The sequence below is a fragment of the Ranitomeya imitator genome, chromosome 5, assembly GCF_032444005.1.
Source record: "Ranitomeya imitator isolate aRanImi1 chromosome 5, aRanImi1.pri, whole genome shotgun sequence".
NCBI classification, from domain to species: Eukaryota; Metazoa; Chordata; class Amphibia; order Anura; family Dendrobatidae; genus Ranitomeya; species Ranitomeya imitator.
The window spans coordinates 202963088-203107266 of NC_091286.1; the positions used below are offsets into that span (position 1 = coordinate 202963088).

General features: G+C 46.0%; 2 protein-coding genes across 2 annotated transcripts; both read right to left on the bottom strand.

The window, feature by feature from the left end:
- Positions 1-11988: 11988 nt before the first annotated feature.
- LATS1 (large tumor suppressor kinase 1) lies at positions 11989-78069 on the bottom strand. The gene is made up of 8 exons (XM_069769514.1): positions 77952-78069; positions 66948-67420; positions 65624-65762; positions 45409-46883; positions 31260-31842; positions 27373-27555; positions 25070-25176; positions 11989-13197 (listed from the first exon to the last, which is right to left on the bottom strand). The coding sequence occupies exons 2-8, from the start codon at positions 67284-67286 to the stop codon at positions 12682-12684; spliced, it is 3342 nt and encodes a 1113-aa protein (XP_069625615.1). The 5' UTR covers positions 67287-67420; positions 77952-78069; the 3' UTR covers positions 11989-12681.
- Positions 78070-119788: 41719 nt separating this feature from the next.
- Positions 119789-140984, bottom strand: NUP43 (nucleoporin 43). Its single transcript, XM_069769515.1, has 8 exons — positions 140746-140984; positions 138480-138602; positions 135397-135474; positions 135090-135261; positions 130340-130475; positions 121221-121372; positions 121018-121137; positions 119789-120199 (listed from the first exon to the last, which is right to left on the bottom strand). Exons 1-8 carry the CDS (start codon positions 140863-140865, stop codon positions 119973-119975), a joined length of 1128 nt encoding a protein of 375 aa, XP_069625616.1. The 5' UTR covers positions 140866-140984; the 3' UTR covers positions 119789-119972.
- Between the last annotated feature and the right edge of the window lie 3195 nt (positions 140985-144179).

Below are 144179 nucleotides of genomic sequence, written 5' to 3' on the forward strand. Positions count from 1 at the left end.
TCTGTACATTCAATACTCCCATGTTGGGAGATCTATGTGATACTTTTCAAATAAAAAATTTATTGAAACAAAAAAAAAAAAGCCAAATGGCATGCCTTCCCTTCTAAGCCCTGCCGTGCGCCCAAACAGTGGTTTACCCCCACATATGGGGTATCAGCGTACTCTGGACAAACTGGACAACAACATTTGGGGTCCAATTTCTCCTATTACCCTTTGCAAAATAGGAAATTCCAGGCTGAAAAATCATTTTTGAGGAAAGAAAAATTATTTTTTATTTTCACGGCTCTGCGTTATAAACTTCTGTGAAGCACCTGGGGGTTTAAAGTGCTCAATATGCATCTATATAAGTTCCTTGGGAGGTCTAGTTTCCAAAATTGGGTCACTTGTGGGGGAGCTCCAATGTTTAGGCACACAGGGGCTCTCCAAACGCAACATAGTGTCCGCTAACAATTGGAGCTCATTTTCCATTCAAAAAGTCAAATGGCGCGCCTTCCCTTCCGAGCCCTGCCGTGTGCCCAAACAGTGGTTTACCCCCACATATGAGGTATCGGCGTACTCGGGAGAAATTGCCCAACAAATTTTATGATCCATTTTATCCTATTGCCCATGTGAAAATGAAAAAATTGAGGCGAAAATAATTTTTTTGTGAAAAAAAGTACTTTTTAATTTTTACGGATCAATTTGTGAAGCATCTGGGGGTTTAAAGTGCTCACTATGCATCTAGATAAGTTCCTTCGGGCGTCGTTTCCAAAATGGGGTCACTTGTGGGGGAGCTCCAATTTTTAGGCACACGGGGGCTCTCCAAACGTGACATGGTGTCCGCTAAAGAGTGGAGCCAATTTTTCATTCAAAAGGTCAAATGGTGCTCCTTCCCTTCCAAGCCCTGCTGTGCGCCCAAGCAGTGGTTTACCCCCACATATGAGGTATCAGCGTACTCAGGACAAATTGGACAACTTTCGTGGTTCAGTTTCTCCTTTTACCATTGGGAAAATAAAAAAATTATTGCTAAAAGATCATTTTTGTGACTAAAAAGTTAAATGTTCATTTTTTCCTTCCATGTTGCTTCTGCTGCTGTGAAGCACCTGAAGGGTTAATAAACTTCTTGAATGTGGCTTTGAGCACCTTGAGGGGTGCAGTTTTTAGAATGGTGTCACTTTTGGGTATTTTCACCCATATAGACCCCTCAAACTGACTTCAAATGTGAGGTGGTCCCTAAAAAAATGGTTTTGTAAATTTCGTTGTAAAAATGAGAAATCGTTGGTCAAATTTTAACCCTTATAACTTCCTAGCAAAAAAAAAAATTTTGTTTCCAAAATTGTACTGATGTAAAGTATACATGTGGGAAATGTTATTTATTAACTATTTTGTGTCACATAACTCTCTGGTTTAACAGAATAAAAATTCAAAATGTGAAAATTGCGAAATTTTCAAAATTTTCGCCAAATTTCCGTTTTTATCACAAACGCAGAATTTATTGACCTAAATTTACCACTAACATGAAGCCCAATATGTCACGAAAAAGCAATCTCAGAACCGCTAGGATCCGTTGAAGCGTTCCCGAGTTATTACCTCATAAAGGGACACTGGTCAAAATTGCAAAAAACGGCCAGGTCATTAAGGTCAAAATAGGCTGGGTCATGAAGGAGTTAAAAGTGCCTGAGGCTAAGGGGTGGAGTGCTCAGTCAGAAGGCTAATGAATACAAATTTAAAAAAAGTGACTGTCACATCCAAACATAAACTAGGTTTTAATCATACGGCACAGCAATAGTTAAAAGCCGCCAGCCAATAGGAGACTGGCAGCTGACGTCAGCGCGCACATCGCCGGCATATGAAGTCATTGTCATTCGCCAGTGAGTACGCGCTTAATATGCCTGGGGTGGCCGTCGCTGCTGGAACACTGCCAGAAAAGGAGAGTTTTTTTTATTGAAAGCGGCATGCGAGCTGCAATATGTTTGGGCGGCAGGATGGAGACACATGGAACACGTGGCTCCATCCTGCCCCATCTGTCTCCTTCCTGCCTCATGATCCTGCACCATGTGACATGGTGCAGGATGGAGACACATGGTGCAGGATCATGGGGCAAGATAGAGACATGGTGCAGGATCATGGGCAGGATGGAGACAGATGGTGCCGGATCATGGGGCAGTATGGAGACAAATGGTGCCAGATCATGGGGCAGGATGGAGACATGCTGCAGGATGGAATCAGATGGGACAGGAACATGGTGCAGGATGGAGACTGTGATGTCACTGCTATCATATCTATAGTGGATATATATTATGTCAAATTGTAAATTTGGTGCAAGGTACAAATTCTGGTACAATTTGCTGTTCCGTGTTGGCATTAACTTTCTAGGGGAAGGGCGATCCTCCAGCCATGGTTCCCTAGAGGTTTCCTCCACAGGGGGTTTTCTCATCCTGAGTGCTGAAGGATGATTCTACGCGAGTCAGAGGTTTTCCATTTTCAGTGTCTTTTTCATAGCAATTGGCTGACTCTAAATTTCAGACACTGAATGAAATAATAATGCAATTTGTAATAAAATTTGATGTATTTAACATCCAATAAAAGTATTTTGTGCATTTCTTTCACAATCTTCAGTTGGTGGGATATTCAGGATCCAGCATCAATGATTAAGCCATGAAGCCAGATATGGAATTGGAGCATTTTTAACCCTGTGCTGGAAGACAGGACAGAGCAGAGATGACGAAAGCGTTACTGCACAGTTAGTACAAGTTCACAATCTTCCTTGCATTTAGATAATGGGGGTCAGGTCTGCCACTAGGAATTTCGGGGCCCCCTTGAGACTCGGCCCAGGCTCTAACCCAGCCCCTCCTCCACCCCTCAACCTGTCCACAGTCCCACCGCCCTAGCTGGGAAAAACTCCATTTCTGCACAACATCCTCACCAATCACACATTAACAGTTCCCATCACCAGATCACATACATAGCCAGGAGCTTTTGTTTTGGCCAAAAGATTTTTTTAATCCGCCACCACGACAAGGTCGACTCTTTTGGCCAAACCCTACTCTATCCTATTAATCATTTGTTTAAATATCGAATACAATGTAGGTATATTTTTATTCATTTTTCAATGTTTAAAATGACCAAAAATATCACAATAATACCACATACAAGGGACAAATACCACCGCTTCATGACCAGACCATATTATTTTTATTATTATATTACCACCACCGTGACCGAATACTACATACTAGGAATAAATACTGCCACACCATGACCAGACAGCATATTACCACCACAGTGACCGAATACTACATACAAGGAATAAATACCACCGCACCATGACCAGACCACATATTACCACCACGTAGTGACCAAATAACAGCACATACAAGGAACAAATACCACCACACCATGGCCGGACAACTTATTACCACCACATACAGTAGTGACAGAATACAATACCGATTATTAATTAAAAAAAAAAAAAAAACAATACTAATATCACCATAAGTGTTATTATACACAGGAGATCTGTACTTAGTATGCAGTGTCTGTGTACAGATAATACAGTGATTAACGGTGACATTTTACACAGGAGCTCTGTATATAGTGTACAGTGTAAAGGTAATACAGTGATCACTGGTGACATTGTGCACAGGACCGCTGTGTATAGTACAGTGTCAGTGTACAGGTAACACATGCTCACCGGTGACGTCTCTAGGTGAAGTCCTTCATCTTTGCTTTTCATCTTCATCCAGCAAAGACCACCATCACTTCTTCCAGCCAGGGCTCGTCTCTGCAGGAAATAACACAGTTATGTAGAGCACGGCTTGCAGAACACATTGCTTTATTGTTTCCAAATATATATACTACATCAGATGAAGAAAAAAAAAAAAAGGCTACATAGTGTCACTCTGCACAGCAACAGGACCCTCCCATTTAAAACAGTATCCTCAAAAATTAAAATAAATATACAACTGCAGTAATAATATCCCTTAATTAGCCCCTATGGTAATAATATCCCCCATCCTGGCCTCCGTGTGTCTCTTTCCTGGCTCCAGCCATATTTTCTCCCATCCTAACCCCATATGTTCTATCCTGACCTCATCAATATCCATTCTGCCCCCATGTGATGTCCCATGATCCTGCTCCATGTGTCCCATGACCCTGCCCTATCTGTCTCCATTGTATCCATACTGCCCCATGATCCTGCCCCATCTCTCCATCCTGCCCAATGATCCTGCTCCGTCTCCACCCTGCCCCATGATCCTGACCCATTTGTCTCCATCCTGCCCCATGATCCTGCCTCACTTTTCTCCATCCTGCCCTGTCTCAGTCCTGCCCCGTGTCTCCATCCTGCCTCCTGTATTTCCATTCTTGCCCCGTGTCATTTTCCCCGTGTCTCTATTCTTCCCCTATGTCTACATTCTTCCCCGTCTCCCATCCTGCCCCTTTCAATTAAAATATAAAAAAACCCATTCTTACCTTGCTGCACTGCTGTGGGGAAATTCCCTCCACGCAGTTCAAGCGCGCACTCACTGGCGAATGACAATGACATCCTGCCCCCGAGGAAGCCCACGCGAAACGTGCATTGGGGCTGCACTACTTAGGTGACCACAGTGGAGATTATGGGTAAGGGCATTATTTGACACCCTCAGAAATGTGAATGGATCTTAAAGTGATACTTAATTTCTTGCTGGGTTTCAGTGTGACTGGTCAGGTTGTTGTTCTGATCTATATTGATCTATTTATTTTTTTTTGAGCAGTATAATTTCTCCTACCAGTGACATTTCTACCTAATGCGAGATTACTTCATGTACTAGCACTTTCTGATGTAATGGTGTTTCTGTCCTCCCATCCATTTTGATATATGCGGCTTCTGGGTGTTACACCTGCAATGTAAGCTATTCCACTTTGTCTATTTGATTATTTTCTGTGGTTACTTTGTGTTGTCTACCTGTAAATTTAAATTATGATTTTGATTTTATTTTGGACTTTTGGTGCTCTTTTTCTATTGTGTTGTTTGATTATCTGAGAGTGTCCTGGGCTAATGTAGCACCCCTATCCAAAAATAAAAAATCATATTTTTTCACAAATATGATCTTTTCGCCCCCAATTTTTTATTTTCCCAAGGGTAAGAGAAGAAATTGGACCCCAAAAGTCGTTGTGCCATTTGTTCTGAGTACGCCGATACCCCACATGTGGGGGTAAACCACTGTTTGGGCGCATGGCAGAGCTCGGAAGGGAAGGAGCGCCATTTGACTTTTCAATGCAAAATTGACAGGAATTGAGATGGGACACCATGTCACGTTTGGAGAGCCCCTGATGGGCCTAAATATTGAAACCCCCCACAAGTGACACCATTTTGGAAAGTAGACCCCATAAGGAACTTATCTAGCTGTGTATTGACAGCTTTGAACCCCCAAGTGTTTCACTACAGTTTATAATGCAGAGCCGTGAAAATAAAAATTATTTTTTTTTCTTCACAAAAATTATTTTTTAGGCCCCAGTTTTGTATTTTCCCAAGGGTAACAGGAGAAATTCGACCCCAAAACTTGTTGTCCAATTTGTCCTGAGTACGCTGATACCCCATATGTGGGGGAAGAACCACCGTTTGGGCGCATGGCAGAGCTCGGAAGGGAAGGAGCGCCATTTGGAATGCAGACTTAGATGGATTGGTCTGCAGGCGTCACATTGCATTTGCAGAGCCCCTGATGCACCTAAACAAAACCCCCCCCACAAGTGACACCATTTTGGAAACTAGACCCCCCAAGGAACTTATCTAGATGTGTTTTGACAGCTTTGAACCCCCAAGTGTTTCACTACAGTTTATAACGCAGAGTCGTGAAAATAAAAATTAATTTTTTTCCCACAAAAATGTTTTTTCGACCCAATTTTTATTTTCCCAAGGGTAACAAGAGAAATTGGACCCCAATAGTTGTTGTCCAATTTGTCCTGAGTATGCGGATACCCCATATCTTGGGGTAAACCCCTGTTTGGGTGCACGGGAGAGCTCGGAAGGGAAGGACCAGTTTTACTTTTTCAACGCAGAATTGGCTGGAATTGAGATCGGACGCCATGTCGCGTTTGGAGATCCCCCTGATGTGCCTAAACAGTGGAAACCCCCAATTCTAACTGAAACCCTAACCCCAATACACCCCTAACCCTAATCCCAACCATAACCCTAACCACACACCTAACCCTAATCCCAATCGTAAATGTAACCCTAACTTTAGCCTCAACCGTAACTTTAGCCCCAACCCTAGCTAACTTTAGCCCCAACCCTAACTTTAGCCCCAACCCTAGCCCTAACCCTAATGGGAAAATGGAAATAAATACATTTTTAATTTTTTTCAATGTTTCCCTAACTAAGGGGGTGATGAAGGGGGGTTTGTTTTACTTTTATAGTGGGTTTTTTTATGATTGGCAGCCGTCACACACTAAAAGACGCTTTTTATTGCAAAAAATATTTTTTGCGTTACCACATTTTGAGACCTATAATTTTTCCATATTTTGGTCCACAGAGTCATGTGACGTCTTGTTTCTTGTGGGACGAGTTGACGTTTTTATTGGTAACATTTTCGGGCACGTGACATTTTTTGATAGCTTTTTATTCCAATTCTTGTGAGGCAGAATGACCAAAAACCAGCTATTCATGAATTTCTTTTGGGGGGGGGGGGGGCCTTTATACCGTTCCGCGTTTGGTAAAATGGATAAAGCAGTTTTATTCTTCGGGTCAGTACGTTTACAGCGATACCTCATTTATATGATATTTTTTAATGTTTTGGCGCTTTTTATACGATAAAAACTATTTTATAGAAAAAATAATTATTTTTGCATCACTTTATTCTGAGGACTAACTTTTATTTTTTCGCTGATGATGCTGTATGGCGGCTCGTTTTTTTGCGGGACAAGATGACATTTTCAGCGGTACCATGGTTATTTATATCCGTCTTTTTGATCGCGTGTTATTCCACTTTTTGTTCAGCGGTATGATAAAGCGTTTTTTGCCTTTTTTTTTAACGGTGTTCACTGAAGGGGTTAACTAGTGGGACAGTTTTATAAGTCGGGTCGTTACGGACGCGGCGATACTAAATGTGTACTTTTGTGTTTTTTTTTAATGTAGATAAAGAAATGTATGGGAACTATATATGTATATATACATACTATGTATGTGTATATATATATATTTTAGGGTTGTGCGACTTTTACTTTTTTAAGGTCGAGTCGGGTTTCGCGAAACCCGACTATCTCAAAAGTCGAGTCGAGTGAAGTTGGCCGATTATCGCGAAAAGTCGGGGATCGACCAAAACACGAAACCCAATGCAAAGTCAACGGGAAATATCTCCCTCTCAACAGAAAAGCTGGTGTTACACATTGCAAATCGCTACAGCGCACAAGCGAGAAGATGGCGATAGGCATGCACGCCCCTAAGACCTATGTCATCACTCTGCCCACGCTCCTTCATTGGCTGAAAAAATGGCGCCAAATGCGTCATACGAAACGCGACTTTGGCGCGAAGATCGCCGACCGCATGGCCGATCCCACACTAGGATCGGGTCGGGTTTCATGAAACCCTACTTTGCCAAAAGTCGGCGACTTTTGAATTTTCGCTCAAGCCTCATATTTTTTCTTTATTTAGTTTTTTTTTTTTTTTTTTACACATCTAAAAATGTTTTTTTTTTTTTACTTTGTCCCAGGGGGGACATCACTATAGTGACAGATCGCTGATCTGACACTTTGCAGAGCACTGTGTCAGATCAGCGATCTGGCGTGCTCTGCTGCTAGGTTACCAGAGCCAGCTCTGGACCCGGAAGTACTCCCTGCAGGACCCGGAGAGACGTTAGATTATACTCACCCAGGGGCGGTCCTGCTCCGATGGGTGTCTCAGGTCCGCTCCGGCGCCTCCCATCTTCATTCCATGACATCGTCTTCTGGTCTTCACGCCTCCGGCGCAGGCGTACTTTGTTTGCCCTGTTGAGGGCAAAGTACTGCAGTGCGCAGGCGCCGGAAAGGTCAGAGAGGCCCGGCGCCTGCGCACTGCAGTAGTTTGCGTCGTGAAGACCAGAAGAGGACGTCATGGAATGAAGATAGAAGGCGCTGGAGCGGACCCGAGACACCCATTTGACCGGACCAGCAGCAGGACCGCCCCTGGGTGAGTATAATATAACCTCTTTTTCTCCTCTTTCAGGTAACATCGGGGGCTTATCTACAGCATTACAGAATGCTGTAGATAAGCCCCTGATGACGGTGAGCTTACCTCACCATCAATTTTGGGGATGACAGGTTCCCTTTAAAACATGGAAGAAACAAGCTGACTGTCAATCTTTCTCAGTCTGGGCTCCATGCAAGATCTCACCTCGTGAAGTAAGGACGATTCTGAGAAAGGTCAGGAATCAGCCCAGAACTACACGGGAGGACCTGGTCAATGACCTGAAGAACACTCGGATCACAGTGTCAAACATTACCGTTAGTAAAACAGTACACTTTCATGGATTAAAATCGTGCAGGGCTTGCAAGGTCCCCCTGCTCACACTAGCACATGTCCAGGCCCATTTTAAGTTTGCTAATGACCACTGATGATGATCCAGAGGAAGCATGGGAAAAAGTCATGTGGTCACATGAGACCAAACAGAACTTTTTGGTATCAACTTCACTCACCATATTTGGAGGAAGAAGGATGAGTATAACCCCAAGAACAGTCCCAACCATGAAGCATGGTGAGGTAAACATGATACTTTGGGGGGTGCTTTTCTGAAAAGGGGACAGGATGACTGCATCGTATTGAAGAGAGGAAGGATGGGGTCATGAATCGGGAAATTTTGGCCAACAATCCTCTTTGAGGATGGGTCGTGGCTGGATTTTCCAGCATGACGACCTCAGACAACCAAGGAGTGGCTCTGTAATAAGCATTTCAAGGTCCTGGAGTGGCCTAGCCTGTCTCCACACCTGAACCCAAGAGAAAACCTTTGGAGGGAGCAGAAACTCAATGTTGCCCAGGAGTGGGCCAAAATCCCTGCTGCAGTGTGTGCAAACTTGATCAAGAACTACAGGAAATGCCTGACCTCTGGAATTGCAAACAAAGGTTTCTGTACAAAATATTTAGTTATCTATTTATGTAAAAATATACATTTTTTTTTATTTTAGAAAACTTGAAAGAAAAAAAAAAAAAATCGGCAGTGTATCAAAAACTTATTTTCCCCACTGTAAGTATAAGTCATGATGATCTGGGACCGTGTGAATAACCCATCTGGCTGCTTCCCTGCTGCATGTCCAGCAGTATCTCCTGAATCTGAACCTATGCTAAAAACTTTCAGCTCCAGCACAGAAAAGGACAAAGTGCAAGAAACAGTCACGAGTCAATCACGATTGCTTCGGATGCCAAACTTGTCAGGTCCAGTGTCCACACAGCAAAGAAATGGGCAGACAGAGGATTTTGCTGGCACAACGTGGGAATGTAGGTAGTTTTTCTTTCCACTGCGAAGATCAAATTACCGCACTTATCGATTTTGACCACAGTGGACAGTCTCTAACATTTACAACGTCATGAAGAAGCTGAATTTGGGAAAAGGACATTTAATTGGTAACCTAGGCGTTTCTAACCTTTATGCATATGCCAATGATTACATTTGCCCACACTGAAGGTGGGCAGTTGCCAATGATGTTATGACCACATACTTGCTGAGATGCATGGACAGTCGGCAGGTATCGGGCACAAGTCTTGCTCATTTGAATATAATACGTGGATAATCCTGCTTACGTGTTGGCAGGCGTGTGGTGTCTTATCATCATTGACATGGCTAATCTCCGAAGCAGTAATTAATAGTGACAGACCGCCCATTTCAATTGCTTTCAGTGGTCAAGCGTTATTTAACACTAGATGGTGGCCCGATTCTAACGCATCGGGTATTCTAGAATATGTATGTAGTTTACAGCCACGTAGTATATTGCCCAGACACGTAGTATATAGCACAGACACATAGTATATAGCACAGAGACGTAGTATATAACACTGCCCAGGCAGTATATAAACCAGGCCACGTAGTATAGAGCACAGCGATGTAGTATATTGCCCAGCCACGTAATATATACCACAGCCACGTAGTATATAGCACAGCCCATATAGTATATAGCACAGAGATGTAGTATATAACACAGCCCATGCAGTATCTAACAGAGCCCACGTAGTATATAGCAATGTGGGTACCATATCCCTGTTAAAAAAAAAAAAATGATTAAAATAAAAAATAGTTATATACTCCCCTTCCGTCGACCCCTGGATTCAGCCCAGGCGTTTACCGATGCTCCTCGCGACACTCCTGTCCCAAGAGTGCATTGCGGTCTCGCGAGATGATGACGTGCGTTCTCACGAGACCGATACGTCATCATCTCGCGAGACCGCAATGCATGGACCGGTCACCAGAACGTCGCAAGGAGCGGGAAAGGCCTCGGCTGGATCCGGGGGCCCACGGAAGGTGAGTATATAATGATTTTTTATTTTGTTTATTATTTTTAACATTAGATCTTTTTACTATTGATGCTGCATAGGCAGCATCAATAGTAAAAAGTTGGTCACACAGGGTTAATAGCAGCGTTAACGGAGTGCATTACACCGCGGCGTAACGTGGTCCATTAACGCTGCCATTAACCCTGTGTGATCGCTTACTGGGGGGGGGGGGGTTGGAGTATGCACTGCGGGCACTGACTGCGGGGACTAAGGAGCGGCCATTTTGCCGCCGGACTGTGCCCATCGCTGATTGGTCGCGGCAAAAAGGCCACGACCAATCAGCGACTTGGGATTTCTGTTACAGACAGAAAGACGGAAGTAACCCTTAGACAATTATATAGTAGATAATGTCTTATTAATGGCAATGGGATTGTCCTCTATTTGAGTATCTCCATTTTTACTGAAACAGGGCTACATAGAATAAAAAGACGCTTAGAAATACCTCCCTGAATAGGGCCGTTGCAGCGATTGACTCGGTACGTCTGCGGCCATTTGTGACAATGTAATGTCATCTCACCGCTGCTTCATCACTTTCCTCAGATATCCAGGGGAGGTGCAAGCACTGCTGCCTATTAGCAGCTGCTATGCTAGATGAGCACTACAGCCCGATAATCAGATGCTGCCAACGGTCCGCAATGGCACAATTTGCATTAAATGCCTAGGAAATTGTGAGAAAAGCAGCCAATTAGCAGGCACTGACTGGCTGCAGCAGTCACGTGATTGTCTTAGGACTGTCGGCAGGTCCGTGTCACCAAGATAGCTGGAATGATGCCATTCTGGGATGTGATATATGATTTAAAATATGATAATGTATTATAATACTCAATTATAATCATAGTATTACAATATTAGCAAATACTTCCAATTAGAAATGTAGTATAGTTCTTCTAATAAGCTATGTTGCTGGCCCCATGCGTAGGGTATTGCAGTAGCTTAGGTATCCATGGTTACGACCACTCATAGTGACAGTTAGTTGTTAGTGGTCATAACCATGGATACCCAAGCCCCTGCAATGTAATGAACAATGAGAAAACGACATCGCTTATCAGAAGAACTAAACCTCATTTCTAATTGGAGGTATTTTATAATGTTATTACACCTACTACATTTTGGGATAGGATCTTGGAGATGGAAATATCCCTTTAAATGGGTTGTCTGGCGTCATTCACTTTCACATTGGAGGTGTCAATGACGTTACTACACCCCACGCCTCCCAAGACTTCAGCACGATTGTCCACATGTCCTACTCTAATGAACAGGATAGGTGAATGATACCTGCAGACTGGTCATACATCTCGGCAGTTGTAAACTTCAATGGCAACGGCTCACCTTTGATGTGGAAGTGAGCAGTGCCGATCACCCCTTTAAGCAGAATAAACTATCAAGTTAAAGAGAAAGAAGTCAAAGGATCTGCCTTCCTGGAGAAAAAAAAAAACAAAGGTTTCTTCAATGCGAAAACTACCAGAGTACAATCATACCACATTTACTGTGGTTGAAGCAGAACCAATGAAACGTTAAGATTCCATAAGGTTTAATATGGACGTGTTTTGGTAGAAACGGTTAGTGGATTTCTTTTCATGAATGACATTGGAGAATCTATATTTTCTCAATACTTTCCATAAGATGCAGATGTCGCAAACAATTTGATTTTTTTATGAGGCCTTATAAATAATTGAAATTACATAAATACATAAATTGATATATATAACCATTATGAGAATTTTAATGAACAATATATATATATATATATATATATATATATATATATATATATATATATATATATATATATATATATATATATATATATATATATGTCCCTCATTGTCTTGCAAAACTTGTACCTTTGCAGTTTAAAATTAAATTAAACCCTTTAGTCCATTCTGAAGAACTATGCCCCGATCTCAATAAAACATAAGGGCAATCTGAAAACACAGAAACATGTAAAAACAAGGTGCTGTGAGAAGAAAAATGTTTGTTTTTTTAGATTTAAAACTGAGTGGGGATGAATTCCAGCATCACTCTAAAATGAGGAGCAGCAACAACTATTGCTTAAATAAGTCTCTTATTAAGATTCGAATTTTGCCGCTGGTGCTGAAGCACTACAGGTCGGACTCCTCCGTGATTTTCCAGGTTTCCTATGGAGCAGAAGCTTCGCCTCACACCACAGCATATACGGGTCATCCCCTAGATCCAATAGTGGCTTTTTAGACATATACCAAGTCTCTGTTTGGAGGTCTTTTCCCACCATGACCACAATCCTCTACTTCAGACTGTTGATAGCCATTCCCCTGTGCTTCATCATAGTCATATTCAAAGGGCTTAGGATAGTTGTATGGGTGTCCATTATCGTCAAAGAATCTCCGGAAAGTGAACTCGTAGAATGCATGCTCAGGGTGTTTGCCATTCTTATACCACCCGTTCAGGGTGTCATTTTTATTTCCATCCTTGTCTTCATCGTTCCACAGTTTGTCTGGATCTACTGGGTCAAAGTTTGAAGTGTCCGTGGAATGAGTAATAGTGGGAATATATAAGGCAGGTTGCTGGCGCAAGTCACTAGAGAAGTCTATGCTCTTAAAAAAAGGGTGAGCTTTAATATCATCAACGCCATTCTTGCCCAAACGGTCCTCGGGGCCCCTGCAGAGCTTCACAATCAAATCAGAGGCTTCTGGGGAGAGTTTGGCTTGGGGAGGGATATGAAGCGTTGTCTGCCATTTTATTACCTGAAAGAAAGAAATAAAAATGTAATTCTATGTCACAGAACCTGTCACTGGATTTTACTGGCTGGACCACGAGCCATCACCTATGTTTAGTCTAACACTACAACATTTCAAAGAAAAATAGTTCAATGCTCGGCTGCGGATGAGGCGACAAGACCAGGAGGCAAATCCCACTGTCATGAGCCGCCCGCTTGCAGCCAGACAGGTCTCTTCCTATACACACAGGTCTGTGACCAGTCGACTTAACACTAGATGCACCTTCAATCGTGCTGTTGTCTGAAATGCCGCAGTGTTTCAGAGGTTATGATGGATGTTTAGACTCTGATGACGTGGATGGGGCAGCAAAAAGCAGCTTACATCTTCCCTTTACTTAGAATATTAACCCCTTCATGACTCAGCCTATTTTAACCTTAACCCCTTAATCCCATTTGACGTACTATCCTGTCAAGGTGACCTGGGACTTAATTCCCAGGGACGGGATAGTACGTCATAGCGATCGGCTGTGCTCACAGGGGTAACGTGGCCGAGTGTCAGCTGACTACCGCAGCTGACATCCAGCACTATGTGCCAGGAGCGGTTACGGACCGCCCCGGAACATTAACCCCCGCTACACTGCGATCAAACATGATCGCAGCGTTCCGGGGGCATAGGGAAGCATCGCGCAGGGAGGGGGCTCCCTGCGGGCTTCCCCGAGACCCTCGGTACAAGGCAATATGCTCACCTTGTACAGAGCGGATCCAAAATGGCCACGGGGCTGCATCCGGGTCCTACAGGGAGGTGGCTTACAAGCACCTGCTCAGAGCAAGCGCACCTGCTCAGTGCACAGCAAAGTGTCAGATCAGCGATCTGTCACTTTACTGTGATGTACCCCCTGGGCAAAGTAAAAAATAAAAAAATAAAAAATATTTACATGTGTGTAAAAAAAAAAAAATCCTAAATAAAAAAAAATATATATATTTTTTGTTCCAATAAATACATTCCTTTATCTAAATAGAAAAAAAACAATAAAAGTACACATTTAGTATCGCCGCGTCCGTAACGACCCGACCTATAAAACTGTCCCACTAGTTAACCCCTTCAGTTAACACCGTAAAAAATAAAAATAATAATTAAAAAAAAAAACAGGCAAAAACCAACGCTTTATTATCATACCGCCGAACCAAAAGTGGAATAACACGCGATCAAAAAGACTGATATAAATAACCATGGTACCGCTGAAAACGTCATCTTGTCCCGCAAAAAACGAGTCGCCAAACAGCATCATCAGGGAAAAAATAAAAAAGTTATAGTCCTCAGAATAAAGCGATGCAAAAATAATTTTCTATCAAATAGTTTTTATCGTATAAAAGCGCCAAAACATAAAAAATTATATAAATGAGGCATCGCTACAATCGCACTGACCCGAAGAATAAAACTGCTTTATCCATTTTACCAAATGCGGAACGGTATAAACGCCCCCCCCCCCCCTAAAAGAAATTCATGAATAGCTGTTTTTGATTATACTGCCTCACAAAAATCGGAATAAAAAGCAATCAAAAAATGTCACATGCCCGAAAATGTTACCAATAAAAACGTCAATTCGTCCCGCAAAAAACAAGACCTCACATGACTGTGGACAAAAATATGGAAAAATTATAGCTCTCAAAATGTGGTAACGCAAAAAAATATGAAAAGCGTCTTTCAGTGTGTGACGGCTGCCAGTCATAAAAATCCGCTAAAAAACCCGCTATAAAAGTAAATCAAACCCCCCTTCATCACCCCCTTAGTTAGGAAAAATAAAAAAAAATTTAAAAACATGTATTTATTTCCATTTTCCCATTAGGGTTAGGATTACATTAACGGTTGGGATTAGGGTTAGGGGTGTGTCAGGGTTAGGGGTGTGGTTAGGGTTATGGTTGGGATTAGGGGTTTGTTGGAGTTGGGGTTAGGGGTGTGGTTGGGATTAGGGTTAGGGGTTTGTTTGGGTTAGGGTTTCAGTTAGAATTGGGGTTTCCACTGTTTAGGCACATCAGGGCTCTCGAAACGCGACATGGCGTCTGATCTCAATTCCAGCCAATTCTGCGTTGAAAAAGTAAAACCGTGCTCCTTCCCTTCCGAGCTCTCCCGTGCGCCCAAACAGAGGTTTAACCCAACATATGGGGTACCAGCGTACTCAGGACAAATTGGACAACAACTTCTGGGGTCCAATTTCTTTTGTTACCCTTTTTTTTTTTATTTTCACGGCTCTGCGTTATAAACTGTAGTGAAATACTTGGCGGTTCAAAGTTCTCACAACACATCTAGATAAGTTCCTTGGGGGGTCTAGGTTCCAATACGGGGTCACTTTTGGGGGGTTTCTACTGTTTAGTTACATCAGGGGCTCTGCAAATGCAACGTGATGCCGGCAGACCAATCCATCTAAGTCTGCATTCCAAATGGCGCTCCTTCCCTTCCGAGCTCTGCCATGCGCCCAAACGGTGGTTCCCCCCCATATATGGGGTATCACCGGACTCAGGACAAATTGGACAACTTTTGGGGACCAATGTCTTCTGTTACCCATGGGAAAATACAAAACTGGGGGCTAAAAAATAATTTTGGGGGAAAAAAAAATTTTTTTTTATTTTCACGGCTCTGCGTCAAACTGTAGTGAAACACTTGGGGGTTCAAAGCTCTCACAACACATCTAGATAAGATCCTTAGGGGGTCTACTTTCCAAAATGGTGTCACTTGTGGGGGATTTCAATGTTTAGGCACATCAGGGGCTCCCCAACGCAACATGGCATCCCATCTCAATTCCAGCCAATTTTGCATTAAAAAGTCAAACGGCGCTCCTTCCCTTCCGAGCTCTGCCATGCACCCAAACAGTGGTTTACCCCCACATATGGGGTATCAGCGTACTCAGGACAAATTGTACAACAACGTTTGGGGTACAATATCTTCTGATAACCTTGGGAAAATAAAAAAATTGGGGACGAAAAGTTAATTTTGTGATAAAATATATTTTATTTTTACGGATCTACATTATAAACTTCAGTGAAGCACTTGGTGGGTCAAAGAGCTCACCACACATCTAGATAAGTTCCTTAGGGGGTCTTCTTTCCAAAATGGTGTCACTTGTGCTGGGTTTCAATGGCGTCCCATCTCAATTCCAGCCAATTTTGCATTGAAAAGTCAAATGGCGCTCCTTCCCTTCCGAGCTCTGCCATGTGACCAAACAGTGGTTTACATCCACATATGGGGTATACGGATACTGGGGTCCATTTTCACCTGTTACCCTTGGTAAAAATAAACAAATTGGAGCTGAAGTAATTTTTTTGTGAAAAAAAATTAAATGTTCATTTTTTTTTTAACATTCCAAAAATTCCTGTGAAGCACCAGAAGGGTTAATAAACTTCTTGAATGTGGTTTTGAGCACCTTGAAGGGTGCAGTTTTTAGAATGGTGTCACACTTGGTTATTTTCTATCATATAAACCCCTCAAAATGACTTCAAATGTGATGTGGTCCCTAAAAAATAAAAATACTGTTGTAAAAATGAGAAATTGCTGGTCAACTTTCAACCCTTATAACTCCCTACCAAAACATTTTTTTTGCTGATGTTAAGTAGACATGTGGGAAATGTTACTTATTAAGTATTTTGTGTGACATATCTCTGATTTAAGGGCATAAAAAAATCAAATTTGATAAACTGCGAAATTTTCAAAATTTTCATTTTTTTCACAAATAAACGCAGGTAATATCAAAGAAATGTTACTACTACCATGAAGTACAATATGTTTCGAGAAAATAATGGTCAGAATCACCAGGATCCGTTGAAGCGTTCCAGAGTTAAAGGGACAGTGGTCAGAATTGTAAAAATTGGCCCGGTCATTAACGTGCAAACCACCTTCTGTGCTTAAGGGGTTAATGACCTGGCCATTTTTTGCAATTCTGACCAGTGTCCCTTAATAACTCAAGAACGCTTCAACGGATCCTAACGATTCGGAGACTGTTTTTTTGTAACATATTGGGCTTCATGTTAGTAGTAAATTTAGGTAGATAATTTTTGCGCTTGTGAAAAAAAATCTGAAATTTGGTGAAAATTTTGCAATTTTCAAATTTTGCATTTTTATGCTGTTAAACCAGAGAGTTATGCGACACAAATTAGTTAATAACATTACCCACATGTCTACTTTACATCAGCACAATTTTGGAAACATTTTTTTTTTTGCTAGGGTTAAAATTTGACCAGCGATTTCTCATTTTTACAACAAAATTTACAAAACCATTTTATTTAGGGACCACATTTGAAGTTAGTTTGAGGGGTCTATATGGCTGAAAATACCCAAAAGTGACACCATTCTAAAAACTGCACCCCTCAAGGTGCTCAAAACCACATTCAAGAAGTTTATTAACCCTTCAGGTGCTTCACACAGCAGCAGAAGCAACATGGAAGGAAATAGGGATTTTTGTGTTACTCACTGTAAAATCCTTTTCTCCGAGACGCTCAGTGGGGGACACAGGACTCTGGGTGTATGCTACTGTCGCCAGGAGGCAAACACTAAACATAAAAAAAGGTTTAGCTCCTCCTCTGTCATATACACCCTGACACGGGCCGAAAGCAAATCCAGTTTGGTGCAAAAAAAAAAAGCAGTAGGAGAACAAATATAACAGTCAGCATTAATACAGAAACAACATATCTAGAAAACGACCCTACCGACTGATAAAGTCAAATAAAAAAAGAGCCATCTGGCTAACAGGGAGGGAGCTGTGTCCCCCAATGAGCGTCTCGGAGAAAGGGATTTTACGGTGAGTAACACAAAAATCCCTATTTCTCCTTCGCCTCATTGGGGGACACAGGACTGTGGGATGTGCTAAAGCAGTCCCTGGGTGGGAAATTGACTCACCGGAGTAATATCCAGGCATCTGCCGCCTATAGGTGCGCTACCGCTGCCTGAAGAATCCTTCTACCCAGGCTTGCATCTGCAGAAGCCTGAGTATGGACATTATAGTGTTTGGAAAAGGTATGCAAACTGGACCAGGTTGCTGCCTTGCAAACCTGTTCTGCCGAAGCCTGGTGCCGAAGCGCCCAGGAAGCCCCCACTGCTCGAGTGGAGTGAGCTCCGATTCCGTCCGGAAAGATAAGGCCCTTGACGCGGTAGGCCTCCTGAATAGCTGATCGTATCCACCTTGCTAGGGTGGATCTTGAAGCAGCGAGCCCCTTCCTGTGACCCTCAGGAAGGACAAACAGCGCATCCGTCTGCCGAAAAGGTGCCGTCCGAGAAATGGACCTCCTACGTGTGGCATTGTCCGATTGAATCCGGACAGGGCGGCCTGCTAGAAGAATATGAAAATGTTGTAGCACCAGCTGAATCGCCCGATCTCCAATAGATTGATCGGGAGGGTTGACTCTCGCGAGGACCAGCGTCCCTGGGCTGTGTGGTGGCAAAACACTGCTCCCAACCGAAAAGACTGGCGTCTGTCATCACTACCAGCCAATGGGCTGGGGGAAAGGATTTCCCTTGTCGTAGAGAAGGGCTCGTTGACCACTATGCAAGAGCCTGTCTGACCTGGAGAGACAGACGGCACCTGAGGTTGAGAGAATACGGATTCTTGTCCCATGCTGCCAACAGTGCATGTTGGAGAGGACGGAGATGGAATTGCGCAAAAGGTACTGCCTCTATTGCCGCCACCATCCTTCCTAAAACCCTCATGCAGAACCGGATTGTATGGTAGGTCGGCCGGCGAAGGATTCTCACCTCTTTGCAGAGGGTCAGGACTGTCAACCCTTGTGAGGTATTGAAGATCATCCCTAGAAAAGAGATTTTCTGAGATGGCACAAGGGACGATTTTTTTTTAGATTCACCAGCCACCCTAGGCGAGAAAGCGTATCCAGAGTAATGCTGACATTTTCCTCGCAGGCTCGAAAAGACGGCCCCTTGATAAGGAGATCGTCTAGGTATGGCAAAACGAGTATGCCCCGGGAATGCAGGATGGACACCACTGCTGCCATGACCTTTGTAACTACCCAGGGTGCGGTGGCCAGCCCGAAAGGTAAGGCAGTGAACTGAAAATGTAGGCTGCCTGCGGCAAAACGTAGAAATTTTTGATGCGAAGGGAATATGGGAATGTGAAGATAAGCATCTTGAATGTCTATTGAGGCTAAGAATTCTCCCTTTTCCATTGCCGCAGTGACTGACCGGAGAGATTCCATTTGAGAGTGACGAATGTTGACAAACCTGTTTAAACTTTTTAGGTCCAGAATGGGCCTTATGGATCCGTCTTTTTTGTTAACCATGAACAGCTTGGAATAAAACCCCTGAAATCTCTCTTCGTTCGGGACTGGAATGATGACCCCGCAGAGCCGAAGGGATTCTATAATTCTGAACAAGGCTTGTACCTGGGATCCCGAAGTGGGAAGACGGGTGGGAAAGAACCGGCATGGGGGGAGACTGAGAAATTCTATTTTGTACCCTGAGGACACTAGATCTCTTACCCACCTGTCGTGAAGAGCCATGAATGATGAAACAAGAGTAGACAACCGCCTACTCTGTCGGAGGCGATCGGATACCGCCTCCAGTCATTTGGCCGAAAACCAATGGACCTAGATCCCCTTGACGTTGGTAGCTGGGACCGCATTCTTCCCAACGGGTCGGCCCTGTAGGAGATCTGATGATCTCTGTCCTGATTAGGTCGACCTGGGCCAGCGGGGTTTGACGCTGGGGTCCACCTGGGGTTACGAAAGGATTTGAAACCAGCCTGAAACTGGCGACGAAAGGGTTGTTTAATCTTTTGCTGTGGGAGAAAATTGCTCTTCCCCCCTGTTGAATCAGAAATGAGCTGATCCAGTTTTTCCCAAATAATCGACCACCTTGATAAGGGAGAGTTGTAAGGTATTTTTTCGAGGTAGAATCCGCCCGCCATGTTCTCAACCAAAGAACCCGTCTAATGGCAATTGCATTTGCGGCAGCTAATGCCGCACCATTCGCTGCATCCAAAGATGCATTGATCAGGTAGCTCCCAGCTAGGTCTATCTGACTTGACATCTGTTAACTTCGCCGGTAGGTCCCTCTCCTGTAGAGCCTTAGTTAAAGTTTCTGACCAAGATATCATGGCCTTAGCTACCCAAGTCACCGCAAAAGAGGAAGAGAGGGCCGAACCTGAGGCCTCGAAAACTGCACAGGCCAAACTTTCTATGAGCCGATCAGTTGGATCCCTAATAGAGGAACCGTTGGGAATGGATAACAGTGTGTTGGAGGCCAAACGAGAAACAGGTGGATCTACCGACGGGGATTCTGCCCACTTCTTACGCACGTCAGGTGCAAAAGGGTATCTTGTATTTAGAGCCTTTTGTCCCGAGAATCGTCTGTCCGGACGCTCTCTATGCCGTTGGACTAAGTCATCAAACTCAGGGTGAGTGGAAAACACCCTATGAGGCTGCTTGATCCTTTTGAACGATACCTTATGACCCGAGGCCAAGGTAGATTCCTCCTCTATACCCAAGGTTTGTTTGACGGCCTCAATTAGGCTGTCTACTGACTCCTGATAACCAGGTGACTCAAAATCGAGGGACCCTTCAGAATCGTAGTCCAAACCCTGTTCACTAACCTCCGCTGGCGAGGGTAAACGAGAGACCGAACTAAAGGATACAGATGCACCTGATGGCCCGGGAGACGCTGTATGGGTTCGCTTCCCCCACGTCTGCCTAGTGAGAGTGCGGCCCCTGCAGGCCAGAGGTTCCAGTGAGTCGGAAGACCTCTCCAACGTAGAAGAACCACTGTCCCTGGCCCCAGCTGGGGTTTGGAGGGACTCTATTGCCTTGGTTATTGATGCCATAGATTGCGACAAGGACGTGACCCATTCCGGGGGAGAAAACAGTTTCTGCCTGAGTCGCAGGGGAGGGTTCCTGAGCACGTTCAGAATCGCAGGCCTCAGAGATGCTTACTCTGGGCATGTGGAAAAGTGGAACGACAGGCTACACATGTGGTATATAAAACAGTGTGAGACTTGGTCCTTCTAGGCATGGTCCTGCTGATGCTATAGCGTTTTAGATAGGCTACAAAAAAACAGATATGGCAGCTGTCAGGCTGGGGGGAGTAGCACATACCCCAGTTCTGTGTCCCCGTCTGTCCCGTGGAACCTGTCAGAGGGTGACGCAAAAGCGCTGTTCCCTTTAAAAGGAGCGCTTCCTTGGTGCGTGGTCCCGCCGGAAATGGCGTTTTCAGTCCACTGGCCTATGGGGATCTGAAGTCGTCCTAAAAAATTTTTTTCGGTGTTGCAGGGCGCAGAGCCGACGGCCGATGATGCAGATGGAAGGGGCGGGGCTTCCGCCCTCGGCCTAACACGGCCGAAGCCGGGGCCTAGATTTTTCTCTCCCACAGCCAAGGGAGAGGGAGGCGGGAGGATGACGTGGCCGATGACACGGGCGGAAGGGGTGGGACTTCTGCCCACAGCCTAACACGGCAGAAGCCGGGGACTAGGTTTTTCTCTCCCCCAACACACGGGGAGGGAGGCGGGGCCCGCCGGCCGATGATGCGACCGGAAGGGGCGGGACTTCCGACCGCGGCCTGACTGTCGGCAGACGCCAGGCGTAAAAATTTACCCGGACCTGCACGAGGATGAAGAGGCCGGGATCCCTGCGGAGTGGTGCTGCCAACGGCAGAAAAAAAAAAACCGCAGCGCCCGCTGTCCCCTGGATATTGCTGCTGCAGGAACCCTCCCAGCCCCCCACCACGCGATAGAGCTTAAGGTTAGAGGGGGGCTGTTATAAAGGACGGTGCAGGCACCCTAACTCCATCTTCCCTTCAGGGGATGAGGAGAGGGACTGTCCGCCTCCTCTATCACCGCTGTCTACGCATTGGTGATGCAGTGGAAGCGCACGGACAGTACATATGCACCTGTACAGCATAGGGTTTTGTTACCTTAGGGTGGTCAGGGCCGAGTCCGGCAAGGGGTCCCACGTGCTTGCCCGTTGTTGGTTTGGGGAGATCGGACCCCTTCAAAAGGGTCCGTCGCCCCTGTCTCATTTCCATGTGAAGAGAAGGAATATTGAGAGTTTGAAAATCAGACGTGTGCCTCCTTCAGACACGAAGCATAAACTGGGTTTGCTTTCGGCCTGTGTCAGGGTGTATACGACGGAGGAGGAGCTAAACTTTTTTTATGCTTACTTAAGTGTCAAGCCTCCTGGCAGCAGTAGCATACACCCACAGTCCTCTGTCCCCCAATGAGGCAAAGGAGAAAAAAATGGGATTTCATGATTTGAAATGGATTTCACCTTTTAGTCACAAAAATGATCTTTTAACAAAAATGTTTTTTATTTTCCCAAGGGTAAAAGGAGAAGCTGGACCCCGAAAGTTATTGTACAATTTGTCCTGAGTACGCCGATACCCCATATGTGGGGGGAAACCACTGTTTGGGCACACGGCAGGGCTCGGAAGGGAAGGAGCGCCATTTGTCTTTTGAATGAAAAATTAGCTCCAATCGTTAGCGGACACCATGTCCAGGGGAAACTAGACCCCCCCCAAGGAACTTATCTAGATGCATAGTGAGCACTTTGAACCCCCAGGTGCTTCACAAATTGATCCGTAAAAATGAAAAAGTACTTTTTTTTTTTTTCACAAATAATTTCTTTTAGCCTCAATCTTTTCATTTTTACATGGGCATCAGGATAGACACACGGCAGAGCTTTGAAGGAAAGGAGCGCCATTTGACTTTTTGAATGAAAAATTAGCTCCAATCGTTAGCGGACACCATGTCGCGTTTGGAGAGCCCCTGTGTGCCTAAACATTGGAGATCCCCCACAAGTGACCCCATTTTGGACACAACCTCCCAAGGACCTAATCTAGATGTGCGATGAGCACTTTGAACCCCCAAGTGCTTCACAGAAGTTTATAACGCAGAGCCGTGAAAATAGAAAAAAAAAATTTTCTTTCCTCAAAAATTATTTTTTAGCAAGCAATTTTTTATTTTCACAAGGGTAACAGGAGAAATTGTACCCCAATAGTTGTTGTCCAGTTTGTCCTGAGTACGCTGGTACCCCATACGTGGGGGGGGAACCACTGTTTGGGCACACGTCGGGGCTCGGAAGGGAAGTACTGACGTTTTGAAATGAAGACTTTGATGGAATGGTCTGCGGGCATCATGTTACGTTTGCAGAGCCACTGATGTGCCTAAACAGTAGAAACCCCCCACAAGTGACCCCATTTTGGAAACTATACCCCCCAAGGAACTTATCTAGATGTTTGGTGAGCACATTGAACCCCCAAGTGCTTCACAGAAAGAGCCGTGAAAATAAATTTTTTTCACACAAAAATAAGTTTTTAGCCCCCATTTTGTTATTTTCCCAAAGGTAGGAGAAATTAGACCCCCAAAAGTTGTTGTGCAATTTTTTCCGAGTACGCTTTTGCTCCATATGTGGGGCGCACGTCGGGGCTCAGAAGGGAGGGAGCATTATTTGACTTTTTGAACGCAAGATTGGCTGGAATCAATGGTGGCGCCATGTCGCGTTAGGAGACCCCCTGATGTGCCTAAACAGTGGAAACCTCTCAATTCTAACTCCAACACTTATCCCAACACACCCCTGCCCTAGCCATAACCCTATTCACAACCCTAACCCCAACCATAACCCTAACCACAAGCCTAACCCTAATCTTATCCCGATTTCCAACCCTAACCCTAATTACAACCCTAAGGCTATGTTGCCCACGTTGCGGATTCGTGTGAGGATTTTTCCTGTACAGTTTTTGAAAAATCCGCAGTTAGGCTACGTTCACATTTGCGTTGTGCGCCGCTGCGTCAGCGACGCAACGCACAACGCAAATAAAAACGCACCAAAACGCACGCAAAAACGCTGCGTTTTGCGACGCATGCGTCGTTTTTTGCCGAAATTTGGACGCAAGAAAAATGCAACTTGTTGCGTTTTCTTGGTCCGACGCTTGCGGCAAAAAAGACGCATGCGTCGCACAACGCAACAAACAAAAACGCATGCGTCCCCCATGTTAAATATAGGGGCACATGACGCATGCTTCGCCGCTGCGTCGCCCGACGCAAACTAGCATAACGCTAGTGTGAACGTAGCCTTAAAACGCACTGCGCTTTACCTGCGGATTTACCGTGGATTTCCAGTGGTTTTTTTGTGCGTATTTCACCTACGGATTCCTATTGAGGAACAGGTGTCCCGCACAAAGAATTGACATGCTGTGGAAAATACAACGCAGCTTTTCCGCACCATGAGCACAGCGGATTTGGTTTATCATAGGTTTACATGGTACTGTAAATGTGATGGAAAACTGCTACGAATCCGCAGCGGCCAATCCGCTGCGGATCCGCAGCCCAATCCTAACATAGCCCAATTCTAACCCTAGGTTCCAACCCTAACCCTAGGTTCCCACCCTAACCCTAGTTCTAACCATGACCCTAGTGGTTCCCTACCTATGAGGGTGATAAGGGGGGGGGGCGCCCCGAGTTATTTATTATTTCTACGCATGCGCCCGCCATTTTGGAAGATGGCAGCGCCCATGGAGAAGACGGACGGACCAAGGGGGGGGGGGGGGGTTTCACGGTGGCAGATCGCGGTCTCCAGCCATGGCCGATGATATTGCAGCATCGGCCATAGCTGGATTGTAATATTTCACCAATTTTCATTGGTGAAATATTATGATTGCTCTGATTGAAAGTGAACCGTCCCCTTGGGCTGAAGTACCACTCCCCCTGTCCCTGCAGGTCGGGTGAAATTACAGTTAACCCTTTCACCCGACCTGCAGGAGCACAATCATTCTTAGATTGGCACCGACTTTCATGACGCTGTGTCACAGGTCGGGAAGGGGTTAATGAGTCCCGAAGTGCATCATTTTAAGAGATTAGACAAGATATAAACATCTTGTCACAAAGATTTGTGATGAGAAATCTTTTTGGTCTTACTTTCATTTGTGTCTCCAGTGGTGACCCTGCGTGGAATGGAGCCTTCCCGACAAGCATTTCATAAAGGATCACTCCAACACTCCACCAATCACAAAGCTGCGTATATCCTGCAACAGTAAAAAGATCATTATTTTATAGCACCATAACAGCAAATGGCAGATCAGAAGGCATTTGAACAACTGCAGCCTTACAACGTGATCCATAGTGTATTGCCAGGATAGCTATGGATGCAATTTGTTACTTTAGTACAGAGACAGCTTAACCCCTTAACGACGGCCAATACGCCTTTTAATGACGGCAGTTAGGGGTACTTATTACTCAGTGTCGCTTTTTAACGGCGCAGAGAAATAAGGGCATAGCGCGCCCTCCAGCGTCAGAAAATCTCCTGGGTCTCCGCTACCGACGGTAGCGGAGACCCTGGAGAACATGATTCGGGTCGGTTTCTACCGTCCCCAGTCTTGGGATCGCTGTTATTCACCAAATAATGGTGATCGCAAAAAAAAAAAAAAAAAAAAAATCTGATTTCCCATTCATTTCTCTCTCTTCTGATATGATCTAGCATACTAGAGGAGAGAGAAATGGGGTCCCCGAGCCTTCCCCCCATCGGACGCTCCTGCCCTGTCCCCCGGCCCTCCGTTTCTTCTTTCTGGAAGAAAATGGCAGGCGTATGCGCAATGTGCCCACTGAGATCTGCCGGCTGGTACCTGGCAACAATAGATTTTTCCTACTGATTAATTTTGATCTTTGTGATAGACCCTATCACAGTGATCAAAATAAAAAAAATAGTAAATCAAATTCCCCATTGTCACCCCTTTAGTTAGGTAAAAATAATAAATTAATAAATAAAAATAAAGAATTTTTTCCATTCTTTGCATTTAGGAGTTGTGTTGGGGATAGGCTTATGGTTGTGGATAGGATTAGGGGTGTGTTGGGGTTGGAGTTAGAATTGGGGGGGTTTCCATTGTTTAGGTACATCAAGGGGTCTCCAAACGTGACATGCCGTCCGCCATAGATATCAGCCAAATTTGAGTTCAAAAAGTCGGCGTACTCAGGAGAAACTGCACAACAAATTTTGTGGCCCATTTTCTTTTGATAAACTTTTTTATTTTCACAAGGGTAAGTCTAAAGTGAATTTTTTGCGAAAAAAGTAAAATGTTCATTTTTTTCCTCCCACATTGCTTTAGATCTCGTGAAGCACCTGAATGGTTAATAAAATTCTTGAATATGGTTGTGAGCATCTTGAGGGGTGCAATTTTTAGAATCGTGTCAGTTTTGGGTATTTTCTGTCATATCGATCCTCCAAACTCACTTCAAATGTGATGTGGTCCTTAAAAAAAAAATTGGTTTTGTAAATTTTATTGGAAAAATGAGAAATCGCTGGTCAACTTTTAACCCATATGTTTTAATAAAAACAGTTGTTTTCAAATTTGACATGTGGGAAATGTTATTTATTACTTATTTTGTGTGACATGACTGATTTGAGGGCACAAAAATTAAACGTTTGAAAATTGCTAAATTTTCAACATTTTTGACAAACTTTCATTTTTTTATTAAATAAGCGCAAGTCCTATAGAAGAAATTTTACCACCATCATGAAGTACAATATGTCTCAATCAGTGGGATACGCGTTCCAGAACTATAACCTCTAAGTGACAGTGGTCAGAATTGTAAAAATTGGCTCGGTCACTAAGGGGTCCAGACAAGTTATCCTCATACCCCTCGCTTGGCACCAATAAAATAATAAAGCTTATACTCCCCTCCCGTGCGGACACGGTTCCTGCGGTGTCGGCATTCGCTCTCCCCAGAACTCGAGGGGCAATGTCACGCGGCCCGGTGCCCAATCAGTGCCGACGTCACTGTCCTCGCCTCTTGTCGAACCGAGCAAGCAGAGGAAATCAGATCAGCTGCAGCCAGGACTTCCTCTTCATGCTCGATTTGTCCAAAGGTGGGGACAATGACGCTAGCGCTGATTGGGCGCCGGGTCACATTCACTGCACGAGAGCCCTGAGGAGAGAGAGTGCCGACACCACGGGAACAGCGCCAGCACAGGAGGACAGTATAGGTTTTATTATTTTATGGGAGATCAACATTTTGATCAAGAAGGGGTTGTCCTAGTAGTGGACATCCCCCTTTAAGCTGTCTAGTGAGAATCTTTTTGGCCTCCAAAGAGAAGAACTGTAACATAGTTAGCATATTAGTGGTATATGATGTGGGCCTTGTATATGTACAGATATTATAGTGACAAAGAAAAGCTGGATTGATGCGCATTTTAAAAAGTAATTACATTTGATGTTTCTCTTTACCTGTACGCAAAAGAACTTCTGGTGCAATGTAGTTCGGGGTGCCAACCAGAGAGTGCGCCAAGCACCTTTGATGCTGTTTTGCCGCCCTCCACTCCAGAGGCTTAGGTCTGTCACTACATCTGCAATTTGCAAGATCACCCCATTCACTGCTGAAATCCATGCTGTCTTGTCGCAGGTGGTCACCTATGCCAGAACAGAAGTGCATAATCACAAAACAATGCCAGAAAATGCTCAATACCCTTTTACTAGTGATGAGCAAGCAAGCAAGCTCGAATCAAGCATCTTCGGCGTGCTCTAATTGTACGTTCCAGTCGGCATGGCTTTATGTCTCACGGCTGTTTGACAGCCACAACACATGAAGTGATTGTTAGGCAATCCTCGCATGTGTGGTGGCTGTCGAACATATTAGAGCATGCCGAAAATGCTCGATTAGTACTCAAGCATGCTCGGATAACACCTTATCCGAGCACGACCGCTCATCAACCTACTATGCAAAAAGAAGATTTAAAAAAATTGCATGGTGGCCAAGAGTTGATGGTAAACTTCAGTGTCTACATTCCCAGTCAGCAGAAGAGAAACAAAATGAGTAACTTCACTGGGTGAAACATTTTGTACAGCAAACAGCCCCATTTACAAGGTTTGTATGCAATGGTTTAAATCAGCGATCAGCAACCTCTTTTGTACAAATAGGAAAAGAAACACAAAGCTTGCTGGCCTGAACACTTGCCAAGGGCTTGATGGCTTTACCAAACGGTGTATTCTGAACACACTATTATACATACCCATCTGTAATCAGCCATCATCACCGGCTGCATCCACTGAATCTTAGGTGTTCCTGTATTATATGACCCTCAAAACAAGGCACTCTTAGAAGCAGATCCCAGTTACCATTTGAAGGGGTGGTCTACTTTTTTCAAATACCTTACTAGTGGGCATAGAATGGTGAAAACGGAGAGGAGAAAAAAAAAGGATATTGTATTTTGTGGGCTATAAGACGCACCCAAATTTGGGGGAGGAAAGGATTTTTTTTTAAATAAAATGGTGGAGCGTCTTATAGTGCGCTTTTACAATATACTGCTGCTGGCGGCCCTGCCGTTCTACTGGCTCTCTCACCCATCAGGACATATCAGGTCAATACTGCAGCCACTCATCAGATGTGGCCCTAACCCGCCATCCAAGCTGGGAGAGAAACTTAGGGTATGTGTCCATGTTCAGGATTGCATCAGGATTTGACACAGGTAAAATCTGTACTGAGGTCACTGGCAGGTCACCTGTGTGTTTTGACGCGTTTTTCATGCGTTTTTTTCATGCGGATTTCTGTGTTTTTATAAGCTCAATAAAGATATACAAAAAAAAAAACATAATTGTGATGTTATTTCTTGTCCAACCTCTTCATTTACATGCTCCATTGAAGAATGTTTACACACACAGACAGATAGATGATAGATAACAGATCTATCGTATCTTTCCATCAATATATCTATCGATAGATATATCTATAGATAGCTAGATATATCGATACTTAGGGTACCGTTACACTATACGATTTACTAACGATCACGACCAGCGATACGACCTGGCCGTGATCGTTGGTAAGTCGTTGTGTGGTCGCTGGGGAGCTGTCACACAGACAGCTCTCCAGCGACCAACGATGCCGAGGTCCCCGGGTAACCAGGGTAAACATCGGGTTACTAAGCGCAGGGCCGCGCTTCGTAACCCGATGTTTACCCTGGTTACCAGCGTAAAAAAAAACAAACAGTACATACTTACATTCCGGTGTCTGTCCCTTGCCGTCTGCTTCCCGCACTGACTGACTGCTGGCCGTAAAGTGAAAGCACAGCACAGCGCGCTGTGCTCTGCTTTCACTTTACGGCCGGCAGTCAGTCAGTGCGGGAAGCAGACGGCAAGGGACCTGACGGACACCGGAATGTCAGTATGTACTGTTTTTTTTTTTTTTACATTTACGATGGTAACCAGGATAAACATCGGGTTACTAAGCGCGGCCCTGCGCTTAGTAACCCGATGTTTACCCTGGTTACAAGCGAACGCATCGCTGGATCGGTGTCACACAGACCGATCCAGCGATAACAGCGGGAGATCCAGCGACGAAAGAAAGTTCCAAACGATCTGCTACGACGTACGATTCTCAGCAGGATCCCTGATCGCTGCTGCGTGTCAGACACAGCGATATCGTATCGATATCGCTGGAACGTCACGGATCGTACCGTCGTAGCGACAAAAGTGCCACTGTGAGACGGTACCCTTAGATAATAGATAGATAAATAGATAGATAACACCAAGCCTGATGTTTAGTATATCTATGTATCTATAGATAAATCTATCTATGGATAGATTATCCATCTATCTATATAATCATCTAAGGGGTACTTCAGTCTGTTTGTCTGTCTGTCTTTCCTCTCCTGTGCGCAGACTCGCCAGCACCCCCACTATACCACCGAGGTCGGCTTATACAGCGATGATTCCTGCACAACGCTGCACCCTCTGTCCGGACCTAGACGAGTATTTTGAGCGTCCTGCAACACAGGGTTACTATTATCAATATTTAACGTGTTACAGTTCAACTTCTACAGTGTATTCCATTACCTCAATACAGACCGCATCCAATGTGGTAAACCTAAACCTAATCAGTTTTTGCAACACTGTAATCAAGGCCACGGTGTGGCCAAAACGTCTTAATTGCCTGTCGCTCATCACCTATAAACTTTTTTCACTTGAAGCAAATTCTTTCTAGCCAAGAGTGCAGTGATTATCGACTTTCTATATTTATGGAATCTCAGATTCCGTTCACTAGCACCACATACCTTAGTCGTGTGCCAGCCATTTGTCTCTTCTGTTTTTGTCTGTAAAGGAAATCCCGCATCACTGATTGGTCACGGCCGGCAGGCTTAGTCCGGCCGTGAATTGGCCTCTCCCTACTCCCCTCTAATCCGTGCCAGTGTGTCGCCCCATCCCGGATCAACTTTTTACTATTGATGCTGGCTATGCAGTAAAAAGATATGTTAAAAATAATAATAATAAAAAAAAAAAATCATGCTATTCTGACCTTCCGTAGCTTAGCGAGACCGCTAAGTCTTCTGGGTAATTTCGCAATGCATCTCTGGGAACGGAAGCTGCCGGCCGCATCGCGAGCAGCGGGACAGCTTCGGTGGACGATGGAAGGTGAGTATATAACTTTTTAATTTTAATTCTTTTTTTTCACATGGATATGGTGCCCACACTGCTGTATACTACGTGGGCTGTGCTATATACTGCGTGGGCTGTGCTATATACTGCGTGGGCTGTGCTATATACTGCGTGGGCTGTGCTATATACTGCGTGGGCTGTGCTATATACTGCGTGGGCTGTGCTATATACTACGCGGCCAGCCGCGACCAATCAGCGATATTGGCGCGGAATTTAACCCCCACTCACAGCGCGACGCACATATATAGATACATATTCTAGAATACCCGATGCGTTAGAATCGGGCCAACATCTAGTAGATATGTAATAGCAAGGCCGATAATTATGCATGAACGTTTAATTAAAAAAAAAAGGGAAAAAAAATGGCGTGGGCTCCCGCGTAATTTTCTGCGCCAGACGGGGAAAGCCGACAGCTGGGGGCCAATATTTGTTGCCTGGGAAGGGGGTAATACCCATGGCCCCTCTCTAGGCTATATCAGCCCACAGCTGTCTGCGTTTCCTGACCGTGGAAACATACCCTTAGGCAGAATTGTTAAGGCAGGTTCCCCCCCCATTTAAATGTAACATTTGCTCCATCCTGTGCCCATAGTAGTAGAGAATAACTGCCTTTAATGTTTATTATAAGCATTTCTCCCAGTCAGTGTACATTCTTGTACATAATTCAGGGCATGGTTAATCCTTACCACTTTGATAGTACTTTGAATCATGCGTCCATCGAAATCCTGTGCACAAGCCAAAATCGGTGAGTTTAATGTGCCCATCACGATCAATAAGGATATTGTCAGGTTTGATGTCACGGTGAATGAAGCCCATTTTATGGACACTTTCCACTGCGCAGGTGAGCTCTGCTATGTAGAACTGAGCCAAGTCTTCAGGGAAAACCTCTTTCCGGATGAGGAGGCTCATCATATCCCCACCTGGAATATAATCCATCACAAAGTACAGGTTGTCTTTGTCTTGGAAAGAGTAGTACAGGCGTACAACCCATTCATTATCTGCTTCTGCTAAGATGTCTCTCTCAGCCTTGACATGGGCTACTTGGTTACGTAATAACACATCTTTCTTTCGTAATGTTTTCATTGCATACAGTGCATTGGTATCGGTCTTTCTGGCTAGGCACACTTCCCCAAAGGCTCCGATTCCCAGAGTTTTGATCTTCACAAACATGGATTTCTCCATTTTGGCTCGCTTAAGTCGGATGTAGTTTGATTCCTTCTGACAAAGCATCTTTCTCATTTGGTCCTGAGCATCTGGAGACAACCCCACCTATTGAAAATGTAATATGAGAACATTTTATAGAAGAACCTCCATAAATAATTCGGTTCTGGACACATTTACCAAGAAAATGGCACTACTATAAGTGCCAGTGTTAGCAGTCTGCAATAGTTCAATGCTGGATATTTACTATTATACATAACTATCACAGCCGACACGTCCATAATGTGTTTTAGGAGATTAATATCTAGTAAAAGATAAGTGCCAGTGTTAAAGGTTTTAGTACCGTTATCAAGAAAAGGTTCATCGAATCCAATAATTTTTGAAAAGTGGACATTAGAATAAGTATACTTCCTTTCTGTAAAAAAATTAATAAATTATGCTCTAAGTATTGTCCGTGCATACTCCTCCACACGATATGACATCAAGCATGGACAGACGCAACGAATTAGCATGGGACCCATGCAATACTCACTAGGTAGTGCCTCTCCCGACTACTGCTGGAGTATGCCTGGTAAGCCCCTTTAATGACACCAGTTTGTGCACATGTACCAATGCAGCTATGAAAAATGATCAGGTTTCTGCTACTGGAAGTCAGGAACCGTGAACCTCATTTATTAGATTATTGATGGAAGGCTGATTTCTGGCACAACCGCCGGTCAGCTGATTGAAGGAGGTGTGAATGGGATGTTAGAGAGCCGCTATGTCAATCAGTTGAGTCATGGCGGTTGTGGGGGTCAGGAGTCACCCTGCCACAGATCTGATAGGGAAGGCAATTCTCAAGAATCGGCCATCAACATCATAGTCCGGGAAATTCAGTTTGGCCACACACCTTCCACTGTAAGAACCCAGACAATTTTTCTAAAAAAGTTTTGCATATGAACTGTGTATCTGTGTAGAAAACAGATTTCTGTATGGTCACACTTGCCATTTCTATAGGTAACTTTTATCCAGCATCAACAAAATCCCCAAATAAGATGATTCAAAACTAAAATGGAAAAGTCTGAAGGGAAAAAAACAAAAACAACTCTTTAGTAAAATTCGTACATATGAGTATGCATACAAAATGAGTAGTTACATGGTTGTGCAAAAGAAACAATCACAAGCATAGGAGGTTTGAAGGCTTGAAGTTACATGTGCAGGGATCTGTGAAATGGGCAACCTCATGCTTACATTACTATCACTGTAGGATACACATGCAGCCGCCTAGGAAGGTCATGCACCATGGCACTGACATTTACTTGCCTACCCAGTAATGGAGGCTTGAAGAGCTCAGCCAAGCTCCCACTTTATCTGTTAGTGTGTGGGGAAGAGGAAAAGAGATATAGAAAATCTAAGAGCAGACAAACATTCAAGAAGAAAAAGTAGTGAAATCATCAAATAAAAGTAAAAGGTAACTGTATTTTCAAGGAACTATTCAGCATAAGCTGCCATATGGGCGTGTACATGAGGAATAACACAATTTCTCGCCGATCTATGGCTTCTATCCTGCATCTTCACCAGATTCCCCCCTACAGCCTCGATCTCAATTTGCAGTCCTTTTGAGCAGATGGGAGGTGACAAGCTGCTATGATCCCCATCATATACAGCACACATTCATATTTTAGTATACAGAAATGAAAACAACAACATGGAGGATATTATCTAGCAGAGTAGAGCTGTCTGGATATGACTGTGCTCTGTGGTAGAAAATTCATCACAATCTTTGTGCTTTCCTCTGCCTGTTTCCTCTCCCTGCAGCTCGCTCTTCTTCCCCCTTACCCTCTCCATACAATATCATGGACAGTGTCACATGACACCATGGTGCGCCTGTAGTCTTTCTAGTCTGAACAAGATGGATTTACCTTTTATTTTTCAGAGGATGGGAAGATCAAACAGATTTATCTGATAATACACATTATTAAGTTTCTTATATTTACTTGTATCACTGATTAATGCAACGTTTGTTGAAAGTACAGTTTCCTTATTAAAATATAGAGTAATAATGCTACATACATATACCATTATTTAATTAAATATAAGTATGCATACTACACAAACACAAAGTACAGTCCTGTCCAAAAGTTTGATATTAAGTCCATCAAGTTTATGCAAAGACTCAATATTTACAGTGGTGACCATTATTTTTTAAAGACAATTTGCCCTGACATGCTGGATATCAGTTTCTGGGCCAAATCCTGACTGATGGCGACTGATTCTTGCCTAATAAGTGCTAGGCGCTTACCACAATTTCTGTGTGTTTATTTGTCCACCTTTTTTTGAGGATTGACCACAGGTCCTCAATGGGCTTGAGATCTGGAGAGTTCCCTGGCCATGGACTCAACATTTCAAAGCATTGTTCACAGGGCATTGTTTTGGGACAAAATTGTGAGTGAGCCAACAACATGGATGAAACACATGAATGAATGGACTCCGGTTTCTTTACTGTTGGCCTGACACAGAACACATGGTAGCGCTCACTATTTCCTTCTCTGGACAATCATTCTAACAGCTGTACAAAACAGCCTGAAAGGGCTTCATCAAAGAAAATAACTACTCCAACCCTCAGCACTGAACATAAATAGGGAAAAACTCTGCACTTAGAGGTTGAGAAGTAGAATATTGAAATATTTTAATCAGACAATCCAGCTGCACAAAATATTAATGTTTTGGTCCTAGACCCAGGATCTAAATCAGAAGGCAACTGTGTGAAACATAAAAACCCCAAGTTATAAGTGGCTTAGTGAACAAAACGTTCATATTTTTTGGTCCATGACCAGGAAATTCCTCAGATCTCTGTCCCACTGAGAATCTGTGGCTGATCCCAGATACAAAAATTCAGAAATTATGATTAGCTCCAAGCATGGATTAGGCAAGATTGGGTTGACATCAATTAGGATCTGACCCAGAGGCCAAAATCCTGAATGGTAGGGCGAACTGCAGAAATCTTGAAAAATAAGGGTCAACACAGTAAGGCTACGTGCACATGTTGATTAGTTGCAGGAGATTTTTCTGCAACAAAAACCAGAGTGTTGACAAGAAAAACTGCATAAAATAAGTGCTTTTTACGTGTACTTTTGCTGTACCGTATATACTCGAGTATAAGCCGAGATTTTCAGCCCAAATTTTTGGGCTGAAAGTGCCCCTCTCGGCTTATACTCGAGTCAAGGTGGGTGGCAGGGTCGGCGGGTGAGGGGGAGAGGGCGCTGAGGTATACTTACCTAGTCCCAGAGATCCTGGCGCTGTCCCAGCCGTCCGACGGTCTTCTGTGCTGCAGCTTCTCCCCCTCTTCAGCGGTCACGTGGGACCGCTCATTAGAGAAATGAATAAGCGGCTCCACCTCCCATAGGGGTGGAGCCGCCTATTCATTTCTCTAATCAGCGGTAACGGTGACCGCTGAGAGAGGAAGAGGCTGCGGCACCGAAGACAGCTGTGACAGGCAGAGGGAGCGTCAGGATCGCTGGGACTAGGTAAGTATGTAATATTCACCTGTCCGCGTTCCAGCCGCCGGGCGCCGCTCCATCTTCCCGGCGCCTCCATCTTCCCGGCGTCTGCGCTCTGACTGTTCAGGTCAGAGGGCGCGATGACGCATATAGTGTGCGCGGCGCCCTCTGCCTGATCAGTCAGTGCAGAGACGCCGGGACCGGACGCTGGGAGCTGCAAGCAAGAAAGGTGAGTATGTGTTTTTTTTTTTTTATTGCAGCGGCAGCACAGATTTATGTGGAGCATCTATGGGACAAAATGAACGGTGCAGAGCATATATGGGGCACAGATATGGGACAAAATGAACGGTGCAGAGCATATATGGGGCACAGCTATGGGACAAAATGAACGGTGCAGAGCATATATGGGGCACAGATATGGGACAAAATGAACGGTGCAGAGCATATATGGGGCACAGATATGGGACAAAATGAACGGTGCAGAGCATATATGGGGCACAGATATGGGGCAATAATGAACGGTGCAGAGCATATATGGGGCACAGATATGGGACAAAATGAACGGTGCAGAGTATATATGGGGCACAGATATGGGGCAATAATGAACGGTGCAGAGCATATATGGGGCACAGATATGGGACAAAATGAACGGTGCAGAGTATATATGGGGCACAGATATGGGACAATAATGAACGGTGCAGAGTATATATGGGGCACAGATATGGGACAAAATGAACGGTGCAGAGTATATATGGGGCACAGATATGGGGCAATAATGAACGGTGCAGAGCATATATGGGGCACAGATATGGGACAATAATGAACGGTGCAGAGCACAGTATGGGGCACAGCTATGGGACAAAATGAACGGTGCAGAGCATATATGGGGCACAGCTATGGGACAAAATGAACGGTGCAGAGCATATATGGGGCACAGATATGGGACAATAATGAACGGTGCAGAGCATATATGGGGCACAGTTATGGGACAAAATGAACGGTGCAGAGCATATATGGGGCACAGATATGGGACAAAATGAACGGTGCAGAGCACTGTATGGGGCACAGTTATGGGACAAAATGAACGGTGCAGAGCACAGTATGGGGCACAGATATGGGACAAAATGAACGGTGCCGAGCACAGTATGGGGCACAGCTATGGTACAAAATGAACGGTGCAGAGCACTGTATGGGGCACAACTATGGGGAAATAATGATCTATTTTTATTTTTGAAATTCAGCGGTAGCTGCTGCATTTCCACCCTAGGCTTATACTCGAGTCAATAAGTTTTCCCAGTTTTTTGTGGCAAAATTAGGGGGGTCGGCTTATACACGGGTCGGCTTATACTCGAGTATATACGGTATTTTGTCCTAATTTGAATGAACTGAAATGCTGCAGATTTGAAAAAATGCTTAGATAGCTCAAACCTGCACGGGAAAATATGCAGTATGTGCATGAGATTTTAGAAATCTCATTCACTTTGCTGGTACTGTAAAATTATGTTTTTCTTGCAGCAAAAACGTGCTGAAAAAAATGCAAAGACTAAACAAGTCTTAATTGTACTTCAGTAACCATAGAAATATCCGACTGAAAGATCTACAAACACTGCAGCAAACCTCCATGAAAAACAAAATATTATATTTCCATTGTCAACATCCAGGTCTCATAAAATAGAGAACAATCCTTAGGCCGTGTCACACTTGTGAGTGCAATGCGAGAAACTCGCACAAGTCTCTCGCATCAATACCCGGCAACGCCGCTGGCACTCGGGACCGGAGTGTGCATTTCTATGCAGCTGAACGCTGCGGTCCCGAGTGCCAGGTACTGATGTGAGAGACTCGTGCGAGTTTCTCGCACTGCACTCAGAAGTGTGACCCCGGCCTTACTTTCAAGCTTCCTGTGTCAAGTCTATACAAGAGTAGGATTGCACAAACTATTATAACAATTAAAAACACAAAAAGACGACTGTAGACATTGGATAGTTGTCGCTCGGTCTCACTAGAAATCTAACATATACGTCTCTGGCAAAAAATTAAGAGGCCACTGCAAAATTTTCAGTTTGTCTGATTTTTCTCTTTATAGGTATATTTTTGAGGAAAATTGTTCTTTTATTCTATAAACTACTGACAACATATCTCCAAAGTTCCAAGCAATACATTTTGTATTTATTTTCTGAAAATGAGAAATAGGTCAAAATAACAAAAAATGATGCTTCAGTGAGGTGGGAATTGGGCAGGTTGTTCTTCGTGAAGGGCGTATGAATCTAGCCGCATACATGGTTATCCTGGAAAACAGTTGACTCCTTCTGCTCAGGCAATGTTCCCCAACTATGAGCGCTGTTTTTTTCGGTAGGACAATGCGCCACGCCATACAGCTAGGTCAATCAAGGTGTAGATGAAGGACCACCACATCAAATTCCTGTCATGGGCAGCCCAATCTCCAGACCTGAACCCCACTGAAAACCTCTGGAATGTAATCAAGAGGAAGATGGATAGTCACAAGCCATCAAACAAAGAAGAACTGCTTAAATTTTTGTACCAGGAGTGGCATAAGGTCACCCAAAAGCAGTGTGAAAGACTGGTGGAAAGCATGTAGCGATGCATAAAAGCTGTGATTAAAAATCATGGTTATTCCTCAAAATATTGATTTCTGAGCTCTTCCTGAGTTTAAACATTAGTATTATTGTTTCTAAATGATTATGAACTTTTTTCTGCATTATTTGAGGTCTGAAAGCAATGCATTTTTTTTTTTGTTATTTTGACTTTCTCATTTTCAGAAAATACAAAATGTATTGCTTGGAACTTTGGAGACATGTTGTCAGTAGTTTAAAGAATAAGTTACATTTTACTCAAAACTATACCCATGAAGAGAAAAATCAGACAAACTGACACTTTTTCAGTGGTCTCTTAATTTTTGCCAAATTGTACAATTGTAGCCAGAATGCCCTTGTTACAGGCTCTTCAGACTTCAATATGCCCAATATATGTGCCCCATTTGTAGCTCATATTTGTCTACCTTAAAGAGGACCTGTCACCAAGTAAAAAATGGAGTTATTGCTCTTATTGTATGCCTGCTGCTCCTGAGTATTCCGTGTTGTTTTTTTTTCTCCTTTTAACCCCTTCCCGACCTTTGACGCCACGTAGGCGTCATGAAAGTCGGTGCCAATCCGACCCATGACGCCTATGCGGCGTCATGGAAAGATCGCGTCCCTGCAGATCGGGTGAAAGGGTTAACTCCCATTTCACCCGATCTGCAGGGACAGGGGGAGTGGTAGTTTAGCCCAGGGGGGGTGGCTTCACCCCCTCGTGGCTACGATCGCTCTGATTGGCTGTTGAAAGTGAAACTGCCAATCAGAGCGATTTGTAATATTTCACCCATTATAACGGGTGAAATATTACAATCCAGCCATGGCCGATGCTGCAATATCATCGGCCATGGCTGGAAATACTAGTGTGCCCCCACACCACCCCTCCGATCGCCCCCCCACCCCCTCGATCTGGCCGGTACACTGCTCCGGCTCCCCTCCGTCCAGTGCTCCGCTCCCCCCCGTGCTCGTGTCCGCTCCCCCCGTGCTCCAATCACCCCCCCGTGCTCCAATCACCCCCCCTGCACTCCGATCCACCCCTCCCCGTGCTCCGTTCCACCCCCCGTGCTCCATTCCAGCCCCCCCGTGCTCCGTTCCACGCCCCCGCGCTCCGTTCCACCCCTCCCGCGCTCCGATTCCCCCCCCCGTGCTCCGATCCCCCCCCCGTGGTCCCCCCCCACCCTATCATACTTACCGATCCAGCCGTGGTCCCGTCCGTCTTCTCCCGGGCGCCGCCATCTTCCAAAATGGCGGGCGCATGCGCAGTGCGCCCGCCGAATCTGCCGGCCGGCAGATTCGTTCCAAAGTGCATTTTGATCACTGAGATATAATCTATCTCAGTGATCAAAATAAAAAAAATAATAAATGACCCCCCCCCTTTGTCACCCCCATAGGTAGGGACAATAAAAAAATAAAGAAATTTTTTTTTTTCCACTAATGTTAGAATAGGGTTAGGGTTAGGGGTAGGGTTAGGGTTAGGGTTAGGGGTAGGGTTAGGGGTAGGGCTAGGGTTAGGGGTAGGGTTAGGGGTAGGGTTAGGGTTAGGGTTAGGAATGTGCACACGTATTCTGGTCCTCTGCGGATTTTTCCGCTGCGGATTTGATAAATCCGCAGTGCTAAACCGCGGCGGATTTACCGCGTTTTTTTCTGCGCATTTCACTGCGGTTTTACAATTGCGATTTTCTATTGGAGCAGTTGTAAAACCGCTGCGGAATCCGCACAAAGAAGTGACATGCTGCGGAATGTAAACCGCTGCGTTTCCGTGCAGTTTTTCCGCAGCATGTGTACAGCGATTTTTGTTTCCCATAGGTTTACATTGAACTGTACACTCATGGGAAACTGCTGCGGATCCGCAGCGTTTTCCGCAGCGTGTGCACATACCTTTAGAATTAGGCTATGTGCACACGGTGCTGATTTGGCTGCGGATTCGCAGCAGTGTTCCATCAGGTTTACAGTACCATGTAAACATATGAAAAACCAAATCCGCTGTGCCCATGGTGCGGAAAATACCGCGCGGGAACGCTGCGTTGTATTTTCCGCAGCATGTCAATTCTTTGTGCGGATTCCGCGGCGTTTTACACCTGTTCCTCAATAGGAATCCGCAGGTGAAATCCGCACAAAAAACACTGGAAATCCGCGGAAAATCCGCAGGTAAAACACAGTGCCTTTTACCCGCAGATTTTTCAAAAATGGTGCGGAAATATCTCACACGAATCCGCAACGTGGGCACATAGCCTTAGGGTTAGGGTTGGAATTAGGGTTGTGGTTAGGGTTAGGGGTGTGTTGGGGTTAGTGTTGTGGTTAGGGGTGTGTTGGGGTTAGGGTTGTGATTAGGATTATGGCTACAGTTGGGATTAGGGTTAGGGGTGTGTTGGGGTTAGTGTTGGAGTTAGAATTGAGGGGTTACCACTGTTTAGGCACATCAGGGGTCTCCAAACGCAACATGGCGCCACCATTGATTCCAGCCAATCTCGTATTCAAAAAGTCAAATGGTGCTCCCTCACTTCCGAGCCCTGACGTGTGCCCAAACAGTGGTTTACCCCCACATATGGGGTACCAGCATACTCAGGACAAACTGCGCAACAATTACTGGGGTCCAATTTCTCCTGTTACCCTTGTGAATCTAAAAAAATGCTTGCTAAAACATAATTTTTGAGGAAAGAAAAATGATTTTTTATTTTCACGGCTCTGCGTTGTAAACGTCTGTGAAGCACTTGGGGGTTCAAAGTGCTCACCACACATCTAGATAAGTTCCTTTCGGGGTCTAGTTTCTAAAATGGGGTCACTTGTGGGGGGTTTCTACTGTTTAGGCACACCAGGGGCTCTGCAAACGCAACGTGACACCCGCAGACCATTCCATCAAAGTCTGCATTTCAAAAGTCACTACTTCCCTTCTGAACCCCGACGTGTGCCCAAACAGTGGTTTACCCCCACATATGGGGTATCAGCGTACTCAGGAGAAACTGGACAACAACTTTTGGGGTCCAATTTCTCCTGTAACCCTTGGGAAAATAAAAAATTCTGGGCTAAATAATTATTTTTGAGGAAAGAAAACGTATTTATTATTTTCACGGCTCTGCATTATAAACTTCTATGAAGCACTTGGGGGTTCAAAGTGCTCACCACACATCTAGATAAGTTCCTTTCAGGGTCTAGTTTCCAAAATGGGGTCACTTGTGGGGGGTTTCTACTGTTTAGGCACATCAGGGGCTCTGCAAACGCAACGTGACGCCCGCAGAGCATTCCATCAAAGTCTGCATTTCAAAACGTCACTACTTCAATTCCAAGCCCCGGCATGTGCCCAAACAGTAGTTTACCCCCACATATGGGGTATCACCGTACTCAGGAGAAACTGGACAACAAATATTGGGGTCAAATTTCTCCTGTTACCCTTGGGAAAATTAAAAAATTCTGGGCTAAATAATTATTTTTGAGGAAAGAAAACGTATTTATTATTTTCACGGCTCTGCATTATAAACTTCTATGAAGCACTTGGGGGTTCAAAGTGCTCACCACACATCTAGATAAGTTCCTTTGGGGGTCTAGTTTCCAAAATGGGGTCACTTGTGGGGGGTTTCTACTGTTAAGCCACATCAGGGGCTCTGCAAACGCAACGTGACGCCCACAGAGCATTCCATCAAAGTCTGCATTTCAAAACGTCACTACTTCACTTCCGAGCCCCGGCATGTGCCCAAACAGTGATTTACCCCCACATATGGGGTATCAGCGTACTCAGGAGAAACTGGACAACAACTTTTGGGGTCAAATTTCTCCTGTTACCCTTGGGAAAATAAAAAATTGCAGGCTAAAAGATCATTTTTGAGAAAATAATTTTTTTTTTTATTTTCATGGCTCTGCGTTATAAACTTCTGTGAAGCACTTGGGGGTTCAAAGTCCTCACCACACATCTAGATTAGTTCCTTTGGGGGTCTAGTTTCTAAAATGGTGTCATTTCTGGGGGATCTCCAATGTTTAGGCACACAGGGGCTCTCCAAACGTGACATGGTGTCCGCTAATGATTGGAGCTAATTTTCCATTTAAAAAGCCAAATGGCGTGCCATCCCTTCCGAGCCCTGCCGTGCGCCCAAACAGTGGTTTACCCCCACATATGGGGTATCAGCGTACTCAGGACAAACTGGACAACAATATTTGGGGTCCAATTTCTCCTATTATCCTTGGCAAAATAGGAAATTCCAGGCTAAAAAATCATTTTTGAGGAAAGAAAAATTATTTTTTATTTTCATGGCTCTGCGTTATAAACTTCTGTGAAGCACCTGGGGGTTTAAAGTGCTCAATATGCATCTAGATAAGTTCCCTGGGGGGTCTAGTTTCCAAAATGGGGTCACTTGTGCGGGAGCTCCAATGTTTAGGCACACAGGGGCTCTCCAAACGCGACATGGTGTCCGCTAACAATTGGAGCTAATTTTCCATTCAAAAAGTCAAATGGCGCGCCTTCTCTTCCGAGCCCTGCCGAGTGCCCAAACAGTGGTTTACCCCCACATATGAGGTATCGGCGTACTCGGGAGAAATTGCCCAACAAATTTTATGATCCATTTTATCCTACTGCCCATGTGAAAATGAAAAAATTGAGGTGAAAAGAATTTTTTTGTGAAAAAAAATTACTTTTTCATTTTTACAGATCAATTTGTGAAGCACCTGAGGGTTTAAAGTGCTCACTAGGCATCTAAATTAGTTCCTTGGGGGGTCTAGTTTCCAAAATGGGGTCACTTGTGGGGGAGCGCCAATGTTTAGGCACACAGGAGCTATCCAAACGCGACATGGTGTCCGCTAACGATGGAAATAATTTTTCATTCAAAAAGTCAAATGGCGCTCCTTCCCTTCCGAGCCTTACCATGTGCCCAAACTGTGGTTTACCTCCACATGTGAGGTATTGGTGTACTCAGGAGAAATTGCCCAACACATTTTAGGATCCATTTTATCCTGTTGCCCATGTGAAAATGAAAAAATTTAGGCTAAAAGAATTTTTTTGTGAAAAAAAAGTACTTTTTCATTTTTACGGATCAATTTGTGAAGCACCTGGGGGTTCAAAGTGCTCACTATGCATCTAGATAAGTTCCTTGGGGCGTCTAGTTTCCAAAATGGGGTCACTTGTGGGGGAGCTCCAATTTTTAGGCACACGGGGGCTCTCCAAACGTGACATGGTGTCCGCTAAAGAGTGGAGCCAATTTTTGATTCAAAAAGTCAAATGGCGCTCCTTCCCTTCCAAGCCCTGCCGTGCGCCAAAACAGTGGTTTACCCCCACATATGAGGTATCAGCGTACTCAGGACAAATTGGACAACAACTTTCGTGGTTCAGTTTCTCCTTTTACCATTGGGAAAATAAAAAAATTGTTGCTAAAAGATAATTTTTGTGACTAAAAAGTTAAATGTTCATTTTTTCCTTCCATGTTGCTTCTGCTGCTGTGAAGCACCTGAAGGGTTAATAAACTTCTTGAATGTGGTTTTGAGTACCTTGAGGGGTGCAGTTTTTAGAATGGTGTCACTTTTGGGTATTTTCAGCCAAATAGACCCCTCAAACTGACTTCAAATGTGAGGTGGTCCCTAAAAAAAATGGTTTTGTAAATTTCGTTGTAAAAATGAGAAATCGCTGGTCGAATTTTAACCCTTATAACTTCCTAACAAAAAAAAATTTTGTTTCCAAAATTGTGCTGATGTAAAGTAAACATGTGGGAAATGTTATTTATTAACTATTTTGTGTCACATATCTCTCTGGTTTAACAGAATAAAAATTCAAAATGTGAAAATTGCGAAATTTTCAAAATTTTCGCCAAATTTCCGTGTTTATCACAAATAAATGCAGAATTTATTGACCTAAATTTACCACTAACATGAAGCCCAATATGTCACGAAAAAACAATCTCAGAACCGCTAGGATCCGTTGAAGCGTTCCTGAGTTATTACCTCATAAAGGGACACTGGTCAGAATTGCAAAAAACGGCAAGGTCTTTAAGGTCAAAATAGGCTGGGTCTTGAAGGGGTTAAACCCTTAACGACCAGGGGTATTTCAGTTTTTTGCTCCTTCTTCCCAGAACCATAACATTTTTTTTATTTTTTGGGCAATATGGCCATGTGAGGGCTTGTTTTTCGCGGGAGAAGTTGTACTTTTGAACAACACCATTGGTTTTAACATATTGTGTACTGGAAAACGGGAAAAAATTCGAAGTGCGGTGAAATTGCAAATAAAAGTGCAATTCCAGAGTTGTTTTTTACCATGTCTACTGAAGGCTAAAATTGGCCAGCCAGTATGATTCTCCAGGTCATTATGAGTTCGTAGACACCAAAACATGTCTAGGTTCTTTTTTATTAGAGTGGTAAGAAAAACAAAACAAAATGGCGCCATTTCCCGAGACCACCTCCATTTTTTGTGATCTGGGTTTGGGTGAGGGCTTATTTTATGCATGTCGAGCTCATGTTTTCATTGATACCATTGTGGTGCAGATATGATCTTTTGATTGCCCGTTATTGCAATGTAGCGGTGACCCAAAAAAAAACATAATTTTGACATTTTAAATGTTTTTCTCGTTACGCCATTTGGCGTTCAGTTTAATTTTTTTTTATTGATAGATCAGGCGATTCTGGACCCGGCGATACCAAATATGTGTATATTTGATTTTTTTTTGTTTTATTTTGAATGGGGTGAAGGGGGGTGAGGTGATTTGAACTTTTATACATTTGTTAAAACTTTTTTTTTTTTTTTTTTACTTTCTGCATGTTTCAATAGTCTACATGGGAGACCAGAAGCTGCAGTACTTTGATCGCCTCTGCTACACACAGGCAATGATCAGATCGCCTGTGTGTAGCAGAAATGCTCACTTGCTATGAGTGCTAACCACGGGGCGGCACTCATAGCGATCTGGCAATGACAACCAAAGAGGTCTGCTGCTGACTTCTGATTGTCATGCCAATCATGTGACGGGGTAACCGGTAGGTGGGATTAGCCACGCGCTTCCTGTAAGCGCGAGTTAAATGCCGGAGTCAGAGACTGATAGCGGCATTTAACTAGTTAACAGCTGTGGGTGGATCACGATTCCACCCGCAGCTGATGTGGGCATATGTCAGCTACATAGATCAGCCTTCATGTGCCCAGAAAGGTGTGGACTCAGCGCCGGAGCCCACACCAAATAGGGGGGAATCCGACATGGGTGTGCTATTACGCCACATGTCGGAAAAGGGTTAAATCTGCCATGATGTTTCAGATGCATGTGCCAATTATTATGGTCTTTACAAGGGGGCATGGCTTAGATTGATCTGCATTATTACCCTGAGCGCCACACCCTTTTGGGAAAGACCATAAAAATTCTCACTAAATACAAAAGAAACATTTCAGAACAGTTTGGAAAATTAATAAAAAGCTGAATATGCTGGGGAGAAGCATTAATGCAATGAGCAAAAAAATGGCTACTTTGGGCCTGTTTTCCCACAAGAGTGATAGAATATGGGTAGAATTTAATTCACCTTAGTAAGGCCATCTCGCAGCGAGTGCCCTCCGCTTGCATTTCTGGAATAATCAAGCGATATGCCATAACGTTATAGGTCTTTGGGTTACTTTCACGCTGCTCTCAGAAATACACAGAAAGCTGTATTCTTACCCGACACATTTCGTTTTCCAGCTGCTTCTTTCGGTGCAGTCGCTGATGGTGGGACTTCAGTATATTCTCCACGTGCTGCTCCATAAAGAACTTAAATGCCTGAGGAGAATAGATCTGGATGCGAGACTCCCTTCTCTCTTCATCCCGCTTATTTTTCCTTACAGGCACAGGCGATGTTGTGATCTCTTTCTCTGTGCTTTCCCCAGGACTCTCAATTATTTTATCCCCTTCTTCTTGGATACTGGAAGACACAGGACTGTCGTCTTTGCCAGATTTCAGACCTACCTCATAACCGGCTGGGTTTTGCTGCAGTAAGTGCTTTGGGTATGGTGGTGGTGGCCCCTGGTAATTGGGTGCTTCCGGTTGTGGTGGCAGAAGGGAATTGCCATGTACAGTGACTTCTGAATAGTGTCCTGGCTGCACACTCTGGGTCATCCATGATGGATGTGCTGGTGCCAATGCAGTCTGAAGCTCTGGTTTTAACACCCGCATGCTCTTTACAGGCTGCTGTATAGGAGCCGGAGTGATTGCAGTCACAGTAGTGGCAGAAGGTTGAGTGTTAGCAGGATGCACCTGCCGAACTGCCATTGGATTATTGAAAGAGTTGGACCGTACAGGGACATTATTTTGCCATGATGGCATGTCATGATTTCCTTGGGGGGACTGGGCTGAAGAGGACTGAGGCCATGAAGTTGGATGGCCTGGGATGCCCAGGTTGTACATATCCAAGTTGTGGCTATTTCGATTTGGTACTAGCATAGATGAGGGAAGATTTCCATTATTATAAGAAGACGGAGACATTGGTCCATTACCCCCTGGCATCTGCAATGCTGTATTGTTTGGGCCATTTGACATAGGATAAGGTGGTGGCTGGCTCCTGACCACATTGTTATTGCCTTGGTGTGTGATAAATTCAGGCTGTGCATTACCATTCTGCATGCCAGGCCTCCCGGAATAACCAAACTTGCTGGTGCTGGATGTCTGCATTATGATGGGCTGTCTTCCTACAGGAACGGGATTAATAGCTCTCTGTGCTTGGGACTGTGGGTTCATTATCTGTGCAGAGTTCATATTTGGAGGTGGATACGCCTCTTGCCAACCTCCTGGTGGAACTGGAGAAATGCGGGAGATAACGAAATCCATATTAGCAGAGTAACGCTTTGTCTGCGAGTTTGGTTCCCAGGATTGTGGGGATGGAGCAGTGCCTCTGGGTGGAGGTTGTGGCGGTGGAGTAACACTTCGGACTTGTGGTGGAGGTGGAGGATTGACTCTCTGGCCATTTACTGGTAGAGCCTGAGCAAATGATGGGAGGCCTGATCCAGACAAAGGCCTTCCCATCTCTGCCTGTGCACTCTGAATTTCTGATGCCCCATAAACAACACTGTCAGACAACGGTGATATGTGTCTAGGGGGGACCAAGGACTCCTTTGACCCTTTCCAGCTCTGCCGGCGAATAATGGAATGCTGAATATTACCTGAAAAATGAAATTGACAAACCTGTTAACAGATCTAGTAGCTGCCATATTAAACAGATATTCTGCAGCAGTAGTTTTTCCATAAAACCTCTAGGGCAGTGTTTTTCAACCAGTGTGCCGCGGCACACTAGTGTGCCGCGACACATGGTCGGGTGTGCCGCGGGGAACGGGAGTCAGCTGTTCTCTGTGCCGACTGTCAAGCTGACAGCCGGCACAGAGAAGCTGCAGCGCGCCGGCTCCCGGAGATCAATTGTACTCGCAGACATCTACCAGCTGCGAGTACAATTGAGGCTCTGACCGCTGGGTCAGAGCGACGCCAGCAGCGTGATCAAGTCATGTGATCACGCTGCTGACGTCACTATCCGGCGCGCAGGAGACAGAAGACACTTGGTGGTAAGTGCTCCTGTGCTGTGGAGCTGAAGACACCGAAGATTCAGCGTGGGGCGGGTTTATGGGGAGTATGTGGGGGGATTTATTAAGTGTGTGGGGGGATTTATTCAGTGTGTGGGGGGGATTTATTCAGTGTGTGGGGGGATTTATTCAGTGTGTGGGGGGGATTTATTCAGTGTGTGGGGGGGATTTATTCAGTGTGTGGGGGGGATTTATTCAGTGTGTGGGGGGGATTTATTCAGTGTGTGGGGGGGATTTATTCAGTGTGTGGGGGGGATTTATTCAGTGTGTGGGGGGATTTATTCAGTGTGTGGGGGGATTTATTCAGTGTGTGGGGGGGGATTTATTCAGTGTGTGGGGGGGATTTATTCTGTGGGGGGGGATTTATTCAGTGTGTGGGGGGGATTTATTCTGTGGGGGGGGGATTTATTCAGTGTGTGGGGGGGATTTATTCAGTGAGTGGGGGGATTTATTCCGTGTGTGTGGGGGGGATTTATTCAGTGTGTGGGGGGGGATTTATTCAGTGTGTGGGGGGGGATTTATTCAGTGTGTGGGGGGGATTTATTCTGTGGGGGGGGATTTATTCAGTGTGTGGGGGGATTTATTCAGTGAGTGGGGGGATTTATTCAGTGTGTGTGGGGGGGATTTATTCAGTGTGTGGGGGGATTTATTCAGTGTGTGGGGGGGATTTATTCAGTGTGTGGGGGGGATTTATTCAGTGTGTGTGGGGGGGATTTATTCAGTGTGTGTGGGGGGGATTTATTCAGTGTGTGGGGGGATTTATTCAGTGTGTGGGGGGATTTATTCAGTGTGTGGGGGGGATTTATTCAGTGTGTGTGGGGGATTTATTCAGTGTGTGGGGGGATTTATTCAGTGTGTGGGGGGGATTTATTCAGTGAGTGGGGGGATTTATTCAGTGTGTGTGGGGGGGATTTATTCAGTGTGTGGGGGGGATTTATTCAGTGTGTGGGGGGGATTTATTCAATGTGTGGGGGGATTTATTCAGTGTGTGGGGGGATTTATTCAGTGTGTGGGGGGGGATTTATTCAGTGTGTGGGGGGATTTATTCTGTGGGGGGGGATTTATTCAGTGTGTGGGGGGGATTTATTCAGTGAGTGGGGGGATTTATTCAGTGTGTGTGGGGGGGATTTATTCAGTGTGTGGGGGGATTTATTCAGTGTGTGGGGGGGGATTTATTCAGTGTGTGGGGGGGATTTATTCTGTGGGGGGGATTTATTCAGTGTGTGGGGGGGATTTATTCTGTGGGGGGGATTTATTCAGTGTGTGGGGGGGATTTATTCAGTGAGTGGGGGGATTTATTCAGTGTGTGTGGGGGGGATTTATTCAGTGTGTGGGGGGATTTATTCAGTGTGTGGGGGGGGATTTATTCAGTATGTGTGTACGTGCGGGGGGGGGCTGGAATTTATTTAGCATGTGTGGGGCAGGGTGCATTTATTCTGTGTGGAAGGGGATGGATTTATTCTATCGGAAGGGGAGTGGATATATTCTGTGGGGGTGAGTGGAGAGATGGGGGTGGACACAGTAGCGAGGGGAAAAATGTGTGCTGACAGTACTGGGAGCAACGGTGATGGGATGTGTGAGAACAGTATGGGGAGTCGGGGGAATGTGTGAGGGGGGAATGTGTGAGGAGGAAATATGGAGAGAGCAAAGGGGTATGTTAGCAGGGGGGAGGGGATGTACAGGAGGAGGCTATTAGAAATGTGTGCAGACAGTATGGGGGGATGAAAGTGTGAGTGGACACATAATAGATACTGAGTAGTGTGAGGGTAACAGCCAGGAGGAGACAGTATGCCAAGTAGGAGGAGTGTAATGAAGGGGCACAGTAGAGAGACTGGGCTCTCTATGAGGGACACCGTATGAGAAGGCAGTGTGAAGTATGGAAAAGAGAGAGAGGGTAGTGTGGATGGCATGTACCATAAGAGGGACAGTGAGGGTCATATTATGTGCTGGGAATAAAGTGAGGGGCAATTATTTACTCAGGGGCTCAGCCTAGGGCAGATATTGTTATTCCGGAGCATTATAATAACACTGCTATCTTTAAGGGTGTTGTCGGGATGTGCTGCAGAAGACAGGAGAAGATGGAAGTCTGCAGAAACAAGCTCTGCCGGTGGATGAGAAGAGTCATCATGGCATCTGGACAAGGTGAAGATGAAAAGAAAGAGGCGACTCCACAAACAACGTCATCTATCAGGTACCTGGATGTAAATGTGTTTTTTTTGTGATACTAATTCTCATTTTTATTTGTTAGGAACATTAAAGGGGATGTCCAAGGTTGTGATGAGTCTGCAGTCATACTAGTAGCTGCCATATTAAACAGATATTCTGCAGCAGTAGTTTTTCCATAAAACCTCTAGGGCAGTGTTTTTCAACCAGTGTGCCGCGGCACACTAGTGTGCCGCGACACATGGTCAGGTGTGCCGCGGGGAACGGGAGTCAGCTGTTCTCTGTGCCGACTGTCAAGCTGACAGCCGGCACAGAGAAGCTGCAGCGCGCCGGCTCCCGGAGATCAATTGTACTCGCAGACATCTACCAGCTGCGAGTACAATTGAGGCTCTGACCGCTGGGTCAGAGCGACGCCAGCAGCGTGATCAAGTCATGTGATCACGCTGCTGACGTCACTATCCGGCGCGCAGGAGACAGAAGACACTTGGTGGTAAGTGCTCCTGTGCTGTGGAGCTGAAGACACCGAAGATTCAGCGTGGGGTGGGTTTATGGGGAGTATGTGGGGGGATTTATTCAGTGTGTGGGGGGGATTTATTCAGTGTGTGGGGGGGATTTATTCAGTGTGTGGGGGGGATTTATTCAGTGTGTGGGGGGGATTTATTCAGTGTGTGGGGGGGATTTATTCAGTGTGTGGGGGGGATTTATTCAGTGTGTGGGGGGATTTATTCAGTGTGTGGGGGGATTTATTCAGTGTGTGGGGGGATTTATTCAGTGTGTGGGGGGGGATTTATTCAGTGTGTGGGGGGGGATTTATTCAGTGTGTGGGGGGGATTTATTCAGTGTGTGTGGGGGATTTATTCAGTGTGTGAAGGGGATTTATTCAGTGTGTGGGGGGGATTTATTCAGTGTGGGGGGGATTTATTCAGTGTGTGGGGGGGATTTATTCAGTGTGTGGGGGGGATTTATTCAGTGTGTGGGGGGATTTATTCAGTGTGTGGGGGGGATTTATTCAGTGTGTGGGGGGATTTATTCAGTGTGTGGGGGGATTTATTCAGTGTGTGGGAGGATTTATTCAGTGTGTGGGGGGATTTATTCAGTGTGTGGGGGGATTTATTCAGTGTGTGGGGGGATTTATTCAGTGTGTGGGGGGATTTATTCAGTGTGTGGGGGGATTTATTCAGTGTGTGGGGGATTAATTCAGTGTGTGGGGGATTAATTCAGTGTGTGGGGGGGATTTATTCAATGTGTGGGGGGATTTATTCAGTGTGTGGGGGGGATTTATTCAGTGTGTGGGGGGGATTTATTCAGTGAGTGGGGGGATTTATTCAGTGTGTGTGGGGGGGATTTATTCAGTGAGTGGGGGGATTTATTCAGTGTGTGTGGGGGGGATTTATTCAGTGTGTGTGGGGGGGATTTATTCAGTGTGTGTGGGGGGGATTTATTCAGTGTGTGTGGGGGGGATTTATTCAGTGTGTGTGGGGGGGATTTATTCAGTGTGTGGGGGATTTATTCAGTGTGTGGGGGATTTTTTCAGTGTGGGGGGGATTTATTATGTGGGGGGGATTTATTCAGTGAGTGGGGGGATTTATTCAGTGTGTGTGGGGGGGATTTATTCAGTGTGTGTGGGGGGGATTTATTCAGTGTGTGGGGGGGATTTATTCAGTGTGTGGGGGGGATTTATTCAGTGTGTGTGTACGTGCGGGGGGGGGGCTGGAATTTATTTAGCATGTGTGGGGCAGGGTGCATTTATTCTGTGTGGAAGGGGATGGATTTATTCTATCGGAAGGGGAGTGGATATATTCTGTGGGGGTGAGTGGAGAGATGGGGGTGGACACAGTAGCGAGGGGAAAAATGTGTGCTGACAGTACTGGGAGCAACGGTGATGGGATGTGTGAGAACAGTATGGGGAGTCGGGGGAATGTGTGAGGGGGGAATGTGTGAGGAGGAAATATGGAGAGAGCAAAGGGGTATGTTAGCAGGGGGGAGGGGATGTACAGGAGGAGGCTATTAGAAATGTGTGCAGACAGTATGGGGGGATGAAAGTGTGAGTGGACACATAATAGATACTGAGTAGTGTGAGGGTAACAGCCAGGAGGAGACAGTATGCCAAGTAGGAGGAGTGTAATGAAGGGGCACAGTAGAGAGACTGGGCTCTCTATGAGGGACACCGTATGAGAAGGCAGTGTGAAGTATGGAAAAGAGAGAGAGGGTAGTGTGGATGGCATGTACCATAAGAGGGACAGTGAGGGTCATATTATGTGCTGGGAATAAAGTGAGGGGCAATTATTTACTCAGGGGCTCAGCCTAGGGCAGATATTGTTATTCCGGAGCATTATAATAACACTGCTATCTTTAAGGGTGTTGTCGGGATGTGCTGCAGAAGACAGGAGAAGATGGAAGTCTGCAGAAACAAGCTCTGCCGGTGGATGAGAAGAGTCATCATGGCATCTGGACAAGGTGAAGATGAAAAGAAAGAGGCGACTCCACAAACAACGTCATCTATCAGGTACCTGGATGTAAATGTGTTTTTTTTGTGATACTAATTCTCATTTTTATTTGTTAGGAACATTAAAGGGGATGTCCAAGGTTGTGATGAGTCTGCAGTCATACTATGTGACTGCAGACTTCTGAATTCTCACAGTGCGCACTGCTATCATAATTCTCTGATGTTGGTGATTTACATACATGCAGTCACGTGCTGACTAGACATGTGTGGCCTCATTCAATGAAAATGAATTGACTGAGGCCGGACACGTCTAGTTAGAATGTGGCCAGAAGTATCCAAATCACATACTTGTGCTGTCATGACCGTCCACTCTGGCCACCGGCAAGGGAGAATCCTGAAAGTGTGCAGTGCTTGCGCTGTGAGAATTCAGAAGCCTGCAGTCACATAGAATGACTGCAGACTTTCATCTCAAACCTGGACGCACCATTTTGTGCCATTTTGGTTGGTGGTGTGCCTCGGTATTTTTTAAGTATAAAAAGTGTGCCGCGGCTCAAAAAAGGTTGAAAATCACTGCTCTAGGGAAAAAAGTACAAAATATCATCCTCAAACAAAGTCTGCTACTATAATTATGAATTGTTTTCAAGTCTCATGTACTGATTAGATTGATGGTCTAAGCTGTAAATAAGTACAATTTTAAGGAGCTTCATGACAATGCAGCATGATCTGCTCCTATCCCCTACATGTCCCTGAGCTCTCCCACTGGAGGCAGTCAGCTGCTGAGCCTTTATGCTTGGATCCTGAAAACCATACTTACAATAGTGGGTTGTTGATTCTAGTACTTCTGATGCTGAGGGCAGACAAGTCCAGCTTTAAAAGGCCATCTTTAAATGTGTTTTAAACACTAAATACAACTTACTAAACTACTTTAACAAAAGGTACCCTGATCTACAGAGTTCACCAATAGACCTGACATCTTCACTTCTGGATTGTGCTTAGACACAGGAGAGGCTCTTCTGTGCAGCATCTGACCAAAGTTGTATGTGAATTAGGGGGCTGATCGCTCATTTTAATACCAAAAGCAACGCTTCTCATTCACCGCAGATACAAAAGTACAGTAGAACACATCCAAAAAAAATAAAGACCCAAGGGTTAAATCGCGCAGTGGCGTAGGCACATTACCTCCGTTGGGGAACCGGTCCACGCCAACGGAGGTAATGTGCCTACGCCACTGCGTGATTTAACCCTTGGGTCTTTATTTGATTGGGCAATTTAACCCCTTGATCTCCTATTAAGCTGCACTTGCACCTTACAAACTACTAATCTCACTCCTGTGAGTATTGTTACCATACTCGGCCGTAACTTTATTCAGGCCTTTTTACAACCCTCATCAAAGCCATATAGGTACAGATACATTAACAGTAGGAGGGGCTTTTTTCCCACCGTAGATTTACCTTTTTTCTCTGTATACCTATATGTTCCTTTTTTCACATACGCCCAATAGCGCCATTTATCCGTAGGCTGGTCCGTACATAGTTTGCACAGTGTCTTCGCAACTTCTTATCCTTTTGTCTTATTTAAAGTGTTGATTTTAACTATTGATTGAAATAAAACGTTTGTATTTTAAGGCTATAGCTTTTTTCGCTTTTTTGGATGTGTATACTTTTCATGAGCTGCCTGAACCTAGGCATGACATAATTCTGAGATTAAAAGTACAGTAGAAGCTGGCTTAACTATCGAGTAAGCCCCTGTCATACAGCACTGGTCACATGTTGGCACAGGAGCTACTTTACTTTGTCCATCTCCAACCAAAGGTGGAATTCCAGGAACTGATGCGGATATCTGGAGATCAATGCATCTGGTTCATTGACGTATATGCCCAATACATGTTGATATTCCAAACAGTTTATATCAGGTCTTTTTACTAAAGGGAACCTGTCATTAAAGGGAATCCACGGGCAATATAAATCAAGTCTGGCTGATTGCAGCCAGGTATAATAATCTTTGCAATGTCCCAGCATTTAGAGAACATATACTTTAAGAGTATGTGAACACGTTCAGTTTTTTTTGCGTTTTTTTCACGTTTTTTCTTAATAAAACCGCATTAGAAACTGCAGACATATACATCCTATCATTTAGAATGCATTCTGCAATTTTTGTGCACATGATGCGTTTTTTTTCCGAAAAAAAAACGGAACGCGGTAAAAAAGCAGCATGTTCATTAATTTTGCGCTTTTTTTTCGCTTTTTCCTGCTATTCTATGCATTTGGAAAAAACGTAAGAAAAAAACATCAAAAACGCGAAAAAAAATGCATCAAAACCGCGCGGAAAAAAACGCATGCGGATTGGCAGAAATGTCAGGTTTTTGTCAGGAAAATTTCTGCCAGAAATCCTGACGTGTGCACATAGCCTAATGATCCAGCTGGGGACCATACACAGAGATGAGACCAGTCCAGCACCACCCCTGACCGACTCCTCCCAGTGCCACTCTAGGTGATTAACAGGTGCTAAGGCCTCTTTCACACATCCGTTTATTTCTGGTACCGGAGATATCAATGTGTGCGTGTGTTGTAAAATAGGGATTTTTGTGTACTCACCGTAAAATCCTTTTCTCCGAGCCATTCATTGGGGACACAGACCGTGAGAGTATGCTGCTGCCACTAGGAGGCTGACACTAAGTGATACAAAGAAAGTTAGCTCCTCCCCTGCAGTGTACACCCTCCTGCTGGCTCTCAGCTAACCAGTTCTGTGCAAAAGCAGTAGGAGATCAATAACAATATATGAGCGTATAGCATGTCATATTATATATGAGAGTTTAAGCATGTCAGATTATAAAAAACAATCATAAGCTAATAACAGGGTGGGAGCTGTGTCCCCCAATGAATGGCTCGGAGAAAAGGATTTTACGGTGAGTACACAAAAATCCCTATTTCTCCTTCGACTCATTGGGGGACACAGACCGTGGGACGTCCCAAAGCAGTCCCTGGGTGGGGACAACAATAGATCAGGCCCTGTGTAACCGCTACTTACAAGTGCGCCACCGCGGCCTGCAGAGTCCGCCTGCCCAGACTCACATCTGTGGAAGTGTTGGAATTATAGTGCTTCAAGAATGCATGCGGACTGGACGAATCCGCAAGCTTGCAGGCGTGCCTTGCCGACGCCTGGTGCCTAGAACCCTTGATAGACAGGGAGATAAGCTGACATCTAGCACGGAAGGACTCCTGGATGGTGGAACGAATTCACCATGTTATCATGGTCGATGAAACGGCTAAACCCTTCCTGAAAATGTCAGGAAGCCTTCCTCTACCATCAGGAAGCCCAAATAAAGCGTCCAACCTTTGGAAGGACGCCGTCCTCAAGACGTACCTACTCAGAGCACTCACTTCGTCCAGAATATGGGGGAACTCATTCCATTTTGTGGACTGGTGCCAAAAGAGATGAGGGAAGAACTATGCCCTCATAACAGTGGTAATACAGTACCACCTTGGTAACAAGGGATGGGGATGGCCTGAGGACAACCTTGCCTCGAAGGTAATAAGGGAAAAAAGTCTGAAAGAGCAGAGCAGCTAGCTTCGAAGACTCGTCAGAGTGAGAATATTGCAGAGGAAAAAAGGGGCGACTTTCCCTGATAGTAAAGTCTGCCCGGATGAAAAGGAGCCTACTGTAAGGCTCCTAGGAATAATAAGGTCCCAATGAGCTAACGGTATGCGATAGAGAAGGACTACGTGTGAAAAATCCCTGTGAGAAAGACCCTACTTGCAGTTTTGTTGCGATCAGGCGAGAAGATACTAGCTCCGCAAACAAAAAACGGACGTGGTCAGTGCGGATCTCTGAGGATCACTGGGGCCCCTTTCTGCTTCCGAAAGGCTTTCGGAAGTAGTGGAAGGGGAGTTATGGAAACTGGTACCACGGCAGAACCAGAGCATGGAGTGCGATGGCTCTTGGATCTCGAGGTCGAACCACAAACTCGAGTACATTGGACTTCAGTCTGGATGTCATCCCACCTACAACTGGAGAGCTCCAGTAAGGGCAGATCTGATGGAAGACTTCGGGGTGAAGTTCCCACTGACTTGAGGCGGAACCCTGACGGCTGAATTTGTTTGCCGTTCAGAGTTCTACTCCTGGGATATATACTACCGAGATCACCGAATAATAGACCTTGGTCCATCAGAGAAAGTGAGGTACCTCGGTCATGGCGCCTGACCGTGGGTACCTGCTAGATGACTGACGTATGGCACCGCCGTGGCATTATCCAATTGAATTCGGATAGGGTGACCCGCCAGAAGGCAGTGGACCTGCTGTAGGACTACCGTTCGGATCTCCAGAACAATGATGGGGAGAAAAAGACTGGCATTGGTAGTTACTAATAACCATTGAACCGGGAGAAAGGCCCTGGATGAAGAAGGAGCTCAGAGACTATTGTCTGAAAGTCTGTTTGACTTGCTGAAAATGAGCGGAGCGAAGGAAACCGCTTCCATTGTCGTCACCATTTTTCCTCAGAACTCTCCTAGTAAATCGAATGAAATGAGGGGGTGAGTAATCAAGTCCTGAGAACTCTCCTTGCGCGAGCTCCCTGTTGAAGGGCCATGACCTTGTCTCGAGGAAGAATTACCATCCTTCTAGAAGTGTGCAGGATCATCCTCAAAAAGGATATCTGCTGGGCTGGAAATGAGGAGAACTTGTCTAAGTGTAGCTGCCAGCCCAGGTGAGAAGGTATCGCAAGTGATATAGACGACTCAGCGTAGTCCTGGAAGGGCGGCTAGACAGTCGACCACACAGGGCAGGACGAGCACGCCTCTAGAGTGCAAGAGAAACATGACATCTGCCATGACCCGTGCGAACACTCTGGGTGCGGAAGCAAGGCCGAAGGACAAGGTTGTGACTTGAAAATGCTGTTGACGAATGGAAAGGCGAAGGAATTTTTGCAGAGGGTAAGCACCCTGAATATCGATGGATGCCAGAAACTGCACCTTTTTCTGTTGAAGTAATGGCTGAGCGGAGGGACTCCATCCAAAGAAGGAGGACCATGTCAAAGGTTGTTAGAAGTTTGAGGTCCAGGGTCGATCTTACTTTTCGTTCCCCTGTTTGGAACCAAGATCCCTTAGATCTAGACTGTGCTGGACAATCCTTATACAATCCTTTGTCAGTCTCCCGCTCAAAGGATTTGATTGGCCAGTTGTTACTGGTGTGACCAAGGTAGTTAACGGTCTCCAGCCAGGAGACCATTGCTCTAGCAATCCAATGCGGCTGCTAGGGAGGATAAAGCGCCGAACCCGAAGACGGAACGAACCAGATTTGCTATCTGACAGTCCGTGGTATTTTTAATTGATGACCCATCAGGTAGGGATACTGGTAGGTATACCACAGGAGATTCTACCCGGTTAATCTGCCCCATGGCAGAATGTGCGGCTGCATCCAGCAAGTCATAGTCTCTTGCCATCGCCGCTCTCTTTTCACGGTGCAGAGATAAAAAATTAGGAACCCTCGATCCATCAACCTCTTAACAGGGAAGTGGAGAGGAATTGTCCGCCTTCTTGCATCTTCCGCTAAATAGTGGTGATGCAGAGGGGGGTGCTCGTACGCCAAAAAGGGTGCCTCTGTATGTCCACAGAGTTCAGGTCTCCGGGTGGACAGGACAGGTTGTCTGGCGTTAGGCCTGGATGCAGAAGAGGAAACATGGAGGCGACACTCCGTGTGCTCGTCTGTTGATGGTGTGGGGAGATCGGTGCCCTTTAAAGGACCCGTTGCCTTTAAAAAAAAAACAGGCCAGGCATGGCATCCCACGTAGAGGCTTCTGTCCAATGAATCGCTTATCCGAATTGAATGGCAAATGCTCTCGAGGGAGTTTAGTCTCTGAAGCTTTGGCAAGTTCAGGCAATATCCAATCCATATTCAGAGCCTTGTTGTCATCAAATCATTGGTGAGGGAGCAGGAAACGAACAACTTCCGTTTTCTAGATGCCTGTATGTTTCTAGACGCCTGCACGTTTCTAGAATACTTGTGGCCCCTGCTAGCCGACGGCTCCCATGTAGGATAGGGACCATGTATATTGGTCCTGCGAGCACTCCAAACACAGAGGGTACACAGAGGGATTCAATCTCTTGGTCAGAGAACCATGGATTGTGGTCAGTGAAGAAGTCCACTGAGGGGAACTAGAGGATAAAGCTGGGGTCGGCGGCGGAGGGCTCCTCGGATTGATCAAGCGCCTTTAAGACCAGGGAATACTGGTCATGCGCTTTAAGACCAGGGAATACTGGTCATGCGCCTTTAAGACCAGGGAATACTGGTCATGCGCCTTTAAGACCAGAGAATACTGGACATGCGCTTTAAAAGATCAAGGAATACATGTCATACGCCTTTAAGACTGGGAATACTGGCCATATGCCTTTAAGACCAGGAAATACTGGTCATGCGCCTTTAAGACCAGGGAATACTGGTCATGCACCTTTAAGAACAGGGAATACTGGTCACGCGCCTTTAAGACCAGAGAATACTGGACATGCGCTTTAAAAGATCAAGGAATACATGTCATACGCCTTTAAGACTGGGAATACTGGCCATATGCCTTTAAGACCAGGAAATACTGGTCATGTGCTTTTAAGACCAGGGACTACTAATCGTGTGCCTTTAAGACCAGGTACTTCCTTACCCGGGTACTGATGTAGAGTCGATGTGCCCCTTTAATGCAAAAAAACTGTCACCCCAGTGTGAGCTGGCCGGGTGGACCAAGATGGCCACCGGGAGTTGCAGAGTTGATAAAATCTCGCAGAGAGCGAGAAGCGCCAATTTGGGGGGGCGGAGCCACAGACACGATGTTGAATAGGCCCAAGCCTGGGCCTAAATTTCTGTAGCCGGCGGACGTCACCAGTGGGTCGTTCCAGGCAAGACTTCCAGGATGCGGCTTACAAATCGGCCGAAGCCAGGGGCTAAATTTTTGCAGCCATCCAGAGCGTTACCTCAGAGAGGTGGGCCACAGGGAATTGGCTGAGGCTGCCTGTCAGCATGTGAATATCCCACTGAAGATGGATCCACTCACCATTGATGCGCTTCCCGGCATGGAGCCGCCGCGGATGTGGGTTTCAGCGCTGTTCTGTGCAGCGTGGACGGTGCAGGGAGAAGCCTCAATCCATCATCCGTTTGTTAGGGAGGTGGAGAGGACCCGTCCGCCTCCTTGTGCCATCCGCTTTAACAGTGGTGGGACAGTGGGGGCTGCTCGGACGCCATAGAGAGGGGCTTCTGTACATCCACGGAGTTCAGTCCGGGTGGACAGGGCCAGTTGTCCGGCATTAGGCCTGGCTCCAGGAGAGGATACATGGAGGCGACACTCCGTGTGGTCGCCTGCTGCTGGTGTGGGGAGATCGGGACCGTGAAGGAACCGTCGCCCCTGAAGTGAGCTCAGGCATGGTATACTCGCCGTGCTCGCCTGTTGATGGTTCGGGGGAGATCGGATCCTTTTTTAATCCGTTAATTAAAAAATAAAAATTTACAGAAAATTAAATAATAAAATAAAAACGTTGGGGTCTGAAACAGACCCATGTGCCTCCTACAGACACTAAGCAAGAACTGGTTAGCTGAGAGCCAGCACTTTCTTTGTATCACTTAGTGTCAGCCTCCTAGTGGCAGCAGCATACACCCACGGTCTGTGTCCCCCAATGAGGCGAAGGAGAAAGCAATACTTGCGGCACACGTGTGGCAACCTTGTGCCGCATCAGTACCACATGGACGGGCTACAGGGAAGAAGCGTTACAGTAAGCGCTGTTCCCCAGCATCTAGTGCTTAAGATGGCTCTCATCATTCTCCCTTGCTCTGCCGGTGATAAGCGCAAACAGAGGAGAATGATTAGTTATAATAAAGTCCGAACGATAACAGCAGGTGGGGGCTTTTGGGACTATTACTCCCATCATCCGACCCCTGCTGCCGCTAATGGCAGTGACAGCAGGAGTGAATGATCGAGGTATCACTCAGCCATCGCCTGCAATCTAACTAAAATGAATGAAAAACCCGAAGTGGGTTCCCCCCTATTTTCTTGAACCAACCAGGCAAAACTCACAGCTGTGGGCTACAACCCTCAGCTGTCAGCTTCAGCAAGGTTGGTTATCAAGAATAGAGGGGTCCCCACGCTTTGTTTAAAAAAAAATTAATTTAAAGAATTAAAAAACAAAAACAAAAAAAAACAGCGTGGGGTCCACCCATTTTTGACAACCAGCCTTGCTTAAGCTCACAGTTGGGCACTGTGGTATTCTTAGGCTTGTAAGGGGCCATGGATATTGGCCTCCTTCTAAAATAGCAGCCCGCAGCTGTCCAGAAAAAGCGCATATATTAGATGCGCCAATTCTGGTGCTTTGCACGGCTCTTCCCACTTGCCCTGTAGTGGTGGCAAGTGGGGTTAATATTTGTGGGGTTGATGTCACCTTTGTATTGTCAGGTGACATTGAGCCCAAGACTTAGTAATGACTCCTTTAATATTCTATATTAAACCATACTTACTGCAACGCCCAATTCCCCGAAGCACTCGATCTCCTGTAAGAAAAATAAAAATCAAAAACATACCATACCTGTCCATCGTTGTGTCCCACACCGTAATCCATGTCAGGTGGCTAAATAGTTTTCAACCAGGACAGTGCCAAGATGCGACCATCGCGGCTGAAAACCACTGGTGAATGCTCAGGGTGAGAGCGCAGCATCATTCACCAGCTGTGAGCTTTAGCAAGGCTGGTTGTCAAAAACCAGGGGGGGGGGGGGGGGGGGACCCCATGTCTTTCTTTATTTAAATTATTTATAAAAAAAATAAAAAATAAAAGAATGCATGGGGACCCCTCTATTCTCGATAACCAACCATGCTGAAGCTGACAGCTGAGGGTTACACTTATTAGCGGCAGCAGGTGTCAAAGCCCCCAAATGCTGTCACTGTTTGGACTTTATTATAAACTCATCATTCTGCGCTGATCACCGGCAGAGCTGGGGAGAATGATGGAAGCTGTCTTCAGCACTAGCCGCTGGGGAACAGTGCCCATACAGGTGACAATCCAGCAGCTGTTGGCTGTCCACTATAGCTGACAACTTGCTGCATCAGCCACGATCAGTGTTGGCACCGTCCATATCTGTTTAATGCTTTAGATGCTGCTGTCGATATTGACTATCATATAAATGGTTAAAAGAGTGTGGGGTTCCCTCTTTATACTTATTGTCAACCCGAGATAATTGTGTGGTCTTGATGTTTGCCATGGCAATTCACGGCCAAATAGCGGCCTTAGAGTCTGCCGGCTACTGTAGCCTGTTCATAAGTTAGCGACAATTAGGTGGTAAAAATACAATTTTTCATTCCCGTCATGTCACTTTGTATTAATTCCTGAAAATCTCCTGAATGGTAAATTAACTACCTGACAGCAGTTCTCTGGCTATCGTGGCCTTAGAAGCGGCTGAACCCTTTCTGTGACCCTCCGGGAGCACAAAGAGGGAGTCCGATTTGCAAAAGGGAGCAGTCCTAGAAATGTACCTCCTGAGGGCCCGTCCAAGGTGTGAAGGGCCTTTTTCGACCCTATGCCTCGGCTGTGGGCAGAAGGAGGGAAGAAAGATATCTTCATTAAGGTGGAAGGATGAAACCACCTTAGGGAGAAAAGCCGGAGATGGTCGTAGGACTACTTTGTCCTGGTGGAAGGAAAGGAAAGGCGCCCGGCAGGATAGTGCGGCCAACTCGGAGACGCGCCTGATAGATGTTACTGCCACAAGGAAAGAAACCTTCCAGGAGAGGATGGTCAGCGAGACATCCTGCAGAGGTTCAAACGGAGATTCCTGAAGGATGCTCAGGACCAAATTGAGATCCCAGGTCTCTAACAGCATTCTGTAGGCGGGTACCACGTGGGAGACCCTTTGAATAAAGGTCCTGACTTGCAAGTTAGCAGCAATCTTACGTTGGAACAACACCGATAACGCTGAGATCTGACCCTTGAGGGAACTGAGTGCCAGGCCGGAATCCAAGCCGGAGTGGAGAAATTCCAAAATGGAGGGAATTGAGAAAACAAGAGGAGGACGACCGCGGAGCCTGCACCATGAGAAGGCGGCCTCCCAGGTGCGGTGATAGAAGCGAGCGGAAGACGCCTTGCGAGCGCTGATCATGGCGATGACCTGCTGGGAGAAACCTGCTTGAGTTAGGATCCAGGTTTCAACAGCCAAGCCGTTAAACGTAGGGCCCCTGAGTTCTGGTGGTAGATCGGTCCTTGGTGAAGCAGATCTGGGCGGTCTGGTAACCGCCAGGGGACGTCGGATACGAGGTGAACGAGCTCCGCATACCATGCGCGACGTGGCCAATCTGGGGCGATAAGGATCACAGGAACCCCCTCTATCTTGATTTTTTGGATTACTTTCGGCAGCAAAGGAAGTGGAGGAAACACGTATGGGAATTGGAACCGGTGCGTCCACCCCGACGGCCCGGGGATCCCGAGAACGTGCTATCAAGTTGGGAACCTTGACGTTCAGTCTGGACGCCATCAGGTCCACGTCCGGAGTTCCCCAGCGAAGGCAGATTTGTTGAAAAGCCTCTGGATGGAGTTCCCACTCCCCCGAGGCGAGACCCTGACAGCGGAGAAAGTCCGCCGCCCAGTTCTCGATGCCTGGAATGTGCACTGCAGAAATGGTGGAGTGGTTGGTCTCGGCCCAACGGAAAATGTGGGAGACTTCCTGCATCGCCGCCCTGCTGCGGGTACCCCCCTGATGGTTTATGTATGCCACCGCTGTGACGTTGTCTGATTGAATTCGAATTGGGTGACCCGCGAGCAGGAAGTGAAAATGTCTCAGGACAAATCTGATAGCTCGGATCTCCAAGATGTTTATGGGAAGTTTCAACTCCCGAATCGTCCAACGCCCCTGGGCAGTGTGATGGCGAAACACAGCTCCCCAACAGAGGAGATTGGCGTCGGTAGTCACCACCAGCCAATGGATCGGGAGAAAAGACATCCCCTGGTTGAGAGATCATTCTAAAGTCCACCATTTGAGCGCTTGCCTGATTCGCGGGGGCAGAGGACATGTCCGGTCGAGAGTTAAGGGGCTCCTGTCCCAATTGTCTAGCAGGGCCTGTTGTAAGGGACGGAGATGCAGTTGAGTGAAGGGAACCGCTTCCATTGCGGCCACAATCTTCCCCAGGATCTTCATGGCAAACTGAATGGACTGCGGACAAGGGCGACAGAGCTTCCCGGCTCCCTGCTGAAGCGCTTGGGCCTTGGACCAAGGAAGTAAAACCAGCCCCTTGGACGTGTCCAGGATCATGCCCAGGAAAGAGATCCGTTGGGCTGGAACGGGGGAGGACTTGTCCAAGTTGATTAACCTGCCCAGGCACGAAAGAGAATCCAAGGTAATGCGGACGCTTGCCTCGCAGGCATGATAAGACGGACCTTTGACCAGGGAGTCGTCTAAGTATGGCAAGACGACCACTCCTCGGGAGTGAAGAATGGCCATGATAGCAGCCATGACTTTTGTGAATACCCTGGGCGCAGTGGCTAGACCGAAGGGTAAGCCCGTGAATTGAAAATGGTCCTCTTGGATGGCGAAACAGAGGAACCTTTGATGTGGCGGGAAGATTGGGATATGAAGATAAGCATCTTTGATGTCTATTGATGCTAGGAACTCCCCTATCTCCATTGAGGAGATGACCGACTGGAGGGATTCCATCCTGAAGTGCCGTACTTTTACGTACTTGTTTAGGAGCTTCAGATCCAGAATGGGGCGCACCGTCCCGTCCTTTTTTGGCACGACGAAGAGGTTTGAGTAAAAACCTCTGAATCTCTCGTGCTCCGGAACAATGACCCCGTTTTGGCGAAGGGATTCGATAGCACGGTACAGTGCGCGAGATTGAGCCCCCGAACTTGGGAGACGAGAGGGAAAAAAACGTGCTGGAGGGGAGGCGGAGAATTCTATTTTGTAACCAGAAAACACCAGGTCTCTGACCATTCGTAGTGGATGACGGAAAGCCAGACGTGTTGAAAAAGCAGGCGTCCGCCTACTTTGGTGGTGTCGACTGGACAAATATCTGGTGACCGCCGGAAAAAACGGACCCCTAGTTCACTTACCCCAAAATGAAGGTGCCCGGGGTAAATAGGACGGTGCAGGGTTGGGGGAGCATCCATCCACGATTCCCTTAAAAGGGGGAGGATGGAGAGGAACCGTCTGCCTCCTTCCATCATCCGCTCTTTTTCAGTGGTGATGCAGTGGGGGCTGCACGGACGCCACGGTGGAATAGTGCCTCTGAACAGCCGAGGGTGAGACCTGGTGGGCAGGGAAGATGTCCGGCAATAAGGCCTGGCTGCAGAAGAGGATACTGGTGGTGACACCAGTGCTCGTCTGTAAAGCAGGGGGTGGGGGAGATCGGTGCCCTTGAAGGGGCCCGTCGCTCCTAGAATCAGCTCAGGCAGTGGCATCCCACGTCACAGGAGAGGCATCCCACGTCGCAGGAGAGGATACGGAGAGGTAAAACTCCTGTGCTCGCCTGTTTTTGGTTCGGGGAGATCGGAGCCTAGAAAGGTTCCGTCGCCCCTTCGTCCAGGAAAAAAGGGTTTAAATCCAGTGTGCCTCCTACGGACACTAAGCTTGAACTGGGTCTCTGGAAGCCAGCATGAGGGTGTATACTGCAGGGGAGGAGCGAACTCTTTTTGTCTCAACTTAGTGTCAGCCTCCTAGTGACAGCAGCATAACACCCATGGTCCTATGTCCCCCAATGTGGCGAAGGAGAAATTGTACTTTTTTTTCCCCCCCCATTTGTAAAATTTTTGATTTTTTTTTTTATATAAATATGAAACATAACCTAAATTTACTATGATCATAAATTATAATGTGCCACAAAAAAATCTCCTAAAATCACTGGGATTTGTTGAAGCATTCAAGAGTTATAACCACAAAGTGACAGACTTTGTCAGACTTAAAACATTTGGCCCAAACACTAAGGGGTTAAGTATAATTTTGTCTGGAACCTCTGAGGTATCAGAGAAAAATATACCCGGCTGCTAGACTCGGACTCATGCTTTGAAGGTTTGAGCAGCATGAATAAGATGACAGGTTCCCATGACAATACTATACACAAGTTACACACACTGTTTGGGATAACAGACAATCACAATAATCTAAACATATATTACAGATTTTTGTTTCCAAACGGAACAACAAATCAGTTATTGCTCACTGGATTTTGCCTGAGTACTCTCATTAGTGTGGCGGATTTTAGCATAGGGGTATGTGCGCACAGCGTCTTTAGACACAAGAATACCGGCTGACATCTGCTGCAGTGGCCTTGCAGGCAGCATTTACATTTTTTTGTTATGTATTAATAGTGAGTGACTTTCAAGCAGAAGCCGGAAGAAGAGTGGACCAGTCTGTTTAACCGCTTTGGAAGCATGAAGTGGTTAAAAAGTTAAATAAGACAGAACAAATTCACAGCAACACCTTTTGACATTGCTCTCCATATTTTCATTCTTATCAAGTTTTTTTGTGCTTTTTCAGGTGGGTTCTAGGTGGAATCTGCCCGAGAAAGATGCAGTGTGAACACTCTCTAAAAGTCTCACCTTTTTTGTATACAAGAGGGTTTCTCAAGATTATCCTATTAAAGAAACATGACAATGACAGAAGTAGGATGCAACAAGGATGGCACCTGGGAGGATTTACAAAACTCCAGAATTCCTTCATCAAAGACATATGTCATTAAAGCTTGTAATAAATGTTACACTAAATGACAGTTTACCTGAAGGAATCATTCCCGTATTGTGTGTTCTTGCAGGCGTCTCCCTATAAGAATCCTGACAACTCATCCTGCTGATATATTCTATCGCTGCTTCTATGCTGCGACTATTCGTCTGCTGCAAAGCTCTGATCACCATATCCTGCAAGGCAAAGGGGGAAATTAAAACATACAGCAGTTATTAAAGGGAGCCTGTCAGCAGGATTGTGCTCAGTAACCTAGTGTCAGGTCGGCGCCGTTATACTGATTACAATGATGCCTGGGTTGATGAAATCCATCTTGTGGTTGTTGTGTAATCTTCATTTTCAGTTTGTAGTTTAAGATATGCTCATGCCCCAGGACGGTCTGTGGGGGGGGTCTGCATGTGGTGCTCTGCTTATATATCCATAATGCAGATTGCCGACAGGACACTGATCTCTCACTGACCCTCCCCCTAGTTAGCATAATGAATGCCAGCACATACTGAATAAAAAGACGCTTCTGCAGGGAGCTGCCGTCCATGGCCCCTGCGCCGCAGCATAATCGCATGGTAAATATGCACTAAGTCCCTTTTGCTTATTTAATTGAGGGAGGAAAAAAAATCAAGTTGAAAATGGCACCTGCACAGTAGCAGCTCTCAGTGCGTATAGAGATCCGATAGCTGCTACTGCGCAGGCAGGGCCATCTTGGAGGAAGAAATCTTATTATTTCTACTCCAGCAAGATGGCGCTGCGGGCATAAGTGTTATCTTGTTTTATTATTATTCACTATGTGCTGGTATTCATTATACAAACTAGGGGATCAGCCTGAAATGTGATTTTGAGCATCATTCCAAATCCAGACCTCCATGGGATATTAATTTTTATTTACGTTGATCATTTTTGTGTTTTATTGTTCTCAACACATTCCACTGTGTAATGAATAAAGATTTACAACTGGAATATTTCATTCAGTGATATCTAGGATGTGGGATTTTAGTGTTCCCTTTATTGTTTTGAGCAGTGTATATCTGTATTGGAAAAGTGGCATATGCCTTGCCACAACCATTCCTACAGTCATACACTGGAGTAAAACTTCAGGTGTAACCACAGCTCAACATGACTTAGAAGAGCTGCGGCGTTCCTCGCCAAAACTCCAGAGAAAAACAAGAGCTGCTACATTACTTTTAGGCTGGAGTCACACAGGCAGATTTTGTGGTGGTCTTACAGACGAACACTAAAGTGTTTCCTTTATACCCTCTCTGCTTTTTAGGTTCAAAAACCTTTAGTCTGTGCATCCATTTCCAGAAAATCAGACTTGAAGGTTAAGGTATCGAATAATATGGGAGTTTGAGCTTTAGATGCCTCACCTCATCAAAGCCTGCAGCCTGCAGGTCATGGAGCATTTTTCGATTGACTTCATTTCCGCCCCTCTGAGAAGCATTCGTGGAGTTGGCAAAAGGTTGCAAAGAGTTGCGAATCTCAGCCAAAGCTTTGTGGTAAGTGACAAACTTAGGGGGATTCCGACCCTGCCTCGGATCTTCAGCCTTAGTTAGCTCAGTCTTCCCTGCATCGGATGGTTTGGGAAGATGGCGGAGGCTCTCGCGTATTTCCAGCAGCATCTGTCTGCTATTGCCTGGGCAATTGCTTGCTGGGAAAGTTTTAGGCCTCATTTGCCTGTAGCCCTCTGGTTTCTCCCCCCTCTTCATGAAAACACATGTATCTGTATGACTTCTTAGAGACAAAAGTAAATCTGTAGCTCAAACTGTATTGAGCAGACTCAACAGGGTCGGTTGTGACAGGAGATTGTATTTCCAGTGCTGATAGATGTAGTGAAATCCACCTGGCATGTAAAAAAATACAAACAAAAGATTAACATACACATTATACTACAAGATCAGCAATGCTGCATCAACATAAGCCAGAGCGTTGTATCAATTATGTTCAATCTCACCTTTCATAACCTAGTTCTGCATTTACACAGGTAATACAAACTATAACCCCCCGTATCATTAACACTAGAAAACAAGACTGCTGGAGAGAGGAGTCCACCGCATGACTAGGCCTAGTGACGGAGAATGGAGTCCACTGTAAAGAGTGTGCACCATAAACCTAATATGCAATTTGCCTGATTTGGCTTTTCAGGCACAAGAACTGACGCCCCTATTCAATGTACAATCCATGTTCAGCTCTGTAGGTGCGACTGCAGTGTGAAGCGCTCCTAAAAATGAACGGCCCTGAAATAAATCTAGCACTCTTGGAGAGGACCATGATCTCACAGCAGCACTTAATGTGCCAGAAGAGTCGCCATAGCCCGAGTACAGAATGCCTGCCAGAAGAGTCACCATAGTCTGAGTACAGATGGCACACAGCAATGCCCGCCAGAAGAGTCGCCATAGCCCGAGTCCAGAAGGCCTGCCAGAAGAGTCACCATAGTCTGAGTACAGATGGCACACAGCAATGCCCGCCAGAAGAGTCGCCATAGTCAGAGTACAGATGGCACACAGCAATGCCTGCTACTGAATGCACAGAATTGGAAAGTGGCAGTAATTCCAGAGCAATTCTGTACATGAAAAACACAAAAGCATTTAAAGATATAAATGGACAGATCCACACAACTGTTATGTAAAAATAAACAAGCTGAAATAATTATATATATATGTGGAGAAGTGAGTATGTTGTGCTTCCGGAGTCAACAGATCGAGAAGTCAGAAAACACTTGAGATCAGGGCTGTGGAATCGGTAAGCCAAACCACCGACCCACAGCACTGGTCACTACTGAGCATGTGCATAAAGTGCAGCACAGATTCATCTCCACTAAAAGCCGAGCTCCTTAGATCAAGAACAGAACGGACATTTATAGGACATTTCAGAACTTTCCCAAATTATGAAAACATTTACAGCACATCCTGCACTGAACTACTTTACCCAATGTATTCTAAATTTTAGGAGTCGGAGTCCATTTTATACTGACTCCACAGCCGTGAAGTGATTGCAGATTTCACATTGCCCCTACAGCCCCATTACTTGTAATACCCAGTAACTTTACACCACAGAACGTTTCCTCCGTTCATATCCAATGCTGCTGAGAAAGCGCTGGTTTTCCTAGGAAGCAGCACCGCCGCCGCTGCGCGCGGGCACAGGGCCAGCCACACTCCGCTGCACGCGGGCACAGGGCCAGTCACACGCTGCTGCGCGCGGGCACAGGGCCAGCCACACGCTGTACATTTCGCACAGTCTCTGGGGGGGGTCAGTACATCCCGCACAGTTTATTGGGGGTCAGTACATCCCGCACAGTCTATTGGGGGGGGGGGTCAGTACATCCCGCACAGTCTATGGGGGGGGGGGGGGGTCAGTACATCCCGCACAGTCTATGGGGGGGAGGGGGGGGGTCAGTAAATCCCGCACAGTCTATGGGTAGGGGGGCCAGTGCATCCCGCACAGTTTATTGGGGGTCAGTACATCCCGCACAGTTTATTGGGGGTCAGTACATCCTGCACAGTCTATGGGGAAGGGGGGGGGGGGGGGGGGTCAGTACATCCCGCACTCTATGGGGGGGGGGGGGGGGGGGGTTTCAGTACATCCCGCACAGTCTATGGGGGGCAGTACATCCCGCACAGTCTATGGGGGGGGGGGGGGCAGTACATCCCGCACAGTCTATGGGGGGGGGGGGCAGTACATCCCGCACAGTCTATGGGGGGGGGGCAGTACATCCCGCACAGTCTATGGGGGGGGGGGGCAGTACATCCCGCACAGTCTATGGGGGGGGGGGGGGGCAGTACATCCCGCACAGTCTATGGGGGGGGGGGGCAGTACATCCCGCACAGTCTATTGGGGGTCAGTACATCCCGCACAGTTTATTGGGGGTCAGTACATCCCGCACAGTCTATGGGGGGGGGGGGGGGGGGAGGTCAGTACATCCCGCACAGTCTATGGGAAGGGGGGCCAGTACATCCCGCACAGTCTATGGGAAGGGGGGCCAGTACATCCCGCACAGTCTATGGGGGGCAAGTACATCCCGCACAGTCTATGGGGGGCAGTACATCCCGCACAGTCTATGGGGGGGCAGTACATCCCGCACAGTCTATGGGGGGGCAGTACATCCCGCACAGTCTATGGGTAGGGGGGCCAGTGCATCCCGCACAGTTTATTGGGGGTCAGTACATCCCGCACAGTTTATTGGGGGTCAGTACATCCTGCACAGTCTATGGGGAAGGGGGGGGGGGGGGTCAGTACATCCCGCACTCTATGGGGGGGGGGGTCAGCACATCCCGCACAGTCTATGGGGGGCAGTACATCCCGCACAGTCTATGGGGGGGGGTCAGTACATCCCGCACAGTCTATGGGGGGGGTCAGTACATCCCGCACAGTCTATGGGGGGCAGTACATCCCGCACAGTCTATGGGGGGCAGTACATCCCGCACAGTCTATGGGGGGGGTCAGTACATCCCGCACAGTCTATGGGGGGGGTCAGTACATCCCGCACAGTCTATGGGGGGGGTCAGTACATCCCGCACAGTCTATGGGGGGGGTCAGTACATCCCGCACAGTCTATGGGGGGGGTCAGTACATCCCGCACAGTCTATGGGGGGGCAGTACATCCCGCACAGTCTATGGGGGGGCAGTACATCCCGCACAGTCTATGGGGGGGCAGTACATCCCGCACAGTCTATGGGGGGGCAGTACATCCCGCACAGTCTATGGGGGGAGGGGAGGGTCAGTACATCCCGCACAGTCTATGGGGGGGCAGTACATCCCGCACAGTCTATGGGGGGGGGGGGGTCAGTACATCCCGCACAGTCTATGGGGGGGTGGGGGGGGTCAGTACATCCCGCACAGTCTATGGGGGTCAGTACATCCCGCAGTCTATGGGGGGCAGTACATCCCGCACAGTTTATTGGGGGTCAGTACATCCCGCACAGTCTATGGGGGGGGGGGGGGTCAGTACATCCCACACAGTCTATGGGAAGGGGGGCCAGTACATCCCGCACAGTCTATGGGGGGGGGGGGGGGTCAGTACATCCCGCACAGTCTATGGGGGGCAGTACATCCCGCACAGTCTATGGGGGGCAGTACATCCCGCACAGTCTATGGGGGGGGGGGGGGGTCAGTACATCCCGCACAGTCTATGGGGGGCAGTACATCCCGCACAGTCTATGGGGGGGCAGTACATCCCGCACAGTCTATGGGGGGGCAGTACATCCCGCACAGTCTATGCGGGGGGGCAGTACATCCCGCACAGTCTATGCGGGGGGGCAGTACATCCCGCACAGTCTATGCGGGGGGGCAGTACATCCCGCACAGTCTATGGGGGGAGGGGAGGGTCAGTACATCCCGCACAGTCTATGGGGGGGCAGTACATCCCGCACAGTCTATGGGGGGGGGTCAGTACATCCCGCACAGTCTATGGGGGGGGGGGGGGGGGGGGTCAGTACATCCCGCACAGTCTATGGGGGTCAGTACATCCCGCAGTCTATGGGGGGCAGTACATCCCGCACAGTCTATGGGGGGGGGGGGGGTGTCAGTACATCCCGCACAGTCTATGGGAAGGGGGGCCAGAACATCCCGCACAGTCTATGGGAAGGGGGGCCAGAACATCCCGCACAGTCTATGGGGGGCAGTACATCCCGCACAGTCTATGGGGGGGGGGGGGGTCAGTACATCCCGCACAGTCTATGGGGGGGTCAGTACATCCCGCACAGTCTATGGGAAGGGGGGCCAGTACATCCCGCACAGTCTATGGGAAGGGGGGCCAGTACATCCCGCACAGTCTATGGGAAGGGGGGCCAGTACATCCCGCACAGTCTATGGGAAGGGGGGCCAGTACATCCCGCACAGTCTATGGGGGGGGGCAGTACATCCCGCACAGTCTATGGGGGGGGGGGGGCAGTACATCCCGCACAGTCTATGGGGGGGGGGGGGGGGGCAGTACATCCCGCACAGTCTATGGGGGGGGGGGGGGGCAGTACATCCCGCACAGTCTATGGGGGGGGGGGGGGGCAGTACATCCCGCACAGTCTATGGGGGGGGGGCAGTACATCCCGCACAGTCTATGGGGGGGGGGGCAGTACATCCCGCACAGTCTATGGGGGGGGGGGGCAGTACATCCCGCACAGTCTATATGGGGGGGGCAGTACATCCCGCACAGTCTATGGGGGGGGGGGGCAGTACATCCCGCACAGTCTATGGGGGGTCAGTACATCCCGCACAGTCTATGGGGGGTCAGTACATCCCGCACAGTCTATGGGGGGTCAGTACATCCCGCACAGGCTATGGGGGTGGGGTGGGGGTCAGTACATCCCGCACAGTCTATGGGGGGGTGGGGTGGGGGTCAGTACATCCCGCACAGTCTATGGGGAGGGGGGGGGGTCAGTACATCCCGCACAGTCTATGGGGGGGTGGGGTGGGGGTCAGTACATCCCGCACAGTCTATGGGGGGGGGGTCAGTACATCCCGCACAGTCTATGGGGGGTCAGTACATCCCGCACAGTCTATGGGGGGTCAGTACATCCCGCACAGTCTATGGGGGGTCAGTACATCCCGCACAGTCTATGGGGGGTCAGTACATCCCGCACAGTCTATGGGGGGTCAGTACATCCCGCACAGTCTATGGGGGGTCAGTACATCCCGCACAGTCTATGGGGGGTCAGTACATCCCGCACAGTCTATGGGGGGTCAGTACATCCCGCACAGTCTATGGGGGGTCAGTACATCCCGCACAGTCTATGGGGGGTCAGTACATCCCGCACAGTCTATGGGGGGTCAGTACATCCCGCACAGTCTATGGGGGGGGGGGATGGGGGTCAGTACATCCCGCACAGTCTATGGGGGGGGGGGATGGGGGTCAGTACATCCCGCACAGTCTATGGGGGGGGGGGATGGGGGTCAGTACATCCCGCACAGTCTATGGGGGGGGGTGGGGGTCAGTACATCCCGCACAGTCTATGGGGGGGGGTGGGGGTCAGTACATCCCGCACAGTCTATGGGGGGTGGGGGTCAGTACATCCCGCACAGTCTATGGGGGGTGGGGGTCAGTACATCCCGCACAGTCTATGGGGGGTGGGGGTCAGTACATCCCGCACAGTCTATGGGGGGTGGGGGTCAGTACATCCCGCACAGTCTATGGGGGGTGGGGGTCAGTACATCCCGCACAGTCTATGGGGGGTGGGGGTCAGTACATCCCGCACAGTCTATGGGGGGTGGGGGTCAGTACATCCCGCACAGTCTATGGGGGGTGGGGGTCAGTACATCCCGCACAGTCTATGGGGGGTGGGGGTCAGTACATCCCGCACAGTCTATGGGGGGTGGGGGTCAGTACATCCCGCACAGTCTATGGGGGGTGGGGGTCAGTACATCCCGCACAGTCTATGGGGGGGGGGCAGCACATCCCGCACAGTCTATGGGGGGGGGGGGCAGTACATCCCGCACAGTCTATGGGGGGGCAGTACATCCCGCACAGTCTATGGGGGGGGCAGTACATCCCGCACAGTCTATGGGGGGGGGGCAGTACATCACGCACAGTCTGTGGGGGGGGGGGGGCAGTACATCCCGCACAGTCTGTGGGGGGGGGGGGTGTCCGTACATCCCGCACAGTCTATGGGGGGGGGGGCAGTACATCCCGCACAGTCTATGGGGGGGGCAGTACATCCCGCACAGTCTATGGGGGGGGGCAGTACATCCCGCACAGTCTATGGGGGGGGCAGTACATCCCGCACAGTCTATGGGGGGGGGCAGTACATCCCGCACAGTCTATGGGGGGCAGTACATCCCGCACAGTCTATGGGGGGGGCAGTACATCCCGCACAGTCTATGGGGGGGGGGCAGTACATCCCGCACAGTCTATGGGGGGGCAGTACATCCCGCACAGTCTATGGGGGGGGGGGCAGTACATCCCGCACAGTCTATGGGGGGGGCAGTACATCCCGCACAGTCTATGGGGGGGGGGCAGTACATCCCGCACAGTCTATGGGGGGCAGTACATCCCGCACAGTCTATGGAGGGGGGGGGGGGTCAGTACATCCCGCACAGTCTATGGGGGGGGGCAGTACATCCCGCACAGTCTATGGTGTGGGCAGTACATCCCGCACAGTCTATGGGGGGGTCAGTACATCCCGCACAGTCTATGGGGGGGGGCAGTACATCCCGCACAGTCTATGGTGGGGGCAGTACATCCCGCACAGTCTATGGGGGGGGCAGTACATCCCGCACAGTCTATGGGGGGGGCAGTACATCCCGCACAGTCTATGGGGGGGGCAGTACATCCCGCACAGTCTATGGGGGGGCAGTACATCCCGCACAGTCTATGGGGGGGGGCAGTACATCCCGCACAGTCTATGGGGGGGGCAGTACATCCCGCACAGTCTATGGGGGGGGCAGTACATCCCGCACAGTCTATGGGGGGGGCAGTACATCCCGCACAGTCTATGGTGGGGGCAGTACATCCCGCACAGTCTATGGGGGGGGCAGTACATCCCGCACAGTCTATGGGGGGGGCAGTACATCCCGCACAGTCTATGGGGGGGGCAGTACATCCCGCACAGTCTATGGGGGGGGCAGTACATCCCGCACAGTCTATGGGGGGGCAGTACATCCCGCACAGTCTATGGGGGGGCAGTACATCCCGCACAGTCTATGGGGGGTCAGTACATCCCGCACAGTCTATGGGGGGCAGTACATCCCGCACAGTCTATGGGGGGCAGTACATCCCGCACAGTCTATGGGGGGTCAGTACATCCCGCACAGTCTATGGGGGGTCAGTACATCCCGCACAGTCTATGGGGGGGCAGTACATCCCGCACAGTCTATGGGGGGGGGGGGCAGTACATCCCGCACAGTCTATGGGGGGTCAGTACATCCCGCACAGTCTATGGGGGGTCAGTACATCCCGCACAGTCTATGGGGGGTCAGTACATCCCGCACAGGCTATGGGGGTGGGGTGGGGGTCAGTACATCCCGCACAGTCTATGGGGGGGTGGGGTGGGGGTCAGTACATCCCGCACAGTCTATGGGGAGGGGGGGGGGTCAGTACATCCCGCACAGTCTATGGGGGGGTGGGGTGGGGGTCAGTACATCCCGCACAGTCTATGGGGGGGTGGGGTGGGGGTCAGTACATCCCGCACAGTCTATGGGGGGGGGGTCAGTACATCCCGCACAGTCTATGGGGGGTCAGTACATCCCGCACAGTCTATGGGGGGTCAGTACATCCCGCACAGTCTATGGGGGGTCAGTACATCCCGCACAGTCTATGGGGGGTCAGTACATCCCGCACAGTCTATGGGGGGTCAGTACATCCCGCACAGTCTATGGGGGGTCAGTACATCCCGCACAGTCTATGGGGGGTCAGTACATCCCGCACAGTCTATGGGGGGTCAGTACATCCCGCACAGTCTATGGGGGGTCAGTACATCCCGCACAGTCTATGGGGGGTCAGTACATCCCGCACAGTCTATGGGGGGTCAGTACATCCCGCACAGTCTATGGGGGGTCAGTACATCCCGCACAGTCTATGGGGGGGGGGGATGGGGGTCAGTACATCCCGCACAGTCTATGGGGGGGGGGGATGGGGGTCAGTACATCCCGCACAGTCTATGGGGGGGGGTGGGGGTCAGTACATCCCGCACAGTCTATGGGGGGGGGTGGGGGTCAGTACATCCCGCACAGTCTATGGGGGGTGGGGGTCAGTACATCCCGCACAGTCTATGGGGGGTGGGGGTCAGTACATCCCGCACAGTCTATGGGGGGTGGGGGTCAGTACATCCCGCACAGTCTATGGGGGGTGGGGGTCAGTACATCCCGCACAGTCTATGGGGGGTGGGGGTCAGTACATCCCGCACAGTCTATGGGGGGTGGGGGTCAGTACATCCCGCACAGTCTATGGGGGGTGGGGGTCAGTACATCCCGCACAGTCTATGGGGGGTGGGGGTCAGTACATCCCGCACAGTCTATGGGGGGTGGGGGTCAGTACATCCCGCACAGTCTATGGGGGGTGGGGGTCAGTACATCCCGCACAGTCTATGGGGGGTGGGGGTCAGTACATCCCGCACAGTCTATGGGGGGTGGGGGTCAGTACATCCCGCACAGTCTATGGGGGGTGGGGGTCAGTACATCCCGCACAGTCTATGGGGGGGGGGCAGCACATCCCGCACAGTCTATGGGGGGGGGGGGCAGTACATCCCGCACAGTCTATGGGGGGGCAGTACATCCCGCACAGTCTATGGGGGGGGCAGTACATCCCGCACAGTCTATGGGGGGGGGCAGTACATCACGCACAGTCTGTGGGGGGGGGGGGGCAGTACATCCCGCACAGTCTGTGGGGGGGGGGGGTGTCCGTACATCCCGCACAGTCTATGGGGGGGGGGGCAGTACATCCCGCACAGTCTATGGGGGGGGCAGTACATCCCGCACAGTCTATGGGGGGGGGCAGTACATCCCGCACAGTCTATGGGGGGGGCAGTACATCCCGCACAGTCTATGGGGGGGGGGCAGTACATCCCGCACAGTCTATGGGGGGGCAGTACATCCCGCACAGTCTATGGGGGGGGCAGTACATCCCGCACAGTCTATGGGGGGGGGGCAGTACATCCCGCACAGTCTATGGGGGGGCAGTACATCCCGCACAGTCTATGGGGGGGGGGGCAGTACATCCCGCACAGTCTATGGGGGGGGCAGTACATCCCGCACAGTCTATGGGGGGGGGGCAGTACATCCCGCACAGTCTATGGGGGGCAGTACATCCCGCACAGTCTATGGAGGGGGGGGGGGGTCAGTACATCCCGCACAGTCTATGGGGGGGGGCAGTACATCCCGCACAGTCTATGGTGTGGGCAGTACATCCCGCACAGTCTATGGGGGGGTCAGTACATCCCGCACAGTCTATGGGGGGGGGCAGTACATCCCGCACAGTCTATGGTGGGGGCAGTACATCCCGCACAGTCTATGGGGGGGGCAGTACATCCCGCACAGTCTATGGGGGGGGCAGTACATCCCGCACAGTCTATGGGGGGGGCAGTACATCCCGCACAGTCTATGGGGGGGCAGTACATCCCGCACAGTCTATGGGGGGGGGCAGTACATCCCGCACAGTCTATGGGGGGGGCAGTACATCCCGCACAGTCTATGGGGGGGGCAGTACATCCCGCACAGTCTATGGGGGGGGCAGTACATCCCGCACAGTCTATGGTGGGGGCAGTACATCCCGCACAGTCTATGGGGGGGGCAGTACATCCCGCACAGTCTATGGGGGGGGCAGTACATCCCGCACAGTCTATGGGGGGGGCAGTACATCCCGCACAGTCTATGGGGGGGGCAGTACATCCCGCACAGTCTATGGGGGGGCAGTACATCCCGCACAGTCTATGGGGGGGCAGTACATCCCGCACAGTCTATGGGGGGGCAGTACATCCCGCACAGTCTATGGGGGGCAGTACATCCCGCACAGTCTATGGGGGGCAGTACATCCCGCACAGTCTATGGGGGGGGGCAGTACATCCCGCACAGTCTATGGGGGGCAGTACATCCCGCACAGTCTATGGGGGGGGCAGTACATCCCGCACAGTCTATGGGGGGGGCAGTACATCCCGCACAGTCTATGGGGGGGGCAGTACATCCCGCACAGTCTATGGGGGGGGCAGTACATCCCGCACAGTCTATGGGGGGGGCAGTACATCCCGCACAGTCTATGGGGGGGGCAGTACATCCCGCACAGTCTATGGGGGGGGGCAGTACATCCCGCACAGTCTATGGGGGGGCAGTACATCCCGCACAGTCTATGGGGGGGCAGTACATCCCGCACAGTCTATGGGGGGCAGTACATCCCGCACAGTCTATGGGGGGCAGTACATCCCGCACAGTCTATGGGGGGGGCAGTACATCCCGCACAGTCTATGGGGGGGGCAGTACATCCCGCACAGTCTATGGGGGGGGCAGTACATCCCGCACAGTCTATGGGGGGGGCAGTACATCCCGCACAGTCTATGGGGGGGGGCAGTACATCCCGCACAGTCTATGGGGGGGGGCAGTACATCCCGCACAGTCTATGGGGGGGGCAGTACATCCCGCACAGTCTATAAGGGGTCGCTCCCCGCCCCCTGTCTCACACCGCTCGCCCCTCACTCCGGCTCTTTGTTCTGCCGCTGTTCACTTCCAGGCGCTGTTAATAAAGTTACATGAAGCTGGGGTCGGCGCACATTCCGGGCGGCGGACCGGCGAGCACGGGCGGATGCGTTACTACACTGATACTAATGAAAGCTGCGGGCCAGAGCCGTCCCCGGCCAGCTCCCCTCACAGCGGTGCACGGCAGCCACCATCACGCGGTCTCCCACACCGGACAGCGCAACTACCTCAGTGACTCCCGTTCTCTCCGCTTCTGCACTCACCGCCAACTTCTGAAGTTCTCGCTCAGTTCCGGGCAGCCATTTTGCGCCTCGCTCCTGTGCAGCTTGCCAGGTTCCCGGATGTTGCTATTTTTTCCTTTCTCCGGTTCCTCCCACTGTCATCCGCCGACACCCAAACTCCTCCCCTTGCGTCATGACGTCAGTGGCGAGATCTGAGTCACGCCTCTGACCTGACTCTCACATTCAGGTGCGTTGTGTCATGGGGATGGACGACGAAAATCTACGTCACGCGTCGGCGGTGTTCACCCATAGCTGAACCTGGAGGCAAAAGCTGCTCTCTCGGCAGTAGGAGACCGTCTACAACAAGCAGGGTGTTCTGCGGTTTTCAGGATTCTGAAGTTCCGGTACCTTGTAACCATGAGCACGGTGTCAGACACCAATGTAAGATGTGACACCATAAAACAGGATTTGGGGAGAAGGGCAATTTCCTCAAAATATTTCCAGGAAAAAGATTTTTATGTCTGAAAAATGAGTGACTATTCTGAACGGAAAAATTGGAGTTAACCCCTTCGTGACCCATGAAGTACTATGTCAGTCAGAAGTAGAGCAGGGCAAACACCTACTGTCTGTATAGAACACCTACTGTTCGGGCACGGACACCGAACACAGACTTCACCAGGAAGTCCGTGTAACTGTTCAGAACACTGGGTGTTTGGAGCTCCATCTGCAGCTGTTCGCCTGTTAAATGCTGCTGTCAATGACGAGGGTGTCTGCGACCCAATTGCGGGGCGCTAATGGGTTGCCATGATAGCCAGGGGCCTGTTGAAGATGTGGCGCCCCAGGGTCCTGGTCATCACAGTGGCATTGCTTTCCTCCCGGGGAGAGTGATGTTACGTTTTGAAGCGATGAAAGATATCTTCTATCAGGTAACCACCATACACACAACATGTTCACACTCCAGGCCACAAGGGGGAGCTTTTGATCCTATTTACTAGGTGACTCACCTATAGATATTGTGGTTTGGAGGGAAAGAGAGATCAGATTGTCGGAGAGACAGAAGAGCAGACCGACCTAGAGGGTCAGGAGGTCTGAAGTACCACAGCTCCTGGAAAGAGACGTACAGAAAGCCGAACATCGTACAGTGAGCGTGAAGGAGAGTGAAGCATAGGAGAGGATATCCCTCTGAGGTGCAGATAACCGATAGCCAGACCACCGAGGTTGTAAGGACTTCACGACTTACATCAGAGACTGGCAGGACAGCTGAACTGCAAGTTATCTGTCCACCTTAATACCCAGGAGACGCGGTGACACCTATAGAGCTCGGGGCGTGCTAGAGTCCCTGTAAAAAGGCTCAAGTCACCAGTCATACAGGTTATGTCCTATCCTAGATGGGGGACAGAGAGAAGAACTATGAGGACCTTATCTGAAGCCGTAGGCAGTAAGGGTCTACAACACCACCGCACTAGAGAAAGGCTTTTAACTCCACCTGGTAAAGGGGACTCTGGATTCGCTTCCAAGCCGGCCGGACCCTGCCTGCCCTGTGATCTGGTACCCTGGACTGTGGCTGCATGAAGTCTTCAGTAAACCAGGTAAAGAGACTGTAAACCTGTGTCCTCGTTCTTTACTGCACCATTCACCATCTTCCATCTACACACCGGGAGCCCTGGGGATACACTTCTTCACCTGTGGGAAGTTATACCATCTAGCTGCCATAACATCACCCCAGAGGACCCCTTAAAGCAGCGTCGGTCCCCACTGACCGAATACCACAGGTGGCGTCACGAACACAAACTTTATCCAATTCCCCTTTTACATGGGCGCCCAGGGCCACGGACCAGTTCGCCACGTGACATCCCCCTGTGAACACCGGACCTGGTACCGGGTACCCCATGGCCCTGGTGGGCGACTCATCTTGGCGTCACAAACAGGATGGACTGACCCTTGCAAATTGGGTGATGTGCGCCTAAAAGACTGTGCTTGAACTGTGCTTTATTGAGGGACTGTGCACTGAAAATTGCCGCCATTACAGCGCCACGAGGAGCGCCGGAGAAGAAGGGCATGCCAGCATGGGAGGTGACTACCAGAGCGGCGCGAACAGTGATGAACGCTCCCTTTACATGTTGTTACACGATGACATGCCCGTCTGCCAAAGAGGTCCACCTCCTGATCTGCTATGGCGGGAACAAGAAGAAGCCCCGCCCCCAGAAGACAGCAGCAGCGTGCACGTGTGGCCGCAGACCCGGGAGAGAGGATGGCGACCAGCAGTCACGCGGAGCGTGGGGAAGCAGCTGAAGGGAACCCGGACTCACAGTTGCCAGAGAATCCAGACTTCCTGGAAGCGCAGGTGGAGGAGCTTAGCCGCCAGCTCCTCGATGCCAAGCTGACTACAGTGAAGAAGTGGAAAGCAGCCATGCGCCGAAGGTCGTGCTGGAGGAGCCGCAGCAGCAGCCAATGTCAGCAGCCTCACCAGCGGAGCAAACCGACACCGGTGGAACCACATCAGGCACAGGTATAGGAAACAACCCTGTCCCGGTGACTGACCCCGCGACTGCTCCTGCCCCAGCCAGTAACCATGCTCCAGCGACTGCTCCTGCCTCAGCTACCGCTTCCGCGACCGCCCCTGCTCCAGCTGAAGGCCCTGCTCTAGTGACTACTACCGCCGCTACCGATGAGACGATGCCCCCCGACCTGGTTGGGGTCATTATAACGTCCCCTGGGATCAGGACTCCAGGATGGAGAGGCATCTGAGCGCTCCACTAACACCCATCGGCACCCCACTGGACGTGAGTGCAGAGGGGGTAGTCTTCCAATGGGACAATACGGGAGGAGAACTGATCAGGTTCCCTGGGGAGGCCCAGCCAGAGGGATCCCATATAGAAGTCCTCACTTGGGTGGAGTACAGCCAGCGCCTAGAGCTAAAATGGAGAAAGAAGGATGAGAAGTACCAGGCAGGGCGCCAAGCTTTTAATGAAAGAGATCTACACGCTAAGGCTCAGGTCCGCAAGGACCGACAAACAAATCAGGCCCTGCTAAGGCAGGGCACATTGGTAACCTTCAAGCTAAGGGGGGGCTGGGGGTTTATTAAAGAGCCAGGCCTGTATGCTGAGGTCTTTGTCAAGAGACAAGATGTAGAATCGCACCTCTGGGAAGGACACCCGGACCGGGATCTGTATCCAGCGGATATTGTGACATACACGAGACATTTTGGTGAAAAAGGGTGGTATGCCTTGAATGTACACAAGCATAGAGACATCGCTCCAAAGCAGACCAAACGAAAGGCATCAGCAGCGCCACCTAGTGCAAAAATAGCTACCACCACTCCCACTGTAACCCCAGCTTGTGCCACTACCAAGACAACAGTGTGCACCATCACCACTACTGAAACAACAGCATCGGCAACCTCCACAATCATCATGCGCACCCAGGCTACGCAAACCCTTATTGCAGGACATGATTTGACTGTGCACCAACACCAAACCCATGACATTTATCTGGCACCAGGTGTGATTTTGGATCCAGATCTTCCCAGGTCAGGAAGTATTCAGCGCCAAATCTTACCTTGGAGACAACCAAAGTAAATAAAAAAAAAGAATGTGACTAAATAGTTGGAAGTTAACCCATTGCTGCTGAAAGTTTAAAGGGAACCTGTCACCCCGGTTTTTCAGTACGAGATAAAAATACTGTTAAATAGGGCCTGAGCTGTGTGTTACTATAGTGTATTTTGTGTACCCTGATTCCACCCCTAAGCTGCCGAAATAACTTACCAAAGTCGCCGTTTTCGCCTGTCAATCAGGCTGGTCAGGTCAGATGGGCATGGCGACATCGCTGGTTCTTCCCCCAGATCTTGCATATATTTCCGTTGGTGGCGTAGTGGTTTGCGCGTGCCCATCTTCTGAATCCACTGGGCAGGAGAAGAAAAAACGCGCGATCGGCGCTATTTCCCTGGTGATCTGTGGGGGCGGCCATCTTCCTGAGGCCGCGCGTGCGCATATGGACTCCTCTGCTGCCCGGGGCTTCAGGAAAATGGCCGCGGTATGCCGCGCGTGCGCAGATGGAGATCGCGACGGCCATTTTCCTGAAGCCGAGTTCGCAACTCAACTTCAGGAAAATGGCCGCCGCGATCTCCATCTGCGCATGCGCGGCATACCGCGGCCATTTTCCTGAAGCCCCGGGGAGCAGAGGAGTCCATATGCGCATGCGCGGCCTCAGGAAAATGGCCGCCCCCACAGATCACCAGGGAAATAGCGCCGATCGCACGTTTTTTCTTCTCCTGCCCAGTGGATTCAGAAGATGGGCATGCGCAAACCACTACGCCACCAACGGAAATATATGCAAGATCTGGGGGAAGAACCAGCGTTGTCGCCACGCCCATCTGACCTGACCAGCCTGATTGACAGGCGAAAACGGCGACTTTGGTAAGTTATTTCGGCAGCTTAGGGGTGGAGTCAGGGTACACAAAATACACTATAGTAACGCACAGCTCAGGCCCTATTTAACAGTATTTTTATCTCGTACTGAAAAACCGGGGTGACAGGTTCCCTTTAAAATGACTGCTACAATTTAAAAGTTTTGATAAACCTGACCAGGTTTCCATTTAAAGGGAACCTGTCACCTGAATTTGGCGGGACCGATTTTCGGTCATATGGGCGGAGTTTTCAGGTGTTTGATTCACCCTTTCCTTACCCGCTGGCTGCATACTGGCCGCAATATTGCATTGAAGTTCATTCTCTATCCTCCGTTGTACACGCCTGCGCAAGGCAAGATTGCCTTGTGCAGGCGTGTACTACGGAGGACAGAGAATGAACTTCAATCCAATATTGCGGCCAGCATGGTTGTGCAGGCGTGTACTACGGAGGATAGAGAATTAACTTCAATCCAATATTGCGGCCAGCATGCAGCCAGCGGGTAAGGAAAGGGTGAATCAAACACCTTAAAACTCCGCCCATATGACCGAAAACCGGTCCCGCCAAATTCAGGTGACAGGTTCCCTTTAAAGGGGTCCCTCGTTAAAAGGGATCCTCCGTTTACAGAGTTCATTCGTTTAACCCCTTACCGGCATCGGACGTACTATACCGTCCGATGCCGGCTCCCCTGCTTTGATGCAGGGCTCCGCGGTGAGCCCGCACCAAAGCCGGGACATGTCAGCTGTTTTGAACAGCTGACATGTGCCCGTAATAGGCGCGGGCAGAATCGCGATCTGCCCGCACCTATTAACTAGTTAAATGCCGCTGTCAAACGCAGACAGCGGCATTTAACTACCGCTTCCGGCCGGGCGGCCGGAAATGACGTCATCGCCGACCCCCGTCACATGATCGGGGGTCGGCGTTGCTTGTGAATGGTAACCATAGAGGTCCTTGAGACCTCTATGGTTACTGATTGCCCGTCGCTGTGAGCGCCACCCTGTGGTCGGCGCTCACAGCACACTTGCAATTCTGCTACATAGCAGCGATCAGCAGATCGCTGCTATGTAGCAGAGCCGATCGTGCTGTGCCTGCTTCTAGCCTCCCATGGAGGCTATTGAAGCATGGCAAAAGTTAAAAAAAAAAGTTTAAAAAAATGTGAAAAAAATAAAAAAAACATAAAAGTTTAAATCACCCCCCTTTCGCCCCAATCAAAATAAATCAATAAAAAAAAATCAAATCTACGCATATTTGGTATCGCCGCGCTCAGAATTGCCCGATCTATCAAATAAAAAAAAGTATTAACCTGATCGCTAAACAGCGTAGCGGGAAAAAAACTCGAAACGCCAGAATTACGTTTTTTTGGTCGCCGTGACATTGCATTAAAATGCAATAACGGGCGATCAAAAGAACGTATCTGCACCGAAATGCTATCATTAAAAACGTCATCTCGGCACGCAAAAAATAAGCCCTCAACCGACCCCAGATCACGAAAAATGGAGACGCTACGAGTATCGGAAAATGGCGCAATTTTTTTTTTTTTTTTTTTTTTTAGCAAAGTTTGGAATTTTTTTTCACCACTTAGATAAAAAATAACCTAGTCATGTTTGGTGTCTATGAACTCGTAATGACCTGGAGAATCATAATGGCAGGTCATTTTTAGCATTTAGTGAACCTAGCAAAAAAGCCAAACAAAAAACCAATGTGGGATTGCACTTTTTTTGCAATTTCACCGCACTTGGAATTTTTTTCCCGTTTTCTAGTACACGACATGCTAAAACCAATGATGTCGTTCAAAAGTACAACTCGTCCCGCAAAAAATAAGCCCTCACATGGCCAAATTGACAGAAAAATAAAAAAGTTATGGCTCTGGGAAGGAGGGGAGCGAAAAACGAACACGGAAAAACGAAAAATCCCCCGGTCATAAAGGGGTTAAAGAACATTTGAATCATGGACGGTGAATGGCTCACAAACTTTCTTATAAATAGTTTGCACCTTCTTAAGGCTGTGTGCACACGTTGCGTTTTTTTTGCGTTTTTTCCCGATAAAAACTCTATAAAACCGCATACAATAAGCATCCCATCATTTAGAATTAATTCCGCATGTTTTGTGCTCATGATGCGTTTTTTTCCGCGAAAAAACGCATCACGGTAAAAACTGCAGCATGTTCATTAATTTTGCGGTTTTTTTGCGGATTTCCTACTACAAAATGCATTGGGAAGTGTCCGGAAAAAACCGCGGCAAAAACGCATGCGGTTTTCTTGCGGATTTCTTGCAGAAAATGTCCGTTTTTTCTCAGGAATTTTCTGCGAGAAATCCTGAACGTGTGAACATAGCCTAAAGGTGCTTCCTACTGGTTTTACAAAGAAGCTTTTAAGAGACTGCTTCTAATATTGCTGTGAAAGTTCCTTTGTTTTACAGAGACCTGAAGAAAAACCCGTTTGGCGTGGCTGGATTCCGGGTCTGCATACACGCCTTGTAACCCGCCCAACCCTACGTTGGGGGTTAATGACGGGTCCCTCGCTTGTTGCTGCTGTTATAAAGTTACTAATTGACTTGAGGATTAAATTGCACCTTTAAATGCACTACCTCCGTACTGAAAGACTTGAAAGTTGTTTGCCCCATAAAGGGAATGTTGACTTGTCGCACTTTGTTAAAGTGATATCTGAAGTTAGTTAGAACTGTATTTGACATGCCAGATAGTTAGTATATTAGTGAGTTAATATAATGTATAAAAATAAAACTGAAACTTGAATCCAGATAGTGTTATGTGCAGAAAATATTGAAGATGTCTAATGCTGCACTTGTGAATTGAACGAATCTGAAGTTGTTATACCCATAGGGGTAGTCTCCGCTTTATAGGAAAAGTTTTGCACTTTGAAGCCTTAAGAGATAGTATACCCGTAGCAGGTAATAGCCTTTTATAGTTATTATACTGTTCTCTATTGTTAAAAGTAGGCCTACAATGTAAGTACAGTTAGGGCCAGAAATATTTGGACAGTGACACAAGTTTTGTTATTTTAGCTGTTTACAAAAACATGTTCAGAAATACAATTATATATATAATATGGGCTGAAAGTGCACACTCCCAGCTGCAATATGATAGTTTCCACATCCAAATCGGAGAAAGGGTTTAGGAATCATAGCTTTGTAATGCATAGCGTCCTCTTTTTCAAGGGACCAAAAGTAATTGGACAATGGACTCTAAGGGCTGCAATTAACTCTGAAGGCGTCTCCCTCGTTAACCTGTAATCAATGAAGTAGTTAAAAGGTCAGGGGTGGATTCCAGGTGTGTGGTTTTGCATTTGGAAGCTGTTGCTGTGAGCAGACAACATGCGGTCAAAGGAACTCTCAATTGAGGTGAAGCAGAACATCCTGAGGCTGAAAAAAAAGAAAAAATCCATCAGAGAGATAGCAGACATGCTTGGAGTAGCAAAATCAACAGTTGGGTACATTCTGAGAAAAAAGGAATTGACTGGTGAGCTTGGGAACTCAAAAAGGCCTGGGCGTCCACGGATGACAACAGTGGTGGATGATCGCCGCATACTTAATTTGGTGAAGAAGAACCCGTTCACAACATCAACTGAAGTCCAGAACACTCTCAGTGAAGTAGGTGTATCTGTCTCTAAGTCAACAGTAAAGAGAAGACTCCATGACAGTAAATACAAAGGGTTCACATCTAGATGCAAACCATTCATCAATACCAAAAATAGACAGGCCAGAGTTAAATTTCCAGAAAAACATCTCAAGAAGCCAGCTCAGTTCTGGAAAAGTATTCTATGGACAGATGAGACAAAGATCAACCTGTACCAGAATGATGGGAAGAAAAAAGTTTGGAGAAGAAAGGGAACGGCACATGATCCAAGGCACACCACATCCTCTGTAAAACATGGTGGAGGCAACGTGATGGCATGGGCATGCATGGCTTTCAATGGCACTGGGTCACTTGTGTTTATTGATGACATAAGAGCAGACAAGAGTAGCCGGATGAATTCTGAAGTGTACCGGGATATACTTTCAGCCCAGATTCAGCCAAATGCTGCAAAGTTGATTGGACGGCGCTTCATAGTACAGATGGACAATGACCCCAAGCATACATCCAAAGCTACCCAGGAGTTCATGAGTGCCAAAAAGTGGAACATTCTGCAATGGCCAAGTCAATCTCCAGATCTAAACCCAATTGAGCATGCATTTCACTTGCTCAAATCCAGACTTAAGACGGAAAGACCCACAAACAAGCAAGACCTGAAGGCTGCGGCTGTAAAGGCCTGGCAAAGCATTAAGAAGGAGGAAACCCAGCGTTTGGTGATGTCCATGGGTTCCAGACTTAAGGCAGTGATTGCCTCCAAAGGATTTGCAACAAAATATTGAAAATAAAAATATTTTGTTTGGGTTATGTTTATTTGTCCAATTACTTTTGACCTCCTAAAATGTGGAGTGTTTGTAAAGAAATGTGTACAATTCCTACATTTTCTATCAGATATTTTTGTTCAACCCTTCAAATTAAACGTTACAATCTGCACTTGAATTCTGTTGTAGAGGTTTCATTTCAAATCCAATGTGGTGGCATGCAGAGCCCAACTCGCGAAAATTGTGTCACTGTCCAAATATTTCTGGCCCTAACTGTATGTTCTTGTAACGTTCAAGCCAAATATACCTCCCATAAAGGGAAGCTCCAGTTTGCCGTTATTAACTTGTTCTACCTGTTTACAGCATTCCCCCCAAAAAAAAAATGTATCTCTTTTTGCTAATCTACAGTGGGGCAAAAAAGTATTTAGTCAGTCAGCAATAGTGCAAGTTCCACCACTTAAAAAGATGAGAGGCGTCTGTAATTTACATCATAGGTAGATCTCAACTATGGGAGACAAACTGAGAAAAAAAAATCCAGAAAATCACATTGTCTGTTTTTTTAACAATTTATTTGCATATTATGGTGGAAAATAAGTATTTGGTCAGAAACAAAATTTCATCTCAATACTTTGTAATATATCCTTTGTTGGCAATGACAGAGGTCAAACGTTTTCTGTAAGTCTTCACAAGGTTGCCACACAGTGTTGTTGGTATGTTGGCCCATTCCTCCATGCAGATCTCCTCTAGAGCAGTGATGTTTTTGGCTTTTCGCTTGGCAACATGGACTTTCAACTCCCTCCAAAGGTTTTCTATGGGGTTGAGATCTGGAGACTGGCTAGGCCACTCCAGGACCTTGAAATGCTTCTTACGAAGCCACTCCTTTGTTGCCCTGGCGGTGTGCTTTGGATCATTGTCATGTTGAAAGACCCAGCCACGTTTCATCTTCAATGCCCTTGCTGATGGAAGGAGGTTTGCACTCAAAATCTCACGATACATGGCCCCATTCATTCTTTCGTGTACCCGGATCAGTCGTCCTGGCCCCTTTGCAGAGAAACAGCCCCAAAGCATGATGTTTCCACCACCATGCTTTACAGTAGGTATGGTGTTTGATGGATGCAACTCAGTATTCTTTTTTCCTCCAAACACGACAAGTTGTGTTTCTACCAAACAGTTCCAGTTTGGTTTCATCAGACCATAGGACATTCTCCCCAAACTCCTCTGGATCATCCAAATGCTCTCTAGCAAACTTCAGACGGGCCCGGACATGTACTGGCTTAAGCAGTGGGACACGTCTGGCACTGCAGAATCTGAGTCCATGGTGGCGTAGTGTGTCACTTATGGTAGGCCTTGTTACATTGGTCCCAGCTCTCTGCAGTTCATTCACTAGGTCCCACCGCGTGGTTCTGGGATATTTGCTCACCGTTCTTGTGATCATTCTGACCCCACGGGGTGGGATTTTGCGTGGAGCCCCAGATCGAGGGAGATTATCAGTGGTCTTGTATGTCTTCCATTTTCTAATTATTGCTCCCACTGTTGATTTCTGCACTCCAAGCTGGTTGGCTATTGCAGATTCAGTCTTCCCAGCCTGGTGCAGGGCTACAATTTTGTTTCTGGTGTCCTTTGACAGCTCTTTGGTCTTCACCATAGTGGAGTTTGGAGTCAGACTGTTTGAGGGTGTGCACAGGTGTCTTTTTATACTGATAACAAGTTTAAACAGGTGCCATTACTACAGGTAATGTGTGGAGGAAAGAGGAGAAGAAGTTACAGGTCTGTGAGAGCCAGAAATCTTGATTGTTTTTTTCTGACCAAATACTTATTTTCCACCATAATATGCAAATAAATTGTTAAAAAAACAGACAATGTGAATTTCTGGATTTTTTTTTCTCAGTTTGTCTCCCATAGTTGAGGTCTACCTATGATGTAAATTACAGACGCCTCTCATCTTTTTAAGTGGTGGAACATGCACTATTGCTGACTGACTAAATACTTTTTTGCCCCACTGTATATTGTTGCTCTTCTTTTCCCAGTCCGGGAGTACTGGATTTAAGGGGAAGGTGGGGGGGGGGGGGGAGTGTGGCGCCTCAGGGTCCAGGTCATCATAGTGGCATTGCTTTTCTCCCGGGGAGAGTGATGTTACGTTCGGAAGCGATGAAAGATATCTTCTATCAGGTAACCACCATACACATAACATGTTCACACTCCAGGTCACAAGTGGGAGCTTTGGATCTTATTTACTAGGTGACTCTCCTATGAATATTGTGGTTGGAGGGAAAGAGAGATCAGATTGTCAGAGAGACAGAAGAGAGCAGACCGACCTAGAGGGTCAGAAGGTCTGAAGGGGCCATGCGGTCTGAAGTACCACAGCTCCTGGAAAGAGACGTACAGAGAGCCAACATTGTTCAGTGAGTGTGAAGGAGTGCGAAGCATAGGAGAGAATACCAGGGGAGACCAGCTACGAGCAGGCTGCCTCCCTCTGAGATGCAGATAACTGGTAGGCGGACCACCGAGGTTGTAAGGACTCTACGACTTACATCAGAGACCGGCAGGACAGCTGAACTGCAAGTTACCTGTCCATCTTAATACCCAGGAGACAAGGTGACACCTATAGAGCCCTGGGCGTGCTAGAGGCCCTGTAAAAAGGCTCAAGTCACCAGTCATACGGGTTATGTCTTACCCTATATGGGGGACAGAGAGAACTGTGAGGACCTTATCTGAAGCCATAGGCAGTAAGAGACTACAACACCACCGTGCTAGAGGAAGGCTTTTAACTCCACCTGGTAAAGGGGACTCTGGATTTGCTTCCAAGCCGGCCGGACCCTGCCTGCCCTGTAATCTGGTACCCTGGACTGTGGCTGCCTGAAGTCTTCAGTAAACCAGGTAAAGAGACTGCAAACCTGTGTCTTCGATCTTTACTGCGCCATTCACCATCTACACACCGGGAGCCCTGGGGATATACTTCACCTGTGGGAAGTTATACCATCTAGCTGCCATAACATCACCCCAGAGGACCCCTTAACCCCTCTGTGACCTTAGACGTACTATCCCGTCGAGGTGCCCTGGGCTTATCTGACCCTGGACGGGATAGTACGTCATAGCCGATCGGCCGCGCTCACGGGGGGAGCGCGGCCGATCGCGGCCGGGTGTCAGCTGCTTATCGCAGCTGACATCCGGCACTATGTGCCAGGAGCGGTCACGGACCGCCCCCGGCACATTAACCCCTGGCACACCGCGATCAAAGATGATCGCGATGTGCCGGCGGTGCAGGGAAGCACCGCGCAGGGAGGGGGCTCCCTGCGGGCTTCCCTGAGCCCCCCGCAGCAACGCGATGTGATCGCGTTGCTGCGAGGGTCTCCTCACCTCCCTCCCTGCTCGAGCCCCGGATCCAAGATGGCCGCGGATCCGGGTCCTGCAGGAAGGGAGGTGGCTTCACAGAGCCTGCTCAGAGCAGGCACTGTGAAGCCTGCAGCGCTGCATGTCAGATCAGTGATCTGACAGAGTGCTGTGCAAACTGTCAGATCACTGATCTGTGATGTCCCCCCCTGGGACAAAGTAAAAAAGTAAAAAAAAAATTTTCCAAATGTGTAAAAAAAATAAAAAAAAAATATTCCAAAATAATGAAAAAAAAAAAAAAATATTATTCCCATAAATACATTTCTTCATCTAAATAAAAAAAAAAAACCAATAAAAGTACACATATTTAGTATCGCCGCGTCCGTAACGACCCGACCTATAAAACTGTCCCACTAGTTAACCCCTTCAGTAAACACCGTAAGAAAAAAAAAAAAAAAACGAGGCAAAAAACAACGCTTTATTATCATACCGCCGAACAAAAAGTGGAATAACACGCGATCAAAAGGACAGATATAAATAACCATGGTACCGCTGAAAGCGTCATATTGTCCCGCAAAAAAAGAGCCGCCATACAGCATCATCAGCAAAAAAATAAAAAAGTTATAGTCCTGAGAATAAAGCGATGCAAAAATAATTATTTTTTCTGTAAAATAGTTTTTATCGTATAAAAGCACCAAACCATAAAAAAATGATATAAATGAGGTATCGCTGTAATCGTACTGACCCGAAGAATAAAACTGATTTATCAATTTTACCAAACGCGGAACGGTATAAACGCCTCCCCCAATAGAAATTCATGAATAGCTGGCTTTTGGTCATTCTTCCTCACAAAAATCGGAATAAAAAGCGATAAAAAAATGTCACGTGCCCAAAAATGTTTTCAATAAAAACGTCAACTCGTCCCGCAAAAAACAAGACCTCACATGACTCTGTGGACCAAAATATGGAAAAATTATAGCTCTCAAAATGTGGTATTGCAAAAAATATTTTTTGCAATAAAAAGGGTCTTTCAGTGTGTGACGGCTGCCAATCATAAAAATCCGCTAAAAAACCCGCTATAAAAGTAAATCAAACCCCCCTTCATCACCCCCTTAGTTAGGGAAAAATAAAAAAAAATGTATTTATTTCCATTTTCCCATTAGGGCTAGGGTTAGGGCTAGGGCTAGGGTTAGGGCTAGGGTTAGGGCTAGGGTTAGGGCTAGGGTTAGGGTTAGGGCTAGGGTTAGGGCTAGGGTTAGGGCTAGGGCTAGGGTTAGGGCTAGGGTTAGGGCTAGGGTTAGGGCTAGGGTTAGGGCTAGGGCTAGGATTAGGGTTAGGGCTAGGGTTAGGGCTAGGATTAGGGTTAGGGTTAGGGTTGGGGCTACAGTTAGGGTTGGGGCTAAAGTTAGGGTTAGGGTTTAGATTACATTTACAGTTGGGAATAGGGTTGGGATTAGGGTTAGGGGTGTGTCAGGGTTAGAGGTGTGGTTAGGGTTACCGTTGGAATTAGGGTTAGGGGTGTGTTTAGATTAGGGTTTCAGTTATAATTGGGGGGTTTCCACTGTTTCGGCACATCAGGGGCTCTCCAAACACGACATGGCGTCCGATCTCAATTCCAGCCAATTCTGCGTTGAAAAAGTAAAACAGTGCTCCTTCCCTTCCGAGCTCTCCTGTGTGCCCAAACAGGGGTTTACCCCAACATATGGGGTATCAGCGTACTCAGGACAAATTGGACAACAACTTTTGTGGACCAATTTCTCCTGTTACCCTTGGGAAAATACAAAACTGGGGGCTAAAAAATAATTTTTGTGGGAAAACAAAAAGATTTTTTATTTTCACGGCTCTGCGTTATAAACTGTAGTGAAACACTTGGGGTTTCAAAGTTCTCACAACACATCTAGATAAGTTCATTGAGGGGTCTAGTTTCCAATATGGGGTCACTTGTGGGGGGTTTCTACTGTTTAGGTACATTAGGGGCTCTGCAAACGCAATGTGACGCCTGCAGACCAATCCATCTAAGTCTGCATTCCAAATGATGCTCCTTCCCTTCCGAGCCCTCCCATGCGCCCAAACGGTGGTTCCCCCCCACATATCGGGTATCAGCGTACTCAGGACAAATTGGACAACAACATTTAGGGTCCAATTTCTCCTGCTAACCTTGGAAAAATACAAAACTGGGGGCTAAAATATAATTTTTGTGGAAAAAAAAATATTTTTTATTTGCATGGCTCTGCGTTATAAACTGTAGTGAAATACTTGGGGGTTCAAAGCTCTTACAACACATCAAGATGAGTTCCTTAGGGGGTCTACTTTCCAAAATGGTGTCACTTGTGGGGGGTTTCTACTGTTTAGGTACATTAGGGGCTCTGCAAACGCAATGTGACGCCTGCAGACCATTCCATCTAAGTCTGCATTCCAAATGGCGCTCCTTCCCTTCCGAACCCTCCCATGCGCCCAAACGGTGGTTCCCCCCCACATATGGGGTATCAGCGTACTCAGGACAAATTGGACAACAACTTTTGGGGTCCAATTTCTCCTGTTACCCTAGGGAAAATACAAAACTGGGGGCTAAAAAATAATTTTTGTGGGAAAAAAATTTTGTTTTATTTTTATGGCTCTGCATTATAAACTTCTGTGAAGCCCTTGGTGGGTCAAAGTGCTCACCACACATCCAGATAAGTTCCTTAGGGGGTCTACTTTCCAAAATGGTGTCACTTGTGGGGGGTTTCAATGTTTAGGCACATCAGTGGCTCTCCAAACGCAACATGGCGTCCCATCTCAATTTCTGTCAATTTTGCATTGAAAAGTCAAACTGCGCTCCTTCCCTTCCGAGCTCTCCCATGCGCCCAAACAGTGGTTTACTGCCACATATGGGGTATCAGCGTACTCAGGACAAATTGGACAACAACTTTTGAGGTCCAATTTCTTCTCTTACCCTTGGAAAAATAAAAAATTGGGGGCAAAAATATAATTTTTGTGAAAAAATATGATTTTTTATTTTTACGGCTCTGCATTATAAACTTCTGTGAAGCACTTGGTGGGTCAAAGTGCTCACCACACATCCAGATAAGTTCCTTAGGGGGTCTACTTTCCAAAATGGTGTCACTTGTGGGGGGTTTCAATGTTTAGGCACATCAGTGGCTCTCCAAACGCAACATGGCGTCCCATCTCAATTCCTGTCAATTTTGCATTGAAAAGTCAAACGGCGCTCCTTCCCTTCCGAGCTCTCCCATGCGCCCAAACAGTGGTTTACTGCCACATATGGGGTATCAGCGTACTCGGGACAAATTGGACAACAACTTTTGAGGTCCAATTTCTTCTCTTACCCTTGGAAAAATAAAAAATTGGGGGCAAAAATATAATTTTTGTGAAAAAATATGATTTTTTATTTTTACGGTTCTGCATTATAAACTTCTGTGAAGCACTTGGTGGGTCAAAGTGCTCACCACACCTCTAGATAAGTTCCTTAGGGGGTCTACTTTCCAAAATGGTGTCACTTGTGGGGGGTTTCAATGTTTAGGCACATCAGTGGCTCTCCAAACGCAACATGGCGTCCCATCTCAATTTCTGTCAATTTTGCATTGAAAAGTCAAACTGCGCTCCTTCCCTTCCGAGCTCTCCCATGCGCCCAAACAGTGGTTTACTGCCACATATGGGGTATCAGCGTACTCAGGACAAATTGGACAACAACTTTTGAGGTCCAATTTCTTCTCTTACCCTTGGAAAAATAAAAAATTGGGGGCAAAAATATAATTTTTGTGAAAAAATATGATTTTTTATTTTTACGGCTCTGCATTATAAACTTCTGTGAAGCACTTGGTGGGTCAAAGTGCTCACCACACATCCAGATAAGTTCCTTAGGGGGTCTACTTTCCAAAATGGTGTCACTTGTGGGGGGTTTCAATGTTTAGGCACATCAGTGGCTCTCCAAACGCAACATGGCGTCCCATCTCAATTCCTGTCAATTTTGCATTGAAAAGTCAAATAGCGCTCCTTCCCTTCCGAGCTCTCCCATGCGCCCAAACAGTGGTTTACTGCCACATATGGGGTATCAGCGTACTCAGGACAAATTGGACAACAACTTTTTGGGTCCAATTTCTCCTGTTACCCTTGGTAAAATAAAACAAATTGGAGCTGAAGTAAATTTTTTGTGTAAAAAAGTTAAATGTTCATTTTTATGTAAACATTCCAAAAATTCCTATTAAACACCTGAAGGGTTAATAAACTTCTTGAATGTGGTTTTGAGCACCTTGAGGGGTGCAGTTTTTAGAATGGTGTCACACTTGGGCATTTTCTATCATATAGACCCCTCAAAATGACTTCAAATGAGACGTGGTCCCTAAAAAAAAATGGTGTTGTAAAAATGAGAAATTGCTGGTCAACTTTTAACCCTTATAACTCCCTAACAAAAAAAAAAATTGGTTCCAAAATTATGCTGATGTAAAGGAGACATGTGGGAAATGTTACTTATTAAGTATTTTGTGTGACATATCTCTGTGATTTAATTGCATAAAAATTCAAAGTTTGAAAATTGCGAAATTTTCAAAATGTTCGCCAAATTTCCGTTTTTTTCACAAATAAACGCAGGTACTATCAAAGAAATTTTACCACTATCATGAAGTACAATATGTCACGAGAAAACAATGTCAGAATCACCAGGATCCGTTGAAGCGTTTCGGAGTTATAACCTCATAAAGGGACAGTGGTCAGAATTGTAAAAATTGGCCTGGTCATTAACGTGCAAACCACCCTTGGGGGTAAAGGGGTTAAAGCAGCGTCGGTCCCCACTGACCGAATACCACAGGTGGCGTCACAAACATCCAATTCCCTTTTACATGGGCGCCCAGGGCAACGGACCGGGTCGCCACTGTGACATCCCCTGTGAATACTGGACCCGGTATCTGGTACCCAACGGCCCTGGTGGGCGATTCAAAGACCCCTGTGTGTCATTACAGTACTCCAGTGAAACCCTGCTGGTGGCCAGCATTCAAAGGAGTGTCATTTTTGCTACAGCACTGCTATGTATAGCACAAGAGTTCAGATTGCAGCATCAAGTTCCCTAAGCAGACAAACAACTACAGAGAAAAGGAAAAAAATAAAAACTAAAAAAAAGTTCAAATTACCTCTTTTTACTATATTAAAAAATAAAGCAAAAAAAACCCCAAAACAGCCATTTGGTATCAATGCATTCGGAAAAGTCCGATATATCAAAATCTAAAGAAAATTCATTTAGATCAGTTAACGGCGTAACAAGAAGAAAATCGAAATGCCATGATTTTTGTTTTTATTGCCACTGTAACAACAGGAAAAAAAAGCAGAGGCAATCAAAACATCGTATATACCCCAAAATTATATAAATAAAAACTTTGGCTTGGGGCCCAAAAAAACATGACCTCTCACAGCTCCATATTCTAAAAATTCTCATAAAATGGTGACAAAAGCAAAAATGTTATTTTACCAAGTTTCTAAATTACATAAAACAAAAACATCTGCATCATCGTACTGACCTAGGGAATCATATTGCCATTCTTATAGTAAAATGAACACTGTAAATAAAAACGAATGTAGTCTCGGTCATCGCATCAATGTGACGGCGCCATATTGCAGCAGGGCACATGGAGTTGTCATGGGGGGTATCGCCCTCGACCCTGCAACTACGATCGCTGCCATTGCCTGTTCAATGCGTTTAAGAGCACCACCATTAGGCTGGAGCCTAGCAACTATTGTGTCACCAGGGCCAGCTCTAGTTAGTGCGATCAACGATGACATCGATCGCAGCAATCAGAGCGCACAGTCAAGATCTAACCCCACAATGGCAGCTCTTATCTTCCTCATTCCAGCTTAGGGACATTACAGAGTGGTCATTATTCTGATTTGTCACTCTGTTCTGGGACTTGTGGTGCTAGACATTTTGAAGCCTGTGCATCACTGCTGGTGCTCATGCTCCTGCTGAAAAAAAGAAGAGTTCCTAATCCTTGACTGATGTTTCCTAATCCACCTCTACGCTTCCTTCCCCCTATTTTTTCCCCTCTGCCACCGAGCGTTGATCAGTACTTGATCGCTCGATTTTTGGCTTTTTTTTCCTTGTGCGTCCTGCAGCGGCCGAGTGCTGATTAGTGATGCAAATGTGTGTACTGGGGTACAACAAGAACATGAGGGGAGCTGATCTTTCTGATCAAGTCTTCCAGCTGTACAGTGCCATGAAAAAAAAGCCAAGGTGTGGTACAAGAAGCTGGCCGTGCACATCGTACAGATGACAATGTACAGTGCTTTTGTGCTATCATGATGTGCAGGCCAGACCAGTACCTACCTTAAGTTCCAGGAGGTAGTGATTAAAGCCCTAATATTTGGCAGTCGGAAAGGAGCAGACCCCAGTACTTCCGGAACTGAAGGTAGCCGTATTGTACAAGGCCAACATTTCATTGGTGAGGTCCCTCAAACCTCAAAGAAAGGAAGGTCACAGAAAAGGTGCTGAGTGTGTTACAAAAGGAGATATGCAAGGATACAATTTGGCAATGTGACGCCTGCCCGGATAAACCTGGCTTGTGTATAAAAGAGTGTTTCAAACTGTACCACACATCCATGGACTAAATTCATTTTTTATTTACACAACTCACGTTTGACAACCTGATGTACACTACACAACTCATGAATGCCAACCTGATGCACTATACACAATTTACGTATATGCCAACTCATTACAAAATTCACATACCAGGAAAACACGATCATTTCCAATATAGGGTCACTTGGGGGTTTCTACTGTTTAAGCACATCGGGCTCTGCAAACGCAACATGACGCCCTTAGACCATGCCATCAAAGTCTGCATTCCAAAATGTCAGTCATTCACTTCCGAGCCCTGAGGTGCTCCCAAACAGTAGTTTTCTCCCACATATATTAGGCATCAGCGTACTTATGTGAAATTGCGCAACAAATTTTGGGGTCCATGTTCTCCTGTTACCCTTGTAAAAATAAAAAAATTGGGGGCTAAATGATCATTTTTGTCGGAAAAATCATTTTTTTTAATGTTCACGACTCAACATTTTAATTTTCTGTGAGGCACCTGGGGGTTCACGGTGGTCTTCACATATCTATAAATTCCTTGGGGGGGGGTCTAGTGTATAAAACAGGGTCACTTGTGGGGGATGTCCACTGTTAAAGCACATCAGGGGCTTTCCAAACGCAACATGTGGTCTGCTCTATATTCCATCCAATTTTAAGTTCAAATAGTCAAACGGTGCTCCTTCCAAGCCATGTTGTGCATCCAAACGGTGGTTTTCCCTCACCTAATGGGATCTGCATTATCAGGAGAAATTACACAACAATTTTTTGGGTCCATTTTCTCCTTTTACCCTTGTGAAAATAAAAAAAACTGGAAATAAAAGTGCTTCTGTGAAGCACTTGGGGGTTCAAGGTGTTCACCACATATCTAGATAAGTTCCTAGAGAAGTCTAATTTCCAAAATGGGGTCCCTTAAGGGAAGTTTCCACTGTTTAGGCACATCAGGGGCTCTCCAAACGCGACATGGTGTCCACTCTCGATTCCAGCCAATTTTGCGTTCAAAAAGTCAAACGGTGCTCCTTCCCTTCTGAGCTCTGCCGTGCACCCAAACAGTGATTTTCCTCCAGATATGGGGTATCAGTGTATTCAGGAGAAATTGCACAACAATTTTTGGGATCCATTTTCTCCTGTTACTCTTGTAAAAATAACAAAATTGGGACCAACAAATCATTTTTGGTAAAAAAAAGTTAAATGTTGTTTTTTTCCATCCACACTCCAGTAATTCCTGTGAAGTACATGGAGGGTTAATAAACTTCTTGAGTATGGTTTTGAGCACCTTGAAAGGTGCAGTTTTTAGAATGGCGTAACTTTTGGGTATTTTCTGTTATGCATGTTGTCATAATGTTTCAAAAATTGTGCTGATGTAAAGTAGACATTAGGACAATGTTATTTGTTAACTGTGTTGTGTGACATATCTCTCTGATGTAAGGGCATACAAATTAAAAGTTTGAAAATTGAGTAATTTTCACAATTTTCGCCGTGTTTCAGATTTTTTTAAAAACGCAAGTCATATCAAAGGAATGTTACCACTATCATGAAGTGCAATATGTCATGAAAAAACACTCAGAATCAGCAGGATCCATTGAAGCCTTCCAGAGTTATAACCATATAAAAAAAAACAGTGGTCAGAATTGTAAAACGTGGCCTGGTCATGCAGGTGAAAAAAGACCTAGGGGTGAGGAGGTTAACTAAACTGTACTGATATTAACATCCATGTTCATATGAGGACACCAAGACGTTATGATTTACACTTGGGAACATTACAGAAATTAATGGGTTTCACATCCTGCTACACCTGTGTATTTTTTTAAAACTGTAGCTGACATTCATAGGAGACTGATTTTTGCTATACATAGTAGTGCTCATGCACAGCTAGGTACAGCAGAAGCAATTGGACGATCACATGTTCAAGTTCCCTAAGGAGACTAACAAATACAGTAGAAAGTGAAAAAAGCGCTTTTTAACGTGAAATTGTGGTCAGTAATCATGTCGACAATTTATCACAAATTATCATGCACTTAGCTCACCTTATTGTTACACTGCTAGCCCCTGATGATTCGGACCAGTGACTTAGCGCTTGTACCAGCTAGTTGGTCAGTGATTATCTATTGTGTGCTCTTTGCGTTTAGTGGCAATCCTGTTAATTGATCATCTACCACAGAATAGTTTTACTGTTCCTCAAGCATAGGAAAAATTGTATCTAATCAGTTCTATTTCTTATGGGCTTTTGGCTATTAGTCCATCTTGGTTGAATGATTGCCAAATGAATACTACTAATTTGGCAAATATTGCCGTAGGCTAGAAGGGATCAGCTATTATTAGATAACAGGACTGATTATGTTAATATAAATGTGACTATATTATTATTATTATTATTCCTAATCATTATACACTTCTTAAAAAATAAAGGGAACACTAAAATCCCACATCCTAGTTATCACTGAATTAAATATTCCAGTTGTAAATCTTTATTCATTACACAGTGGAATGTGTTGAGAACAATAAAACCTAAAAATGATCAACGTAAACCACAACTAATATCCCACGGAGGTCTGGAGTTGGAATGATGCTCAAAATCAAAATGGAAAATTAAGTTACTGGCTGATCCAACTTCAGTGGAAATGCCTCAAGACAAGGAAATGATGCAGAGTAGTGTGTGTGTCCTCCACGTGCCTGAATGATCTCCCTACAACGCCTGGGTATGCTCCTGATGAGGCAGCGCATGGTCCTGAGGGATCTCCTCCCAGACCTGGACTAAAGCATCCGCCAACTCCTGGACAGTCTGTGGTGCAATAAAGGAGTGGTGCGAGACATGATGTCCTAGATGTGTTCAATCAGATTCAGGTCGAGGGGTGGGGGCAGTCCATAGCTTCAATGCCTTCATCTTGCAGGAACTGGTCACACACTCCAGCCACATGAGGTCTGGCATTCTCCTGCATTAGGAGGAACCCAGGGCCAACCGCACCCGCATATGGTCTCACAAGGGGTCTGAGGGTCTCATCTCGGTACCTAATGGCAGTCAGGCTACCTCTGGTGAGCACATGGAGGGCTGTGCGGCCCTCCAAAGAAATGCTACCCCACACCATTACTGACCCACTTCCAAACCGGTCATGCTGAAGGATGTTGCAGGTAGCAGATCGCTCTCAACGGCATCTCCAGACTCTGTCAAGTCTGTCACATGTGCTCAGTGTGAACCTGCTTTCATCTGTGAAGAGCACAGGGCGTCAGTGGCGAATTTGCCAATCCTGGTGTTCTGTAGCAAATGCCAAATGTCCTGCACAGTGTTGGGCTGTGAGTACAACCCCCATCTGTGGACGTCAGGCATTCAGATCATCCTAATGGAATCAGTTTCTAACCTTTTGTGCAGACACATGCACATTTGTGGCCTGCTGGAGGTCATTTTTCAGGGCTCTGGCAGTGCTCCTTGCACAAAGGCTGAGGTAGCGGTCCTGCTGCTGGGTTGTTGCCCTCCTACGGACCCCTTCACGTCTCTTGGTGTACTGGCCTGTCTCCTTGTAGCGCCTCAAGCCTCTGGACACTACGCTGAAAAACAAAGCAAACCTTCTTGCCACAGCTCACATTGATGTGCCTTCACGGATGAGCTGCACTACCTGAGCCACTTGTGTGGGTTGTAGAGTCCATCTCATGCTACCACGAGTGTGAAAGCACAACCAACATTCAAAAGTGACCAAAACATCAGCCAGAAAGCATTGGTTCTGAGATGTGGTCTGTGGTCCCCACCTGCAGAACCACTCCTTTATTGAGTGTGTCTTGATAATTGCCAATAATTTCCATCTGTTGTCTATTCCATTTGCACAACAGCATGTGAAATTGATTGCCAAACAGTGTTGCGACCTAAGTGGACAGTTTGATTTCACAGAAGTTTGATTTACTTGGAGTTATATTCTGTTGTTTAAGTGTTCCCTTTATTTTTTTGAGAAATGTATTTGAACTGACATTTATAAATTGGAATAATCACATATTAACTACAATGGGTTGATCCTTTATCATCAGCCAGCCCTGTTAGGTGTTACATAAGATATAGCTTGTAAATAGTGTTTTGAATCTATGCGTATTGGTTTTAAAATTAACAATAATATAATAATAATAATCTTTATATAGCGCCAACATATTCCGCAGCGCTTTACAGTTTAACAGCTTCAAACACAACAGTCATAAGTAACAATGTTAATAATACAATAATTTAAGCGACACAAGACGACCCTGCTCGTGAGAGCTTACAATCTACAATGAAGTGGGGAAATACAAAGTACAGGTGTGTATTTACAATGATGTATTTACAATGATGGTCCAGCCATCTTCAGGGAGTGGGGGATAGATGGAAGTAGTGAATGGGCTACACACAAACAAAATAACTGATTAGGGAACATGGTAGGCCGCTCTGAACAAATGTGTTTTGAGGGAGCGCCTAAAACTATGCAAATTGTGGATGGTCCTAATTTTTTGGGGTAGAGCATTCCAGAGGATTGGCGGAGCACTGGAGAAGTCTTGTAGTCGGGAGTGGGAGGTACGGATTAGTACAGAGGTTAGTCGAAAGTCATTTGCAGAGCGAAGAGGTCGGTTAGGCCGATAGACAGAAATGAGGGAGGAGATGTAAGGGGGTGCTGCACTGTGAAGAGCTTTGTGGGTGAGAACAAGTACTTTGAATTGTATCCTGTAATGAATGGGCAGCCAGTGTAATGATTGGCAAAGAGCGGACGCGTCCGAGTAACGATTAGCTAGATTGACGACCCTGGCTGCTGCATTAAGGATTGACTGGAGAGGGGAAAGTCGAGTGAGGGGGAGGCCAATTAATAGAGCGTTTCCGTAGTCCATGCGGGAGTGGATCAGGGCGACAGTGAGGGTTTTTGTTGTTTCTATGGTGAGAAAAGGGCGGATTCTAGAGACGTTCTTTAGGTGTAAGCTGTATGAGCGGGCAAGAGATTGTATATGGGATGTGAAGGAGAAATCGGAGTCAAACATAACACCCAGACAGCGCGCCTGCTGCCGGGGTGTTATTATGGTGCCACCCACGGAGAGGGAAACGTCAGGTTTAGGGAGGTTAGTAGATGGTGGGAGCAGAAGAAGTTCAGTTTTGAAGAGGTTGAGTTTTAGATAGAGAGCGGACATGATGTCAGAGACTGCGGACAGTCAGTGGCGTTCTGTAGTACAGCAGGAGTAAGGCCAGGGGATGACGTATATAGTTGTGTGTCGTCGGCATAAAGATGGTACTGAAAGCCAAATCTGCTGATGGTCTGTCCAATTGGGGCTGTGTAGAGGGAGAAGAGAAGGGGGCCAAGGACTGAGCCCTGAGGTACCCCGACAGTGAGAGGAAGAGAAGATGAAGTAAAGCACTGAAGGAACGGTCAGAAAGATAGGAGAACCAGGAGATAGCAGTGTCCTTAATACCAAGTGACTGGAGCCTAGAGAGTAAGAGAGGGTGGTCAACAGTGTCGAAAGCTGCAGAAAGATCGAGAAGAATGAGCAGAGAGTGGTCACCGTTACATTTTGCTGTCAGGAGGTCGTTGGTCACTTTGATGAGTGCAGTTTCTGTCGAGTGTAGGTGGCGGAAGCCGGACTGTGAAGGGTCTAGGAGGGAGTGAATGGAAAGGTAACGGGTAAGGCGGGAGTAGACTAGGCGCTCCAAGAGTTTAGAGATGAAGGGGAGATTGGAGACCGGTCTGTAGTTGTTTGTGCAGGATGGGTCGAGGGTGGGTTTCTTTAGTGACGGAGTAATGATAGAGTGTTTGAAGGAGGACGGGAAAATGCCAGGAGAGTGAGAGATTAAAGATTGTAGGCGAGTAGTGACGACTGGAGAGAGAGACTGGAGGAGATGAGAGGGAATGGGGTCAGTAGAGTATGTGGTCGAACGAGAAGAGAGGAGCCTGGAGACTTCTGTGATAGATCAAATGTGGAGAGTGAGCCAGGGGAAATGCAGGGAGATGGGAGTCACTGAACTTGGTGTCTGGGAGCGGATTTCCTGACGTATATTGTCTATTTTCTCTATAAAGTGGGAGGCCAGGTCATCAGCACAAATGTCTGTGATAGGGGCTTGAGCTTTTGGCCTGAGGAAGGAGTGAAAGGTGTCAAAAAGTTTCTTGGGGTTGTTGGATAGTGAGATCAGAGTGGTGAAGTAGGTCTGTTTGGCAATGTGAAGGGCAGAGTTATAGGTTTTTTAACATAAATTTGAACTGTATGAAGTCTTCTGGTGTGCGAGTTTTCCTCCATAAGTGTTCAGCACTCCTAGAGCATCGCTGGAGAAATCGGGTTTGTGATGTGAGCCAGGGCTGTTTTAATCTGTGTTTGGAGGTTCTGAGGGTGAGGGGTGCTACTTGGTCTAGGGTGCTTCTAAGAGTGTCATTGTAGTAATAATATGTTATATATTTTAATATTATTCCAATTGGTTTAGACAGTGAAATTAGTTATTTATTTGGGAGACATTTTGATTATTGATAGTCAGTGAATTTTGATCTCTTGACAGTGGTTAACCCTCCATCAGGAACAAGTGATCTGACAGGTGCAACTCTTTTAGTTTCATTTGTCCCTCCTCACCAGATTGTCAGGAAATCCCCCATTCCTCCAATACCTTCCTGAGTCTTGATGCTTTGTGAAACTTGATATCACAGTTGTACTACAGAGACTCGGGAGTACAGATATAACAGTGCTGGCTTCTCAGACACATTGTTCCCAAACACGTCACATTATATAGGGTTGGTATTTTATGTTTTTAGTAATCACAATTGTTAATTTAGCTTGTTTTATAAATGGGTAGTGCAAAGTTTGTGGATATTTCATAGAAATAAGTAATTTTTTCTTACAAATGAAAGTGTGCTTCTCAGGCACATTGTTCCCTAACACATTCTAGCTCTTGCTTCAGATTATCTGCTGAAATGGAAAGGAAAATATATGATTTGTCAAAACCCCTTTATGTTGATGAAGTGAAGATGCTGTTAGATGATGATGATGCAAACCCCACACTACATGAGGATTTAGGATAAGAAGGTGAGATTGATTCTCATGATGAGGTGGAAGTATGTGAAATTGATTCTGAAACAGAGCAAGATGGTGACTGGGCTGAGGATGAAGAAATAGAAACATATTATATGGGAAGAGATAAAAAATAAATATGGAGCAATAAGCCAAATATGCAAACTAAACGAAGGCAACCTCAAAACATTCTCACTTACCTTCCTGCAGTTAAAGGAATACTAAAACTGCAGCTGAATGCTGGAATAGTTTATTCATAGAAGACATTCTGGACTCTATTTTCACACACAAATCAATATACTGCATAGACAATACAGTGCCTTGCGAAAGTATTCGGCCCCCTGGAACTTTTCAACCTTTGCCCACATATCATGCTTCAAACGTAATGATAGCAAATGTAAATTTTTGGTGAAAAATCAACAAGTGGAACAAAATTGTGAAGTTGAACGAAATTTATTGGTTATTTTTAATTTTTGTGGAAATTCAAAAACTAAGAAGTGGAGCGTGCAATATTATTCGTCCCTTTTACTTTCAGTGCAGTAAACTCACTCCAGAAGTTCATTGTGGATCTCTGAATGACCCAATGTTGTCCTAAATGCCTAATGATGATAAATATAATCCACCTGTGTGTAATCAAGTCTCCATATAAATGCACCTGCTCTGTGATAGTGTCAGGGTTCTGTTTGAAGCACAGAGAGCACCATGAAGACCAAGGAACACAACAGGCAGGTCCGTGATACTATTGTGAAGTTCAAAGCTGGATTTGGATACAAAATGATTTCAAAAACTTTAAACATCCCAAGGAGCACTGTGCCAGCGATCATATTGAAATGGAAGGAGTATCATACCACTGTAAATCTACCAAGACCCGGCCGTCCTTCTAAACTTTCATCTCAAACAAGGAGTAGACTGATCAGAGATGCAGCCAAGAGGCCCATGGTCACTCTGGATGAACTGCAGAGATCTACAGCTGAGGTGGGACAGTCTGTCCATGGGACAACAATCAGTCGTACACTGCACAAATCTGGCATTTATGGAAGAGTGGCAAGAAGAAAGCCATTTCTCAAAGACATCCATAAAAAGTGTCATTTAAAGTTTGCAACAAGCCACCTAGGAGACACATCAAACATGTGGAAGAAGGTGCTCTGGTCAGAAGAAAACCAAAATTGAACTCTTTGGCAACGATGCCAAACGATATATATTTGGCGTAAAGACAACACAGCTCATCACCCTGAACACACCATCCCCACTGTCAAACATGGTGGTGGCAGCATCATGATTTGGGCCTGCTTTTCTTCAGCAGGGACAGGGAAGATGGTTAAAATGGATGGGAAGATGGATGGAGCCTAATACAGGACCATTCTTGAAGAAAACCTGTTGAAGTCTTCAAAAGACATTTTTTATCCAACTCGCAACTGTGCTCTTGGAAGTTCTTTTCCCTTTATTTTTCGCAAAGTGTTGTAGGAAGACATTCTGGTCCCTCATCCAAGGTTTTGACCTTTGAAGATATTGAAGGACTGTTCTTTGTCCATACAGAGTATGGAACTCTGTTTACTTAGTATTGGACAAGTTTTGACAAAACGAAGGCAATATGATTTCTTGGGACCTATGGAACTCCGAGAAGACCTTAGGTGAAAAAAAGATGGATGTAAGCGGAAAATATTTCTGTCCTCTAAGATTCTTAAGTAGGGTTCTCGAATTGAGAGGGCCTGTGGTTCACCTACCCTTCTTGCTGTTGTGATGGCCACCAGGAAAGTCGCCTTCCAAGATAATTTATCCATATCTATAGTCTCTATAGGATCAAATGGAGGAATTGTAAGGCCTTTAAGAACCAGATTTAGATCCCAGGCTGGGATCAGATTTGGAGTTCTAGGTTGTAGACGAGAGGCTGCGATCATTAATCACCTTACCTAGCGACGGTCAGCTAGGGTTTGATCGAAGTAGGAGCTGAGGGCTGCAACTTGGACTTTTAGAGTACTAGTCTTTAAACCTTTCTATAGCCCGCTTTGTAAAGAATCGAAGATTTGTGCCACATCTGGATGCAACACATTTGTTGGGTTGGAACCACACCAGGACATGAAGGTTTTCCATATCTTGTTGTAAATGGCATTGGTCACTGGTTTCCTGTTTTTTTTGTAGTTTTTACCACCTTATCAGATAGGCCTCTAGCCTTTAGGATGATGGATTCAGAAGCCAGGCTGCAAGTTGTAAGGCTTGAGGATCTGGGTGAGAAATCGGTCCCTAGTGGAGAAGGTTGCTGGGAGAACCAGCGGGCCATCTATCTTTAAACTATTCAGGGCGCTGAGCTAGCTCTTTTTTGGCCAATGAGCCACTACCAGAATGATCATTGTCTTGTCCCTCCTGATCCTTGGTAGGAGAGGAATCGGAGGAAAGGCATACGCCAATTGGAAGTTCCAACGGTAGGCAAAAGCATCCGCTATGCATGCGTCGTCTAGACGTCGTCGTTTAGACGAGTAGCAAACAGGTCTACCTCTGGGAGACCCCATTTTTCGGCTAGCCTCTGAAAGGCTGTGGCAGCTAGGCTCCTTTCTCCAGGATGTATCATTTTTCTGCTGAGGAAATCTGCTTGCACGTTGGCCGATCCTTTTAGATGGAATGCAGACAGGGATACCACGTGTTGTTCCGCCCAAGCAAAGATCCTGGTAGAAATCACCTTCAGACTTTTGTGTATCGTACTCCCTTTGTGTCGAAGATGTGCTACAGTAGTCAAGTTTCTACAGACTTGTTCACTGTGCAAGTAGCCCATGTGTTTTTGGTTCTATAATTGTTCTCTTGTTTCTTCAAGACTGGGGAGTCCACCACTCCTCTGTGGGCCATTTGCACTAAAGCTGTTCCATCCTGCATGTCCACATGGATATTTTCTCTCTGAACCCTGCTTATACAGGTACTATACAGATGATCAGGTTTTTAATACATCAGATAGGGATTATATACATTAGATAGGACTGCTCTATTAAAGGTATACCTTGGCGATTGGTGGAGCAGCTTAATATACATTTTTTTGCAAAAAAAACGTATTAACTAAATACCCTGTTTTTTTCATTTTTTGACTAGCACTTGCTCATTTACTGTGACTTCTTTACAGCAGAGTATTTTTGACCTCGCTGTGCTCTTTTTGTCTTCAAGTTTCTTGGTGGTGTGAACAAGTTTCTACAGACTTGTTCACTGTGCAAGTAGCCCATGTGTTTTTGGTTCTATAGTAGTCATATTGTATAGATAGATCTTTATATAAGCCCCTTTTACCAAGTCTACCGCTGCCATTAGAGCCTCTTCTACTGCCTTCAGCTCCCTGAAGTTGTAAGAACTAAAGGGTACCGTCACACAGTGGCATTTTGATCGCTACGACGGCACGGTTTGTGACGTTCCAGCGATATATCCGTGACGTTCCAGCGATCTCGCTGTGTCTGACACGCTCCTGCGATCAGGGACCCCGCTGAGAATCGTACGTCGTAGCAGATCGTTTGAAACTTTCTTTCGTCGTCTAGTGTCCCGCTGTGGCGGCATGATCGCATGGTGTAACAAAGGTGTGCACGATATTGTATACGATGTGCGCATAGTAACCAACGGCTTCTACATCGCACATACGTCATGAAATTATCGCTCCAGCGTCGTACATTGCAAAGTGTGACAGCAGTCTACGACGCTGGAGTGATATTGTTACGACGCTGGAGCGTCACGGATCGTGCCGTCGTAACGATCAAAATGCCACTGTGTGACAGTACCCTTGACTGACATCCTGGCACCATATCCCCTGGAATGTGGCATGGGAGACCATGACTCCCCACTGGCATCTGAAACGGTTGAAAGGGGATTTTGATTCCAAGCCACCCCATGGCCAAATTCTTGGGTTTGAGCCACCAGCTGAGGGAAGCTTTGACTCATCCTGGCAAGTGAATAGTCTTGTTCAGTGACCCCGGGACACCGTCCTAGCAAGATACAATGTGGGACTGCAAGCATCTTGAATGGGCCTGGGCCCAAACTACCACTGGAATACGGGAAGTCATGGATCCTAGTGCCGATATTGCTGATCTGATCGATATATTCCGTTGACCCCGTAAGTCTGTCATCTTGGACTGCATCAGAATTTGTTTCTCTTTTGGAAGATGAGACATCTGGTCTTGCAAGTCCAACATTAATTCCAAGACGAGTTTTCTGGTTGATGGAACCAGGTTGGAAGTTTGATAGCTTAACAACCATCCTAATGATGTAAGAACATCCATAACTTCCTGGATTTGGCTTTTGAGGACCACTTCAGATTGATCTAGGAGTAGCAGGTCATCTAGGTAAGACACGATACAGATGTTTCTGTTTCGGATAGCTGCGATCACCTCTGCCATTATTTTGGTGAAGATCTGTGGTGCCGAAGAAATGCCAAACAGGAGGACATTGAACTGGTAGTGATGTACCTGTCATCCCTGAGCTACCGCAAATCTCAGATATCTCCGATGCTTTGTGTGAATGGGGATGTGATCGTAAGCATCCCGAAGATCTATAGTCGCCATTACAAAATCTCGGCCTACCAACGGAATGGTGCTTTTTAATGATTCCATCTGCAACCTCTTGTACTTTACATACAGAACTTAGCCACAACCTAAACACGGATAGCCAAGAATGTGTACCCACACAGAGAATTATTTAAACATAAGCCTTTATTTATGTTGGCAATGGGCACAATATTAAAAATAATTCATAGTACGCGAATATAACCGGACAATAAAAATATATTAAGAAAAAAATGTAGGATATAAATAGGTGACCTCTGGAAAAATTATTAATGGATATATATATATATTTCATTTGGTGACAGCCAAAAAATAGTTGATATAAAAAAAACATCGGATAAAAATATATAAAGAAAAAATTTTTTTGTATAAAAACATATAAAGTGCACTACAATATAAAAACACACGTAAAAAATCAATTAATTATTGTTGCAGATGAGTACTAAAAAATATAAACCCAAAATGAATGTGTGCTTCTACAAAAATAATAACAACAAAGTGCAAAATCAATCAAATATAAAGGTACCTATAGGGTACAATATGTGCCACAATCAGGTAAATAAGCCACACCACAAAAGTGCGATGTGCAATGTGCAAATAACGCTATCAACCAGCTCACAAGGTACCTACAGGGCACAATATGTGCCACACTCAGGTGGATAAGCCACGCCACTGAAGTGCAATGTGCAGTGTGCAAATAACGCTATCAACCAGCTCACAAGGGGCAATATATCTCCACCATGTACCTTGTTCCAGGGGTCACTGTGTCCCGTGATCGCGCACCCCGACGCGCGTTTCGGAACTTGTCCTTCGTCAGGGCTTGGGCTGAGCTGGACCCCAGAGTGAAGGCAAAAGGGCAAACAAGTGCTAAGCATCTCTGGGAACTCCTTCAAAATTGTTGGAAGACCATTCCCGGTGACTACCTCTTGTAGCTCATCAAGAGAATGCCAAGAGTGTGCAAAGAAGTCATCAAAGCAAAAAGTGGCTACTTTGAAGAACCTAGAATATAAGACATAATTTCAGTTGTTTCACACTTTTTTGTTAAGTATATAATTCAACATGTGTTAATTCATAGTTTTGATGCCTTCAGTGTGAATAAACAATTTTCATACTCATGAAAATACAGAAAAATCTTTAAATGAGAAGGTGTGTCCAAACTTTTGGTCTGTACTGTACATATTCAGAGGTTTTAGATTATCATTCTGTGTGTTCCATTGTTTTTTTCCAAACAGAAACACACACGAATAATGTCCTGTTCTGCACTCCATTTCTGGAACTGAAGATATCACCCCGTCTGAAAGTAACTTTTGGAGATCCGTCGTTAAGGCGCTTTGTAACTCCTGAGATGGTAGGGAAGTTTTTCTCAATATTTGTGAAGGTCTGGAAGAAAACTCGATTTTTACCCCGGTCTGGATTGATTGCCTCACCCATTGGTTGAAGGTAAGAAGTTCCCATTGGGGGAACCCGGAGATCCGACCCCTACTGATGCGACGTCATTGTTTATCTTGACATTGTCCCTGGTTAGGTAAGATGTTTCTGCCTCTACCACCCTTGGGATAGCTCCAGCATCTGGTCTTCCCCTATATGAGGATGGTTGATTCTGAAGAGAGCAAAAAGACCACTTCTCGGCCACCTTGGGTTCTGGCAGCACTTTCTTCTTGTCTGTTGCTTTCTCTAGCAATTCGTCCAGGGCCTGCCCAAACCCATATTCCCCTTTGAAGGAGATAGAGCAAAGTTTAACCTTTGAGGCTATGTCTCCACTCCAGAACTTCAGCCAGACTGCTCTTCTGGCTGAGTTCAATAAGACCGAAGCTCTAGCTGCCATCTTTACTGATTTTGCGGAAGCGTCGGCCAGGAACCCCATGGCTTTCTTTAAGAGAGGTATAGATCCTAACAACTTTTCTCTCGAGGTACCCATGTTGAGGTTTTCCTCCAGCTGATTTAGCCACCAGAACATTGACCTGGCTACACAGGTTGATCCCACGTTCACATCTAACACCACCGAACATTTCCCACGACTTCTTCAGCAGGCTGTCTTGTGATCCATAGGATCTTGTAATCGGGAGGAATCCTCAAAGGGCAAAATTGTTTTCTTTGCCACTTGAATATCCACTTTTGGTACCGCCATCCAGCATTTGGATATTTTCCCACCAAGTGGGAACCTTCATTTCAGCTCTGTGGGTGGCACCAAGCACTTCTCTGGTAGTTCCCACTCATCCAGTATCACCGTTTGGATATTTTCATGTACTGGAAACACTTAATTTTTTTCTGAAATCTTGGACCCCCAAACATTTTGTCCTGAACTGTGTTAGGCCGGTTTCACATTAGCGTTTACCTGATCTGCGGCGGGCTGCGGACTTCCTCCGTGAAGCCCCGCCCTCGGCCGCACCTCCACCGCTGGCTCCGCCTACTTCTGCATGCGGCCCGTGTATCTTTAACATTATGGAGAATTCGAAGGTTAGCACTCGACTGATAGGGATGTGACGGTGCGAGTGAATGGAACCAATAGTCCCATCAAACGTAGCAATGTATAATCACTGCACTCGTACTATGAAACTTGCTTGATGCAGGTGAAAAAGTTTATTGAGACAATTGTAGCAAAAGGTAAAATGGTGAAGCGATAGGCATAAACGACGTTTCGGCCAACTCGAGGCCTTGATCACGTTATCGCTGGAACAAATGACAAAAAAGAGACAATAAATAACTATATACAAAGCAATAGGTAACTATGTACAAAACTATATACATACAGTTAGGTCCATATATATTTGGACAGAGACAACATTTTTCTAATTTTGGTTATAGACATTACAACAATGAATTTTAAACAAAACAATTCAGATGCAGTTGAAGTTCAGACTTAAAGCTTTCATTTGAGGGTATCCACATTAAAATTGGATGACGGGTTTAGGAGTTTCAGCTCCTTAACATGTGCCACCCTGTTTTTAAAGGGACCAAAAGTAATTGGACAGATTCATACATTTTAAATAAAATGTTCATTTTTAGTACTTGGTTGAAAACCCTTTGTTGGCAATGACTGCCTGAAGTCTTGAACTCCTGGACAGCACCAGACGCTGTGTTTCCTCCTTTTTGATGCTCTGCCAGGCCTTCACTGTGGTGGTTTTCAGTTGCTGTTTGTTTGTGGGCCTTTCTGTCTGAAGTTTAGTCTTTAACAAGTGAAATGCATGCTCAATTGGGTTGAGATCAGGTGACTGACTTGGCTATTCAAGAGTATTCCACTTCTTTGCTTTAATAAACTCATGAGTTGCTTTGGCTTTATGTTTTGGGTCACTGTCCATCTGTAGTATGAAACGACGACCAATCAGTTTGGCTGCATTTGGCTGGATCTGAGCACGCAGTATGTCTCTGAATAACTCAGAAGTCATTCGGCTGCTTCTGTCCTGTGTCACCTCATCAATAAACACTAGTGACCCAGTGCCACTGGCAGCCATGGATGCCCAAGCCATCACACTGCCTCCGCCGTGTTTTACAGATGATGTGGTATGCTTTGGATCGTGAGCTGTACCACGCCTTTGCCATACTTTTCTCTTTCCATCATTCTGGTAGAGGTTGATGTTGGTTTCATCTGTCCAAAGAATGTTCTTCCAGAACTGTGCTGGCTTTTTTAGATGTTTTTTAGCAAAGTCCAGTCTAGCCTTTTTATTCTTGATGCTTATGAGTGGCTTGCACCGTGCAGTGAACCCTCTGTATTTACTTTCATGCAGTCTTTTCTTTATGGTAGATTTGGATATTGATACGCCTACCTCCTGGAGAGTGTTGTTCACTTGGTTGGCTGTTGTGAAGGGGTTTCTCTTCACTATGGAGATTATTCTGCGATCATCCACCACTGTTGTCTTCCGTGGGCGCCCAGGTCTTTTTGCATTGATGAGTTCACCAGTGCTTTCTTTCTTTCTCAGGATGTACAAAACTGTAGATTTTGCCACTCCTAATATTGTAGCAATTTCTCAGATGGGTTTTTTTCTGTTTTCACAGCTTAAGGATGGCTTGTTTCACCTGCATGGAGAGCTCCTTTGACCGCATGTTTACTTCACATCAAAACCTTCCACATGCAAGCACCACACCTCAAATCAACTCCAGACCTTTTATCTGCTTAATTGAGAATGACATAACGAAGGGATTGCCCACACCTGTCCATGATATAGCCTTTGAGTCAATTGTCCAATTACTTTTGGTCCCTTTAAAAACAGGGTGGCGCATGTTAAGGAGCTGAAACTCCTAAACCCTTCATCCAATTTTAATGTGGATACCCTCAAATGAAAGCTGAAAGTCTGAGCTTCAACAGCATCTGAGTTGTTTTGTTTAAAATTCATTGTGGTAATGTCTATAACCAAAATTAGAAAAATGTTGTCTCTGTCCAAATATATATGGACCTAACTGTATATACAGATCTGGAAAACATGTCCAAGAACCAAGGTGGAGGTCAAACAAAAGATGCCAATGCTCATACATGAAGCGCAAATGATAACAGGACGGAAAATAGAACCACAGGGAAACAGGAAGATACATGTATCATGCGCTAGAGTTGGAGAACAAGACGATAAGACTGTAGCATACCCTGGTAGGAGGTTCCTTATGTATTCCTGTATTACAGTATTGCCGAGGGTGTCAGCCAAAAATAAAGGAGTTTAAATAGTCCTAGAGAAAACCGAGGGCAATAATTCCGATTATTGTCATCCAGACATGATCTTCTCTTATAGTAGGGGGCCAAAAGAAAACGGCTAAAACGTACTTATTAATTGCCATTTAATACACGTGTGACGAACTGTTGGTCGCCGTGTAATGGAGTACACATCTGGGTATGACTGTAGGAACAGACAATAATAAGTTATCAGATGAATCCGTAGTGAGTATATAATGAGTGAGAGACTACGGTATACTTGCCAGTACAATGTTCTTATTGCACCCAGTGTAACAGGCCGGTCGTCGTGGTATGAGACATACGTATAGGTTTGACTAGGGAGATACATAGATATATATTGAAATGAATGCTCAGTCTATATCAGGTCAGATAGGAAGGAACCATGCTATACTTGCCAATTTGATAATTAACTTGTAGTGCACCGGATGTCCCCAATCTAAGGAAAACATACGTGGATGTCGCTGTGGGAACAGATATGCATAGGGTAAGTGGGTTGTAAGGTAGGCCTATAGTGGGCAATTATACGGTTGGTGTGTTACCTGCCAGTATGCAGGTTCAGTCCCGATCCAAATATAGGGGTCCCGGATTCCAAACTGAGCGGAAGCTGTGGTGCACAGAGATTTGGCTGCAATACAGTAGGTGGGCTATTAGGATGGAGTACTAAAAATCCCCTGTTACTTATCTGTAGGGTGAAGTCTCACATCTGTGCTTCGCTGGTAGCGTTCGTGGGGCCGGCGTCGGTGGCCAAGTGGTAGGAGCAGACGCAATCTGCGTCTTTGCTGTGGAACGGCTGCCATGTCAGATCTGGCAGCGCTGTATAAGGCCATAGCCGGTCAGGTGACCGGATGTGATCCGGAATGCCCACGCCTGCGCAGTCAATGCAGGGACAGGAGGGGAGGGGGGATGGTCAGTGGAGCCGACGCACGTGCTGTGCCAAGAGTCCCCATCTGCGTCCGTGATGTGGAGGGAGAAGCCAGCGTCTGTACAGTAGCAAGATGGCGCCCGCGCATGGGTAATGCGAACTATGGGTGCGGTATAGGAGCACGGACGACGGCCGTTTCGCACACACAGGTGCTTCGACGGGTCCAGATGGATGTAATCTTCATTTTTCTCCAATAAAGATCACAATCTTCACAGCTAATTCGGGGTGAGTGCCGCATAATTTTCTTCTCTCTTACTGCATACACATTAGTAACGTGTATGTGTACAGAGAGTGGGGATGCATCGGCGTAGTTAGAGGACCCATATAGACGTTTAAAGGCACAGGTAATACAAGGTGTACTTATTTATAACAACACTGTAAACATAAATAAACATATATAAACGGTAGGAGTCCAAACTGGAAGAAAATAGGGAGAAAATAAAGAAAATGAGAAATGAAAGAAAATGAAAATAAATGGGGTATATGATTGAAAACCAATGATGGGAAAAACAAAAAGTGATAAATAAAAATAAAAATTAAAAAAAATGAAAAAAGGGGGCGGGGCAAATAAAGCGCTGGTTGAGGAACCAGAAGGGTATGAGTCTTACCGTCTAGAAAGTGCGCACGGTTGAGGCTATAAGTGCAGTGGGTCAGTTCGTCTAGAAAAAACAAGGTTGCTCATGTTAGCCAATCAATCTCACGATTTAATCTCCTAGGGTGAAGGGTATCTAGGGTGTGAATCCGATATGTCTCCCTTTGCTTTAAAAGTTGGATATGATTGCCACCCCTTCTCGGGCGTGGTACCCTCTCGATTATTTGAAACCTGAGTTGGGCAATATTATGCCTCGCCTCCTTGAAATGTGCTGGTAGTGGTAGCCATAATTTCTCACGCCTGATGGTAGATTTGTGGCTGGATATGCGGTCCCTAATCGCTTGAGTGGTCTCCCCCACATATAATAGCCCACATGGGCACTTTATAATGTAAACCACAAAGCTTGTTGTACAAGTATAATAGTCCCTAACGGGATATGATTTCCCGGTTCGTGGATGAACTATTTCATTACCTTTGATAAAATTTGAGCAACTCATGCAATTCAAGCAGGGAAAGGTGCCGGTTCTTCTTTGGTCCATGAGGGTCCTAGTGAGTGGTGATTTATGTGACCCCAGATCGGCTCTTGCCACCCTATCCCGTACGTTTTTGGGTCGTCTGGTGCACATTAATGGGGGATCCTTGAAGACAGGAATATTGGGATAGGCCTTATTGAGGAGGTGCCAATGTCCCCGGATGAGATTATGAATTTTGTGCATAGTGGGGTGGTGGTTATGCACAAAAGGGAGTCTTGGTTTTTTTTGTGTTGACTGCCCCAACGTTCAGGTCACTAATGGCTCGAGAAGATTCCATATTAAGGAGATCAGTTGGATAGTTGCGGGCTTCAAATTTTCGTGCCATCTCCTGTATTCTGGTCTCCCTAGTCAGGGGGTCAGAAACGATTCTAGTTACCCTTTTAAATTGTGATCTGGGAAGGCTGTTTTTGATGGATTTGGGGTGACAGCTGTTGTATAGCAAAAGACTCTTGCAATCAGTCGGTTTTGTGTAGATATTCGTGGTGAGATAGCCATTGATATCTTTCAGTACTCTAGTGTCTAGAAATGTAACTTCGTTGTTGTGGTGTACCAGCGTAAAAGACAGCTCAGATCTGACAGCATTAATGGTAGTATGAAATTCAAGAAGACTAGTTAAGTCACCTTGCCATATACAGAAAATATAATCTATGTACCTGTACCAGGTACGTACGTGTTGTTGAAAGATGGGGTCTGGGTACACGTATTCTTTTTTGAAGCGATCCATATATGTTAGCATAGGCTGGGGCCACATTTGACCCCATGGCGGTACCACATGTCTGTACAAAGAAATCATCTCCGAATAAAAAGAAATTCTCTCTAAGTACCAGGTTTAATAGATCCAAGCATAGTTCCTGGACGCCCATGTCTACGTTGGCCTCATTGAGTCAGGGATACTACCTCGATTCCTTTGTCATGAGTGATTGATGTGTATAAGCTGTTTACATCAAATGTACATAGAATGCTATCGTGTGGAATGTTAATATGACGGATTTTTTCAAGGGAATCTCCAGTGTCTCATATGAATGACTTTATGAGTTTGGTATATGGTGTAAGGAGCTTCTCCAGGAACATGGACAATGGGTTCAATATTGAATCTGTTGAAGCCACTATAGGGCGGCCGGGGGGATTCTGAAGATTTTTGTGGATTTTGGGCAAGATATAAATTACAGGGGTCACTGGGTGATTATTGGTGAGGTACACTTTTGTTTTGTTGTCAATAGTTTTCAATAGTAAATGCTTATCGAGTACCCTCCTAATTTTTTGTTGTATGGAGTAAGTTGGATCAGTCTGTAACATTTTGTATGTTGACGTATCAGAGCTGTCTTCTTACTTCGGTCATATAGAAGCTCTTATCCATGACAACGATGGCTCCCCCCTTGTCCGCTGGTTTAATAATGATATTTTTGTTCTCAGCCAGTGAGTCCAGGGCCTATTTCTCGAGAGGATCAAGATTATGGCGGACAGGGAGGAAGCCTAATCGCTGGTCATGGAGAGTCTTTTTCAGATCTCTGTTAAGTAAATTGACAAAGGTCTCTACAGCATGACTAGATTTAGGTGGAACGAAAGTGCTACGATTACGTAGACCCAGTTGATCAATTGTGAGGATCGGCCCCTCAGTTTGGGCTGGTGTAGACTGGTCTGGAAGAATTTGTGGATTCCTCAAAATATACTTTGAGCCTAATATTCCTATAGAATTGCTGTAGATCTTTCTCTAGTTGGAAGGAATCCCATTTGGGGGTTGGGCAAAATGATAGACCCATATTCAAAACCTTCAATTCTAAAGGAGAAAGAGTAGTTAGAAATGTTGATCACAGAGTTTGGACCCCTACCTGAGATCTGAGCGTCATGTGACGGTCTCCGTCCCTTCTTCCTGAACCTCTGGGTTGGCGTGCGTTTTGGCCTAAAAAACCAAAACGCACGTCAACCCGGAGGTCCAGGAAGAAGCATCCCCCCTCCCCTCCCTGCATTGACTGCGCAGGCGTGGGCATTCCGGATCACAACCGGTCACCTGACCGGCTATGGCCTTATAGAGCGCTGCCAGATCTGACATGGCAGCCGTTCCACAGCAAAGACGCAGATTGCGTCTGCTCCTACCACTTGGCCACCGACGCCGGCCCCCCGAACGCTACCAGCGAAGCACAGATGTGAGACTTCACCCTACAGATAAGTAACAGGGGATTTTTAGTACTCCATCCTAATAGCCCCCCTACTGTATTGCAGCCAAATCTCTGTGCACCACAGCTTCCGCTCAGTTTGGAATCCGGGACCCCTATATTTGGATCGGGACTGAACCTGCATACTGGCAGGTAACACACCAACCGTATAATTGCCCACTATAGGCCTACCTTACAACCCACTTACCCTACGCATATCTGTTCCCACAGCGACATCCACGTATGTTTTCCTTAGATTGGGGACATCCGGTGCACTACAAGTTAATTATCAAATTGGCAAGTATAGCATGGTTCCTTCCTATCTGACCTGATATAGACTGAGCATTCATTTCAATATATATCTATGTATCTCCCTAGTCTCAATAAACTTTTTCACCTGCATCAAGCAAGTTTCATAGTACGAGTGCAGTGATTATACATTGCTACTATATCTTTAACATTAGGTACACAGGTCATGCGGCTGCATCCGCATACAGCCGCACGAACTGCGTACCTAATGTTAAAGATAGGTACGCAGGCCGCATGCAGAAGTAGGCGGAGCTAGCGGCGGAGGTGCGGCTGAGGCCGGGGCTTCACGGAGGAAGTCCGCAGCCCGCCGCAGAGCAGGTAAATGCTAGTGTGAAACTTGCGTTATGGACAACTTCTTCCTCTCCCACATTCAGTGGTTCTCACAGCCGTCAGATGTTCTTCTGATGCAAAATAATACTTTTTACCGCTCTGGGACTGATCTGCCCCTGACGCAAATTCGCCTTCTTTCCACTATTCACTAGTGAAGGATCCCAGACCTCCCTGATATTTAGACTCCGAACGTTCCTCTATGGAAATTTTCCTCTTTTCCGCCTCTGGTGGTGCTACCGGGAGGGACAAGGAAAAGGTGGCTAGGGATGATTGGACCTCCTGGCGAACCATACCACTCAGGTCTTCTATTAAAGAGGGTTGTTCCTCTTTGACAGTTTCACTTAGTTGTAATTGTATTAGCACAGGTGCAAGGTCTGAGATATTTCTGGTTAAGAACTTCATAGATTTGATGTAGCCCAAAATATGTTCGGTACCAAATCTATCTGTGAAAGTGAATGATGTGAAGAGGAGTAGTAAGAGTGATGAAGACACCAAATGTCTAGCATTCCAGCCTCTGACCACAGGTGGTGTAGAGATGTTGGACTAGTATGCTGGGGAATAGAGCCCAAATTATATCTATTCCAGTAGCGGTGGGGCTAGGCATTGAAGTCTCCCATCGTGATTACCAGAACTTCTGAGAAGTCAGCGACTAAAAAAAGTACCATATTTTTCAGATAAGATGCCCTTTTTTAACTCCCAAAATGTGGAGGAAAATGGGGGGTGCATCTTATAGTCCAGATGTATGGGATCTGGATGGTGGGAAGGTGGGGGCGCGGTTTCGGCGGAGCATCGGGTCACAGGAGCCGGCGGCTCCGGCTAGCTTCTGTGCCCGCTGCTAAAGAGAAATGAATATGCACTGCATTCCACACTCAGGAGCGTGGAGGGCAATGCATATTCATTTTTTTTTTGTATAAATGGCCCCATCCAGTTCCTGGTATGATTGGTCGCATCTTTCTTTTATAATTGGCCCCATCCCATTCCTTGTATGCATGGCCTCATCAGGAAAGATTAAAAAAAAAAAAAAAAAAACACACATTACACTCGCCTACACAGCACACGTGAACGCCAGCAGCAGCAGGAAGCTGCTGGCTGACACTGCACACTACTGAAGAGGAATGGATACTCACCGCTCTCTGCGATGAATGGTCCCGGTGAGTATTCCAACAGCGCATGACATCCCTGCCATGAGCTGCTTACAAGCATTAAGCAGCTGCTGGCACCGGAGCAGCACTCTGCGAGGGAGCGCCGTGCAGGGGAGTGTATTTATTTATTTTTTTAATCTTTCCTAATGGGGCCAATCACTATGTAACAAATTTTTATTTATTTTTTGTTCCTGGGTTCAAAGTGTGTTTTCCTAACCCTATGTCTAAAACAAATAGAAAATAGTTGTTCCACAAAAACTTTGCTTCTGTGATCAGGACAATGAAGACTACTCAGTATTGAATACAAATGGAGAATTTTCCCGAAAACAGACAAATTTAAAAATTTCAATGTCCTGATCACAGAAGCAAAGTTTTTGTGGAACAACAACTATTTTTTATTTGTATTAGACATAACGGATTAGGAAAACACACTTTGGACCCTGGAACAAAAAAAATAAATAAAAATTTGTTATAGTGTAATTTTCTTTTTTGACACAATAAATACGAAAGTTTTCTGGCCTGTGGTCATAAAATCAAAGTTTGCGCTGAATGTAGTCGTTTTTCCATAGTCTTTGAACATAAGCAGTTGAAATATTACACTTGGAAGCCAGGAACAAAAATTATGTTACACAGTGTTATAAAAGAAAAAGGATGGAACCAATGACATCAGGAACAGGATGGGGCCATTTATACCAGAAAAAAGATGGGGCCAATCATACCAGGACGGGGATGGGGGGTGCATACCAGGACCGGGATGGGGTCATGCATACCAGGATAAGGAAGGGGCCTTGCATACCAGGATAGGGATGAGGGGCCATATGTATCAGAATGGGGATGAGGGGACCATATATACCAGGATAGGGGATATTACAGTACAGAATTAACCATTTTTTGCTTCAATTTTTTGTTCCTATTTTCCTCCTCTAAAACCTATGTGTGTCTTTTGGTCAGATGCGTCTTATAGCTCGAAAAATACGGTGCTGAGTGGAATATCTATAGGGGCAATTATGTTAGTGTTCTATATTTTGCAGGAAGTGCAAATAAAACTTTGTAGGTTTATACTTTGTAGAACAAATTGCAACAAAATGACCATCACTTTTTTTTTTCTTTTAAACAAATATAACTGACAGTGGAGTCATTTAATTCTTCTTATAATACTATACTGTAAACGGCATAAAAATATTAACATTGTGAAAGTGTGTCCAGTCTACAGTGACCGAATCTTTATTTTAGCTTCTCTGATCCCTCGATTGGTTCAGTTTTTTGTGCCTTATGCAAATGGTCGCTTGAGAACGTAGATAGATTCTGCATCAGTACCACAGACAAGATATTCTCCTAAAACATCCAGGCTGTTTACAGATAGAGTACTGCTGGGTAGGAGGTTGTTAATTTCTAGGTGTCCTTTTGTGGGATCACTGTTTAGCCAAGCGGTCGTCAATGATTGACTAAAAGACTGGCCCACAGTACTACGAGACGGGTTCACACTTCCTCTTCCTCCTGTGAAATAAAAAAGTAAAAGTAATCAGATTTGTCACAAGTGATCAGGGGCGGATCAGGCAGGGGAGACTTCTCAGACTGCTAGAATGAATGGGCTATAGGTGCTGTTTCGTGCACCCAGACCTTCAGCTCGTTGTCTGCTCTCATAGACCAGAGTAAGGGCAATATGCTGTCATCTATTAGAAAAACATCACAGCGCAATCATTACATCAACCAGTGAGTGTCAGTTTATTCTCCATCTGTATCAATCGAGCAGCTAATGCCAAGTCTTCTGTTACGTGTTACGGAACCACTCAGCACCCAGAATATATTGTGCAGTTATATGTATGTATAATAGGTTCCATGTGAGATGCATGTCCCTAATGCATCAGCCCACAGGCTGCGCCCCTGGGCAGAGGGGGACACGATATTCCCCTTTTGTCCGCCCCCCACCTTTGTAATTCCCACAGTAAATATCGGCAGGCTCCGGCCACCTGCGGCTATTGTATGTCTGGCCTGCCGCTTTTCTTTTGGCCTGCCCTCTGTATCTGTGTGATATATATTCTGTGTCCTGTGAGTAAAGTGTTGTCAGACTGGAAATACGTGGAGAAGCAGTGATCTTTTATATGCGCCCATGTAACCGAGCAATTCCAGCCAGCGTCCTTCATTCAAACTCCAGCCAAAGCAGAGTGGACCTCCTGAAACACGGCGTGGTACTGAAAGAGGTACCCCAGCTTGGTAGACCCCGTTACATCTTCCATTATTATTATTCTGCGCTTAGTACTTCTATTATGTAGTTCTGGGAAAAACTCCCCAACATTTACCAGCTGGATACTCACCCAAAAGAAATGAGGGTCTTTCCATAACGTCAGCTGAAGCATCCCAGTGCCACAAAGACCCATCCTCAGAACACGTGAATAAATGATCCGGTTTTGAAGGATGGAAATGGACTTCCCACACTACAAAAAAGGAGCAGAAAATTATTTTATTTATATACTGTAACGTAGGGCCAGATAATGACGCTGTGACGGTGACTACTTACTCTCTGCATCATGGGCATTAAGGAGTGATATTGGTATTCGGCTCTGTCTGACATCCCAGATACAAAGCATGCCATCCTGACCGCCTGTAGCTACAACATGCTGCTGACTTGGATGTCTATCTAAGCAGTGTAATGGGGTCCGATCATTGGCTCTAGCAAGGAGATGGAAGAAAATCTTATTGTTTGCTGTAGAGTCAGCATCATCCATAAAAATAGCAAAAGACTATTAACCATTTTTATTCCCTGGACAGAACTTCTACACACTATAACTTGTATCAGTCATAAATCTTAATTTTGCAAACATATAAAACTTCAATTATAAGATTAATTTTTAGGTGTTAAACGCTTTTTTTTTTGTTTTGTTTTTTTTAGCTAAATCTCTCTGCAATAAAATACCCCCCCACCATCACCATCTTTCCCATCACGTCACTAATATGCTGACTACCTGGATCACACTGCTCTGCATGTAAACAAGAAGTCGCTATTACAATACAGCCTAATGAGCCTCGTTCTAACGCCCCATAGAATTACATTGTAAAAGGCAGTCGAGTCGGAATTGTAGTCACATGAATGAGAAGAGGACAGATGCAGCACTGGAAAATGGGGAAGGCACAGATTGATGAGAATTGTATTGCACAACACACGTATTTAGACAGGTTTAAGTAAATAAAACATTTCTTGGGAGCAATTCAAGGTCTTGTGCGCACTTTGAATGATACAGATAACCAGTTTAGATGTCAGATAACTAAGAAAAAAGTTGGATATCAGACTATTTTCTTGGGTTGTATTATTGATTTTATATTGGTCTTAACATTGAGCTAATCAAAGCTATCTGGTAAAATGCAGCACTATCATATGTGGGAATTTTTCTTTTTTTTGGGGGGGGGAGGATGTGATATTTGTTTTGCTTTTCTTTCTTGGAAAAATAGAAAAAAAAAAAAATTTACAGTATTTTTCAGACTTTAAGACACATTTTTTTCCTCCAAAAATGTGGAGGAAAAAGGGGGGTGCATCTTATAGTCTGGATGTACCGGCTGTGGTGGGGAGGTGGGGGAGCGGCATCAGCAGAGCAACGGGTCACATGGTCCATGCTCATAGCAGATGATCATTTCTGTTACACATAGCAGGGCTGGAGCGCTGCTATGTGTAGCACAAGCAATTTGACTATCATAGCTTCAATTCTCCTAAGGGGACTATTGAGGCAAGTGAAAAGTAAAAAAAAAAAAAAAAAAAGAAAAAAAAAAGGTTTTTAAAAATATTTATTAAAATAAATAAAAGTTTAAATCACCCCCCTTTTGCACCATTCAAAATAAAACAATAAAAATGAATACGTTTGATATTGTTTTCAGACACAGCCAATCAAAATATAAAAAAAAGTCTGATTGGTAAGTAGGTATATGTAGGATATTAAAATCTGACCTTGACATTACAATATTGCAAAACGATCTGAGTAAGATGACTGAATGAGCAAACACTTGGCAAATGAGATTTAATGTAGATAAATGCAGAGTAATGCTTCTAGGACGGAGTAATCCTATTGCTGCATATACATTAAATGGGAGTGTACTCGGGACTACAGAACAGGAGAAGGACTTGGGTATTCTGGTTACAAGTAAGCTGAGCAGCAGTACTCAATGTCAAGCAGCAAACAAGATTTTAGGGTGTACAAAATCAAGAGCTAAAATCCTGCGATCCCAACATATTACCCCTTTATAAATCACTGGTGAGACCACATCTAGAATTTGGGATCCAGTTTTGGGCTCCACATTTAAAAAATTATATTCAGAAATTAGAATCTGTTTAAAGACGGGAAACTAGATTATTACAAGGGACGGAAGGCCTCTCATATGAAGAGACTTTGGAAAAGTTGGGTTTGTTTAGCTTAGAAAAAAAGACGCCTCAGGGTATGTGCCCACGCTGCGCATTACTCTGCAGATTTTTCCGGACTGATTTTGGTAAATCCGCACTGCAGATTTCCTGCGGAATTACCGCATTTTTTGGCGCAGATTTAGTCTGCGGTTTTACACCTGTGGATTCCTATTATGGAGCAGATGTAAACCGCTGTGGAATCCCCAGAAAGAATTGACATGCTGTGAATTAAACAACGCTACATTTCAGTGCGTTTTTTCCACAGTATGTGCACTGCGGATTTTGTTTTCCATAGGTTTACATTGTACTGTAAACGCATGGAAAACTGCTGCGAATCAGCAGCGGCCAATCCGCTGCGGATCCGCAGTGTGTGCACATATCCTCAGAGGGGATCTCATTTACATATATGTGGCCAGTACAAAACACTGGCACATGAAATATTACTTCTAAAGACTATTCTAAGGATCAGGGGGCACTCATTACGGGTGGAAGAAAGTGATTCCAGCAGCTAAATAGGAAAGGGTTCTTTACAGTTAGAGCAGTCAGACTGTGTAATGCCTTACCACAGGAGGTAGTAATGGCAGACATAGCAGCTTTTAAAAAATGACTGGATGAATTCCTTGATACAAATAAAATTGCGGGTTATAGTTAAATTAGTGACGAAATGTACAATTGGAGGAGAAAGGTTGAACTTGATGGACCTAGGTCTCTTTTCAACCTACATATTAACTATGCGACTATAACATTGAAGCGAGAAAAAAACAAAAAAAAATACCAGAATTGTGTTTTTTTTTGGTCGTTGCAACATTGCAATAAAATGCAATGAGAGGCATAAAATAAAATGATCGTATGTACCCCAAAATGGTATCAAAAACACCAGCTAGGCATGAAAAAAGTAAGCCTTAACCTAGCCCAGCCCCAGATCCCAAAATATGGAGTCGCTACGGGTCTCTGAAAATGTCACCTTTTTTTCCCTTTCACCACGTAAGTGAAAATAGAACCTATGTTTGGTATCTGCAAACTCGTAATGACCTGGAGAATCATAATGGTAGGTTAGTTTTAGCATTTAGCGTCAAACATAGTAAAAAAAAAAATAAAAATGTGGAATTGCACTTTACATACAGTACATTATATGGTAAAAATCAATGGAGATGCTCCATAGTACAATTCGTCCTACAAAAAACAAGCCCTCACGTGGCCAAATTGATGGAAAAATAAAAAAATTCACGGCTCTGGGAAGAAGGGGAGCAAAAAACAAATGCAAAAATGGGAAATTCCAAGTTGATGAAGGGATTAAACGAAACTAGACTGCATTGAAAATGAAAACCTATTTTTCTTGCCTCCTGGACTGGCACCATTCCAGCTATCTGGGTGCCCCATCTGCTTGCACTTGCATGTCATTTTTTTGTGTTATGAGTCAAACAGGGATGTCCAAGGAAAGTGTGAATAGTAAGCTGGCATCTGGCACAGTGCTGGCTCAAGAAGGGAGTATAAAGTTTTTATTTTCAGTAGGGATTGGTTTCATACAACTCTGGCAAAAAGTAAGGGACCACCACATCAAAACCCTGTCATGGGCAGCCCAATCTCCAGACCTGAACTCCATTGAAAACCTCTGGAATGTAATCAAGAGGATGATGGATAGTCACAAGCCATCAAACAAAGAAGAACTGCTTACATTTTTGCACCAGGAGCAGTGTGATAGATAGACTGGTGGAAAGCATGCCAAGACGCATGAAAGCTGTGATTAAAAATCATTGTTCTACAAAATATTGATTTCTGAACTCTTCCTGAGTTACATTATTAGTATTGTTGTTTCTAAATGATTATGAACTTGTTTTCTTTGCATTATTCGGGGTCTGAAAGCCCTGGGTGTTTTTTTATTTTTTTTTATTTTGACCATTTTTCTTTGAAGAAAAATACAAAAATTATTGCTTGGAAATTCAGAGACATGTCAGTAGTTTATAGAATTAAAGAACAATTTACATTTCACTCAAAAATTTACCTATAAAAAGAAAAAACAGATAAACTGAACATTTTGCAGGGGTCTCTTAATTTTTGCCAGAGCTGTATAAGGAAGGGGTTGTCCAAGTACTGGATAACCCCTTTAATTTAGGATGTAGCCTCTTAAAGATTTATACAGGGGCAATACTACATTGCATTTTTCTTTTGTCATACACCCTAGTCTTATTTGCTTTTGCAGCTGCTGCTTGAACATTGAGAAGTGCTGCCTAGCTGTCATGGAACCAGAATACCCAAGTCCTTCTTTCATTCTATTATCCCTAGTTCAGTTCCATGTATAGTACTGATCAGAGGTTTGGACAACCCTATAATGCAATGGTTGAATATACTGAAATGTGTTCATTGTAGATTCAGACTGAAGCAAAACCATGAAGGAAGACATATGGAGACAAAGTAAAGAAACATGTGAAACAAACCAGAACATGTGTTAAATCTTAGATTCCGCAACATACCCACTTTAATTCTGATGGCAGGTTTACACACCAATCTCTCAAGCAACTTCATCAGGTAGTCACTGGTTATGGTTTCCCAGAGGTACAGAGCACTTGTTGGCCTTCACTCTGCAGTCCACTTCATTCCAAACCATCTCAATTGGGTTTAGGTTGGGTGATTTTAGAGGCCATGTCATCTGATGCAGCAGTCCATCGCTCTCCTTCTTGGTCATATAATTCTTATGTAGTCTGGAGTTAAGTTTTAGGCAATTCTGGTACCACTAAGAGAAAACCAAATGGGATGGCATGGCATATCAGAGAAAGCTGTGGTAGCATGGTGCATAAGCGTGCTTTGAATTTGGAACAAATTAACAGGGTCACCAGCAAAATATCCCCAAACCATCATACCCTCTCCTCCATGCTTCACGGTAGTCACTGCACATGTATAATCCATTTGCTCGCCTTTTCTGCATCTCACAGAAACACGGTGGTTGGTACCAAAAATCTTTAATTTGGACTCATCGGACCACAGTACAGATTTCCATCAATTTAATGTGCAGTCATTGTGTTGCTTGGCCTCAACAAATATCTTGTTTGGTTTCATAGTTGCTTCTTTGAAGAAATGTAAGCATAAAAGCCTGCTTCACGCACATTTATATATGGACAGGTAATTTTAAGAAGTATCTGCTGCATTTCTTAGGGCTCTCATCTGGGGTGCTGTCAATCTGCAGTTTTTGGGGCTGGTAACGCTTATGAACTTATCCTTTCCAGCAGAGCAAGTTCTTTATCTTCCTTTCCTGGACTGGTCCTCATGAGAGCCAGTTTCATCATAGCAGTTGGTGGTTTTCATCACTACACTTGAGGATACATTCAAGTTTCTAGCAATTTTCTGAATTCACTGACCTTCATGTCTTTCAGTCATGACGAACTGTTGTCTCTCTTTACTCCTTTGAATGGTTCTTGTCATATTCTGACTTAGAACAGTTGTGGAATAAGGTTCAGCATAATATGGAACGGTTTACCAAACACTGTCTCTACAATACATACTAGATGGTTGCAAATATTTTATCATTTATTTTGGAAGGCTGGTGATTCTAGCAATGAACTCTTGATGAGGCGTACCTGTTCACTGGATAAGATTCCAGGTGACTACTTGATGAAGCCGCTTGAGAGAATCCCAAGTAGGTGTAAAACAGTCATTAGAATAAAAGTGGGGTACTTAGAGGAATCTAAGGTTTATTAGATATTCTGGTTTGTTTCATACGTGTTTCTTTACTCCTTGTTTCCATGTGTGTTCCTTCATGGATCTGCTGCCTTCAGTTAATCTACAATGTGCACATATGAATAATGGTTCATATGAGTGTCATCTATGGAGAGGCGGTCAACTTTTTTTTTATTCGGACGAATAGGTGTGCAAAAAAAGACAGACTTGTCATACATTGATCAGCGCGTCGATCAAACTAGTCAATGGGTCCATTGAAAAAATAAATAAAGTGGGCAGTACTTATATGCAATCCATGTGCTGTTCAATTTTTCAGACCGTTTGATATGAGAAGCTTGAGGAACGTTTTTTTTTTTTCTTCAGAGGAAACCAGATGAAACTCTGACCAAACTCTGATGATAAAAACCGACACTGATCACACTCGTATGCAATTCTGATCAAAGACACTGGTGAAACCTGGTCCATTTTTTTCTTGGTATATGAGAAAAGATGAACATTACACATATTCCTTATAATTACATGGATTGTCGAGATCATGATTAGAACAAGGCAGGGAGGGTGACATTCCTAACTCAATATAATGGTCTCAACTTGGAGAAGATGAAAAGAAAGCAGTGGGCATGTGATGGTAAGTATGCAAACCGTATAGAAGCAGTCACATGACAACCACTGGGAGTGAGAAATCACAAAATCCTAACAGTGTATATACATTGCTCAAAAAAAATAAAGGGAACACTTAAACAACAGAATATAACTCCAAGTAAATCAAACTTCTGTGATATCAAACTGTCCACTTAGGAAGCAACACTGTTTGACAATCAATTTCACATGCTGTTGTGCAAATGGAATAGACAACAGATGGAAATTATTGGCAATTATCAAGACACACTCAAAGTAGTGGTTCCGAAGGGGACCACAAACCACATCTCAGTACCAATGCTTTCTGGCTGATGTTTTGGTCACTTTTGAATGTTGGTTGTACTTTCACACTCGTGATACCATGTGATGGACTCTACAACCTACACAAGTGGCTCAGGTAGTGCAGCTCATCCGGGATGGCACATCACTGTGAGATGTGGCAAGAAGGTTTGCTGTGTCTGTCAGCGTAGTGTCCAGAGCCTGGAGGCGCTACCAGGAGACAGGCCAGTACACAAAGAGACGTGGAGGGGGCCGTAGGAGGGCAACAACCCAGCAGCAGGACCGCTATGTCAGCCTTTGTGCAAGGAGGAACAGGAGGAGCACTGCCAGAGCCCTGCAAAATGACCTCCAGCAGGCCACAAATGTGCATGTGTCTGCACAAAAGGTTAGAAACCGACTCCATGAGGATGGTCTGAGTGCCTGACATCCACAGATGGGGGTTGTGCACACAGCCCAACACCGTGCAACACTTGGCATTTGCCACAGAACACCAGGATTGGCAAATTCACCACTGGCACCCTGTGCTCTTCACAGATGAAAGCAGGTTCACACTGAGCACATGTGACTGACGTGACAGAGTCTGGAGACGCCGTGGAGAGCGATATGCTGCCTGCAATATCCTTCAGCATGACCGATTTGGCAGTGGATCAGTAATGGTGTGGGGTGGCTTTTCTTAGGGTAGTTTCACACTAGCGTTTATCCGGGCTGCGGACTTCCTCCGTGAAGCCCCACCCACTGCCACACTTCTTCGTTCAGCTCCGCTTACGGCTGCATGCGCACCCTATCTTTAACATTGGGTACGCAGGCCATGCCGCTGTATGCGGATGCTGCCGCATGCATCGTTTTGACGGTGCGATGACCTGCGCCGAACGCAACATGTTGCATTTTCGTGCAGCCGTAGGCGGAGCTGAACAAAGAGGTGCGGCAGTGGACGGGGCTTCACGGAGGAAGTCTGCATCCTTCCGCAGCCCGGATAAACGCTAGTGGGAAACTAGCCTTAGGAGGGCCGCACAGCCCTCCATGTGCTTGCCAGAGGTAGCCTGACTGCCATTAGGTACTGAGATGAAATCCTCTGACCCCTTTTAAGACCATATGCTGGTGCGGCTGGCCCTGGGTTCCTGCTAATGCACAACAATGCCAGACCTCATGTGGCTGGAGTGTGTCAGCAGTTCCTGCAAGATGAAGGCATTCAAGCTATGGACTGGCCCGCCCGTTCCCCAGACCGGAATCCGACTGAACACATCTGGGACATCATGTCTCGCACGATCCACCAACGTCACGTTGCACCACAGACTGTCCAGGAGTTGGCGGATGCTTTATTCCAGGTCTGGGAGAAGATCCCTCAGGAGACCATCCGCCGCCTCATCAGGAGCATGCCCAGGCGTTATAGGGAAGTCATACAGGCACATGGAGGCAACACACACACACACTGAACATCATTTCCTTGTCTTGAGGCATTTCCACTGAAGTTGGATCAGCCTGTAATTTGATTTTCCACTTTGATTTTAAAGGGAACCTGTCACCCCGTTTTTTCAGATTGAGATAAAAATACTGTTAAATAGGGCCTGCGCTGTGCGTTACAATAGTGTATGTAGTGTACCGTGATTCCCCACCTATGCTGCGAAATACATTACCAAAGTCGCCGTTTTCGCCTGTCAATCAGGCTGGTCAGGTGGGCGTGGTGACATCGCTGTTTCTTCCCCAGCTTTCCGTTGGTGGCGTAGTGGTGTGCGCATGTCCAAATGCCGAATCCACTGCGCGCAGGTGAAGAAAAAGCGCGCGATCTGCGCTATTACCCTTGTCATCGGTGGGGGCAGCCATCTTCCTGAGGCCGCGCGTGCGCAGATGGAGTGCTCTGCTGCACGGGGCATCAGGAAAATGGCAGCGGGATGCCGCACGTGCGCAGATGGAGATCGCGGCGGCCATTTTCCCAAAGCAGAGTTTGCATCTCGGCTTCAGGAAAATGGCCGCCGCGATCTCCATCTGCGCACGCGCGGCATCCCGCGGCCATTTTCCTGAAGCCCCGTGCAGCAGAGCACTCCATCTGCGCACGCGCGGCCTCAGGAAGATGGCTGCCCCCACCGATGACAAGGGTAATAGCGCAGACCGCGCGCTTTTTCTTCACCTGCGCGGTGGATTCGGCACTTGGACATGCGCACACCACTATGCCACCAACGGAAAGCTGGGGAAGAAACAGCGATGTCACCACGCCCACCTGACCTGACCAGCCTGATTGACAGGCGAAAACGGCGACTTTGGTAATGTATTTCGCAGCATAGGTGGGGAATCAGGGTACACTACATACACTATTGTAACGCACAGCGCAGGCCCTATTTAACAGTATTTTTATCTCAATCTGAAAAAACGGGGTGATAGGTTCCCTTTAAGTATCGTTCCAAATCCAGACCTCCATGGGATATTTGTTTTGATTCCCATTGATCATTTTTAGGTTTTATTGTTCTAAACACATTCCACTATGTAATGAATAAAGATTTGCAACTGAAATATTTCATTCAGTGATATCTAAGATGTGGGATTTTAGTGTGCCCTTTATTTTTTTGAGCAGTGTATTACACACTTAGAATTCAGCATGCTACACTCCTTCCAAAGTATAATACATGGCCCACACAACCCTTTTATTAGATTAAAATTAAACTTACGTAGAAAATATATGTGTTGGATCATTCCCTTGTTGCCTCAAGTCCCACATTTTCAGCTGTCCAATGGAATTAACGGTTAGGATTTCTGTAGTACGGAGGAAAATTACTGCATGGATGGTACTGCTATCTGCATCGTCTGTAGAAAAAAAAAATTATATTTATAAATTAGATCAAACACTTAGGCAACATACATTAGATAAAGCTGCCAGCTAAACACTTGTTTGAATGATAACCATACCTTCTGATTCAGTCTACACACACACACACTGTCACCTTGCGTGCGCTCATAGCCCATGTATATGAGCCGACTGTGGGATTAAACGACTGCCGATCGGCTCCATGGAACTTGATCAGAGGTTGTTTAGACAAGCTGACCCAATTTATATGCGCATAGAAGGATCTACAATATGGTCATTCCATGCAAATAGATCATTCCTATCTGCAGCACATCACATAGGAAAATGTGCTGTTGAGAATGAGGATTTTATTGCCAGTATGAACTATCCAATCACCAAATCGAAAAGCATTTTCCTTCTTCGATGGGTGATTGCCAGCAGGTTTACACTAGCTGATAGTGGTGCAAGATGAAAAATGATTGAAAAAGTCTTGATATGTTCAGCTTTTAAAACACTAGGGGGAGCAACTGCTTACATTTGTCATAATCTAGTTTTGCGCTAGCTCCCACGTCAGCTGGGGGTGCAGTTTAGGATCACAGGGTACAGCCATTTTGCTGATGCCGGCAATGTGATATTGACCTGTGGACAGTGTCACGGTGGACGGCTGACAGTTTCTAGTGTTTCTGCTGAGGTGAAAATGTAAATGTCTCCCTGCGGTGCAATAAAAATACACAGTGAGTAAACGCAATGCCTCTATTTTTTGGGGGTGGAGGGGGTAAGATGGGGGGGTGGGGTCGGAGTGAAGCTAGGGGTTTAGTAAAAATGAAATGACCCATCATGATGATTTTCCAAGTCAGTATGATTATAGCGACACCAAGCTTGAATAGATTTCTTTAATAACGTTGAGGAACAAGATAAAAATATTTGTGGTACCATTTTCATAGACCCATTACGGTTTTATTTTTCTGCATATGCACATGCTCTGACATCTTTATTGATACCATTTTAGGTTACATGTTTGTCACTGGTTTACTGCCTTTTTGTTTTTAGGGGCGTAGTGACCAAAAAAGCCACAACCCTGGCATTGATTTTTTTCCCCCCGTTTATGGCATTTACTGTAAGGGTTACATTTTTATACTTTTACAGATGCTTAGATAGCAAATATGTCTAATTATTAAATGCCTCTACTTTAATTGGGGAGAAGGTGGACAATTGGAAAAAAAATAAATATACACATTTTATATATAATTTTTGTTTGTTTTTTTGTTTTTCTACATACACAAGTTTTTTCTTGCTTTTTTTTTTTTTTTTTTTTTTTAACTGCAGAATGCAGGAGTCAAGTCTTCATGGCTGCTGCACTCTGCATATTGAATGAGCTCTGCTATGTCAGTTCTAACTTAACCCCTTCACATCACAGGCCTTTATGTTTGTTTTTTTTCTCCCCTTTTTCCCAGAGCCATAACTTTTATATTTTTCTGTCAATATGGCCATGTGATAGCTTGCAGTTTGAAGGACAAGTTGTACTTTTCATTAGCACCATTGGTTTTACCATGTCGTGTACCTGAAAATGGTAAAAAAAATTCCTAATACCATGAAATTGCAAAAAAAGTGCAAATCCACAACTGTTTTTTGGATTCCTCCCACCCCCATGTTCACCAAATGCTAAAACTGACCTGCCAGTATGATTCTCCAGGCCATTACGAGTTCGTAGACACCTAACAGGTCTAGGTTCTTTTTTAGTTAAGGCTTCTTTCACACTTCAGCTGTTTGGCGTCAGTCTGCTCCGACATCGTGACGGATCGACTGATCCGTCACAATTGTTGAGAAAATGGTTCTAACGGATCCGTTTTTTTGACGCATCCATGTATCTGGGAAAAGTATCTACTTTTTGGAGCATGCTCAATTGAAAAAGCGGATTTGGGTGACGGATCCGCCAAATGACGGTCGCAACGGATCCGTCGCCCATAGGCGGCCATTCTAGGAAATGGCGGACGCGACGGATCCGTCATGAACCGCCATTTCGGCGCAGACAAAAAACGTTGCAATGTCCGTCAATGTCTAGATGACGTCCGCCAAATTTCAATAGATCCGTCACATGGCGGATGGAACGGACGACCATCCGCCACAATCCGTCACTAATGCAAGTCTATGGGAAAATAGCGGATCCGCCCCCCCAAAAAATGGCAGATCCGCTATTTGATGAAAACGGTGGATTCAAACTGACGCCAAAAGACTAAAGTGTGAAAGAGGCCTAAGTGGTGAAAAATCCAAAGTTTGTTACAAAAACAAATTGTGTAATTTGCCTATACTCGTATCGTCTCCATTTTTGTGATCTTGGGTTTGGTGAGGGCTTATTGTTTGCATGCGAAGCTGACGTTTTTTAATGATACCATTTTGGTCTGGATACGATCGTTTGATCACCCGTTATTGAATTTTATTGCAATGTAGTGGCGACCAAAAACATAATGCTGGCATTTTGACTTTTTTCCACTACTCCGTTTAAAGATTGGATTAATTCTTTTTATATCTTGATAGATCGGGCGATTCTATACACGGCGATAACAAATGTGCATTTTTTTTTTTTCGCTTTATTTTGAATGGGGCGGATGGGGGATGATTTCAACTTTTATATTTTTTATTTTAACCCCTTACCGGCATCGGACGTACTATACCGTCCGATGCCGGCTCCCCTGCTTTGATGCAGGGCTCCGCGGTGAGCCCGCACCAAAGCCGGGACATGTCAGCTGTTTTGAACAGCTGACATGTGCCCGTAATAGGCGCGGGCAGAATCGCGATCTGCCCGCACCTATTAACTAGTTAAATGCCGCTGTCAAACGCAGACAGCGGCATTTAACTACCGCTTCCGGCCGGGCGGCCTGAAATGACGTCATCGCCGACCCCCGTCACATGATCGGGGGTCGGCGATGCTTGTGAATGGTAACCATAGAGGTCCTTGAGACCTCTATGGTTACTGATTGCCCGTCGCTGTGAGCGCCACCCTGTGGTCGGCGCTCACAGCACACGTGCAATTCTGCTACATAGCAGCGATCAGCAGATCGCTGCTATGTAGCAGAGCCGATCGTGCTGTGCCAGCTTCTAGCCTCCCATGGAGGCTATTGAAGCATGGGAAAAGTTAAAAAAAAAAGTTAAAAAAAATGTGAAAAAAATAAAAAAAACATAAAAGTTTAAATCACCCCCCTTTTGCCCCAATCAAAATAAATCAATAAAAAAAAAAATCAAATCTACGCATATTTGGTATCGCCGCGCTCAGAATCGCCCGATCTATCAATTAAAAACAAGTATTAACCTGATCGCTAAACAGCGTAGCGGGAAAAAAATTCGAAACGCCAGAATTACGTTTTTTTGGTCGCCGCGACATTGCATTAAAATGCAATAACGGGCGATCAAAAGAACGTATCTGCACCAAAATGCTATCATTAAAAACGTCATCTCGGCACGCAAAAAATAAGCCCTCAACCGACCCCAGATCACGAAAAATGGAGACGCTACGAGTATCTGAAAATGGCGCAATATTTTTTTTTTTTTAGCAAAGTTTGGAATTTTTTTTTCACCACTTAGATAAAAAATAACCTAGACATGTTAGGTGTCTATGAACTCGTAATGACCTGGAGAATCATAATATCAGGTCAGTTTTAGCATTTAGTGAACCTAGCAAAAAAGCCAAACAAAAAACCAATGTGGGATTGCACTTTTTTTTGCAATTTCACCGCACTTGGAATTTTTTTCCCGTTTTCTAGTACACGACATGCTAAAACCAATGATGTCGTTCAAAAGTACAACTCGTCCCGCAAAAAATAAGCCCTCACATGGCCAAATTGACGGAAAAATAAAAAAGTTATGGCTCTGGGAAGGAGGGGAGCGAAAAACGAACACGGAAAAATGAAAAATCCCCCGGTCATGAAGGGGTTAAGATTTGTAAAAACTTTTTTTTTTTCTTACTTGCTTCAATAGTCTCCATGGGAGACTAGAAGCTGCGATAACCCGATTGTCTCTGCTACACACAAGCGATAATTAGATCGTAAATAAACAAACAAAAAACGTGTTTCGGGACAGGAAATAATCTTCTACCTAGTCGGCGGTGATCATAATCTTGAACTACAGGCTTGGTACAAGGTTATGTGATGAAGGGCGTTACATCTGAAACATTAAGTATTTGTATATCGAGGTGGATATGAAATATTCTTAATAAATTCTAATTAAGCATCTCCATGTGCCTTTTGGGTGCAGTTCCTTCCCTCTAGTTACTATAGTTTGACAGTAGCTCTGTGGATGACTTCAGGAACAAGCACCCTCCACAAGTTTTACTATGACCAAGGCATGTCCCACCTACACGTTTGATGAAAAGCTGCTGACAGATGTCTGGCAGTGGCTTTCTCATACATTTCACAGCAGCATTCAGTGAGCGAGCGCTCCTGTGTACGGGAGAAACAGCAGAGATAGCTTCTGGCTAAACCATCACCTCAGCCACATATACAATGGAAATGCCATGTAACAAGGCCAGATGGAAATGCTCTACCACTGCAGGACCTTCTAAGATTTCCCACTAAAACAGTTCCACATTTTCTCTCTTAGTAGCCGGAGGTTAGCTTTACCTTGAGAATGACTAAACTTACCGATTGTCCTCACTATTTCTTTGCTGTCAGCTCGGAAAAGATTTATGCGGCCATCTTCACCAACAGAGACTATTTCGGGATTGCTGCACACAATACCTGTGCAGGGGGCTCCTGTGCCACCAGAACCAGCATGGTGATGAGCAAACTCCCATTTCTGCTTTTCTGACAGAGTCTTTGGAAAAATAAAAGATGCACGCGCTTTTATAGTATACACATATAAATCAACGCATCTAATTACGAAAAGTGAATTTGGTCAATGCATTCCACCAGGAAAAATCCCACACTAATCATTACAGAATGAGGTTACCTGATTGCCTTGATGATGACGAAAGATGGTTACTCTTCCCGTTGACGAGGCCGTTACAATTCTTTCTTGATCTAAAAACTGAAACCAATGAACATAAAAAATGTATGATCAATAATCATTCTTTTATCATCTCTGCCTTTCTCACGAATTATACAAAGACTGGACTGAAATCAAGTGTGGTGCATCGAGTTCGTTCTGTTCTGACAATTTGGATCGCTGCAGACAATCAGCGGATGCTGACACTTTACAACAAGAGACAACTGGGGGTACACCGGGCTCAGAACACAAGAGTTGTGAAGGTCTGAGAGGCAAGTATACATTTTATTATTTTATGACCCACAGTGGGGTAATTAACCCGATATGTAAAGTGCTATTTAGTGATGAGCGAATATACTAATTACTCGAGATTTCTCAAGCACGCTAGGGGGTCCTTCGAGTATTTTTTAGTGCTCGGAGATTTTCTTGCCACAGTTGAATGAGTTACATCTGTTAGCCAGCATAAGTACCTGTGGGGGTTGCCTGGTTGCTAGGGAATCCCCACATGTACTTATGCAGGCTAACAGATGTAAATCATTCAGCTGCGGCAAGAAAAACAAACTCTGAGCACTAAAAAAATACTCAGAGGACCCCCGAGCATGCTCGAGAAATCTCGAGTAACAAGTATATTCGCTCATCACTAGTGCCATTACATCATATGTAAGGCCTCAGTCTGATGCAGGCTCCAGAGCTGCAAAAGTTTCCATAAAGAAAGTCGCCATGTCAGGAAAGGGTTGTCCAATAGTGGTTTTCCCAATATAAAGTAATGCCACCACCTTTAAGCCCTCTTTTACAGCATTCTAGCATGGGCACTACACTTTAATCTGCCCTTGGCAAGGCAGGGAGATGTGTGCTTGTGCAGGAGAAAGATTGGGGGGGTACAATGTGGATGACATAGGACGCATCAGCCACATGAAGCAGGGAAGGAGGATCAAGACCAGAGTCGCCCATGGCACCAGACCGCACAGTATGAGAGTTTAATACAAGGGTTTGTGTGCCTTGCAGAGAGAATTGAGACACATGGTATATACAGCCAAGTAGAATGCTGTAAAAGGAAGCCCAACAGTGCTAGCGGGACTTTATACTGGAAAAACCTGGTGACCAGTTCCCTTTAGGCTATGTGCAAACGTTGCGGATTTGACGCTGCGGATCTGCAGCAGTTTTCCATCTGGTTTACAGTGCCATGTAAACCTATGGAAAACTAAATCCACTGTGCCCATGGTGCAGAAAATACAGCGCGGAAATGCAGCGTTGTATTTTCCGCAGTGTTTTACACCTGCTCCTCAATAGGAATACACAGGTGTAAAGGTACCGTCACACTGGACGATATCGCTAGCGATCCGTGACGTTGCAGCGTGCTGGCTAGCGATATCGTTCAGTTTGACAGGCAGCAGCGATCAGGCCCCTGCTGTGCCATCGTTGGTCGCTGCAGAAAGTCCAGCACTTTGTTTCGTCGCTGGACTCCCTGCAGACATCGCTGAATCGGCGTGTGTGACGCTGATTCAGCGATGTCTTCACTGGTAACCAGGGTAAACATTGGGTTACTAAGCGCAGGGCCGCGCTTAGTAACCCAATGTTTACCCTGGTTACCAGCGTAAAAGTAAAAAAAAACAAGCACTACATACTTACCTTCCGCTGTCTGTCCCCCGCTGTGCTTCTCTGCACTGTGAGCGCCGGCCAGCCGGAAAGCAGAGCACAGCGGTGACGTCACTGCTCTGTTTTCCGGCCGCTGTGCTCACACAGTGCAGGAAAGCAGAACGCCGGGGGACAGACAGCGGAATGTAAGTATGTAGTGTTTTTTTTTTTTTACTTTTACGCTGGTAACCAGGGTAAACATCGGGTTACTAAGCGCGGCCCTGCCCACCGATGCCTCTACCCTGTGCCAGTCATTACACTGGCTACCCATCCACTCCAGAATCCAGTACAAAACTACTACCCTCATCCATAAAGCACTCCATGGCTCAGCACCACCCTACATCTCCTCCCTGGTATCAGTCTACCACCCTACCCGTGCCCTCCGCTCCGCTAATGACCTCAGGTTAGCATACTCAATAATCAGAACCTCCCACTCCCGTCTCCAAGACTTTACACGTGCTGCGCCGATTCTTTGGAATGCACTACCTAGGTTAATACGATTAATCCCCAATCCCCACAGTTTTAAGCGTGCCCTAAAAACTCATTTGTTCAGACTGGCCTACCGCCTCAATGCATTAACCTAACGATCCCTGTGTGGCCTATTTATAATAAAAAAAAAAAAAAAAAGGTTCCTCGCATCATGTTCTCATACACTTTATGCAGTATTAGCCCTCTGTGTCTGTACTGCTACATACTTAGGCAGGTAACTGGTTCATGCAGCTTTACATGAACACCTGAGCCTTACACTATAGCTGGTCCGAATAACTAAAGCAATTGTTACCATCCACCTCTCGTGTCTCCCCTTTTCCCCATAGTTTGTAAGCTTGCGAGCAGGGCCCTCACTCCTCCTGGTATCTGTTTTGAACTGTATTTCTGTTATGCTGTAATGTCTATTGTCTGTACAAGTCCCCTCTATAATTTGTAAAGCGCTGCGGAATATGTTGGCGCTATATAAAATTATTATTATTATTATTATTATTATTACTGGCATCGTTGGTCGTTGGAGAGGTCTGTGTGACAGCTCTCCAGCGACCAAACAGCGACGCTGCAGTGATAGACATCGTTGTCGGTATCGCTGCAGCGTCGCTTAGTGTGACGGTACCTTAAGACTGCAGGTGGAATCCACACAAAAAAAGCTGCAAATACACGGGTAATCCGCAGTGCGGTTTACCTGCGGATTTAGCAAAAACAGTGCAGAAAAATCCACACACGAATCTGCAACGCGTGCACATAGCCTTAACGTGTCGCATACAGTAATTTACTAGTCTCCTCTCTTACAGGAGCCGTGTATTTTAATGAATAATGGAGAACGTATAGCTGAGAGATTCTGGGGAGAAAACCAGAGACTCCTTCAACCACAATGTGTATAAAGGTGTACAAGTAATGTCATAAATCGGATTTCAGACACATACCTGCAAGTCCATTACATCCCCTTTATGTCTGATATCACACAACAACTTAGGGTCAGCTAGGTAATCTTCCTCCACGTTGATTGCGCCAAAATCTACTGTAGACCATATCGATACTTTGTTTTCCTACAGAATGAACACATTTATCATATGGGTATTCGCACTAATGAAAGTTGGGAGATACGATAACCAACAAGACGGATCCTACGGAACAATGTTGTGGCAGCACACCCTGAAAAATTCAAAGGAATCTGTCAGCAGGATTTCACTCCCCAAACCACTGTATTTTTCGGACTATAACACGCACCGAACCATAAGACGGACCCCAAATTTTCAGAAGGAAAATGGGGAAAAAATTTAATGCATCAAATGGGGGTCAGTCTTTCAGTCCTGAATTCAGCTTACCCAAGGGATGATCGGCAGCGCTGGTGGAGCGGAGTCACAGGGGGTGTTTGGTGGTCTGGCGATATGACCCAGGCTGGTGCGCAAATTTGGTGGTGCGGGACCTACGGCGACATTTTGTGAAAGCCCAAAGCCCCCGAACTTTGATTGCTTCGATACTGTGGCCTCTGGAAAAATGGCCGCCGGAGGCAGCGCATGCACAGATTGAGAGCTCAGTAGCGAGATCTCGTAGTCAAGGTCTCGTAGTCAAGATCTCAGTCTGCGCATGCGCCGCCTCCAGCGGCCATTTTCCCAGGGGCCACAGTATTTAGGCAATAGAAGTGCGGGTGCTTCGGGCTTTCACAAAATGTCACCGTAGGCCCCACACCACCGATGAATCTGCTGGACCAGGCTGGGATGGGAGTGAGATCATCGCCCTGCAGCGTTGGACCACCAGAAGAATCGCTCGACTCTTGCTGCCACCACGCTAACTGTGGGTACATTCCGACTATAAGATGCACCCCCGTTTAACCTAAAAAAAAATTGGGGAAAAAACTGCATCTTATAGTCCCAAAAATACGGTAATTGTAAGCGCAGTAATACCTTTACATGGCCGGTCTATTCCACCGTCACTGAGAAATCAGAGTGAATGGGCATGCAGCTTAGGCTGAAGGACTATGGCAGAACTGAAGCCTCCGAAAAAGAGATGAACGCTGAAAAGTGACGCCTCGAATGGAGTGACAAAAATATAATGAATGCGAGAAATTATAATGGTATTCCCTAGCTAAGTACTGGGGGAAATGGTGAACGCGACTTGTTCTCACATAGTAGAGTCTGATGCCAGCGAGAACATGTACGCAATGGTCCAAGGTGTTCTAAGCATTTGTGAAATGAATGAAGAATGTAAGGAAACCGTTCCGGAGTATTCCATGGGTCTGCTAACTCTAGGATCCGTCTGGACTTTAGGGCTCATTGTCACACGGCAATACCCGGCATTCAGGAGCGGAGCGTGCGGCTGCATGTATTGCTATGTGGCCGCACGCTCCGATCGGAGTATGAGCCCTCATGCTTAATTTCATGTGAGTCTGTCAGTCCCAAATACATTTGTACGGAACAATACTTTCTTCCACATACACAGTTACTGCTGTACAAGGCTCAGGCGAGGTCAGCAGTCTCAGATCGGAGGCGTCCGACTCCAGGCACCCCCCACAGCTCCGTCACTGGCTCCTCAGTAACGCGGAGCAGGTCCCATCCAACTAAATGGAAAGGATCTGCAGCAGCCCCGCGTTAGTGTGACAGAGCGGTGGTGTCGGGAGCCGGACCCCACACATCTGATATTGACAACTCGGCAGTCACCAATGTGATGGAAAACCCCTTGAAGAACACTTTCTGGAAAACTATTTGTAGCGATCACGTAAACATGAGAGTCTGGAGCCATGTGGTGTGGAGCGCCGAGCTGGGGAAAGCGTGGGCGATCTGATCCCTGCGACCCCACCCCCAATGCTCCAGGCACCTCATTTATGTCCATATGCAAATATGTGGTTTGGAGCGGACAGACCCCCTAATGGTCCTGTGCCCCTCATATCCACATCTAGGCATAAGCTGAGCGTGTGACGGCCTGTCTACTGATACCTGCCAGGTGTCATGTACCTGTTCTATTCAGGCAAGTATAAGGGGCTGTGGCGTCCCCATGTGGAAGTGATGGGAACTACACTAACCATATAAAGGGACATTGAGTGTAAACAAAGCCATGGTCACATATTGGTGCTGTCACAACATGGCATGAGGTAATGGTGGCCTGCACATTGCTGCTGGGGGTCTCTGGCTGCAGGTCACTCTACACCGCCGGAAAGCGTGATCGCCTGCCCAGCACCGCAGCAGCAGGTACCTCATTATCCCAGGAGCCCGCGGCAAACACATCCGGCTGCTGCAGGGAGGAGGCCGGGAGAGGGCGCCAGCGGGTCCGGCTAATCTTCTGGGACACGTATTTAGCGACCATGCTCTCCATGCTGCTCCCTGTGGTGCTGCAGGAAGGGATGAGTGAGGCCGTGTTCCCGCCGGCAGCGCTCGTCCTGCCAGAGGGATGAGCAGCCACCTATCAGACAGCGCGGTGAGGGCCGGCCCCAGTGATGAGGCCGCGCAGATCACTTCCTGCCTCGGCCGGCTCTGTGGGTGACGCCTGCAGCAGTGTCTGCACTGGTCTTCGACAAAATGGCGTCCGCACAGAAACCTGAGCCCCAGATTTGTCACTGTCACTGCTTCACTATCTTCTTGTGGCCAGTTCGCATTTTAACCCTTTCAGGACTTTGTTTTCTTCAATGTTGACATAGAAATATAAGGACTTGTTGGTTTTTTTGGGTGGAACGAGACACGTTATAGGCATACCTCTCAACTTTTGAAGATGGGAAAGAGGGACATGTATGTATTACAGTCATGCCCAAAATTATTCACACCCCTGCAATTCTGTCAGATAATACTCAGTTTCTTCCTGAAAATGATTGCAAACACAAATTATTTGGTATTATTATCTTCATTTAATTTGTCTTAAATGAAAAAACACAAAAAGAATTGTCCTAAATCCAAATTGGATATAATTTCACACCAAACATAAAAAAGGGGGTGGACAAAAGTATTGGCACTGTTCAAAAAATCATGTGATGCTTCTCTAATTTGAGTAATTAACAGCACCTGTAACTTACCTGTGGCACCTAACAGGTGTTGGCAATAACTAAATCACACTTGCAGCTAGTGGACATGGATTAAAGTTGACTCAACCTCTGTCCTGTGTCCTTCTGTGTACCACATTGAGCATGGAGAAAAGAAAGAAGACCAAAGAACTGTCTGAGGACTTGAGAAACCAAATTGTAAGGAAGCATGAGCAATCTGAAGGCTACAAGTCCATCTCCAAAGACCTGAATGTTCCTGTGTCTACCATGCGCAGTGTCATCAAGAAGTTCAAAGCCCATGGCACTGTGGCTAACCTCCCTAGATGTGGACGGAAAAGAAAAATTGACAAGAGATTTCAACGCAAGATTGTGCAGATGTTGGATAAAGAACCTCGACCAACATCCAAACAAGTTCAAGCTGCCCTGCAGTCCGAGGGTACAACAGTGTCAACCCGTACTATCCGTCGGCATCTGAATGAAAAGAGACTGTATGGTAGGAGACCCAGGAAGACCACACTTCTTACCCCGAGACATAAAAAAGCCAGGCTGGAGTTTGCCAAAACTTACCTGAAAAAGCCTAAAACATTTTGGAAGAATGTTCTCTGGTCAGATGAGACAAAAGTAGAGCTTTTTGGGCAAAGGCATCAACATAGAGTTTACAGGAGAAAAAAAGAGACATTCAAAGAAAAGAACACGGTCCCTACAGTCAAACATGGTGGAGGTTCCCTGATGTTTTGGGGTTGCTTTGCTGTCTCTGGCACTGGACTGCTTGACCGTGTGCATGACATTATGAAGTCTGAAGACTACCAACAAATTTTGCAGCATAATGTAGGGCCCAGTGTGAGAAAGCTGGGTCTCCCTCAGAGGTCATGAGTCTTCCAGCAGGACAATGACCCAAAACACACTTCAAAAAGCACTAGAAAATGGTTTGAGAGAAAGCACTGGAGACTTCTAAGGTGGCCAACAATGAGTCCAGACCTGAATCTCATAGAACACCTGTGGAGAGATCTAAAAATGGCAGTTTGGAGAAGACACTCTTCAAATATCAGGGACCTAGAGCAGTTTGCCAAAGAAGAATGGTCTAAAATTCCAGCAGAGCATTGTAAGAAACTCATTGATGGTTACCGTGAGCGGTTGGTCGCAGTTATTTTGGCTAAAGGTTGTGCAACCAAGTATTAGGCTGAGGGTGCCAATACTTTTGTCTGGCCCATTTTGGGAGTTTTGTGTGAAATGATTAATGTTTTGCTTTTTGCTTCATTCTCTTTTGTGTTTTTTCATTTAAGACAAATTAAATGAAGATAATACCAAAGAATTTGTGTTTGCAATCATTTTCAGGAAGAAACTGAGTATTATCTGACAGAATTGCAGGGGTGTGAATACTTTTGGCCATGACTCTATGTATGTTGTATGTATGCAGTATGTATGTAGTTTGTATGTATGTACAGTATGTATGTTTTATATATGTTGTATGTACTTGCTTGCCTCCATTTTGTGTGTTACAAAAGGTAAGAAAAACAAGTTATTCACTATTCTTCATTGTGCTGTTATTTGCTGATTGCTAAGAACTAATTGTAGCAGGGAATGTCCTTGGTAAAATAACGAATAATGTACTCTGTAAAAATATGTTTGCGAAACCATAAGGAGGCAAGGGAGTAATACACTCTACGCTAAGACCATATATGGAGAATCCGCCTCCGACACAAGAATGCATAAAAAGTGTGTGTAATCTTATTAAAACTAGAGATACTTCAGATACAGCCCTGGCTTATTGTGTCTTATCTCTCCGCTGCCGTGACGTCATCTCTACGGTGGACTCATCAGAGAGTAGGTCGAGACCTGCGACAACAGTATGTATGTAGTTTGTATGTTGTATGTATTTATGTATGCATGTAGTATGTATGTAAGTATGGATGTAGTATGTTGTATGTATGTAGTATGTATGTTGTATGCAGTATGTTATATGTAGTATGTATGTAGTATGTTGTATGTATGTATGTAGTGTGTATGTATGTAGTGTGTGTATGTATGTAGTATGTATGTAGTATGTATGGCGTATGCAGTATGTTATATGTAGTATGTATGTATTATGTTGTATGTATGTTGTATGTGTGTATGTATGTTGTATGTAGTATGTATGTAGTATGTTGTATGTATGTTGTAAGTATGTATGTATGTTGTATGTATGTAGTATGTATGTTATATGTAGTATGTATGTTTGTGTGTTTTTTTTTACATTCAACACATTAGCCGGATGATGGGCTAATTTCATCAAACAATGCCTGCACACAGACACAAAGATCCCCAGCAGGCCTGCACAGACCACCGAGAGGCCTGTACAGACCCCCGAGAGGCCCGCATAGACCCCCGAGAGGCCCGCACAGACCCCCGAGAGGCTCGCACAGACCCCCGAGAGGCCTGTACAGACCCCCGAGAGGCCTGCACAGACCGCCAAGAGGCCCGCACAGACCCCCGGCAGGCCCGCACAGACCCCCGAGAGGCCCGCACAGACCCCCGGCAGGCCCGCACAGACTCCCGGGAGGCCCGCACAGACTCTCGAGAGGCCCGTACAGACCCTGCCCGCACACACAGACACGCAAAGTCTCCGCCCACGCACCGCACACACTCTTCGCCCCTCCCGAACTGGATGTGCAAGGAA

Coding starts and splice junctions, on each gene's coding strand:
- LATS1 (XM_069769514.1), bottom strand. CDS start 67,286: ATGAAGAGGGGGGAGAAACCAGAGGGCTACAGGCAAATGAGGCCTAAA. Junction 31,843..45,408: donor TGGAAAACGAAATGTGTCGG/GTAAGAATACAG, acceptor CATTTTCAATAG/GTGGGGTTGTCTCCAGATGC. Junction 25,177..27,372: donor AGAAGTTCTTTTGCGTACAG/GTAAAGAGAAAC, acceptor TTACTGTTGCAG/GATATACGCAGCTTTGTGAT.
- NUP43 (XM_069769515.1), bottom strand. CDS start 140,865: ATGGAGAGCATGGTCGCTAAATACGTGTCCCAGAAGATTAGCCGGACC. Junction 130,476..135,089: donor AGAAATAGTGAGGACAATCG/GTAAGTTTAGTC, acceptor TTTTTTCTACAG/ACGATGCAGATAGCAGTACC. Junction 121,138..121,220: donor TAATGCCCATGATGCAGAGA/GTAAGTAGTCAC, acceptor CCTTTTTTGTAG/TGTGGGAAGTCCATTTCCAT.